At 44.8% G+C, this 120167-nt stretch overlaps 5 protein-coding genes and 1 pseudogene across 22 annotated transcripts; 3 read left to right on the forward strand and 3 right to left on the reverse strand.

Annotated features, from left to right (window-relative positions):
- Nucleotides 1-473: 473 nt before the first annotated feature.
- Nucleotides 474-15901, forward strand: EPHA1 (EPH receptor A1). 3 transcript variants are annotated; one of them, XM_037835949.1, is made up of 19 exons: nucleotides 474-621; nucleotides 1711-1778; nucleotides 5850-6131; nucleotides 7078-7129; nucleotides 7373-7474; nucleotides 7726-7881; nucleotides 8197-8541; nucleotides 8694-8821; nucleotides 9050-9200; nucleotides 9673-9769; nucleotides 10035-10093; nucleotides 10914-11039; nucleotides 11917-12102; nucleotides 12279-12340; nucleotides 12463-12669; nucleotides 12859-13008; nucleotides 13316-13509; nucleotides 15273-15428; nucleotides 15519-15901. In XM_037835949.1, exons 1-19 carry the CDS (start codon nucleotides 540-542, stop codon nucleotides 15595-15597), a joined length of 2682 nt encoding a protein of 893 aa, XP_037691877.1. In that variant the 5' UTR covers nucleotides 474-539; the 3' UTR covers nucleotides 15598-15901. The 3 variants fall into 3 exon arrangements, with proteins under 3 accessions (XP_037691877.1, XP_037691875.1, XP_037691876.1); XM_037835947.1 differs by having other exon boundaries at nucleotides 7078-7474; XM_037835948.1 differs by lacking the exon at nucleotides 474-621 and adding an exon at nucleotides 683-810 and having other exon boundaries at nucleotides 7078-7474.
- Nucleotides 15902-15998: 97 nt separating this feature from the next.
- ZYX (zyxin) lies at nucleotides 15999-25434 on the reverse strand. Of its 4 annotated transcripts, none has more exons than XM_037835952.1 (10): nucleotides 25345-25434; nucleotides 24981-25200; nucleotides 24316-24521; nucleotides 24101-24193; nucleotides 23462-23980; nucleotides 18947-19067; nucleotides 18627-18796; nucleotides 18321-18499; nucleotides 17248-17368; nucleotides 15999-16581 (listed from the first exon to the last, which is right to left on the reverse strand). In XM_037835952.1, the coding sequence occupies exons 2-10, from the start codon at nucleotides 25186-25188 to the stop codon at nucleotides 16477-16479; spliced, it is 1722 nt and encodes a 573-aa protein (XP_037691880.1). In that variant the 5' UTR covers nucleotides 25189-25200; nucleotides 25345-25434; the 3' UTR covers nucleotides 15999-16476. The 4 variants fall into 4 exon arrangements, with proteins under 4 accessions (XP_037691880.1, XP_037691878.1, XP_037691881.1 ...); XM_037835950.1 differs by having other exon boundaries at nucleotides 24981-25203; nucleotides 25345-25433; XM_037835953.1 differs by having other exon boundaries at nucleotides 25282-25427.
- Nucleotides 24579-67579, forward strand: FAM131B (family with sequence similarity 131 member B). 8 transcript variants are annotated; one of them, XR_005216937.1, is made up of 9 exons: nucleotides 45510-45728; nucleotides 48327-48436; nucleotides 48771-48806; nucleotides 49117-49210; nucleotides 49504-49701; nucleotides 51028-51171; nucleotides 51390-51818; nucleotides 52303-52784; nucleotides 67320-67579. XR_005216937.1 is itself a non-coding variant. In XM_037835958.1 (8 exons), exons 2-8 carry the CDS (start codon nucleotides 48383-48385, stop codon nucleotides 52431-52433), a joined length of 1086 nt encoding a protein of 361 aa, XP_037691886.1. In that variant the 5' UTR covers nucleotides 24579-24840; nucleotides 48327-48382; the 3' UTR covers nucleotides 52434-55107. The 8 variants fall into 8 exon arrangements, 6 of the variants coding, with proteins under 6 accessions (XP_037691886.1, XP_037691885.1, XP_037691883.1 ...); XR_005216936.1 differs by lacking the exon at nucleotides 67320-67579 and adding an exon at nucleotides 63563-67301; XM_037835958.1 differs by lacking the exons at nucleotides 45510-45728; nucleotides 67320-67579 and adding an exon at nucleotides 24579-24840 and having other exon boundaries at nucleotides 52303-55107.
- CLCN1 (chloride voltage-gated channel 1) lies at nucleotides 55703-93734 on the reverse strand. The gene is made up of 23 exons (XM_037835962.1): nucleotides 93555-93734; nucleotides 90667-90787; nucleotides 90115-90246; nucleotides 89347-89475; nucleotides 88967-89100; nucleotides 87691-87768; nucleotides 86501-86579; nucleotides 80425-80550; nucleotides 79962-80046; nucleotides 79625-79726; nucleotides 79214-79298; nucleotides 78816-78965; nucleotides 66178-66247; nucleotides 65872-65982; nucleotides 63990-64203; nucleotides 63602-63735; nucleotides 62005-62249; nucleotides 61498-61609; nucleotides 61079-61161; nucleotides 60793-60831; nucleotides 57638-57742; nucleotides 57458-57544; nucleotides 55703-56851 (listed from the first exon to the last, which is right to left on the reverse strand). Exons 1-23 carry the CDS (start codon nucleotides 93732-93734, stop codon nucleotides 56480-56482), a joined length of 2973 nt encoding a protein of 990 aa, XP_037691890.1. The 3' UTR covers nucleotides 55703-56479.
- Nucleotides 93735-95720: 1986 nt separating this feature from the next.
- LOC119535271 lies at nucleotides 95721-96437 on the forward strand (annotated as a pseudogene).
- Nucleotides 96438-97525: 1088 nt separating this feature from the next.
- Nucleotides 97526-119456, reverse strand: CASP2 (caspase 2). 6 transcript variants are annotated; one of them, XR_005216938.1, is made up of 13 exons: nucleotides 119325-119455; nucleotides 116511-116661; nucleotides 115614-115781; nucleotides 115385-115466; nucleotides 114700-114794; nucleotides 114253-114429; nucleotides 110514-110642; nucleotides 110271-110361; nucleotides 106750-106899; nucleotides 106434-106543; nucleotides 106090-106268; nucleotides 105377-105420; nucleotides 103432-103834 (listed from the first exon to the last, which is right to left on the reverse strand). XR_005216938.1 is itself a non-coding variant. In XM_037835965.1 (12 exons), exons 1-11 carry the CDS (start codon nucleotides 119396-119398, stop codon nucleotides 106137-106139), a joined length of 1359 nt encoding a protein of 452 aa, XP_037691893.1. In that variant the 5' UTR covers nucleotides 119399-119455; the 3' UTR covers nucleotides 97526-97801; nucleotides 106090-106136. The 6 variants fall into 6 exon arrangements, 5 of the variants coding, with proteins under 5 accessions (XP_037691893.1, XP_037691894.1, XP_037691892.1 ...); XM_037835965.1 differs by lacking the exons at nucleotides 103432-103834; nucleotides 105377-105420 and adding an exon at nucleotides 97526-97801; XM_037835966.1 differs by lacking the exon at nucleotides 105377-105420.
- Nucleotides 119457-120167: the final 711 nt, after the last annotated feature.

The raw sequence follows: 120167 nt of genomic DNA on the forward strand, positions 1-120167 counted from the left end.
GACGACTCACCTAATGTGCCCCGCTGGCTGGGCTTGCTTCCTCTTCTAACTTTCCCAGAGTGTTTTTCTAAGGGTTGCGCACCACCTTGTATCACGGTTATCTAAACCTCCTCTTCTGGAGGATCAGGACGTGTCTGCTTTCGGCAGTGTTTATTACAGTGCTAGGCCGCGTTGAGAGGGAAAGGGAAGAATACAAGGGTGTGGTTCAAATCAGAAGTAGAATTGGGTTAAAGGCTTGATCAAGATTGAGTTGGGGGTAGCATTAGTATTAGGACTGTTTAGTCAATTCCTAGTTCCACCCACTAGGGGGCGCCCACAGCCTCATTCCGGTCAAGATGCCTCCGGTTTTTGAAGTTGATTACCTGTCTAACAAGTTTCCTTCCGGCCCTACTATCCCTTTAAGAAGGTGAAGCAGGTGAGGCCGGGCTCCGCCCCCGGCGCTGGCCCCGCCCCCCGCCTCCGCGCGGCCAGCCCAGCTCGCCCAGTCCCTGGCGACCTGGCCCAGTCCGGGCCGCGGTCCCAGGTCCCGGCCCGGCGCCATGGAACGGCGCTGGCCCCTGGGGCTCGGGCTGCTGCTGCTGCTCTACGCCCCGCTGCTCCCGGGGGCGCGCGCCAAGGAAGGTACCGACCACCCACCCCCTCCCAGCCCTCCCCCGCGGCCCGGCAGCCACCTTGCTCCACGAGCGGGCATTCCTGAGGAGGTCCTCCCCCTCGCGCCCCTCTCCAGCTCTCCGGCTTTGCCCCGGCCGCCAGGCCATCGACTGGCCAGGCCAATCTTTGGTCTTTAACCCCAACCGGCTGCTTTCCCGGGTGAGTCACCCCGGCCGCTGCTGACCAGCAGTTTGTGCCTGGGTGGGAGTGGGGAGTGAGCCTCTGAGCCCTGAGAGGAAGCAGCGTCGGGACTACCCTATCCCAGCAATCGCTGGGACCCTTCATTCCTGGGCAGTGCCGGGCCCAGGTGCCCAACCCAGAGATCTGAACCCTCTGAGCACGGAGATGAGAAGTTACCTTATGCCAGCCTTGGCCGGGTGGCACAGGAACCCACTCCCTGGGGAAGGTTAGGAGTTGGTGTCCAGGGGTTCCCTGGATGCAGAGGTGAAACCTTACAAGTGAAGGCTTGCACACCCCCACTGGCTCTACTAGTCCCACTTCCCAGAGTCTGAGCTGTGCCTGGTACCCCACTCCGCATCCCCACTCCCAGGCCAAAGCAGGCCCTCTGAAGAGTGGAAGTGAGCCTGCCCACTCAGAAACAGCTTTCAGAGGTCCTCTCTCCAACTGCTCCTCCACTCACGACTCCCAAAGTTTGCGCTTCTCTCCCACCTCTCAACCCATTCCAGTTCTGCAGCCGATGGGTTCCCCTGGGCCTCACCACCCCCAGGTGAATGAGGGGCATGCATCTTTGGGTGCTCTTCCTAATGGTTCCTGCATTGACTTTCAAAGGCTGAGCTCTCCAATCCTCGCCCCACTCTGCCTTCCTCCCCTTCACACACTCTGAAGGAAGACAGAAAACAATTCCTGGAGCTCTTCTCTCCTCATTACTGGGCCATTTTCCTCCCCTAAGCCTCAGGAAGTCACAGTTGTTAGGAACAGGATGCTGCAGACTGGAAGTGGGGACCCAGAATGAAGAAACGGGGTGGCACAAGGGGCTCCTACCCCAGAGGTCCTTCCCCCTCCCCAGAGGTGACAGGCCCCTTTTCTCCCCACCTCCAGTCATCCTGATGGACACAAGCACAGCACAGGAAGAGCTGGGCTGGCTGTTGGATCCCCCAGAGGAAGGGGTAAGTGTCAGGGGACAGAAGGACCTAGGAAGGCTCACTGCTTAAGGCCAATGGGAAATGGGGTGGAGAGGTGGGTGGAGGAACAGAGAAAAGAGCAGGAAAAACTGGAAGTGTCTCCTCCGGGAGGCAGCATTGGGGGGGTGGTGCACAGAGGCTGAGTCAGAACCTCCTGAATGAGACATGGGGGAGGGGGGCATTCTAGACTTCACCCCATGGGGAAGGCTTCAGTGGCCTGGCTCCACTCCCTCCCTACCTCAGAGAGGGCAGGGTGAATACTTGTGAGAACTGGAGGCCCTGAGCCCACACTGCCCAGGGAGGAAATGAGCCTTGCCCGTGGTGGTTTAGGGCTGACCAATGCCTTGCTTGGGGATGGACAGAAGCACCAGAAAAATGTGCTCAATCTGAGGTTCATCCATCCCTAAAGGAACTGCATGGATGAGTTTCAGAGGATCAGGGGACCCTGTAAAATTATATTCTAAATTGTGAACATTTTAGAATCTGAGTATTTTTTTCTGAGGAGATGAGCCAAAGCTTTCATCAAAGTTTTCAAAGGGTTTTTGACTCCTTCCAAGGTTAAAAGCTGTGACTATATGGACCCTAGCTTTGGTGCATACTCCATTCCTCCACACTAGGCTCCATGCACACCTTGCATTTCCAGCTGTTAGAGCCTATCTGAGGATGCAGCAGCCTGCTCCAAGCCCCTTCCTTCCTTTAATATTTCTAAGGCCCAGTGAGCATAGGTAGGAGGTGGGGTGGGTCCCAGAGAGCATTCACGGGTCCCAGTGCAGAGAGCACATCTCTGTAGTCAGCACTGCTAGCCACGGAACCACTGAAGGCTGCCCCAGTTGCCTAAGCCTCTAGGATTCTGGCCTCAGGCCTCTCACCCCTCTGGTCCTGGGCCCCATTCTCTTGGAATTCCAGTAATTGAGACCTCAATTCAGCCTCTATATCTGGAGTTGGGGTAACATGCTTTCTTTCCCTCTGAGTCCTCGATTCCAGGCTCCAGTCTCTGCTCTCCCACGGAGTGGCCTGTAATTAGAGTTAATAGACTAAACCATAATGTATCCTACAGGAGGAGCTGCTTGGAAAATCCGGGATTAGACCAGCCCTAATAGGCGCCTCATCCCATAAACCAGCTAATCACCCCACAGCGATGGCTGCAGGTCCATCTGCTGGCTCCCATGGGTTCTTATGGTACCCCTGCCACCTGCACCCAAATAACTCTTACATAATTGGGCTGGAGTGGAAGCAAGGTCCCTCTCTCAGCTCAACTTTAAACATCCTTGTTCTAGGAGGGCCAGAAAACAGCCAGCAGTCACACACGCACACTATCTACCCTCCCCCTTTCCTTCTTTCCATCTTTTCTACATATACACAGCCACACATTCAGGTCCAGGCTCCCCACAATGTATCTATGTAGCAGCCAGCAGCACCCGAGTGATAAGTGAAAAGGTCCTTATTGCCGATCTTGGGTAACTGGTTCTCCCCAGTCTGTCACTGTTGGAACTAGAAGAGGCGAATTACAGCTGGGAACATCTGCTTTTCCTGGCTCCAGCTGCGGCTGTGGCAATCTGGCTAATGAACTGCACATTAACCAACCAACCACCACTCTACCCACCTGACCGCCCCATCCCATGTCTGCACTTGGGCTTCCTCATTACAGCTTCCTCTTAGCAACAGGCCCAGGTGCCTTTTGTCATTCCAGCCTCATTGCCTTTCAGACACCCCTTGCCTGAGCCTGATCTTTGAATTCTCGAACTTAATGCAGAAAATGTGCCTTTCAGTAGCTTATATTTCTGCCCCTGCCCCACCCCACCCCAAATTCTTAGTAGTGCCTTTTCCTGCCTTTTCCCAGAGCTGACAGGTTGTAATGATGAAAGCCCCTGAATTATAGTGATGTAAAAGTCAGGAGACTTGCTTCTTGGGCAAGTGAACTTTCCGAGGACCCCAGTCTCCTCTCTAAAAATTAAGAGAGTAACAACCAAAATATCAACGGGATATTTTATAGAATTTTGAAAGCCTCTTTCTTCAGTTCATCTGGAAGAATAATGAAATGGGAGAGCCCTCCTATCAGATATCAGAACATGCTATCCATCAACTATAATTAAAATGTGTGGCCCTGCACAAGAATACTCAGGTCAATAGAACAAACCAGACCCACATACATGAGATTTTAGTGAGTGATAAAATTGGAATTGTAAATCAATGTGGAAAATATGGACAAGTCAATAAATTGACACTTGGATGTCCATAATTAAAAAGGAAAAGTAAAATTACATCTCCACACTATACACAAAAATAAATTCTAAGGAAATTGAAAGTCTAAACCTAAAACCAAACCTACAAAAATACTAAGAGAAAATATATGAGAAGTTCTTAATAATCTTGGGATGGGTGAGCTTTCCAAGCAAAACACCAAACCCAGGAATCATAAAGGAAAAGGCTATAGATGTCATGTAAAAATTTAAAATGTATGTCAACATGAAAGATACCATTAACAAAAATAAGTGGCCTGTGACAGACTGAGAGAAAATATTTGAAACATACCTTTCTAAACAAAATTTCTATAACATGTAATTTCTATAACATGAAAAAAAAATCATCCAAAGGAATAATCAAAAGATAGAATATTGGGCAAAAGTTATGAACAGATAATTGCATAAAAATACGAATGACCAATGAACAACAGAAAACCAGGTGCAGCCTCCTACTCAAAGAAATGTAAATTAAAAAGGTAAGAAGCTTTGTTTTGTAAAAATAAAAAGATCTTTAATATCCAGTGTTGGTGAGGTTTTGAGAAAATGTGCACTCTTCTCATGCGTTGTTGATGGAAGTGTAAAGTAATAAAAGCCTTTTTGGGGGACCATTTGCCAATATCTTATAAAATTTATATGTCTGCCTTTGATAAAGTAGTTCTACAGAAATCTGTACAGTTTACCTTTAAAAAAAAATTAGAAACTACCTAAGTGTCCAACAATAGGTGAATGGTTAAATGAATTATGGTACATCCATACAGTGAAATACTGTTTTAAGAATTATTAAAAATAATAATATAGATCTACATATACTCATGTGAACATCCTTCAAAGGCTTATTTGTTGAAAAAAAAGTAGATTACTTTTTTTATATGTGCTCATTTATATTAAAAACAACACAGAAACATTAAAATCTGGAAGCATTGAGAATGATCTGGAAAGTTTTACTCCAAATTATTCACAGTGACTTTCTCTGGAACGGGAGTGAAAGGAAGCGGTGGCTTTCACTTTTTATTATATAGAGAGTCTTTATTCCCCAATGCTTTATAATAAACACTAAGAGGCATAATGATTAAGGGCATAAATTCAAGCTAGAGTGCCTTAGTCCCTTAACAGCTGAGTGCCATGGGCAAGTCACTTAACCTCTCTGTGCCTTCATGGAAACTGCTTGGAACAGTGACTGGCCCATGGTGAGCACTGTGTTAATGTTAGCCCTTGTTTTCACTAAGTTTAAAAAACATATATTTTAATGTAATAGAAATTAAGAGGGATGGAATGGATGATGTCTAGGAGTCCAGCCAACTTCAGCAATTGTTGATTTTGATAAAGTTCATACTGTAAGGAATGTTAGAGTGGGTTCCCTTCAACAGAAGAGTTCTGTGACTTTTCTTGCCTTCCAAAAGCTTGGAGGCTTTTGTATTGGACATAAGTCTCCTCTTCTCTGAACAAATAGGCAGAAGGGTTTTGTGAATGGGCTTTTGCTACAGAAGTCTGACCTTGGGGTACCAAACAGCCCTGCCAATGAGATAGTTAAAAATTGGTGCTCGTGCTTTCTCAGTTGGAGTGAGTTAATTTAGGGGGACTTGGGCTGACTGGGGATATAAGGAGGTGTTGTCTTGGCCATTTTATTTCCAAATAAATCCCGGGACCCTAAATGCTTAACCTCTTGTCCTGGGGCCAAGGGGAGAGGAGAGGGCAGGACAAATAGCATGAACCTGGGGGGCTCTGTCACTGCTTCCTCTACTTCAGCTCTAAAAAATGACGGTTTGGGGAACAGTTGATGACCCTGTCCCTGACTCTGACTCTCCTCTCCCAGTGGAGTGAGGTGCAGCAGCTAATGAACGGGACACCTCTATACATGTACCAGGACTGCCCCCTGCAAGAAGGTGGAGACAGTGACCACTGGCTTCGCTCCAATTGGATCTACCGGGGGGAGGAGGCATCCCGTGTCCACGTGGAGCTGCAGTTCACTGTACGCGACTGCAAGAGTTTCCCTGGGGGCACAGGGCGTCCGGGCTGCAAGGAGACCTTCAACCTTCTGTACATGGAGAGTGACCAGGATGTGGGCATCCAGCTCCGCAGGTCCTTGTTCCAAAAGGTGCTGCTTCCCCTCAATGCCATTCCGGTCCTGATTCTGATCCAAGCCTGACTCCTTACCCAGGAGCCTGCTCAGCTAAGAAAAAAGAGTGTGGCAGAAATAGGAAGAGAGTCTAGGCATAGAATGTGGGACTAGAAATCAGAAGGGTTGGATTTGAATATAATTTCTGCTGTGTCCCAACTTTGGATGCATCAGTTAACCTTTCTGAGCTTTGGTTCCTTGTCATTAAATGGAGATAATGATAGTGCCTGCCATATCTATTTTAGAGGTTTGTACAAGGATCCATTGTGGTAATAGCATGCCATGGTGGAAGCAGGGAAGTGTAGTCCAGAGTGATTCAGACTTTTTCTGTCGGTACTCTTGAAGTTCATGTGCTACACACTCCCATGAGTGTGTCTAGTTTTGTAGTAAGTGATGCAACTCCCTGCAGGCTATCTCTAACACCATCTCTGTCTTTTCTATTCAAGAATGCCTACTGGAATGCAAAAAGAGGGAGACAGTATTATTATATGTGTGTTTTCATCTTTTTCCAAAGAGAAAATTTTGCAATGTTTATTAGTAATAAATCAGTTATGACACACTTTATAGCTAATCACCCTCTTTGGCACTGAAGTTGGAAAACCTCAGAATAGCGGAAATAATATGGACTGGATTGTCCCGCTGCCTGGGTTCCCATGCCAGCCTCATCACTTAGTAGCTGCAAGGTTTTTAACTTCTCTTAGTCTTAGTTTGCTCATCTGATAAATGGAGATGATAATCCATCCTACTTGTAGGATTAGTACAAGGATTGAATAACATAATGCACAAAAAATGCTTGGCCCAATACCTCACACATAGCAAGCCGTCGGTTCATAGTTTTGGGAATTGCAAAGTAGTAAGCAAACAATTGTTTTTGGTACATGAGCATGAAGCACGACTTTGCCCTTGCTCCCCATCTTCTTCCCAGGTGACTACAGTGGCCGCAGACCAGAGCTTCACCATTCGAGACCTTGCATCAGGTGCAGTTAAACTGAATGTGGAGCGCTGCTCGTTGGGCCGCCTGACCCGCCGCGGCCTCTACCTCGCTTTCCACAACCCTGGTGCCTGTGTGGCCCTGGTGTCCGTGCGTGTTTTCTACCAGCGCTGCCCTGAGACTGTACATGGATTGGCCCAATTCCCTGACACTCTCCCAGGACCCGGTGGGTTGGTGGAAGTGGCAGGGACCTGCGTGCCCTATGCCCATGCCAGCCCTGGCCCCGCAGGAGAGCCCCGCATGCACTGCAGCCCCAATGGTGAATGGTTGGTGCCCGTGGGGCGATGCCACTGCCAGCCTGGCTACGAGGAGGGCAGCGAGGGATGCCTGGGTAAGGAAAGGGATTTGGAGGAGGTGTGTGATAGCCTATAGGGGATCCACCGACGGAAAGGTTCTGTGGGGCACCAAAGGTAGGGAAGGAGCCCAGTGCTCCATGTCAGTGGTTTTCAAAAATTGGGTGCCCAGGAGACCTCGGGCTACATATGTGGGGATGTTTCAGATACATGGGATTGGGGCGGGGGTTGAGGTCATTCTGCCTGTAGAAAATTGAAAACCCATCGCTTTGCTGCATTTTCTCTTCAGCCTGCCCTAGCGGCTCCTACCGGGCTGACACGGACCCACCCCATTGTCACAAGTGTCCCCAACACAGCACAGCCGAGTCTGAGGGGTCCACCGTCTGTACCTGTGAGAACAGCTACTACAGAGCCCCTGGGGAGGGCCCCCAGGTGGCATGCACACGTGAGTCCAATGGGTTGGGGCCTGGCTGTCTGCGAGGAGGTGTCAGACCTTTCTTGAGCCCTTGTCAGGGTCAGAATTTTCTGGAGTTTTTCAGATATTAGGAACTGTTTGAGGTGTCAGAAACAGCTCCTCCCCTGTTCCCCAGCCCTCCCTAGAAGAATGCAGAGCTGTGGTTAAGCCTCAATGGGAATACAGTATCCCACAAGGCCTTCAGAGGACTTCAGACATTCAGGAATTGGGATGGTGGGAGGCAGTGGTCAGCAGCTTGGGTGAAAATGAAGTTGGCTCTTACTGATGGCTCCTATTTGCCCACAGGTTCTCCCTCAGCCCCCCGAAACCTGAGCTTCTCCATTTCGGGAACTCAGCTGTCCCTGCGTTGGGAACCCCCAGCAGATATGGGAGGACGCCAGGATGTCAGATACAGTGTGGGGTGTTCCCAGTGTCGGGGAGCAGCCCTGGACGGGGGCCCTTGCCAGCCCTGTGGGGGAAGTGTGTACTTCTCTCCAGGGGACAGTGGGCTCACTGTGCTTTCTGTGTGTGTCAACGGCCTTGAACCTTATGCCAACTATACCTTTAACATCGAAGCCCGAAATGGAGTGTCAGGGCTGGGCACCTCCAGCCATGCCAGTGCCTCACTCAGCATCAGCATGGGGCATGCAGGTGAGGGGATCTGGGGAGGGCTGGGACAGGGACCTGGAAGAAACGAAAAGGGCTTAAGGTCCATGCGGACAAATTGATGGGCAGAAGGCTATTGAAAAGCTACTTATTTCCTCTTTCCTTCCAAATCCAACTTTTACCCTCCCAACTCCCAGAGTTGTTATCAGGCCTATCTCTGAGACTGGTGAAAAAAGAACCACGGCAGCTGGAGCTGACCTGGGCAGGGTCTCGGCTTCGCATTCCCGAGGGCAACCTGAGCTACGAGCTCCATGTGCTGAACCAGGTCAGGAGGCTACTAAGAAACAGTCTCTGGTATCCAAGCCTGGACACACCCTAACAGTCCTAGCCTGGGGTGTGGGATGTGGAAAAGACTATTATTAAAGGAAACTGCATGGCTTTCTCAGAACAAGAACAAAGAGCTGTCTTGACCATTCTCTGTTCCCAAGACTGCCTGTCATATCCACGCAAGTGGGGCTTGACATGACCCAGTTAACACAAGTCCCATCTACAGGATGAAGAAAGGCACCAGAAGGTTCTAGAACCCAGGGTCTTGCTGACCGAACTGCAGCCAGACACCACGTACATCGTCAGAGTGCGAATGTTGACCCCACTGGGCCCCGGACCTTTCTCCCCTGACCATGAGTTTCGAACCAGCCCACCAGGTGAGCCACCCTGCATCCTGCCCCAATCACACACATTTCTGCCATCCCACTGAGGCATCTCAGCCCCTCTTCTGGACAGTGACACAAAGGCACATGTGTGCGCGCACACACACACACACACACACAGAAGCTGCTTCAGGAGTAGAGCCCATGCAGACTCACACCAAGCCCCCTCCTGGGAGTGAGCTCAGACACACATCCTCATCTGCCAGCCTGTGTCCTGTCAAATCTTACCCCTCAGTTTAGCGCTCGTCCACAGGCAGTCCCAGGCTGAGTGGTCGCTGTGCAAGGGCCCTTCCCACATGCTCTCTCCCTCACTCGCATACACTTGCACACCCCTCACCCACACGAGCGACGCATACATAACAGACCCACTGAGCCAACTCACCTTGGGTATATACCCAATGGCCTGCCATTTTATGCCCATGGACTTTCAACTCCCCTGGACTTAGCTCAGCCCATGTGCCTCCAGTTTCCAGGGGCCTGACTGGAGGAGAGATTGTAGCCATCGTCTTTGGAGTGCTGCTTGGTGTAGCTCTGCTGCTCGGGATTTTTGTCTTCCGTTCAAGGTGCCAGCTGTCAGGCCTCCTGCCCCCTTCCCATCCCCATTCCAGGTCCCTTTGCCCAGTCATAAGCTCCTACATAAAGCCCCAATGACCCTCACCTCCCCTTTGGTAAAAGCTCATGTCCCATACCCATCCTACACTCCCGCACCCTGTTGTCTCTGGAGAAAATTCAGCCAGAGCTCGGGGTCTCCAGGATGCAGGATCATCGCAAAGGGCCTCTCAGGTGGGCCTGGGACCCTGAAGGAGCTGGTCCCCCGACCCCCTACAGGCGATCTCAGCGGCAACGGCAGCAGAGGCAGCGTGATTGCGCCACCCATGTGGACCGAGGTGAGTCAGGAGCACCTGTGCTGGTGTGGGGGCAGTGGAGAAGGGACCAAGGGACCCACACTGGCAAGGCCAATTCTGGAGGTGTGTACGGGGTTCATTGTCCCTAAGGCTCTTATGGTTTGCTACCTAATTAACTTGGTTTAATTAACTTTGTACTGATAGCCCCTTGTGGCTCTGATGTAATTATCTGTTACCTGTTGGTGCTACTGTACCGTCATTGGGCTCTGGACAGCTTTCCCCATCCTAGCTGGCCTACTCTGGGGACTGGAGCTGGGCAGGAGGGGGATTGTCCTGTGGGCTCCTTTAGACATGTGGGCTTCGTGCTTGTCACTTCATTAGGTGCCCCGCAAGAGGAGGGGTCAGAGGTCCATCCAAGCAGTGAGGGTGGGAATGCTTTGTCCGAGTATGTGAATGAGGTGTGAATGATTGGAGGAGCATGGGGATCAGGGGTGAGGAGGAAGGACAAGGAATTTAAAGTGGGTCAGTGAGCAATGGGAAGACCAGGTAACTCACTCCAGGTTCCAGGCAGCGACAGGGGAAAGTGGGGGAGAGCACTTTTCCAGTCTGTGTTCTGCCCCACTACTCTAGACATTAGGAAGTGAGGACACAGGAACTTTGAGCCTAGACCGGAGGGACAAAGGCTAGGAAGTGGAGGCTTGAGGGTAGAGACCTTTCCCCAACAGCCAAAATTGGAGTCACCTCACGGAGAGAGTAGTATGGAACCTGGAGCTAGGTGTCTACTACTGGCCCTTGTTCCTTCCCTCCCAATACTCCTGAGCTCCGGAGTTCTGTGGCTAAGCCCTGCCTGCTCTCCCCACAGAGGATAAGCTCTGGCTGAAGCCTTATGTGGACCTCCAGGCCTACGAGGACCCTGCCCAGGGGGCCCTGGACTTCACCCAGGAGCTAGATCCAGCCTGGCTGATGGTGGGCACTGTCATTGGGGAAGGTGAGTCCTGATTTGCACCCTTGACCAGTCCCCTCTGTGTGGCAACACACAGCTACCAGCAGGCCCCTTCCTTCTAGCCTGCCATCCCTTCCCTGTGGAGCCCAGCTGGCTGCCTTCTCCAACCCAAGAGTTCCCAGATGAGTTCATTCCCTGGTCTCCTCTGTATACTCTCTTAACTGTTGTGTTCATGTTATAACCCCCTTATCTGGGATCCTGGAGCAACCCCTGCCTCCTACATGGTTTGCTTCTGTGGTTATTAAGTTTCTTTGTTAATAAAGGTGTTGATGTGCCAAGGCTCAGGCTGTTCTCAGGTGTTTCCCAAATGTGGGGAAATTCAGAGTCCTTTGCCCTACCTTCCACCCCACCAGGGGCCCAGTGTCCTTGGACTGCCCTGGTCCCTTGGGTCACCATAGGAAATGGAGCTGAGCAGAGAACAAAGGTTGGCAGTGTCCTTGCCAGTTGTACAGCCAAGCCGGCCGAGCTGTGACTGGAGGAGCTCGTGGAAGAGAGGCGGCAGTGATCAGTCTGCCCAGTCACTTCTGCCCTGGCCCTGGACCGCCCTGCCCTTCGTGCACATGCCCTGGCACCCCTGCACAATGACTACGCACCAAATGTTTACTGCGCACCTACTGCAAGTTCAGTAAGAACTGTGTCAACACTGGGACAGAGCGGTGTGCGAGTTACAGAGCGTCACTCCTATTCCAGATTCCTGCCTCTTCTCCCCAGGAAGGACAGCCCAAGACCTGTCCCAGGAAGGGTTTCTCTGATCCTCCACAGAGAACAAGAGGGAACTGGAGGACCGGAAGGTATCACTGGCTGTCCTCTTGGAGGAGCTTGAAAGTGCACTGGGGCATGACCCTGTTTCCCTTCCACCCAGGAGAGTTTGGGGAAGTCTATCGAGGGACGTTAAGGCTCCCCAGCCAGGACTGCAAGACTGTGGCCATTAAGACCTTGAAAGACACATCTCCAGATGGTCAGTGGTGGAACTTCCTTCGAGAGGCAACGATCATGGGCCAGTTCAACCACCCACACATTCTGCATCTGGAAGGCGTTGTCACAAAGAGTATGAGCAGTGGTCTCTGAGAGCTTGTGCGGTGGGGGTGGGGGTGGGGGTGCTGCAGAAAGGAGGGGGCAAGATCACCAGAAGCAGAGGGAGGGTGTGCTGCCAAGGGCAGGAAGTCTGGTTTTGGGGACAGATGGGGTGGAGGCTGCCATGAGGATGTATGCTCTGTGTCTCAGGAAAGCCCATCATGATCATCACAGAGTTTATGGACAACGGAGCCCTGGATGCCTTCCTGAGGGTGAGGAGGGCAGGAGGACTGGCTGGGAAGGGGGTGTGCTACAGAGCCTTGGTCATTGGCTCCTGGTCTGGGAAGAAGAGGCACTTCCCATCACCTAAGCCACCGCGCTCATCCTGCTGCAGGAGCAGGAGGACCAGCTGGTGGCTGGGCAGCTGGTGGCCATGCTGCAGGGCATAGCATCTGGCATGAGCTACCTCAGTGACCAAAGTTATGTCCACCGGGACCTGGCCGCCAGGAACATCTTGGTGAGTCAGAACCTGTGCTGCAAGGTTTCTGACTTTGGCCTGACCCGCCTCCTGGACAATTTTGATGGCACCTACGAAACTCAGGTTAGATCCCTGCATCTACACACTGTGTACACACACACACACACGCACAATTACATGCCATGCATGCAGTCACATATGCACAACTACAAGAACTCATGCTCATGAGGACACATTAACTTGCTAACCCCTTCCCGTGTGTTTATCTTTTTACCCACCTCCATGCCCTTTCTGTTCCACATGCCCTTTTAGGGAGGAAAGATCCCCATCCGTTGGACAGCCCCTGAAGCCATTGCCCACCGGATCTTTACCACTGCCAGTGATGTTTGGAGCTTTGGGATTGTGATGTGGGAGGTGCTGAGCTTTGGTGACAAGCCCTATGGGGAAATGAGCAATCAGGAGGTAAACCCAGGATATTGCTCCCCATGTCATCCCTTACTTGCACTGCTACTTTCCCTCATCTCCTCCCAAAGTCCTCCTAGGGCCCTTTCCTGCAAATATCCTTATTTCTTCATCCTAACGTGGCATGTTTCTTCACTCCTATATTCTCTGATCCCCTTCATTTCTCACCCTGTTCTCTTTACTACCCACACCTGCTCAGGACTGACTAAACGCTCAATTGCAATGATCTTGTGTGAACATAGGTTTTCACCGGCAGCCAGGTTAGCTTCCTATCCTGAGGCATCCCTTCCCTGTTCCCTGCCTGCAGGTAATGAAGAGCATTGAGGATGGGTACCGGCTGCCCCCTCCCGTGGACTGCCCTGCCCCTCTATACGAACTCATGAAGAACTGCTGGGCCTATGACCGTGCCCATCGGCCCCACTTCCACCAGCTGCAGGCACAGTTGGAGCAATTGCTTACCAACCCCCACTCCCTCCGGACCATTGCCAACTTCGATCCCAGGTAACCATGCTGGGGGAGGGCAAGAGAATTCACAGATCAGATTTGGGAGAATGGAAATGGGCATTCAACCACATCCTCTGAGCACAGGGCTTCCAGAGTCCTGGACAGAGTCCAGTGTATGTGGCAGAACCATGGTCCTTGCCCTCGGGGAGAGTCCACCCTGTTGGAGATGTGGTCCCACCCTTGTTAGCTCCTAGTCTGATAGAAGATTAGGAAGCAAACACACTGAGACACATGAAGCACAGAAAGCACAAGGAGGATTTTTAAAGATACTACTTGAAGAGGTCAGCTTTCAGTTACCCGCGTTTGCAGAAAACCTGGCCAGGCCCAAAATCTCCAACTTCTCCTGGGCTGGATCTCTATCCTTTCCCTCTCAGGCTGCCTTACCAGGGGCCCTCCCTGGAGCTAACCTTGCTTGTCCCACTGTGTTATACTTCTGCCAGAGCCACGTCTCTAGGGAGACTTTCTGTGGCCTGGACTGGGGACTCTTCCCTGCAGAAATATGCCTGCATATGGAAGAAAGTCTCATTTATTCAAACAAACTGGAGAACCTACTGTGGGCCAAGCCCTGTCCTGGACAGATTCAGAAATGCTTAAGACCTGACATCTGCTCTAAGGAGCTTGGCTGATTGAATTGGGGTGGGGAATACAGGTAAACAGGCAAATGCTGGACAGTGGGGTATGTGTTATAAAAAGGGAAAGTGCAGCCTTGACGGATCTGGGAAGGTTCCCAGATCAAGTAGCAATTGTGGTTTGGGAGCTGAGGGCCAGCAGATTGTAAATAGTGCAGGATGACAGCAGCATCCAGTTCGGGGGCAGCGGCTGGAGACAAAGCTGGAGAGACAGCAGGGATCAGGGTAAAGAGGACCAGCACCGCTGAGAAGTTAGGATTTTATCCTGAGTAGAGAGAGGACCAGTTTTAAAAACCATCCATGGGAGTGAGTGACATGGTCAGAATTGCATTTTACCAAAATCACTGCCAGAATGTGGAGAATGAACTGGCAGAGGAGGGAAGGTGGGAGAGAAGGCCAAGGCTGAACTTGGAGTCCTTTATCGGGTAAACCAGCCCTGGTGTGCTGACCTCTGTAACAAACCACCATATATAACCTTGTTTCTATGAGAAAATGTGGTCCAAGTTCCAACTTTCGAAACTATCTTTTGGAACATAACTCCCTTGTACACTGGAGACTGCATGTGCTAATCTTTCTGGAATGTTGGATATTTTTCCCCCGGCAGATTTACTTTGCTAATGGGTTTTGGCTCTGGCTAGTTTGAGTACAGGAACACTCATTGTATTGTGGGTGTCAGAGTGCAAGAATAACAGCCGAGGTTGAAGGTGGCAAGCAAGGGCTGCTCCCAGAACTCAAATGGCCACCCTGAAAGAAGGGCAGGACCGTCCAAAGCTGCCAGGGCCTCTGTTCTCTCTGCCTTCAGCTTCCTCTGAGCTGGGTTAGTTGATACTTTAAGGTCTTCACCAGTCCCCCATGGTCGCCTAGAGCTGGCCCCTCCCAGTGGGTGATGGGCTGGTGATACTAATCTGTTGGGACTTCCTGGGCTGCCACTTTCCCTAGGTCCTACCAATTAGCAGGATTGTCAGCCTGTGAGCTAGCATACCAGGAAACAGGCCAGGAAATGGGTTCACAGACAATGGCCAGGCTAATCCACAAAGTCCTAGATAATCTCCATGCTCAGAGACCCAACTTGAATGCCGACTGCTCAGAGGGCTGAGCACGTCCCGTGTGACACAGCCCCATATCCCACAGGGTGACCCTCCGCCTGCCCAGCCTGAGTGGCTCAGATGGGATCCCCTATCGCAGTGTCTCTGAGTGGCTTGAGTCCATACGAATGAAACGCTATATTCTACACTTCCGCTCAGCCGGGCTGGACACCATGGAGTGTGTGCTGGAGCTGACTGCCGAGTAAGCACCTGGCTCCCCCAGGGGCGGGATGGGAAAGAGAGGGCTTCTGGGCTTTGACCCCACAGACTCACACCCTTTCCTTGCCCCCAGAGACCTGACGCAGATGGGGATTACGCTGCCAGGACACCAGAAGCGCATTCTTTGCAGTATTCAGGGATTCAAGGACTGAGTGGCTACCTGCAGGGAATGACACCACCTGAGCCCTGCCCTCACCCCACTCTCTCCTCAGGGAGCACAGATGGGGCCTGGTCACACATCATGCCCCTTCCCTTAACCTACCAGTCATAGGCCGTCGGTGCTGCTCCTGCCCATCCTTCTGGGAGGAACTTGCCTCTGGATCTTGGGATCCTTTTGGTATTAAGTAGGGAGGTAGGGGGAGAAGTCAAAGGGTAATTATGGGGAGGGAGTGGGGAGGAGGGTTTAATATATAAATATATATAAATATACATATATATTTTTGTAAATAAACAAGAACTGAGTTTTTACCCTTTCCCCTGATTTTTTTTATCCCTCTATCCCTTCCATCCCACCCGGGGCAGCTGTAAGGCACTACAAATAGTCTACTGAGAATTCTGGAAAAAAAACAACTTTATTTGTAGCTACAGCCACAACCTGGCAGCATGGGAGAGGGTGGGACTGTCCAGGCCAGCAGCCCAGCCCAGCCTCCCAGAGGACTAGGGCATCTCCTCGCCCTCAGCAAGCAGAGTACAGAGGCTGCTCGGGGGGCATCAGGGCAGCAGTGAAAGCAGCAGTGCTAGACCTGGTGCTCCTTCAGGTGGGGTCCTTGGAGGATTGTGGGTGATTCCTGCAGGAGTGGGGAGGAGGACTGGATCCAGGGCTTGGACTCTGCCTCCCTAGGATATGCTGGGGCCCTGGATCAGGGCACTTGGGGTGTGAGGTGGGGCCTGAAATGGAGGGAGGGACTAGGCCTCAAAAAAATAACTGAGGTGAGGTGAGGCAGGGCAGGTGGAGGGGGAAGACTGGTCTCAGTGCGGGTGGTCCAATGATGGGGAAAGGAGTTGCAGTCTAGGAGGAGGCCAGACCTTACTCAGGTCTGGGCTCTAGCAGTGTGGCACTTCCGACAAAGCACGTGTCCATCCAAGGGGAAGCAGCCATTGTCATCAGCCTCGATCGACAGGGGCTTCCCACAGTCCTGGGAAGAAGGAACAATAAGGCAAGCACTGGATTGGAGACTTTTGTTCCACTCCCACTCCGCACCATCACGTGGTTCCTAGATCTAACTTAGGAAGGTCGAATTCTGCATTGGCTCAAGTTGGTCTCCTCATCGGTGACTTTCCCTGACCTCACCCAGCTCTCCCACTCATTCTCATTTCCTCCAAGTTCCCATTTTCACTTCTTTCCCCTTGGCCTCTCCTGCAAGAGGATGAGTGGCAAGTGGGTCTGCTTCTAAGGTGCCCAGCCCACTCCCCCTACCCTCGGCCACCCTAATAAAGGATGTGGGGCCTCCCCCATCCTGTCTTCAGCTCCATTCTGACCTCTTTGTTCTTTAACCTCACAGACTTCTGTACCTCTGGCCCAAATAAAACACAAGATCCTTCTCTACCTTATCCATGGTCGGTCCCCTATCTTAGTTTATCCACAACTGAAAGTGACCTCAGAGAAACCCGACATCCTCCCCTTCCTGCAGGAACAGGAAGCATTTGGGCAGGGTGGGGCTGGGTGACACCGCTGGCTGCCCTGAAAATGAAAGGGCTGATTTCCTCTAGGCGGGAGCTTTCCACCACCTTGCTGGTAAAGCCATGGCTCCCCACCACCTCCGTGGCCAAGGCCAACCCCGAGGAAACGGGGACCACCTGACCTCGCACTTGTAACACTTCATGTGGAAGTTCTTGTCCAGAGCCACCACTCGCACGGTCTCATCGCGGCCAGGCTCGGGCATGATGGGCTCTGCACAGACTGAGCACCTTGGGGCATACTGCCTGTGAGAAGCAGAAAGCAAGGGGCAGTGTGGTCGCCAACACAGGGGGTGGCCAGGGGGCACCCAGGACTTTCAGCCACTCTTGGGAGAGGGCAGGGTAAATAGATGGAGGTTATATGGCAAAAGGACAAGATTTGTCCGTGTTTATTTACCCTACATCTTTAGGTGGAGGAAGCTCATGAGAAAGGCCAAAGACCGGGCCTCCATAACTGGCCCTTATTGAGGGGAATTTCCTGCCTCTCTGATCCCCAAAGCCCCATCCCGCCACCTCTGCCACGACTACTCACTGCTCTCCCACTAGATTTCCGTAGACGCCACCAACATCCACACCATACACTCAGGCCCCTCTCTCACTCCCATCCCCGGATCCCTGGCCCCTTCCCCCGGTGCAGTGAGGACAGGGGTATGTGTGGGTGCCTCTGCCCTGACTGCTAGAGAGTGCAGAGGGTGTGCACTCCCAGCCACTCAAGGTAGCATCCTCAGACACACAGAGGTGGGAGTTAGGTTGCTCAGTTTCACTGTACCACCCTTTAGCTACACTATGGGATTTTGCCTGCTGCCCTGAGAAAGCAGCCAACTTTACAGTAACTACTGTTTCTAGGGAGAAACCCGTGTCCCAACCAGCTGATTTCCAAAGGAACTTTTAGAACCCCACCTGCGTGTGAAATGAAGTCACTCATGCACTCCTCACTGAATGCAAGATACACACCCAAAAGGAGCCTCAGCAAGGCAACGGCTAAGACGGGACTAGACAGCAGCAAGACTTTCTATCCAGGCCGAAGGCCATTGGCTAAATCCAGATGAAAGGGCCCCTGCTGGTCTACAGATGGGATGCGAGGCCAGAAAGGAAGGCCAGGAGTTTGGAGCTGTCATTGGGACTAGGGTGGCAGGCTGGCTTCTCGAATGAGTCAGAGCTGGAACCCAGAAAAAGAGCCCGGAAAGGGGGTTCTCACTTGTGGTAGTCAGGGACGCAGTGGGGCCGGTTGGCCTGGTCCACAATGAAGGAGGTGCCCTCCAGGGGGCAAGCACAGACCACACAGGTGAAGCACTGTGGGTGGTAGGCTTTGCCCGTGGCCCTCAGCATCCGTTCGGTGATGGGCTGCCCACAGGTGTTGCACTTCTCCAGGGTGTCCTGAGGTAATAGCAGGAGGAATTGGCAGGGGCCTGGCACCCAACAGTCAGCTTCCAGGGCCCCTATGCCCCATCCCCCACCCCCAGGCTGACCCCTGGGGTGCCCCTCAGCCCCAACCCTGACTCACAGTATAGCAGCCCTCACAATACGGGGCCCCCTCCAGGCTGTAGAACTGCTGTCCTTGAAGCTGCTGCTCACACTGGTGGCAGGTAAAGCATGTGATGTGGAACAGCTGCCCCAGAGCGCGGACTGCAGGCTGGGCACGTGCCAGGGGCTGGCGGCACCGGCCACAGGACTCTGAAAAGGGCAGAGAAGATGGAAATAAATAGGAGGAAGGACATGGGCTCACAAGAGATCAGCTGGTTCAGATGGGGTGTGGAGCCACCGACACCAAGCAGCCCAGTAAGGTCGGGGAAGGCATCCCAGTGGGGTGGGAAGTGGGCTCACCGTTGACGGCCACGTTCTGCCTCTGAGGATGCTCCATGTCCTGCATGAGCTGCTGGGTCAGCTGCTCCAGCTCCTCCACCTCCTTCAGAGTCAGAGGTCCTGGGGCCCCAGGGGAGCGCACCTAAAACCCCGACAGTTTCTTCAGACCCTCTTTCAAGAGCCACTCTCTCCAAGACTCCTCTCCAGTCGGCTTACCCACCTTCTTCCAATGAAGTCTTAGCTCCCTCCCACTTCCCAAATGTTCCTTAAAGCTCCTCATTCTCCCTTCCTGTCTCCCTCCCCGACCAGCACCATGAAAATAGAGGGGAAGGGGATTCCCCTTAGCCTGGCTCTCGTACAGCCAGGGACATCTCCACCCCCTTTGCCCACTGGGCAGTCACAGACAGGCCAGAACAACTGAGCAGACGGAGGCCACACACACACACACACACACACAGCAGCTCAGGTCACTGAAGCACCGAACACGCCAGGACCACGCATAAACCCCATGGAGCATGCTTGTACATTGCCCCCCACGGAACAGGTTGGCACACGGTTGCGTGCGTGCGCACACGCACTCACACCTACCCGTCCCGCCTGCTGCTGAGCAGCCCCTGTCAGCGTGAGGATATAACACAGGCAGGAATCACATGTTAAACCCTAAGAGCTCTCTGCAGGAGTCAAGCCCCCCCAGCTCCCAGCTCCTCAGGCAGAGATCCCAGGAACCCCTCCCAAGCGTGGCAGAGTGGGGGTTTCCAAACTTCCTGACTCCACTACCTTCCCAGTAGGCCTCAGAGAAGTCCTAAAAGGCAGCCCACCCTCTCTGTTTAGGGGATCCTGGAGCTGAAGGGTGGAGATGGCACTGTCAGTAACCCTGAGAACTCCTGGGAGGAGGCACTGCAGGGGCTGTCTAACCTGCACCACCATTTCTACAAGTAATTCTGCATTACTAGATTAAGTAGATCCAGGATTGTGGTTCCCACCTCTGAGTGTTCTGTAACAATGAAGGAATTCCTTCATTCCTGTAATTCCTGTAATCGCCAAAGCCCTTCTGCTACCTCCTCGCATAACCACTTCCCCCAGCAGCCCTGGGCCCCACATGCCCTTGCACCCCTGCCTACATCTGGAGCTGCATCCACTCTGCCCAAGGAAACCCAGTTCCCTAGAAGTCAAACTCCCCCAAGTCTCAGACATTTTCCCTTTAGACACCTGCTATCTCCTACCCTTAACTGACACGTGTTCCCCCCTCCACAATGTCAGCTTCACCTTCTTCCTCTACCAAGCTTCCCTTCCTGGCAGGATGGGGGCAGAGGAAAGGGACACAGCCAGCTTCCAAATGTCTGTTCCATTTCTTTGGAAGTGTGGAACACCCATACATATCACCTGCCCAAGGGTACCCACAGTCCTTCAGGACCCACTCTAGCCAGCCACGATTCTTCTCCACCTGCCAGCATCCACGTCACAGGCAGAGGGCCACATTTAGCTCCTCAACCTTGATGGCTCTAAACTTCAGTCTAGCTCAGCCCCCTTGCATTATGAGTCACCCTGAAGCTAAGATTTACCAATTTCTTTATCTCTGGAGGGAATAACCATCACCTTCCTCTCCCTTCCACCATTCATACCTACTAAATGAACCTACTCCCAACCCTTCCCATCTGCCTTGTCCATCAAGTCCTTCAGGCTTGCCCCCCCCCCCCCGCCCTGCTCCCAACCTGGCCCCTTGACCATCTATTTCTACAATGCTCACAGCCACTCTTGCCAACCTCAGCCTCCATCGTATTGCTTATCTGGCCCAATCTCCAACCCTGGGCCACGCCACCACCCGCTTCCTGTTTCTGCCTCCAAGCTGCAGAAAGCAGGAGGAGAGATCACTAAACACTGCAGAGTGAGTTCACAAAACACTGCAGCGCCCTCTGTGCCCTCCACGCCCTCCAGCCTCAGCTAGCCTGTCTGGTATTTGGCTCCGGTGGATTCCCAGTTGCCTTCCCCACAGCAGCTGTTCCCAACCTCTTCCATCTCCTCAAGCCCCCAACTGCTTCGCCCCCTCACTCTCAGCAATGACCTCACCTCCCACATTACTGAGACGATGGAAGCCAGCCAGCTTAAGCTCCCTCATCTCTCTTCCTCTCCACAGAAAATACCATAGCAACACTGTCCTTGCTGCCTGGAAATGCCTCTGGGGGGCCTTCACCAGTATCTCCTCCAGGACTTTGTCCCAACCACAGTCCCTTTCCTCCTGCATCAGCGACCCATCCCCCACTGGCTTCTTCCTCCTGGCTTACAAGCAGACCTAAGTCATTCTCCCCTAACTTGAAAAAAACCACACCCCCTCCTCTCCTACCGTTCCCCCATGCAGAGTCCTTCTCTTAGTCCCTCATTTCATGGCCAACCTTAGAGAAGGCTATACTAGCAACTCCATTATTCCCTCCCCAACTCCTTACAATCTGTCCCTACCACAGGACACAAACTGCCTTCTCACGGCCATCTAAGATTTCCTAATGATGTCACAGGCAGAGGTCCACATTTAGTTCCTCAACCTTGATGGCTCTAAACTTCAGTCTAGCTCAGCCCCCTTACACTATAGGTCACCTTGGAGCTAAGATTTACCAATTTCTTTATCTCTAAAGTTTCCCTCTCCTAACTCTACACTGAACTTGTGACTCCTCCTACTCCTTAAGCCTTTCTCCCACCCTCTTTGCTCACTCTAATTCCTCCTCCACCTGATAAACACGAGCATTACCCAAGGTCCCTCCCAGGTACCCAGTATTCTCTGTAAACTCCATGGAAAGTCATGTCAGCTTCTACTGCTTCAAATGTCACTGCATATCCTATGTACATGTACATGTCCTATGTACATGTCTAGTCTGCGGCCTCCTCCTGAACCTGGTCCCAGGTTTCTAACCAAATGACAGTTCCAGCTGAAAGAAAGTCCTGCTGGAACCTCTTGCTCAACAAATTGACAGCTGGACTCCTCCTCTTCCCTTCCAAACCATTTCCCCTTCTGGACTTCTCTATTTTGTCAGCATTACTGTCATTCCCCAACACACCCAAGCTCTGAACCACTGTGGTATTTTTTTTTTCACTCCTCCCCCTCCTCTTCCAACTGCTTATCAGTTACCATGTCCTGCAGGTCCTTCCTTTGTAACAACTTTCCTATGTGAGCCTTATTTTTCATTCCAACTAATGTGACTGTAGCCCAGGAATGAACCCACACATATCACTGACCTCCCTACCACTGGTACACACCTCTGCTGGGAGAACTTTCCAAAAAGCTTCCAAAAGCACTGCCTTCATCAGCCCTCTCAACCCAGCCATGCACCTACTCAAAAATCTTAACTTTTCAGTACTCGCAAGATCCCTAGGTGTGCTATTCAACTACTTCTTCCCTTTAGCCCCCACGTACCTCTCTAAGTATAGCTCTATAAATTCCCAAAGGAACCTTCTACTTTCTATTCGCCAAGCACTCCTTGTGTATATTTATGCCCTTGAATTTTTCTATTCCCAGCCAAATGTCCTTCCTTCTCCTCTCTGGATTTCAAAGTCATAGCCATCCTTGAAATCACACCATCTCCACAGAGCCTTTCCTAGCTCGCAGCTTTGCATGTTGACTACATGCCACATGCTCCCTGTAACAGGATTCTGGAAAACTCACTGGCACCCAGCATTTCTTCCTTATGTGAGTATACACAGACATTCACACCATCAGTTAACTCTATGGATGGTTAGACTAGATAACCATCAACTCTGCAGCTCTGATCTTCTGAACCAGATCATAAGATCTGATAAGGCAGGAGCCATCTTATAATTGTAACTTTCATATTTTGAGCATGCATGTGTTAGGCACAGAACCTAGCACTTTCCATGTATAAGCTCACTTAATCTTCACAACTACAGTATGAGGTTGATAACATTGTTTTAAAAGTAGGGAAACTGACATTCAAAATTCAGCTAACTTGCCTCGAGTCTCACAGCTTACAGGCTGCCAGGCTAGAATTCTGTCCCAGATCCATCCTGCTCCCACACTCTTAACCTCTTTGCAAGATCTCTTCCTGTGTCCTATACTCCTGAGCAGAGCACAGTGCCTGGCACCCAACAAATGCTGGCTCAGCCTGTGTTTAATGATGCTGCTACTCTTATCATCAGACGGGCCCTCGGGTGGTGAGAGTCCTCAGAGGAGTGGAGAGATTAACTCAAGATGGGGAAAGAACTAAGGTTTGCTTGGTGATCTCATCCCTCCCCTCTAACATTCTGCGGCAGAGGCCCAAGGGAAGGTCCACCAAATGCTCTTACTAAATTCCGAGCCTGCACTGCTTTCTCTGTGCCCAGTCAGGCCCCACCCAAACCAGACCTGCTAGGCCGTTCCTCCTGAAGTGCTTTCTTTTAGGATAGTCCTGCTCATCTAACCCAGAGGATAGAAACTGCTAGCTACCCACGGCTACCTCCCACCGACTCTCTCGGGTCACGTTCCCTCTCTGGCTCTAGACTTTCCCCTGACCCCAACCCCGGACTCAGTCTAGTCCTGCAGTCCTTCCTCACCTGGTTTTGAGCTGGCGGGGGCACCGGCTGCTGCTTCTCCTGTACTTGTGGCTTCTCTCTCTGCTGAGCATATGTGAAACTGGGGGTTTGAGGAGAGCCTGTGGCAGTGGAAGTGGTTGCTTCAGGAGACCCCAGCTTCTGATTGGGCTGTGACCCAGGTCCACCTGGGGCTCCAGGGCTGAACTTGGAGGCCACAGGAGTAAACTTGGGAGTCACGGGAGAAAACTTAGGGGCTGGGGCTGGAGCTGAAGATGATGCTGGAGCACCTCGGAGCTGGGTATTAGCCAAAGACACAGGCTGGGGCTGGGGCTGAACATGGAACTGGACCTGAGGCTTGGCCTGAGGCTGGACATGGAACTGTGTCTGGCTCTGAGGCGGAGCCTGAGTCTGGGGTTGGGATTGGGAGCTAGAGGGGACCTTCCAAGGAGGCAAGGGTGCTGTGCCCCCAGTTGCAGGCTTAGTACTGGGCTTGGAAATGAATGAGGTGGCAACGGGTGGGGGTACATATCCAGATGACACCTGCAAGGGGTGGCAGAGGGGAGAGAAGTACAGTTAGAGAAGGATGACACCTTCAGTCCTATCCCCATGCCTCTCCTCTAGCCACCGCACCCCACCCCACCCTCTCTTCTTGTCCCTTACCCGGGCTTTGAAGGGATCATTCCTGGTCATGTCGTCCAGCAGTGAGGACAGAGAGTCAATCTCCAAGTCAATACTGCTCACCTTCTCCCTGGGCTAGAGGGTTAGAGGTCAGAGAGCCCATCCCGGTCCTCCGTTCCCACCCCACCCCCAACAGAACAGAGGTGATAAGGAGAAAGGACACTCTTTCCCACGGAGTGTCCCAGGCTTCTCCATACCTGTGGTGGGAGGGGTAAGGGGGCCTCAGTTCCTCCCTCCTCCTCCAATGGAGGCGGCGGCGGCGGCGAAGGGAAAATCTCCTCCTCCAGAGGTGCAGGGGGAAAGGGCTCCTCGATCGGGGGAGGGGGAGGTGGGAAGGAGCCTCCCAGAGCACCCTCCGTGTCGTCACCCTCCCCAAGGGGGGGAGGAGGAGGTAAAGGAAAGTCTGGGGTAGGAGAGAAAGACAGGGATATCAGTTCTTCTCCCTTTCTCCCAAGTTCCCTTCCCTTTACAGCTCCAATCTCCAACCCGAGAACTCTTTCGGGGGTCCCCGGGGTCAAGAGAGAGGGGCCCAGGGAGCTCTGGGAGCACCGGGTAAGGAAAGGCAGGGGGCATTGGGGAGGAGTGGAGCAGCTGCCGTTACACCTCGGAAAACGGACCCAGAAGGGAAGATTCATGCCCCACATTCCCGCTTCCCACCCCCGGGCAGGGGACTTGGAACGGTCCCAGGAGCCTTGGCTCCCAGCCACGAGCTCCAGGATGAGGTAAGAACATCTGCTCGGGACAGGGTAGCTGCGCCCAGCCCCCTCTGCAGCAACCTTTCCAGACATCCCCGAACTCCCAAAACCACCGCCCCCACCCAATGCCCGCCGCCGGGGGCCAGCCCCCACGCCCATCGGTTTACCTTCCGGGGGCGACAGGGGGATCTCGCCCACCCGGCCTATTTGTGCGCGCTGGGCCCCGGCTGCCAAGGCGGGCTCGCTGTCCCCGGGCCGGAAAGGATTCACTTTGGGCTTTGGGGCCACCACCGGGCCGAACTTCTTCTGAGGGGCGTAAAATGCTGGAGCCGAGACCGAGACAGAGATCGCGGGAGGCGGGCGGGGGGCCGCCATGGCAAGGCCGGGCTGCTGGGGGGTGGGTCGCCAGGTTAGGCAGCGCCGAGCTGGGCTGAGGGATCCGAGCTCCCCTCCGCGGTCCCCACCCACCTAACCCGGCGCCCAGCGCCCTCCTCCCAGTCGGCAGCCGCGGGGCGGCTCCCCGCGTCTCACCGCCGGCAGGAGCGTGCGCGCGGGTCTCGAGCGGCCGCCTCCGCGCTGGGTCCGGGGTGTCTGCGTCCCGGTCCTGAGCAGCCTCCAGCCGAGCGGGGAGGGACGCGGGGAAGAGGGAGGGAGGGAGGGGGCGGGAAGAGAGCGGCGCCGAGACCATACAAGGAGCGGCCCGGAGAGGGGGCGGGGAGAGCGGGGAGGGCGGACCAGGCAGGAAACTCCCCCAGGAAGGGGCCCTGATCCTGCCCCGGGCCGAAGGCCCCGCGAAAGTCTTCCCGCCCCCCGCCGCCCCGGCCCGGCACAGGCCACCCCTCCCCAAGCACAGGCCTCTGATGTCATTTCCTGACCTGCCCCCACCCCCAGCCCGACCCGCGGGCGCCGGAGATCTGACTCACGGTCCCCACTGCGGGCTAAGCCGGCGGAGTCCGGGCGGGTGCCCCAGAGGTACCAAAACAGCCCCAATTGTGCCTCTGCCCCGGCCTGCAGTTACCTGTCCCCGCCACTCCAGCTGCTCCAGCACCTCCCCACCGAGCCTCCGGCCCGGAGCCCCAAATCCCCTCAGGGTCAGCCGGTATTGCGATGGAATTCGCCTGGAGTGAACGCGGATGGTGAGTGGGAATCTCTCCCTCCCTACGCCCACCTAGGCCCTTCTGTGACCTGGGTGTGTGTGAGCACGAACCTCAAGGGGTTCTTGGAAGATACGGACTTCAAACCCTGGGCAGCCTCGTAAGGCTTCTAGGAATTCGTATCACCCGCGCCCCCGCCTGCGGCTCAGTTAAACAGAGGGAGAGTTAGGGCCTGGCCGACCGACGAATGGAAACGGAAGGGCGGGGCGGGGGCGAGGGCAGTGAGGACCCACGTGGACGCGGGAGACGCGTCTTCTACAGTTTTTCAGGGCCCACCGCGACCCACCCCCGCAAGATGCGGATCCGCGAACTTGGGGCCTGCAGGTATTCCGAGATCGCGCTCCGTGGAGCCTCCCACTGGTCCGACCCGGTTTCGCAGTTTTCGACTGCTCCAAGCCACCCGAAAAAGACAAGACCTGGATTTTTTTGTTTGTTTGTTTAATTGAATATGGAAACTTCCTGATTCTTGCACACTCACTACCTGCGAACTGTGGAGTCATGTGGTCTTTCACTCATTCCAGTATACCATCCCAAGGCGCTTCCTTTTGTCTCATCCTAACCTGTCAGCCCTCACTGCCATCTAAGGCAAACAGTCTCATTCACACCCTACTCAGTGTGTCCAGAACCTGGGCCTCCAAATCGGCTGCTGTCAACGAGCATCTGAACTATGCTTTAGAGATAATCCAGACTCACCCCTTAAAATTTTGGATGAGAAACATGAGGCTGAGAGTTTAAGAGATGGCCCAGGGTCACACCCAGTTAGCAACATGGTCTAGACTAGCACTAACGTCTTGACACCCCTGCTGTCAGAGCTCATTCCCCTAGGCCCTGTTGTCTTCCACTTTTCATGATCACTCTCCATGGTTGTTGCCAGTAAGCTATGATGGATACAAGGGAGCAGCAGGAGGTTAGTTTGAGGGCCCAAACTAAGTCAGTTTCTTAATGCTCTCCGCTTCTTTTTCTCTATATGTAAAAGGTTGATGATATTGAATCCACCTACATTATTGCATTATATGAAGGAGTAAATGAAATACGTATCTGAAAGTGCTGTAAAATACTCAGTTTTATCATTCAAGTCCCAGTTATGCCCAGAATGGAAATTCTGACTCAGTTCCCCAAATGTACCCTTCTCCATCCCCAAGCAAATCTCTCATGGGCCCTGGTATATGAGATGCCCTCTCCTTCAACTTTATCCTTAATTATACCTAAGCCTCCATCTTCATTGCTTTCATTGATCTTACTTTTTCTCTGCTGTCTTACTGTACTTGTTACCAGTATTTCTCACAGTCACAAGCATGTGTGGCCATGTATAACATAAAAGTACACAGTGCGCACCTCTTTGACATGTACAAGCTAGTCCTGGGCCTGTCCCTAAGAAAATCTGCTAGAAATTTGATACTGGAGTCCCTGTGCAAGTTGGAAATTGTACCTTGGGCTTCACGGAGGAAAAAACTCATCTCCAATTCTTCAGACTATCCCCACTTGAAAAAAACAAGTTAGGACGATGGTTTCCAGAATGGTTTGTAAGAGTAAAAGCCATCTGCCCTCTAAATGTGTCCTTAAGAAATGTGCATGTGCAAAATATAGCATGTTTAATTGTTAGGCAGCTGAACCTATTTATAAATCAAGAATAAAAGAGTGCCTGGGCAGATTTAGTTTTCTGACAACAAAGAACACTCAAGATGCAGAATATTAAAGCTTGAGAGTTTTAAGCCAGCCATTCTAAATACAAGTAGAAACATACAGGGTGTCCCAGAAGAACAGAATCACTGCCCCAGTAGCCTGGAATGGCTCAAGTTGAGCTGCAGAGTCCATGCTATTTAAAATGCAGACAATGTACAAGAGTAGCTCTAACTATCCTTAGGTATTTTTCTCAAGTAAGTGATTAAAATTGATTTGGGCACGTAGTAGGTGAAAAATGATGCAGTAAGTGGATGACTCTGCCTAAAGCATGCCCAACAGTTTAGGAACAGGCAAGGGAGAGGAAGTAAGAAAATGAGCACTGACTTTTTTTTTAAAGTGTATAACTTCTAAGCTAATATGGGAGTAAATGGAATGATAAAGAATTCAGTACAAAGGAAGGCAAAAATGAAGAGAAAAAGGAGTGTAAAGTGGGTGGAACAGAAAAGAAATAGTTAAGATTTTAGATTTAAACTAAAAAATATCAGTAATCACATAAAAGATAAATAGACTAAAGCAGTTACAAGACAAGTTTACCATGCTCAGTTAAAAAATAAGGTCCAACTATATGCTGACACAGGGAAAACATTAAGTCATAAGGATACAGAAAGATTGACAGAAAAAGACATAAAATGTGATTAAAAATAGGGGTCGGAAAGTCCCTATTTTCCATGCCATGGAAAAAATGGCATTTGAGCAGAGACTTGAAGGGGATAAGGCAGTTAGCCATGTGGCTATTGGAGGTAAAAACCATTGCAAATATCCTAAAATGGAAGAGTGCCTGGATTATCTGGCAAAGTAAGGAAGCAACTGGGGCTGGAACAGCACCAGTAACAGGAACCAATAGTAGAAAATGTGGTCAGAGACATAACGGAGGGGAATGGGAGCCAAATCATGTAGTACCTTGGAGACCACTCTGAATTTTTGTGTATTTTTTAACCTGTGAGAGCACTGACTTTTTTTTAATTCAGTTTTATTGAGATATATTCACATAACCTACAATCATCCACAATGTATAATCAGTTGTTTACAGTACCATCATATATTTGTGCATTCATCACCAAAATCAATTTTTGAAGATTTTCATTACTCAAAAAAAATAATAATAAAAGTCAATTAAAAAAATAAAAACAAGAATAAAAATACAAGTAAAGAAGAGTACCCAAAACATCCCATCCCCTATCCCCCCTATAATTCATTTACTTTTTGTTCCCATTTTTCTACTCATCTGTCCATATGCTGGTTAAAGGGAGTTTGGGCCACAAGGTTTTCACTATTTCACAGTCATAAGATATAAGCTACATAGTTATACAATCGTCTTCAAAAATCAAGCCTACTGGGTTCAACTGTTTCAGGTATTTCCTTCTAGCTATTCCAATACACTAAAAACTAAAAAGGGATATCTGTATAATGCATATGAATGACCTCCAGAATTACCTCTCAACTTCATTTGAAATCTCTCAGCCACTAAAACTTTATTTTGTTTCATTCCCCAGAAGAGAAGTCTTTCTCAATCCCACGATGCTGGGTCCAGAGTCATCCCCGAGAGTCATGTCCCACATTGCCAGGGAGATGTACACCCCTGGGAGTCATGTCCCTCATGGGGGGAGGGCAGTGAGTTTACCTGCCAAGTTGGCTTAGAGAGAGAGGCCACATCAGAGCAACAAAAAAGGTTTTCTGTGGGTGACTCTTAGGCACAATTATAAGCAGACTTAGCCTGTCTTTTGCAGTAACAAGCTTCCTAAGGCAAGCCCCAAGATTGAGGGCTCGGCCTTCTAAATTGGTAGTCTAGTCCCCAGTGCTTGTGAGAATATCAACAATCCCCCAGTTGGGGAAGTTTAATATTTCCACATTTTCCACCAGTCCCTCAAAGGGGCTTTACAAATACATTTTTATTCTCTGCCCAAATTACTTTGGGATGCATGGGAGTTCCACACTAACCTGTACAAATCAACTATATCTCATTCCCTATTCAAAGTTCCATGTATTTACAGTGTTTGAGTAAACTGACCATACAAGTTAAATTATCTGGTGTGCTACAGAAAATACAAATTTCACACCAAATAAACATATCTTCCTTTGGTCTCACACAAAATTTGAATTTTTAAAACAGAGTCAATATCATCCTTTACCCTTTGATCTGACTTGCCTTAGTCCTAACCAGATCCGTTTTGTTCATATCTCTAATTGAATTCTGAACTCTTTCAACTTTTTTAACAGCTGCTGCATGGGATACTACTGACATTCATAGCTGCCATACTCTAGCTCTGAGTCTCACATGTTACATAGCTACTCAAAGTTCTAGGGACAGACCAGGTTATATACAAACAGAGAGCACTGACTTTTGCTGCTTAAAACATCCCTACAAACCTCCAAGGATTTTATCCACTAGGTACCAGAAAGTTTTTTTCAAGGGCACACAACATAAAGTAAGAAATTAGAAGCAGTCAAGGAAGAAACAAAGGTGGTAACAAAAAATGAATTCATAAATGAAAAGAAAGATGCTTTTCTGGGATTATTTCCATATGCTTTCCCCCATTTAATCCTTACAATATAACTATGAGGAATGTATATTACCATTCCATTTTTCAGTTAAGGAAACTGAGGCCAACTAGATGTCATTTTTCTCCTAAACTGCAATTTTTTTTTTTTTTTTGCAACACTAATATTTTATTATTTTAAGATGCCTCTGTTCCCCATCTCCCATCCTTATATTCCATCATCTTTTTCCTTCATGTACCCCAGCCTGGTCCATCAACAGCCTTTTCAGGTCTGCCTTGCCCCACTGCTTTAAACCCTTGAACCACCATTTTTCTCTTTATACCATGTGACACCATCAAATTCTCTCTACCTGTGTATCTATATATGTATGTATCTATGTGCATATGTATAAACATACACACATGTGTTCATATATGAGATATATATATATATATATATATATATATATATATATAATAGGACATATTCAGAAGGCTTCTCAAAGAATGTTAACAGTGGTTAGTGTTGAAGAGTAGTGTTGGAAGATGGAAGAAGGCTTTTATTTCTTACTCTTTTATGACAAAGTATTTTCCCTCCCTGAAATGTGTTACTTATATAATTAAAAAAAGAGAAAAAAAAAAAAAGATAAGTGAAAAAGTAAGCATCTCTTTTTATTTATATAAGAATACTTTCCTTATACTTAGTAGTAAGCACATGTGTTCTGCAGTTTTCCTACTTCCTCCCAACTACTGGTTTCCTAGTCCCCCTAACATGTGCTTATCAGCACAAAAGATTATCTGATGGGACTGCAGGCATAATGGAGCAGTTGAGTGGGAGTGGCGTTCAGGTGAGGGTGAAGTGGAGTAGTGAATGGATCTCTGACTCATCAAGAGCCAGGGATCTTCGTGACCCAGGCCAACAGTGCAGCTCCCCCAATGGAGGGGAGGCACTGGCAGCCACAGATGCCCCTTTTCCCTCCCTTCTTTTAGGGTCAGTCCTGTAGGCTGACACTGGAGTTCATCCTCTTTGCACTTCTCTCTTCCATTCTCCAACCTTAGTTTGATTACTATTTACCAAATAACTTCTATACTTTAGGCATTCTGGATATAAAGATAAACACAGTTCTTACCCTCAAGGAACTTTCAGCCTAGAGGGAAAACAAAAACACTTAAGTAGATATTTTTAGTATTATAAGGTAAGAGTTAAGATTTGAAAAATTTTTTCACCCACCCAATAGTGCTTGCTCAGTGTGGCTACACTAATTAGAATAGCTAGTGGCCTTCTCACCATTTAAACCTTATTATCATCCCACATGGTCAGAAAAAGCAGTGGGGACCCCGGGAACAGGGGAGTAGAACCTACGTAGGGCATCAATGAAGCAGAGGCCATAGGAGCAGTAGAAGGCAGGAGTCCATACATCCCAAGATCTAGGTCATGTGGGCATCCAAAGGCACTGCAAGCGTCAACAAGCCACAAATGTGTGGTGGTGGTTGTGGGTGCCAAGCAAGCAGATGGTCGGATGGCAAAGAGTCAGCAACTGAGGGAGCCATGAAGGGCAGACAGGAAAAGAGGCCCGGGACACCAACAGCAGCACAGGCAGGTTGCTGGCACTGAGGCAGCCTCTAGCGGAGCATCTGCTGCCTTCCTTGTCCCTGAACCCAGAGGAAGCCAAAATCCAAGAGCCTGGCCTAGAAGCAGGAGTGTTTATCACTGAAAATAGTCAACTGAGAACTATAGGGGATAAACATTTCAGGGAGTGGGGGATTAATACAGATAGATAACCTATCTTGCCTGAGATGAGAAGGCTCTTCAGAGCCCCCACCACCTCTTTTCTCTTTAAGAAGGTGGGCTTAATATTAAGATACTCATTAGGCTGATCTCATACTGGAAGTGGGCACCCCTCAGCAAACCCACAAAGCTTGTTCAGGCTTCCTCAGGCCACCCTTCCTGCCACCCAGTTTGTTGTTGTTTACCTCACCACCTAGAGATGTGAGGATTGTGGCAAATTGGACACTCCATCCCAGAAAGAGATAAGGCGTCTATCAAGAATATCAGTTATCTCCGTACTTATACTTCTCAATATGCTTGAGCAAACTGGGAGACAGGCCTTTCTACACACACGTGAGAGGCTACCAGAGGACATTTATACCACACAACTGCTTACCCGGTATTCGTTTGCTAATGCTGCCTTTTCGCAAAACACCAGAGATGGATTGGCTTTTATAAAGGGGGTTTATTTGTTCTCTCTTAGCTTCTCCGGAGTAAGAGTCTGCTTTCAACGGCCATCTTCAAACTGTCTTTCATCTGCAGCTTCTCTCTCAGCTCCTGTGCATTCTTCAAAGTGTCCCTCTTGGCTGTAGCAAGCTTGCTCCTTCTGTCTGATCTTATATAGTGCTCCAGTGAACTAATCAAGGCCCATGCTGAATGGGTGGGGCCACACCTCCATGGAAATTATCTAATCAGAGTTATTACTCACAGTTGGGCAGGTCACATCTCCATAGAAACACTCAAAGAATTACAATCTAATCAACACCAATACATCTGCCCACACGAGATTGCATCAAAGATAATGGCATTTTGGGGGACATAATACATTCAAACTGGCACACCCAGTAAACTTGCCCAGCAAAGATATTATAGAATGGTTATGAGTAACATAGTTTAGAAGACTTAGCACAGTGCCTGGCACAAGGCTGGTGCTTTACACATATATACTGACTGAAATTGAGTTGCAGAACCACTGAGATCTCATACTAGACCAAGGTAGTTGGTAAAGCTTAAGGGCTTTTGTAACACCTTGAATCATTCATTTGTTTATTCAAGAAATATTTATTGAGGACCTCCTATGTGTGGGATGTTTCATTAGGTGCTAGAGATATAATATTGAGCAAAAATACACATGATCCTGGCCCTCATATAAAGTCCACACTCTTAGGATTTCTACTAGGGGAGGTAAATATCAATCAAATAATACAAGCAAATGTAAAAAACTACAACTGTTACAAGGACCTCAATGGAAAGATATATGGTGCATATGATAAAAGGTGTAATGGGAGACTTGACCTGATTGGGAACTCAAGGAAGGGATGTGCAAGCTGAGATCTGAAAGATAAGTAGGAGTTAACTAGGCAGAGTGGGAGGTGAAAAGCATTCCACTCAGTGGGAGCAGCATGGCAAAGCCCTTAGCAGCAGTGAGCAGGACCCACAGAAATAACCAAGGGAAGGCAGGCCCTGCTGTGCTGCCTGCAAGGGAGGTGAAGTGTAGAGTGAGCTAAGGTGGAGAGGTGGGTACGTACAGCTTGCAGGGCATTTTAAAGAATTTTTACTTTACCCCGAGAGCAATGGGGAACCACTCTGGAGTATTAGGTAGGAAAAAGAAAAAAAAAAAAGAAAAAAAAAAAAGGGCATGAAAAGACTCAGGAATTTTGAAAATTGTCTGGGACCAGCATAATGTATGTAGAACATTTAAGAGGCTATTGTAGCATTGCAGAGTCAATGTTTAATGGGTGCAGAATTTTTGTTTGGAGTGATGGAAAAGTTTTAGTAATGGATGATAGTGAATGCCACTGAATGGCATGCTTGAAAGTAGTTAAAATGGGAAATTTTATATTATATATGTGTTACCCCATAGGAGAAAAACATTTTTAAAAAGAGGCTATTTTAGAGCTCTAGGGGACAAGGATGAAGTTGTGGAAATGGACAAAAGTAGACAGATTGGAGAGCATTTTAGGGCACAAAATTGACAGAACCTAGTGATGGATTAAACAAGGGGAAAGAGGGACCGAGCCAAGCCTCCAGCTGGCATAACTACATAAAATGCAGGGTTCTCTCCTGAGAGGTGCAGATCTGGGAATACGATTGATTGTGTGTTTCCATTCTGGACTAAAGAGGGGGATGTAAAGTAGGCAGTGGGATATCTTTGAAGAGAGAACTGTACTGAAGAACCACATTTAGGAGTCTCTTATCCATTCACTCTCACGCTATCGTAGAAGACTTCTAGACTTGCCCCTCTCTCCTTAAATCTCCAACCTCTCCTTCCCCATCCTCACAGGCAGCAGATGACCTTGCTTCCTATTGCACTGACAAAAGTTTAAGCAAATTGAAGAGCTCTTGATCAAGCTTCTTCCCATATGACCCTCCCACTCGGTCTATATTCCTTCCACCCACCTCCGCTTTGCCTCTTACTCTAATGAACTACCCACAGTCCTACTTAAAGTCATCTCCACCATTCCTCACTAGATTCTGTTCCCTCTCACCTGCTCAAGGATGTTGCTCCAGCAATTAATACCTGTCTCTTAAATTATCAATTTTTCCCTCTCTACTAGATCATACCTATCAGCACATAGATATGCTAGTTCTAACTTCAAAAAAAGTTTTAACTCCCATTTCCCCCTACAGATCCACTGTATTTTTCTCTGCTCATTTTTGCAGCAAAACTCCTTGAAAGAGTTTTCTATACTTGCATCTCCAATTTCTCTTCTCTTAACTTGCTCAAATCATCCTTTACACCCTCCCCATCCCCATCCACTGCACTGAAACTGTCTTGTCAAGGTCAGCAATTACCTCCATATTGCTAAATTCAAAGGACAATTTTCAGCCCCCACTTTCCTTGACACATCAGCTACATTTGATTCAGTTGTTTATCCCTTCTTTGTGAAACTTTTTCTCCAAGGAAAATTTCCTTTCCTCTAAGCTCACTGTCCATGCTTCTCAGTCTCCTTGTTTGGCTCCGGTTTATCTCCTCAGCCTCTAAAAGTTGGGTGCCCCAGGATTTAGTCCTTGATCTTCTTCTCCTCTATCTACTTTTTCTCCCTTGATGATTACATCTAATCTCAAGGTTTTAAGTGCCATCTATATATATGCTAATAATTCCCAAATTTATATCTCCATCTTGGAGATTTCCTATGACCCTACCAATACATATATCCAACCACCAACTCAAAATCCCCATTTGACTATCCAATAAGCATTTCAAATTAAATATGTCCAAACTTAATTCCCACCCTTCTCCCCAAAACTGGTTCTACACAGTCTTCCTTGTGTCAGCTAATAGAAACTCCATTCTTTGACTCAGGTTGAAAATTTGGGAGTCATCCCTGACACCCCTCTTTCTTTGGCACTCCATATCCATTGGGAAGTCTTCAAAATATTTCCTGCGTCTGATTACCTCTCATCTCTCCCTTGGTTTATTGCAATATCTTACCTACAATTTACACTCCATATAGGACCTAGCATGGTCCTTTAATCTTATATCAGATCGTGTTACACCTCTGATCAAAACTCTCCTTCCTCATTTCATTCAGAATAAAGCCAAGCTCTTACAGCTGACTACATGGTCCTACCCAAACCCCTCCCTCATATTCCCTAGCCTTATCAGCCACTGCTCATTCTGCTCCAGCCACACTGGCCACCTTACTGTTCCCCAAAGTGCAAGGCACATTCCCACCTCAGCACCTTGCATTGGCTGTCTAGAATGCTCTTCCCCAGACATCTGCACGATCATTCCCTCATCTACTTCATATTTTTGCTCAAATGCCACCTTCTCAGTGAGACCCTCCCTAACCACCACAAATACCAAATTCCTTTATTTATTATCTTTCACCCTGCTTTATTTTTCTTCATATCATTTATTATCTTTAAACATATTGCATTACTTATTTAATTTCTTTATTGCTCTCTCCTCCCCGCCAGTCCCCACTAGACTGTTGGCCTCATGATGACATGAATTTTGACCCCGAGCAACTAGAATAGTGCCGACATATAGTGGGTGCTCAATAAATACTTGTAATACAGAATGAATGAATGAATAAGATGAACTAGCAAAGAAGACAGAGAACAAGCAGCCAGAAAGGCAGGAGGAAAACCAGGAAAGAGTGTTCAAGAACAAGGGAGTGGTCAACAATGTAGAATGCTACATTCTGTGATTTTTATTGTAACACTGTACACAACTAAAATATGTCAATGAAAGCTGTGGAGCTTTGGCTATACAGGGGCATTACATGCAGATTATTGATCACCTTAGAAATCAAGGCAGTTGCTATACTTTTGCAGACAAGGAAAATCTGTCTCCTCCCTGCCAGTCCCCACTAGACTGTTGGCCTCATGATGATATGAATTTTGACCCCGAGCAACTAGAATAGTGCTGACATATAGTGGGTGCTCAATAAATACTTGTGAGAGAAAATGAATATTCTCTGATAAATCTATGACATGGAGGATACGGGAGTCCTCAGCATGAGCTGTTTCACTCGATCCAGATTGGAGTGGGTAGGGAGTGAGTGAAGGTGAAGAAATGGAGCAGATGCGTGTTAGCAGCTCTTTCAAGAACTTTGGCTGTGAAAGAAAGGAGAGAAATACATGGAAGAAAGGTCAAGTGGCAAATTCCAGCTCCTACCTTGGAATGCAGAAATTGTTGCCACCCCTTCCTCCAACACAGTCTTCACCTTCAATAATTAGGTTCAACCTCTACTACCACTAGTAGTATAAAGTGTGTGTGTGTGTGTGTGTGTGTGTGTGTGTGTATACATGTGTCCCTATGTAATATGTGTATTGAAAAGCACTGAGAGGAAATCTTGATGTTAATAGTGTAAGAAATAGGATGATGACTTTGGTTTTCTTCTTTTTGCTTATCTGTATTTTTAAAGTTTTCTGAAACGAGTATATATTAGTTCCGGAGGTTTTTTTGCTTTGTTTTAAAGCTAAAGAGAGAAACACACACACACACTGCTCAGAATTCAAAGCTTCCTGTCTATATTGGACTTTGTCGTCTGGGTGGGTCCATGGCTCATTGGCAGGATAATCGTGAATGACACAGTCAGTGAACAGCCTTCAAGTAGACTCCACCCTCACTATCACCTTGTCCCCTATCAGCTTCTGACTGTGAAAAAACCTTAACCAAACAATGACCTGAACATACAGGCAAGGATCACACACCCATTCTTAAACACAAAGAACAACAGCTAGGTCTGAAACCCCTAAGTTAAAAGGACTCATTTAATCAGCGAGGATCTGTTCAATCTACATAAGCAAAAAGAGTCTGAGGACTGACATATTTTAGTTGTGTACAGTGTTACAATAAAAATCACAGAAAAATAATTTCATGCAGATTGAGGGAGGCATCATAGCACAGGGAAAAGAATACTAGGTTTGGAATTAGCGGACCCACATTTTGAACTCAGTTTAGCCACTTACTAGCTGTGTGACTGTTAAAAGCTGAGAGACAGATTTTCCTTGTCTGCAGAAGTATAGCAACTGCCTTGATTTCTAAGGCAATCAATAATCTGCATGTAATGCCCCTGTATAGCCACAGCTCCACAGCTTTCATTGTCAAGAAAATGCCTCCACTGTCCTGTCTCTGGACTTGGTCTGGCTGCTTTAAGGAGATGGCAGACAGGGAACGGTGGCAACCTGGAGCTACACCTACCTTTGTATAAGAAACACATCATTTACAGATTCTGCTGCAAGAACTGAGTAAATTTTCCAGAAAATTAGATTTTGCAGCAAAAAGAGATCATAGTCCAAGCAAGCATTGCAAGAGGAACCCAGTAAGGTTGCAGGACAACCCCAAGGCTGAAAAAGGCACAAGTTTGGGAAACGGAGGAGAGGGTTATATTCAGGAACCTAAGAGGTGGGCTGTCAGTTGTCACCTGGTAGTAGTCAGATTGGTAGTAACAGAGCTCCAGCAACCATTCTTTTGTTCAGAGGCAGGACTTTAGTACCTGAGGAAGATACTTTCTATGTCTAAGGCAGGATCTCTCTTAGAGAGGCTGGGCATAAGGGTGGGGATTAAGAGGTCCAAGCAATGGAGGCAAGAAGGCTCCAGAGGCATAAAATGACATCTGCTATTCCTCCTCTCTGAGCTCATAAATGCCAGCCAGGCAGTTCTTGGTGATGGTGGCAAGCTTTCAAATCCAGGTTCTCACTGGTTTTCTCTGAAGGAAGAAGTATAAAATTGGCAGGTAGGTTCTCTGAGGCTGGGGCACACACAGCTGCCGGTTCTCTGTCAGTAGCTCTGGGCTTTGTGAGTGCTGAGTATTTGCTTGACCACTGATGATCCCTTCTGGTTCAGTACTCTGGGATTTATGAACTCTGGTTTTTATTGCTTACCTGGCCTCTGGCTCATTGTTGCCCAGACCCAGGGCCCTGATTCCTTGGTTCTGGCATCCTGCCTGGTCTGCTGCTGTCTTTGACCTGAATGTGATGATGGTAGTCTGAGACTCAGGGTGTACTTTGTGACTTGACTAGGAAGCAGCAAGGAGCATGACATTCTTCCAGGCCCTCTGAGCCAAGCTCATCCCATCTCTGACAGAGATGTAGGAGCCCATTAGCCCAGAATGCCTGGCATGGCCTTTCTAATCAGAATGTTTGGATGAGACCCCCAAATCTGAAGTGGTTCTTTTCCAGGCTTTCCCACAGACTTGCTCCTGGGAGAAAAGTCAGGGCAAACCCATTCCCTTGATAATTTACAAAATAGACTCTATTCGATACCCTACAGAAACATTTGACTGGGCTCTTTTCTGAGCTGAACTGGGGCTAAGGGATCCTGTGAAATGTGGATTCAGTGATGCTGACCTACCCATGAAGTTTGGCTGGAGGCTTTGGTTTATGCATGGAGGTGTCTCTCTGGGGATTGTACCAAGGAGAGAGTTCATCACCATTATACATGCTGCCAAGTTTCCTTATCTAACCTATACATTGGTGTGAGTTCCCCTTCAATTCCTGATATTTTGAAAAGGTTTCAAACTTCATCTACAAGCTAAACTCTCACAAGCAATGATCTTGCTAGTCTAAAGGGTTTATCTTCCTCAGTGTACAACAGATCAGGCATTGGTCAGTTGAGGCCATTTTGTCCTCACCAGTCCACACTGGAACCAGAGAGCTTCTGCTATGGAATTGGGGATGTGATGTTACTAGCTGCCTGGAGATGTCGTTCCTTCCTCAGCAATCCAGCTCTGTCCAGGGAACCACCTTTCCCCAGAACAATGGCCAGGAACCTCTTTTATTGATTACTCTGGGATGGAAGTAGGGGTGTAGTGGAGAAGAGAACCACGCAGTCCACTAGGACAGATACTGTGGCCATTTCCTTCTCCATGGAAACAAACCTTACTGTTTGTTATCTTGTCCCCTGTGTACTGAAGAAATTAATCCCATTTAAAAGAATACAGACCTCCATCCATCCTCAGCCTCAGAGCCTTCTGATTTGCCACCCAGACACCATTCCATGCCAGGTTCCCCATAGCCAATTTACCACATCTTTTTACCAAGGTTCTTCAGCATCAGCCCTCCTGCTCCGATACTTAAGTAAATAGGGCCTCCTGTGAACTACTAAGGGTTGTCCCAAAGTTGAGTGAACTAGGAGAAGCCTGAACAACTGCTTAGGGAGCCCCAAGATACAGAGAATCTGATAAGATACATAGATACTGATAAGTAGGATCTGAAACACTCTCACATCAGTACAACATTACTATAGCATCAAAGACCTACAGCAGGGGCTGCAAGTCACTCTGAGAAAAGATAATTGCTTTTCCATTTCAAAAATTTAGAAAGGTAGAAAGCCTTGTCCCTTTATTTACCTTATGATCCCCTTTTAATAAAAGAAAGATGAGAATGAAAAAAAAAAATGTGTATCAATTAAATTTTCCTGAACCTAGTAACTATTCAAAAACAAACAAATAAAGCTGTTTCCTACAGCATCTAAAATGGATTTTCCAGCTGGAAAATCTAACTCCTTCTCTTACCAGCTGGGTAACCTTGGGGAAAAGAGAGTTAATTGACCTCTAAACCCTAGATTTCCCAACTGTGATGCAAAGATAATGTCTTTGTTATAAGAATAGACTGAAAACGCTTTGTTAAGTGTAAAATAATATTTGCACATTATTTATTGTTATTTTATTCTCTATCTCCCCCGTTCACTGCTTCTCAGCAGATGATTTTACCTCCTACTTCTCAGAGAAAATAGAAACCATCAGACGGGATCTCCCTCATCTTCCCTACATGAAACATGCAACCTACCGACATCTGCCCCATTTTTCCTTCTGCGAGAGTAGTAGACCTACCTCTGTCAGCCTAATCCCTCTCCCTGAGCTTTGCTCCCCATCCTCGATGGCGGCCTTAGGAACTTACACTCAGAATTGATTAATCTTCTCTTTTGTACTTTCCACCTCCTCCTTCAATAGGATCCTTTCATGAGCCTTTAAATGTGATCTAGTGTCTCCCATTAAAACAAAGAAATACTTTATTAGCTATTGTTTTTGGGGGATGAGGATGAAGCTTTGGTGTGCTCTGTCAGATCTGCAGATAAAAAGCAGATACATACCTACCACAGTTCTTGGGGAAGCCTGCTTCAAAATGGGATGTTAGGTAACTTGCTTGGCCATATAAATTGGAACTATTAACAGGATCAAACCCCTGCAGAATTAGAGAACCCCTCCACCCCACCCCACCCCTGCTCCATATGCATTTAGAGTCTAGGGGTTCTTAAACTTTTTTGGATCCCAACCTCTGGCTTTCTGGAAAGCCCATGGTGTCTCTCTAGAATAATGTTAAATGAGTGAAATAAAATACATAGGATTACAAAGGAAACACATTATGTAAAAAGACAGTTATTATTTAAAAAAAAGAAAAAAAAGCTAGAGTTCTAACACTTCCTGATTTCAAAACTTACTACAAAGTTTACCTAATCAAAATAGTGTACTACTGGTATAAGGATAAATAGACCAATGGAAGAAAATTGAGTTTCAGAAATAAACCCACATATCTATGGCAAATTGATTTTTGACAAGAGTGCAAAGTCCACCCAATGGGGCAAGAATAGTCTCTTCAACAAATGATGCTGAAAAACTGGATATCCACATGCAAAAGAATGAAATTGGACCCCTACCTAACACCACACATAAAAATTAACTCAAAATGGATCAACCTCAAAATAAGAGCTAAACCCATAAAACACAGGAAAAAAAAAAACAGGAAAAACTTCACAGCCTTGGATTAGGCAATGAATTCTTGATCATGACACCAAAAGCACAAGCAACATAAAGAAAAACAGATAAATCAGACTTCTTCAAAATTAAAAAACTTTTGTACATCAAAGGACATTATCAAGAAAGTGAAATGACAACCTACAGAATAAGAAAATATTTGGAAATCATATATATGATAAAGATTTAATATCCAGAATATATAAAGAATTCCTATAACTAAAGAAGAAAAAGACAATCCAATTTAAAAATTTGCATTTTTCCAGAGAAGGTACACAAATGGTCAATAAACACGTAAAAAGATGCTAACATCATTAGCCATTAGGGAATGCAAATCAATACCACAGAGAGAAACCATTCCACAGCCACAAGGGTGGCTATTATTTTTTTTTTAAATGGGAAGTAGCAACTGTTGGGGAGGATGTGGAGAAATTGGAATCCTGGTCCATTGCTGGTAGGAATGTAAAATGGTGTGGTCACTGTAGAAAACAGTTTGGTGATTTCTCAAAAAGTTAAACAGAAAATAACCATATGGCTCTGCAATTCCACCCCTTGATATATACTCCAAAGAACTTAAAGCTGGGACTCAAAAAAAGACACTTCTATACTAACGTTCATTTCTGCCTTATTCACAATAACCCAAAGGTGGAAACAACCCAAGTGTCTGTCAATGGATGAATGGATAAAACAATATGTAATATATACATACAATGGAATATTATGCAACCTTAAAAAGGAATGGAGTTCTGATACATGCTACAATATGGATGAACCTTGAAGACATCATGTTGAGTAAAATAAGCCAGACACAAAAGGACACATATCATATGATTACACTCACAAAAACACCTAGAATAAGGAAATTCATAGAGACAGAAAGTAGAATATAGGTTACCAGGGGCTGGGGTGGAGGAGGGAGAATGGAAAGGTACTGCTTATTGGGTATGCAGTTTCTTTTTGGAGTGATAAAAAAGTTTTGGTAATGGTTCATGGTGATGGTAGCACAAAGCTGCAAACGTAATTTATATCAATGAATTGTACAGATGAAAGTAGTTAAATGGGAAATTTTGTGTTGTGCATATGTTACCAAAATAAAAGGAAAAAAGAAAAGAAAAGCAGAAGCCAGTCTGCAGACTGGCCTAGACAATGCTAATCCTAGACAATGTTTTCACATATCAGTAGTATTTTTTCATAAAGCTTAATTTATTCAAATAAAAAATACGGTTATCAAATTGTGATATAGCGATATATCTGCTTCTTTATAAATGCATTAAATAAAATCTAGAGTAGGTTCAATATTACCATAATTTCAAAGTAGTAATGAACATAAAGGATGTTGTGAAAAGTATACAACATTGCTTTGTAATATAAACATCTGTGATTTTTATTAGTGATAAAGACCCAGTGCTTCTAATGTTACTGTGGTTTGCTGCCTACATCCCTAAGAGAAGAAAATGCCGGATTTCAGTTACCAGTTAATGAATATAAAGATACAATTTTTCCTATCCAAGGTCCTAGACTCTCAATTCTATCCATGGACACTGGGATAAGAACCTGTGTTTTAGGCAGAACTGTCTCTGAACTTGTTTTGTTCCTCTGTCCAAGAGTTATCCACAGGAGACTATGAGCAGCAACCAGCCAACAACAGAGAGGATGGGAGTCATAATTTCACCTTGAGAATGTGTCCCAAAAGGAACCAGTTAGGAAGTACCAGTGCCACACCGGGGCATTCTGCCAAAGTCCTATATTCTTAGACTTTGGAAATGGATTGGTTAATATTGTGATTTCCTTGAAGGTTAAACTGTAACCTCTGAGTAGGGCTGGAGATTTGTAGAATATATGCTTTATGGAAAACTTGATAAAAGGCAGGAAAAGAATGTGTGTGTGTGTGTGTGTAATTTTTAAATAAAACAGGTATATTATATTTCTTAAATTATAGCCTTTTTAAATAACTTCACAATATAGCATGAATAATTTATTATCAACATATGCTATTATAAAATATTATTAATGGCTGCTTAGTATTCTAGTAGAGACATGTACCATATTTATTTAATTAGTCCCCAGTTTTGAATACCTAGGTTGTGTATAATCTTTATGTAAATAGTGCTCTGACTAGTGCTGCAGATGAAATCTTTGTCCACATTCTCACGTATATCCTTAGAATATTTCTATAAATGGAATAGCTGTGTCCCAATTTAGCAATAGCAACAACAATGACAATAATGCACATTTTAAAGATATTTTGATCAGCACTGTCAAAATGTCCTCCAGAAAGGTTGTTCCAGTTCATACTAGAACTGGAATCCTTGGCTTTGGCTCAGAAGATGGCAAAGAGACTGGGAGAATGCCCCTAAACAGTGAGAAATAAGAGGATCCCTGTGCAAGAAGCCCTGCTCCCTACAGGGAGCAGGAAGGAAACTGGCCAGGCTGTGGCTATGATTTTCTACTCTTCTTTGGTGCTGGGAATACCTTCAAGAGTAAATGTGGGATGAGACTGAGTCTGCATGACCAGGAGACCTAGAATCCCTTGTGTTGATTTAAATTAAATCACTTGGATAAATCCAGCCTGATTCAATGGTGTTAAGGGGAATAAGGGAAGGGGTTTGTATCCATGGTTGGGGCAGAATAAGGGATGGTGGGAATCAGAGACCACCCCAAGGGGAAAGCAGTTTCAGCTGGAAAGGCATAAGGAGAACCGGCTACTTGGTTAAATACCTCCCTGCCTCAGTGCTTTCTCTTCTCAAACAATAGGGACTAGAGGGCATTGCTGGACCTATGGAGGCTGGTTTTGGTTTTGTTGCACAAGCTCTATTTTCTTTCCTTTGCAGCCAGACAATACATCCCATGAGGGCAGAGACCATTTGATACTTCTTTGGGATAACCAATAATAGTATAGATGCTAAAAGCACTTTGTATTTGTCCCCACTGTTGAAATGAGGTATCAATCAGATCCCACGGTAAATTATACCAGATTATTAAAATCTAAGCAGATCTATAATTGATTATTCTCTCTTCTCCCCCATGGTTTTACAGATGAAGATTTGGTTTATTTTTGGTCATGCACATATACCAAAGATGGGTTTTCTCTTCATAATCTCATCTTCCAGATCTGCAATTAGATTATTAGTGTCTTCTGCACTCACATCTCTCAATCTGGTATTCCATAGAATGTAGTGGTTATCACACTAAGGCTTAGTGCCCCATTCATAAAAGTTAAAAAGTTTTCACCCAGAGGACTTGGTCTCCTGTCTGTTACAAACTCACACCAGGGAGCCTTGGCCCACTGCCCAGCCCCAGCCAGGGTCATAAAAGCAGCTGCAGAGCAAACAGCCTCTGGATTAGCATTTGCTTGTTCAGAGTGGCAACCTGTCCTGCTCTCTTCCTTCGGTGGTTTTGAGTGCTATTCAGACAAAAGGGTCTTCTTGCCGTTTCCCATGTGACTTTTCTAGACTCCACTTCTTGCCTGCTCTAACTATGGTGCTCATTTGACCCTTGCAACTTAGATTTCTGTCTCTCTCAATCTTTTGCCCAAAGGGAAGGTGAGGGTCCCTATTAGTCAGAGGGCAATTTTCTCCTCTCTCTACCGCCTTGTGACATCCATGCTTTACTTTGTTAGAGGAGTAGATCAGAGCTCAGAAAAGTTAAATTGAATTTAAAACTATGTCTTCTAGCAGAGGTCCTGGATTTTTAATTTCACCATAGCTGAAATTGTTGTCCTCACTATATGCGTGACACCCCCCCCCCCCCCCGCCTCCAGCGGGCCTGGAGTAGATTATTTGCACCATCCCACCCCCATTCTAGAATCTCCAGCGATTTACAGAGCACGGAGAAGTATAAAGCATGATCCATCCACTTGCAAAGACTTCACAATTTGTTTTCGTGGACAAAATAGCGCACATGAAACGCAGAGCTGCAAAAGCTGTATCCAATCACACTCTTGTTTGTATCCCTGATGCAACCTCCAGGAAGTAAACAAGTGTTTGCAGAATGTGGTGGCCAGGCCCCTCATCTAGGCTTTATGCTCATCCCCACCCCACTTTCTCTCAGGGTATCCCCAACCCCGACCCTCAGAATCGATTAACCAGAGCATAAGAATGGGCCCTGGGTTTTTTACCCGGCTCCTATGACCCCAGTCAGGCAGTCTCCACCAGCAGCAGCCCCGGGGAGAGCCAAGCAGGGAATCCGTGAGAAGCCCTGGGCGTGGGGCTGGGGAAGAGCAGACGGAGGGAAGCAGCGGCAGAGGCCGCTGCAGACGGCCCGGCACCCGGGAGAGAGCGCCACAAGGTGCTAGGGGAGCGCCGCGGCAGGGATCCTGGGGGCAGGGGCGGGGAGGTGCCGGGCTCAGCCAATCCCCGGGCCGCCCCCTCCCCGCGCCGCCGAGAGCTGAGCTGGGGCGGAGGAGCCAGGCGGCGGCGGCGGCGCCGGCGACTGATGCTGCCGCGGGGAGGGATGGAGAAGGGAGGGGGGAGTGGATCCGAGCGGAGACAGCCGCGGCGCTGCAGAGCGGCTGGGGCGGCGGCGTGGCTCCCGGTGCTCCCCCCGGCGCCCGCCCCGAGTCTGTGAGGGCCCCGGCCCCGGAGGCCGCCCGGAGTCATGGGCTGCATCGGCTCCCGGACTGTGGGTGGGTACCGCGGCGGGGTGGAGACCGGGAGGAGGCAGGGCTCGCTCCCCCGGGTCCAGTCCTCCGGCCCCCCTCCCCCATCCCCCTCCTCACCCCTCTGGGTACCGCTCCTCCACCCGCCTGGTCCAGCCGCACGCCTTCACTTTCCCTCCATCCCCTCGCGTTCGCTCCGTTCCTCTCTCCTCCCCGCTTTCCTCTCGTGCCTCCGAGACTTCCGTCCCTCTCGGCTCTTTTCGTTCTCTCCGTCTCCCTCCTGCTTGTATCCGTCGCCCTCCCCCAGGCGCGGTCCCTCTCCAGCATCTCTCCATCAGCCTCCTCTCTCCTCCGTCGCTCTCCGGTACTCACCCATCCTCTTAGCCCTCCACCGCCAGGCCATCCGCCTTTACTATGCCTTCCCTTGCGCCTTCTTACCCCCTTCTCTGTTTCTGGGGAAGACCCCTTCTAAGACCCCCAGCTTCCGTTTCAGCCCGAGACCCTTTCTCACCTTCCATCCTCCCCCTTTCCTCCATCTGGCTCCGGTGTTTTGCCCCCATCTCTTTCCCTCTCCTTTGCCTTTTTCAGTCGCTCTGCCTCCCCCGATTTGCTTTGTTCACGTGCATTTTCCCTTTGGGGTGGGGGCGGGATGAGTCTGGTTCCTCAAGGAGAGGAATGGGGTCCACGTCCGGAGGGAAAGGGGCTGGGGTGGGGTGAGGTGGAGGGGGAGCCGGTGGACTGGGGGCGAGGCGGTGTGTGTGGGGAGGTGGTGCAGAGGTTTGGTGGGGTCAGGAGCCCGAGAGGGTGGGGCCCTGCTCTGGGAAGAACCCGGGACTAGACTGCACCTGTCAGCGGGGGCTGGCAGGGTGGGACCGACTCTTTATTTACCTTTGACTGGGGGAGGGAAGAAAGGCGCCTCCTTATTTGTCTTCTCTTCTCCTCTCCATCTTCTCCTCCCCTCAGCCTTTGCCTCACTACCCTCTCCTTAACCCCCACCGCGTGCACCCACCCTACTCTCACAGCTCAACAAATTAGTCCAACTCTGTCTCAACCTCCCAATTTTTCTCCTTACAGCTCCCAATTTCTCCCGCCTACACACCCCAGTGACCTCAGGCTGAGAGAATAATTCGTATTATTATTACAAACAAACTCACCCTCCGGAAGCCTGATTTCTCTGAGACCTGATTTATTTCCATGGATACCCCCCTCCTCCTCTGCTTTCACCTCTTCTCCCTGCCCCCGAAGGCTCTGACTCAGCTCTCCCTCCTCTACAAAGGCCACCTCCCTTCCTTCCCCTCTCCCACTCTTCCTTCCCCCATCTCCCTTCTCAGGGTTTGTTCTCTGCCCCACTCCTGCTCCCTGTGCCCAGATGTCCGTCTTTACTCTTCTCCCCCAGCTGCAGTCTCTGGTTTGACCTATGGGCCCACTTCACTTTAGCCGCAAGGGACAGTGGGCCCACTTTGAAGAGATCCTACCTCTCACAGTCCCCTTCCTTTTATACTAGCTATGTCATGAAAGTGCCTCCACATTCTCAAGACCCCACTCAATACACCCCTTCTCAAGAATGAACCAGTAATCCAAAGCTCAGAATCGTAAACTTTCATGTATAAAAAGGATCTATAAGGTCAGATGGTTTGGACAGCCATCTGATGCTCAAATCCCTCTACAACTTAAGTGGTTCTTCCCCAACACTTCCAGCAGCCACCACCCTGCCCTCACACCAGGGAGTTCTCTTCAGAAAGAGCTTTAGCTTCAGCTTAACAGTTCCCAGTCTCCTTGACCCTCTGGTTTCCCTGCTGGCACGCGACACCTTCAACCCCCTCCCGTTGTCTTCTGCCTTCTTTTTGGTTGGAATCCCTATTCTTTTATTTCTTATTTTAAAAAGTCCCCTTTTGTCCTCTTCTCTGTATCCCCACCTCTTTGATCAAGCACTTGTCTCCCAGCAATCAGGTGAAATGTCCCATCTTATTCTGTGAGTCTTGCTTACTTTTCTGTGCACTCACCGCTTCTGAGTGGCTGAGCACTCTTTGCTACTTGACTCCTGCCTCTGTCCCCACCAAATTTCCTTCCTGTCAGACAAATTCATCAACTCTTACAGACGGTCCACTAGGGAAGATATATTCCTCCTACCCCCAAAATAGTAAAGCCCACACGCTAGAAAAACTTATCTCTAGAGAAAGTCTGCCCTTATTTGTCAAAATACAATAGATGAAAATCACAACTCCCATATAGATACTCTTAAAGATTCCTCAGGACAGACTGGAGAATTGTTTTCCTGTTAAAACCCAATCACTGACCCCTCCCCTTAAACAATAACAAAAAGGCCATATAATACTTTCTCTGAGTGTGCTATGCTTAAACTAAAACTGAGTATTTGGGCTTAGCATTGTTATTTCCCTACCAAAAATTTGGGGACAGTAGGGATGGAGAGGGAAATCTGTAATCAGAAGAAGGAATAGCAGCTGGAGGGAAGGGGTGGGGTATGGAGAGGCTGGGAAAGAAGTATTAGAGATAGGGGCTAGTTCCAGTATTGTAACCTCAGCATTCTGTATAAAAAGACCAAGTAGGGGCCTGCTGGGTGAAGGGAGGTGAAGTTGGAGCAACTAATCTTCTGGCCACCATCAGGGAATGAGGTGATTGCAGTGGACTGGAAGGGCCTGAAGGATGTTGACCAAATCAACATGGACAGCACCAGCTCACTGCACGGAAGCAGCCTCCATCGGCCATCCACTGAGGTGAGGCCCTTGCTGCAGCTACCCCCTCTCCAAACTACCTTGATGGAGACAAGATGATCAAAGCCTCCCAGTCCCTAGATGCCTGATCCTTGGATTACCTTTCTAAATTCCAAAACAACATCCAAACACTTCTTCAGACAGATCTTCATAGACTATTTCTCCCCACTTCACTCAGAATACATGCCAAATGTTCCACACTGAGATCCTAATTGTCTATGTTAATCTCAGGAAAGCCCTACTTTATATACTTTGGAAGTCCCTCTAAGGTAGGTAGGGTTAATTGGATTTCTGGAAGTGCCTAGGATACTCATTCCCTTGTCTTCTCTCCTCACAGCAAACTCGAACAGATTTCTCCTGGGATGGCATCAATGTGAGTGCAGTTTCCCCCTGACCTCCCCAGTCCATCCTGACTCCTCTTCCTTGTATTCTCCCTTAGACCTTCCATAGAATGCAGTGCTCCCCCTCCAACAGGCATGTGATCTCTCAGATTCTCTACCTATCCCCAGTTTTCAGTGGTTGTTGGGGTATATATCACCGTTGGACTGTTGGGTATAATAGCTTGCCTTATCACCTGCCCTAGCTCATATCCCAACTCCTGGAAAACATGAACTTTCCTCCGTATATAAAGCACCCCATACCCTCTTATTCCTCTGCCCCTCCCCCCACATTCCCTACCCCAGCTCTCCATGGAGGACACCACTTCCATTCTTCCGAAGCTTAAGCGAAACTCTAACGCCTATGGCATTGGAGCCCTGGCCAAGTCATCATTCTCAGGTGAGACTCCCAACTTGGGGATGCACCTAGACAGGAGAATACTGAAAGGCTCTTGATCTCCCTGCTCCTTCAGGCCTGAAGAAGACCCTCATCCCTATACCTCTAACCTGTTTGCCCTTCCCTTCACACCTTCTCCCAGCCCCAGGCTGCCCTTCATATATGGAGCCCTAGGGAATACCTGCCCCTGATGGAGGGATGGAGTCCCATGAGGCTTGGGTGGGGATCATGGGGAGGAATTGGTATGGGTATTGTGTGATATTCTGGAGGATATGGGGGAACATCTGACCCCTTAGGGATCTCACGAAGCATGAAGGACCATGTGACAAAGCCCACAGCCATGGGACAAGGACGTGTGGCCCACATGATTGAGTGGCAGGGCTGGGGGAAGGCACCAGCCATTCAGCCACAACACAGCCATGAGGCCGTGCGCAGGGATACAGATGCTTACTCCGACCTCAGCGATGGTGAGAAGGAGGCACGTTTCCTAGCAGGTACTTCTACCCTGAACCCTCAGTTGTTAATTCTGATAAGTGTCCACGAACTTATTCTTAGTATCATCTCAGAAAATGAGAGGAATCACATGGGATTTGTGGGTCCACCTGTCCTAGATGCCTTCCCTTCTACATTGTGGGGCCATCCAATTCCTGGTCTCCCTTAGTACAGGAAAAAAAGAACAGTGCCCTTGGGATTCAAAAGACCCTTCTACTCATGTTTCTTGAGGAAAAAGAAAGGAAGACCTTGGGAATCTCTACAAGCCTTTGCCCATTAGCACACTGTTGTCATGGATTCACTTAGTGGACACATTACTTGTGACAACCACCAGAAGATCCAGGATACTGGGTGATGACAGGATGATATAGAAAAGAGGTTTATTTCTAGGATATTAGTATAGATATAGTGACAGCTATGTGGTGTACCTATAAGGGCACAAGCCCTAGTGGCAGGTCTTAATAAGGTACTTAGGAAGGGTGATAGGTCTAAGAAGAGAAGGGAAGTATCTTCGTGTGGGTAGTGTGGGTGGTGGGAGAAATATCAGTGGGGGGGAGCAGATTGGGTGGGGCAGCTAGCAGTGTAAGCTTCAACTTACTCGTAGCTTTGACTAGAATAGGGGCCCCCAAGTCTACCCATCCTCACTATTCTATCCTCCTCTCTCCTTGCAATTCTTTGAACTTTCAACTTTACATCACTGTGGACCCACAACCCCATGGAGCTCCCCTTGTGATTCTCTGCTGATCTTAAAACTCCTATGTAGATTACACTGTCCTTTACATCTAATACTAGCTACTAATCCTAAAAACTTCCAAAGACAAACTTCTGGACAGCCGTTATTTCAACCCCTTAGGATATCTCACCAGAAGACCCCAACTCTGTCCCCTTGACAGAATTTCTGAATTTCTGGGAAGTGCCCCATGATTTTGCATTATTTGGGGGACATATACAAAGGCTGTGCTGTCCAATACATGTGGCCACTGAGAACTTCAAATGTGGCTAGTCCAAATGGAGATGTGCTGTAAGTGGAAAATATTTGAGCAGCTGTCAAAGACTTAGTATGAATAAAAGAATGTAAAATATATCATTAATAATTTTTATATTACACATCAAAATTATCTTAATATATATTGGATTAAATATATTAAAATTATTTTCACCTGTTTATTTTAAATTTTCTTTAATATAGTTACTAGAAAATTTTAAATTATATAAGTGGCTTGCATTATATTTCCACTGAATAGCCCTGCCCTAAGATGTCCCCCAGTTCACTTATGTGTCTAAGGGCTCACCGAGGTATCTTGTGATAACTACATTTCTTATCTCAGGTGTTATGGAACAGTTTGCTATCTCTGAGGCCACACTCATGGCATGGTCTTCCATGGACGGTGAGGACATGAGTGTCAACTCCACTCAGGAGCCACTGGGCTGCAGCTACAGTGACAACTACCAGGAATTGATGGAGAGTCAAGGTGAGTGATAGTTCCAGAATCTAACCCCTGAGGCCTAAGAGCTCACTCCAACTATCTAGGCCACCTCCTCACATCTCTTTTCTCCTAAGACTTTCCTGTTCACCTTGGCTTTCCTACTCTCCTTCCTACTCTATTTCCCTCTGTGTCTTACCCTTAATTCTCTGTGCTGTTGTGATTGCCTTTGATGACTCCACTGACCTCCATCATTCTCTTTACAGATGCCCTAGCTCAAGCCCCCATGGATGGATGGCCTCACTCCTATGTGTCCCAGGGCATGTACTGTCTGGGGTCATCGGATGCCTGGGAAGCAAGTGACCAGTCCCTCATTGCCTCTCCAGCCACTGGATCCTATCTTGGCCCTGCATTTGATGACTCACAGCCCAGCTTGCATGAAACAGGGCCTTCCCAGCCTGCTTCTGGATTCTCTGCTCAGGAGCCTCCACCTTTGCTGGGAGGAGATACTGACTGGGCTCCAGGGGTGGGCGGGATGGATCTGGCAGGGGGTCCCGCCGAGGATGAGAAGAGGCCATTGGCCCCTGAGGAGGAAGAGGATGCTGGATGCCGGGACCTGGAATCACTTTCCCCACGAGAAGACCCAGAGATGTCCACTGCTCTCAGTCGGAAGGTATCTGACGTCACATCCTCAGGTGTGCAGTCCTTTGATGAGGAGGAGGGTGAGGCCAACAACTAGCTTCCTCTCACCCCATGCCCTGCTTCCACACCCACCTGAGGGGCATGGCTGCAACCAATACCCTCCCTTCCCCCAGCAGTACAGCTGAAACCGGGGCAGAAGACAGCAAGGAAACCAGGAGCTTCCAGGCCAGGCCAGGAAAATGGAGTACCATGATGGGATTTTATCCAGGCTTATACTCTAGAAACCACAGGTCTGGGAACTGAGGTCCAGACAACTAGATGTCTGTGGACTTTGCGTGGCTGGGGGAGAAGGGCCTGTGGCTGTGAGCTGGGTTTGTGAAGGTGGAGCCTCCAGTGTATCTAGCCTGAGGATAGGAGTGCAGGGCGGCCTGCGGCTGTAGACTGGATCTCAGTTCTTCACTCCCTGATTTAGTCTTCCAGGAGCCTTGATTGTGGCTGTCTGAATGCCTTTTATCCATGTCACTCTTGCTTTTCCAGACTCTGTGTATGGCCCCAATTCATGCCTACCACGAGGAACAGACCTCAGGGACTACTGGACATGGCTCGAAGGACACAGGGGAAACCACCTAAAGGGCGAGTCTCCAAAGAAGGGGAAGAATTGGCCCTAAGCTGACAATTTGGCTTCTGAGATCAGGAGCCAAGGACGAGGTGGACATGGCAGTTGGGATTTACAGAGGGCAATAACATGATTCTTCATATTAAGACTGGACAAAGACAAGAAAGCCACTGAGGAAATCAAGAACAAATATGGGTACTTGTTCTGGGATCTTGAATATCCCTTGACTGCAAAGAGGATCCTAAGGATCTGGGGAAGGACCTCGCCAGGGCTGGCTGCTCCAACTCTTGCTTCCCTTTACTGCCTTCTTCCAAGCATGCTCTGGGAGCCCCTGCCCGGAGAGGATAAGGGGACATCAGTCTCAGATATTCTGACACAGAATGCGGGTGTCCTGGCCATGGGGGTAAGCATGAGGGCTGTGTCTTCCCCCACCCACCCCCCTAATTCTTTGGAGCTGTTTACACTTTTCTCTTTGCCTTTTCTACATTTTTATAACTTCTTGGGGACTCAGGGTTGAGTGGGGTGGAGGGAGGAGTCTGGTGCTGTCGCGGCCCCAGGCCGGGATGGGTTGTTGGCTACGGAGCAGTGTAGGCACTCGGCTCCTTTTGTCCCTTCGTCAGCTCCTCCCAGGACTCCCCAGGTGGACTCACAGGTATCCTCCTTCCCAGCCCAGGCCCCTTGCCAGAGGGAGAGAGGAGAATCCAAGTATTCTTCATTCCGGAATTAGTTTACAGGGAGGCATAAGCCCCTGAAACAGTTTGCCCCCTCAGACCCAGTTTCCATAATTCTAGTGGGGACTTCTGAGCAGCACATAAGCCCGAGTACTTCTGTAAGACATCATGGTGACAGGGGACAGGGGTAGAGTGAAGTAGAAGCATCTGTGAAGCTAGAGAGCATATCACCCCTCTGTACTGCAGTGGTACCCCATTCCCCAGCCCCTGACTTAAGGGAGAATTTGGGGAGGAGAGAGAAGCCTAACAAGGTTAATTGTCATCTCCTCCCTCGTTCCTTATACCTATCTAAGGCTTCAGTTCCAAATCCTTTTGGTCCTCTCCCACCCAAACTCTGCCAGGTGTTTTACTACTTTTATCTTCTGCTGGGACCAGAATTTTGTTGTCCTTTCCCAGACTCTGGGCATAAACTTCCCCCTTAGGCCCCAGACTTTTCTTTCTTGGAATGAGAAGGTTGACAGGAGTTGGGGTGTTTCTATGCATTCTATGAGCCCACCTCCACCCTACTAAGGATATACATTCATACACACAGGCTTGTGAACTGCAACCAAGGCAGGGTCCTGTGTCTTTCAAGGGAGAGGGAGAATGGTTATCCTGAGGTTGGTTATTTGAGGAAATATAGGAGTTAAGCATGGTGAACAAACATTGGTTACTGGTCACTTACCTAATCTAAAGCTGCCTCAACAGAAAACATCTGCTGTTTTGGATAATGTGGTCTGACTCAGCTAGACACCAGGACCTCATTTCTAGAAGGTCTGGGAAGCGGCAGAGCACACCCACTGTAGGAACATCATCCTCCTCCCCACCACAGGCCCCTGGAGTTTTGCAAAATCATGTAACCCTCCTCCCATGGGGTTCATGTTTCCTCTCCTTGTCCAACCTGCTTTACAGATTTATCCTCTTTTCCTTTTAGTGCCCTTTCCCCTTTATAGCCCATATACTGCCCGAGTCCCATCTGGACATCCAGTACAGGGAGTAGGTTCTTTCATTACAGTTCATTTTTGCTCAGGGCCCTGGGGAGTGAAGGAAGGGTAGGCTAAAACAGCTTCCTTTCCTCCCTTCTCCAAAGAAGCCAAACAATCCCTGCAGAAAAAATGACTAAAAAATTGAAGGACTCTAATGGGGTTCATGTATGAGCAAGAGCTCGGCATCCCCAGGTGCTGGCACATCACTGCAGATCAAAGGTCAGGTGGAGGTCTGCGTTTTGACAAGGAGCTTCCACCCACTCTGAAGAGGGCCAAGACATAGGAGCTGGACTGGGACCATTTTAGGACTCTTCTGGAGGGAGGAACTGCCTTTCTGGTGCTGGGGTGGGGTGCATGGGGGTTTGCTTCTAGCCTTTTCTGGGGGAGGGAAGGAGCATGTGCAGGAAGAGGCTATTGGGGGTGGGGGAGGGTTGCTTTTCCTTTGGGGTTAAAGGCTGTGCCGCACGTTTTACAGCAGTCCTGGAACAGGGCTGTTTTTATATTATTGTGAATGAAACTGCTCTTGCTAAATGATTTTCTTTGGGGGGGGGGCATTGCACTTTTAATCAATTCACTTTATTAAAGGAAAATCCAAATCTTCCATTCTTCCCCTTCCACTCCCCCCTCCCCTCTTCCCATATACCTTCCTTCTTGTCCTTGCTTTAAGGAAGGGATATTGGGGATAAGTTGATCACCTTTTCCTTGTCCCCACCTGGACATCGCATACTCTGTTTTCCAGGTCTGGGGAATATCCATTTTTATGGCCAGTCTTAGCATGTTTTCTCAGTGTGACATTCCCACCCCAGGCCCAAGAGAGATTCTATGGCATATATTACAGAGAGAATTATATATAAATAAATATATATAAATATTATAGATTATATACACACAGGCAAGGGCTTGAATGCCCATTGCCAGGCCCCCTACCCAGGCTTCAGCCTCTCTCTCTTGGCCTGGGGAAGTGAAAGGGACGTACTATTGGAGAGCGCTAGAGGCTGTGTTCAATGGCACTAAACAGAATGTGGTGGCATCCTCTGACTATGAGTGTCTTATTTGGGGGATGGAGGAGGCCGGGCATGGGAGGGGAAGGAAGAGAATGTTGGAAACAGCACAGCTGCAGAATGAAATGAGGCACACCAGGAGGGAGGGAGAAAGGCCTTGGGTATGGAAGCAAGGATGCTAAGCGAACCTGGCATCACTTGATAGAAGAGGCAGTTTAATGGCACTGCATAACAATCACCTGGCTCCCTGTTGCTGGCTTGGGGAGGATAAGGATCTGACTTCTTAAAGTTTGGGAAGCATCAAAGAGATCTGCCATCTTGACACTGGACTCCCAACCCTCCATTCCTAGAAAAGGAACACAAATTAGTCTCTTATGGAGGAGTTGGTGTCTGAGTGACCCAGTGACCTCACTGCTCTGAGCCTTGGTTCTTGGCAGAAGCCCCAGCTAGAGCAGCTCTAGGGCAGAGCTCACCCTTGGGCAGGACAAGTCAATGACAATATTGGGGAAGGGGAGAATGTATTTTCTAGGAAGTAACCTTGAAAGTGGAAGGCAAGGAAGCTGTGATATGAAATATAAAGGATTTCTGCCAGATGGTGTTAAATAATATCACTGAGGTAGCATGACTGCTTGGCAGCAAGGCACCTGCCCCCTTCCACATAGAGCTTTTTGGTGACCTGTTTTCTTTTAGGCACCTCCCTTGATAGTTGTTTTATCCACACTTCATTGCTTTAAAAGGGACAAAGGAGGGGGAAATGTGGCCTTTTACTGCCTTAGTAATGGCCCTGACTTGGGGACAAATTGTGGGAGACAGGAAGGAGTCTGTAGGAGAACTGTGGGGAGTGGATGTGGGGCAAGTGGGAGGTCGGGGAGACTTTGGGAGAGGCTGCTTGCGGATGGTTTGCAGGCTTCTTCTGGGGCTATCAGAAGAGGCCATGAGGCAGTCCCATTTCCTCCTATATGGCACTTGCAGACCACAGTCATTCTGGGTCTCTCTTCACACAACCTTTATGGTAACTGTAGGACAGATAGGCAAAGCCTGGAAGCCATTGGGACAAGTGGGGAATTAGGGGAGAGAGGATGTTGCAGGGAGGCAGAGATAGGGTGTTTCTCACTCCACCACAGAACAGGAAAAGTCAGGAAGCCCCATGGAATATCAGGGGCCCTTCGCTGGCATCAGAACCACATGTCTGGGAGAAAGGGGGCTAAATAATTGAACAAAGCTACTCCCTGCCCAAATTCTGACTCCTGCTCTAAGGCGATCAGTATCACGTTTTAAAATACCCAGGAAGAGCCAAGATATTCAAGTGATCTCTCCAACTTCAGGATTCTTTCCCACAAAAATTCACCCTCAGACATAAGGCCTCTAGACAGTCTTTAAGAGGAGGTTCAGGGGAGATGGTCAAAGGATCAGTTCATCCTCATCCTCCTCATCAGTGGATCGCAGACTGGGGCCCTGCAAGATGTCAGCCAGCTCCTCTTCTGGCCCTGGACTCTCCACCAGCTCCAGCTCTTCCAGCTCCCCCTCGCCCCTGGCTGAAGCCAGGGATAGAGGGGGCTCTGGAGAGGGGGAAGGCACTGGGGTCTCTGGGGAGGCTGGAACCACATTCCCTGCTCCAGTGGCCCCAGTTCCATTCTCAGGCAGGTTCCAATCCTCCGCAGGAAGGGGGGGTCCCCCAAGACTCTTTTGAGTTGAAGTGGTGTTCCGGAAGCTGGCAAGGGGAGGGCGGAGCTGCACCCCAGACTTTGTGTGCCCCTCTATGGCCTTCTGTAGCTGGAGTGTAGTGGGAATGGAAAAGAGGGAACAAAAATGGAAAGAGAAGATGGGGGCAGTGTGAATGAAATAGACACGAGAGAAGAACAAATACATTAAGAGGAAAAAGGAACGAGAAAGATACAGAGCAGCAAGAAAGAGTAAAACAGAAAGATAGACAACATAGAATAATCAAAGGAAGAAGACAAATTTATGAAGGGCGATACGACAAAAAATCTGTCTGTGTTGCAGTGAATTTCCAGATGCTCTGACTCAGAGCCTCCCTTTGAGCCCTTCCTAGGGCTCATTCAACCATATCCCATTTCTTCCTTCTTTCTACTGCCCCCCCATCAGAACTCCTATGAAACTGTAAACCCATGTCCTGAACCCCCATCCCAAACACATCCCATCCATGGAAAGTCATGTAGGGTCACATCTGGGGTGGAGAACTATATCCCCTTCAGGACTGTGGCCTCCCGCTCGCTTCCCAGGCCCCCTCCCATCTCTGCATGAGAAATAGTGAGAAATTTGGGGGCCTCTGAAATGTTAACACCATCCCTTCCTCTCCACCCCCACCCCTACCCCCTCACCCCCTTCTGCTGCTCCAATGGGACAAATCACTATTACCTCTTCTAACGCCAAGACACCCCTGAGCTTCCCCATACTGGTCACGTAAGCAAGATGGAGGCCGAGGAGTGAGAACAGCGTGTGAGTCTGCATGAAAGAGCAGCAGGTCAGCCCATGTTCCCTGCCCCAAACTTCCTCTCCCCTCCCTGCAGCCTGGGGTAGTCAGCAAGGAAGACTTGCCTTGTGCAGGGTTGTCTGCTCCACCAGCTGGAAGGGAGACTGGTCAATACAGCAGCAATCAAAGCAGACAGGCTGGCTCAGCTGTTCCTGCTCCCAGGCCTCAATCTGTTGGGCAGAGGAGGGCAATTGTCCACCACTGTGGAGCCCCCTTCAACCTCAGGTACCTGGTTCTGACTGCAAATAGCCTGCGAGCCCCAGTCCAGAATTCTCAACTATCTAGATCCTCCAGATCACTAGATGCTCCTCGATTCTTCCCAAGGGACCATGCCCACACTCTCCCTTCTTCTCTCTCATCAGGCCCCAAATTGACCCTTCACCCTCAGATACCCAAATATCCCTCTCTCTCTTCTAGTCCCCAATGTCTGTTATTCTCTGCTGCCCCAAACCTTCATTACTTCCAACCTATCCTTCCAGCCTCATTTTCCACTACTCTCCTATTATACCCACTACTCCTGTCAAACCAGGCTGCTTTCTGCTCCTCAAACTCACCTCCATGCTTCTGCTCTTCTCACCATCTGGATTCCCTTTACCTGCCCCCACCCTACCCTCATACTGTGTTTCCTTACTTGCTCAGCAGATGTGCTCTTTTTCCTTTTTAATTACTATAATACTTAAATGGCCTCTTTTTCACGCTACCATTCACACTCGGTCTTGTATTGGCATTTTTCTTACCCCTGGCTGGTAGGTGTAAAGTCCTTTAGAATAAATGTTATTAGGCATTGATTACTGTATATTTGGAAAAAACTCAAAATGTGCCTAATACACAGTAAGGTCACGGCAAGTATCTGTTGAATTTAAAGAGCCGTACTGGATCATGTGGAACTTGGTTTGACTTGGAAAGAGTAGGGTTTTCTGACTATGACAGAGGCGTTAAGGCACAAAGGACGACTATCTTCCTTGACTTCAGGTATGCTCAACTAAATGCAAATCAAGATTCCAAATAATCCGTTAGAGATCAGGCTTTCATAAATTAATCTAAAATTTTCTAAAATCTTTTTTCAATCATTGCCCTCCAAATAATGTAACATTTTATTTATTCTTCTAAAGGTCCAAATCTACAACTCTCAAACTTCAAAGATATCATTGAAGGCCATCACCTATTTCTAGTACCTAGTATTTAGCCCAAAAGTGATGCTTGCTCCATCTGTACTTTCCTAATTTTGGGGGACTACAATCATAAGCCCTTTAAACTTTCATCTTTCTGACTAAAGATTCACACAGGATTTAGCCTGCTCTCATAGCATAGGAGGGACGACCACTCAGCAGGTATGTTCTAGAAAGGATTTGTAAATAAGACAGGGGTAGACCCTTGCCAACCCTGGTTTGGTTGATCCTGTCCTCCTGGTCCTTTCTAGATCATTTCTGGCCTTCCCTAGTTCCATTTAGCTTGCCTTTAAGAACTAACAATAGTAGCAATAATTTCAGCAAACTCCCTGTGTGCTGAGTATTATTCTAACTGCTTTATATGTCATAACTTGTTTAATCTTCACAAAAACCCTATCATTATCTCCATTTTACAGATGAGGAAATGGAGGCACAGAGTGGTTAAGTGATTTGCTCAAGATTATACAAGTAAGAGGAGGACCTGGACTTCTAACTTTCACTGCTGACAGTGTTCCAGGTATACCTCCAACTTCTGTACAAGGAGAGGAGGATGCTTGTTGTTGGGCATGATGCTTTCCACTACTTGAAAAAGCTCAGCACAGGTTACAAACCACAGTTCTGCAGAATTAAGTCATAGCAGGGGCTTCTGGCCACTTATAATTGAGTTCCTTCAGTATTCCCATAGGTGTCATCTTAATACTGTCAAAGGTGTCATCTTGATCTAATCCGAAAACCATGTTCAAAATATTCTGAATTTTGACTCCTGTTGAAACTTATCCTTGCACAGTATCTCAGTGAGTCACAGGGGAGTTGGTAGCTCCCTAAAGTCTTCCTTAGGAAAGACATAAGCTAAAAATATAGGGTCTATCTTTCTTTTATCCCTGGCTGCACTTTATTTTCAGTGATCATTAAACAGTCTCACCAATCATCTTACTGGCTTTCTCCCTTTGGTATATTTTGAAAAATTATTATTGGTTTTAGCAACCTAGCAGGGTACCCCTTAATTGCAGGTATGGCCCATCTGATTCCTGTTTGTGAACAGAAAGAGTAGATTTTCTTCTTTCCTTTATACTTGACTTTTCTGAAAGTCATTTATCAGAAGTGTGTGTGCTTTGAAGGTGGGAGGCATTGGGAGAAAGGGAAGGTTTCCCTTCTCTCTTGTCACCAGTGACCCCTCTCCTCTAACCATAGAGTATTTTTAATCTTTGGCACATTCTTATCTGGATGTCTAAGATGTTTATTTTAAAATCATATCCACGATGCATTTTTGTCAGCTACATACATTAAAAACTCTACCTTTTCAGCCTTTGCAGGGAGCCTGCATTCTCTTTTTTTAAATGACATGGTTGCTAATGGATTTCTTGTTATTGTTCCCCCACAACCCCTAGGGTATGTTCTAATCAGTACTGTTTAGCCGCCTGCTCATAAGGACTGCTCCATATTCTCTTCACTCCTGGCGAGCAAGCCCATTCAGTATGTTTGAGTTTTCTCTCTCATAGACTTGATAAATGACTCTTATGGAAAACAGGTATTTGCCCTGAGGAGGTACCACTGTCATAATTTGGTTAGTTTGCCTTTCTTCCCAGTCTCATTTCCTGACATTTTCCAGTTGCCCATTGCATCAGAGCCTTGATCAATCCAGTACAGTAATCTTCACCAGATGCTGATTTCCTCATCTTAGTTTCAGTGCTGTTCTCCCACATTGTTATGTTCATCCTTCCTGAATAGCCTCTCTTTGATCCAGAATATCCCTCATCTGTAAAAGAGCTAAGGCTCTTCTTATCTTAGCACCATGGTCTCATTTGTGCAGGGAGGCTTAAAATGTTTCTCTTCTGAAATTAATATAGTCCTTCTGCGTACACCACCATACACTCTCCATAATCATACCAACCTCATAAAATACTTTCCCATCTAGACTCACATTTTATTATCTAATCTAATCTAATATAATATAATATAATACAATATAATGTAAAAAAGAAGGTAGAAAAAATAGCAATAGCTTCATTTGACCAGACAATCCACCCCACGTGGCTGTTTCCCTTACTCACCTCTTCAGGCGACATGTTATCCACTAGATCTGTTGGGTCCTAGAGAAGAAAGACATAGGCCCAAGTTCTTTTTCTTTTTTCCCATGGTACCTAATGATACAAAAGCCACTTCTCCCCCACCCAGGTGTAGATGCCTCCTTTCCAAACCATCATCTCTTCCCATGAATAAATCTCTCCTCTGGGGTGGACTCTCTCTCCTCATGATATAAGAACCATGGGTTTCTCACTCCTCAGAGACAGACTCCCTTTTCTATAACCTCTCCCTCGCCACCAAGAAATCTTTCACCTGAATTGTCTTCTTCTTTGTGGGGTGATCTCTGCCCAGCAAGCAGCGCATCAGGGACCAGAAGCGCAGAGAGAATCTTTCACCTGAGGGGAGGAGTGGTAAGTGATGGAAACAGAAAAAAAGCAATCCCTATCCTGGGAGGAAGTGGCCAGGGGGCACCTGAGTGGTCCCTGATACTTTGCCATCACAAGGACGACCCTTCCCAGGTACTTCACCCCTACAGACACCCTCTCTTTAGCCTCCTAAATACCACTTCTGCCAAATTTTTGATACAGTAAGATGGAGAATCAATGAATAAGAACCCCTTCCCCACCACCCTGTAGCCTCATGCCTCCACACAGTAGTAGCCCTTAGGTTGAAGTGAGCTCAGAGATAACCCACAAGGCATGAGTTGGGGTGCATGGTGGGAGAATCTTCACCTTGAGGCTCTGGTGCATCTGGCTGCTGCCTGTGGCTGGGCAGGGGCCCATTGGGCTCCTCGGGGGACAGTGGAGCAGCAGGAAAGGGGTAAGAAGGAGAAAGAGGAGGCAGCTGTAAAGGAATAGTACAACTTTTCAGTCCCAGAGAAGAAGCTGCCTAGTGCTTCACTGCCTTTACCAGTTGGCATCCCAGGTAATTTATCTAATGCTATTCTCCTCTCCAATTCAGAATTTGTATATCCCTTTGAATTCTCATCAATACTATCATCCTCAACCTTATTTCCTTCAGTCCCTGGACCTAGGGGCACTGGTCTGTTAGGCTCCAGATCAAGAATTTCTAGCTTTGTCCATATTGGCTTTTCCCCTCCCTCCTTCTACTTTCCTTGGACCTTCCCAGACCAGACCAGCAATCAGAAAAAGGCTGAGAAGATGTCACTGGTGATCCTGCTGATTGCTTTTGCTTTGCACTGATCTATCCTGTCACCAAGCCCTTCCCAACCCAGTCACCTCGATCTTCCCAGAGAGATCTTCATCTTCATCCTCATCCACGAAGGTGAAGGACTCTGGTCGGCCCTGGGGGTGGATGCCGTGGAGCCTCTTCCCAGTCTGCCGCACTTTCCCATCATAAGGCAACTCTGATAACTTCCTTGCCATGTCCTGGGCTGCCCGCAACCTCCGCTCAGGACTCAGGTGGCGCTGCAGGAGGGACTGTAGTTCTGCCCGTTCCACAGAGCCCAATAAGATCATGGAATCTGGGGAAATCCAAAACCAACCTGAGAGCCTGCTCAATTCCCTCCAGCTCCACCCTGCTCAGCAGGATCAGGTCAGGAAAAACAGAAGCCCACTGGTCCCTTTTGTTTTTTAAGCCTTTACCCTTTCTTTCTGAAAACTCATTTCACAAGTCTTCCAGGATTGACCTTACTCAGTCCCTTTTATTTCAACCATTGAGCACTTAGAGATCCATCTGGTAGTACATTAATTGGTACTAATTTGTACTTATCTGGATATAGGCCTTATAGAGCCTGTTTCCAAATAGATGAACCCAGTATTAAAATAGGATCAATAGGAAAAGAAACATTAAAAACCATTCAAATAAGCTGCAATGTGAGCACACTCTGAGAGAAATCTACTAGCAATGTAAGCATTCTATTCTATCCTGGAATAAGCTAAACTACCCAGATCCTTTCAGAATATAAACAAAATGCTTACTTTTCCTGGAAAGATCTTTGATATGTTTACAGAAATTCAGTTACTATATTTAACATTTTCATTACATTTTAAGGCCATAAATTGCAGTGTTGTTGAGAGAAATTTTACTGTTAAGTCTTAATCATTATTATGAAAAGCCTTCCCCTTATTGGCTGAACTCTGCTCCAATGAAGATCCATTGCTTTAAAAGGTATTTAGAAGGTACTTTGGCTTTAGAAAGACAATAGAACTAATCTAAGGAGCAATTTGGACACCCTCATTATCTGAAATCGTAACTAACAATGTTAATGTCTCCAAATGGCCATGGACCTACATGATGCTTCTCTATTGTACTAATTCACTAATTCAAACATTAGGCAAGAATTAATATCTAGTAAATACATGTAGAAAGGCATTTTGGGGAGATAGAAATTAAAGTCTATCCGCAAGGAATACCCAATCTAATGACAGAGTCAAGACATAGATACATAAACCATTTAAGAAATAATACAATGCAGGGTAAAGTACCAAAGGTAGGCGAAAAGGATGGTAAAGGAAGGGAAGTGTCACTGTTTGCTAAAACAATTCATCTCCTCCGTAAGAGACAGTTTCATCTCCTCTTTAAGTTTGGCATTAAAGAACAGGTATGGTTTAGCTAAGTGTCAAAGGGAACCACGTAAGAGACCATAAGATTTATTTCTTTAACTGGAATTTTAATTGTCTTCTTGGCATGTGTTATGGCTCTATTTATTTCTTCCGTGAAGATGAATGTGTTTTCTAAGGAGCACACACTGGGACTCCTCTAGTGGATCGGATGGCCCCTAAAGACAAGCCTGTGCCACAGTGACTTCTCTAACTTTATGTCAACCTTGTTCAGGTCACTAGCTCAGAAGTCATCTCTTTCCTTCCCACTGACCTTTTGAATCAACCAGTGGTAAAGTCTTGACTGTGATGGTCTGGAGCAGGGTTTGCAATTCCGCGTATGTGCAAGACGCTGAAACAAACTTCACATCACGAACCATGATGTCCTCAACAAAGATTGTAAATTTGCTACAAAGGGAGAAAACATGGTGAGTTAGCCCCACCATATGCCTATCCCTCCATTACTCCCATGAGGTTTGTCATGTATTGATATATTGATCACTCATAATATTTATCAAGTACAAGAAAGTACAAAAACAACTTAAACAATAACAACAACAACAAAACCTGCTTCCAAACATTGACCCTAACCCCAATCTCAACCTCAGAGCCTTCTAACCCCACCCCATCAAATCTGAAGTAATCCAGCTAATGGCCCTGACCTGAGCTGGTTCCAACCAAGGTCAGGCAAGTAGGGTAGCTTCTTGACCTGGATGATGCTGTCATAGAGGGAGGGCTGCAGGCTCTGAGCCACCATGTTGGCCAAGATAACAGCCACCATCATGGGTAGGATGTGAGCAATCTGACCCGTTAATTCGAAGCAAATCACAGCTGTGGAGACTGTGTGGGACACTGCACCAGTCAGTGCTGCTGCTCCTAGAATGAGACACAGCAATACACCAGGTGGATTAGCTGCCACTGTTGGCATGGAAGGCACACACGGAGATGTGACAGGAATAACATAAGAGTGGGGATGTATAACCTTGGTTGGTGCCAACACATCTGAGGTAACGATTTGTCAAGAGTAGGGTCTAGAATGCTGAACTCTTCAGAAAAAATAGTTTTGATCTCATTCTGTGACCTCTGAATGTGTGTCCCAAAATCCTCACTTATAAAATGAAGATAGTGATGTCCCAACCACTCCTCATTTTTGAAAGTTTGGATCATTCTTAACTGAGCATTTTAAAACCCAGTTTGGCATTTTACCTTGAGCCTCAAATTTTAATGTTAACAATTAATTACTGAATATTGTGAGGAGCCAAGAATCATTGCTGTGGATCTGGAGTAATGAAACCTGTATTAAATCCTGATTCTACTGTTTTTCAACTGTATGACTAGAGCTAAATTCCTCTGGAATCCTATGCTCCACCTATAAGATGAAAGGGATCAATTAAATGATTTCTAAGGCACTGTAGGTCTAAAATTTTATGATTCTATAAACTCTTTGATCATATAATCTCACTTATATTTGCTTACGCTTTCTCATCAACCAATGTCCTTTGTGCATTAACTACATTTAAATATGAGGGAGTTATCATATGGGAAAAAAAGCTGGGGAAGGCATGCATGAAGATGGAACAAGAAAAAATCATGAAAGGGAACTTTTGGGAAGAGTGACACTCCTGGATGCTGCATAAAATACAATATACTTTGGGACAAAAACTATCATAGGAGACATACATATTGGGAAACGTACACCAGGGAGGATGGGGAGGGAACCTGAGAGGCATGAAGATGAGGAATAAGAGTAGATGACATGAGAGAGGCTTTTAGCAAGGCACCTTGATGAGGGAGTAGGGTCACCCCATGAGCTGTAAAGCTGGCTAGTGCTTTTATATCTAGAGGAGACATGGCTTCAGATGCTGTGGGACATTGGTGAAGAGTAGAGGAAGGGAGGTAGCATAATAATTCTGGGGATTATATTGGTCACTGTGCTAGACATGGTTCTTAGTTTGATGGGACAACAGATGAGATAAAAAAGGATAATTATACACCCAGAGTGTCAGAACTATAAGATGTCTCAGAAGTCATTTTAGAAAAAAGAAACTAAGGCCCATAAAGGCAACTAACTTGCTCCATGGTCATGCCAAGTGACAAGTGGCAGGGCTATGTCTAAAGTTCGTGTTTCTTAGCTCTTAATCTGTGCTCTTAAATTCCTATCAGTACGAGCACATCTGCTGGTTGGAAGCATCTAAGCCTGTCACTGTCAATGTTGCTTCTGTAAATCTTAGGGAAGAAAGAAAAAAAAAAAACCTTACCAAATGTCTGGACATAATCCTAGGTGTTCTTATCCTTATTATCTCATCTAATCCCCATAATTCCTTGTTATGGGGATTAAATGAGGAAACTAAGCCTCAAAGAAGTTCAATAAAAGCTAATGAGAGTCAGAGCATAGGTTTGATTATTTGAATAAAAGTTGAATTAAACAGCATTAAATTAAAGTCATAGTTACATAGCCTGGAATGAAGATGTCATGGGAGAGTCTGAGTGTAGAGAGTTAGGGTCCTCAATGTTTGGTTATATTAGGGTTGGAATGTGTCTCACCGATTACTGCATAGCCCCCAGGTAGGATCTTGTAGATGATGCCATCAAACAAGATGCCATCAGGGAACAGCATGGCCATGATTTCTCCTACCAGCCTTCCAAATGCAGCTCCTAGAGGAAAGTTAAAAAGAGGGAAGGTGTTGAGAGAACCAAGTTCCTTATCCTCTAGATTTTCAGATCTAAGCCAACCCCTTCTTGAGCACTAAGACCAAATACAAACCCCCAGTATCCCCAGCTTTTCCTTATTCTCCTGGTACCCTAGATTTCAGCTATCTGTAAGATCCAAGGCTTCCCATCAGAACTTACCTAGCACAAACACAGGCATGAAGCCTCCGCAGGGTATGGGCATAGTGGTAGCTACGATGGACATCCAAAACTAGGGCAAAAAGAGGCATCAGAATACCCTCTCACCTTCCCCCAACACACACACATTCAACTTCCTTCCCACTATCACCACCCCCCCAACCCCACTTCATGAGTCACAGAAATCCTGGAATAGCTAATCCTTCTTAAAGCCTTTTTGTCTGTCACCCTTCCTCCAGAAAAAAAAACCATGAAATTCTCTAAGAGTGCATCAAAGAAAACACTATCAAAAAGTTTTTTCATATAGCTAACCCAAATCCCTCCTATATCAAGTGGCTATATTTGCCTTTGGGTAGTCTAGAATAAGAAGTGAAGCCCCAGAGGACACCTGTTTCACTGCCCAGAAAGACTCCTGCCCATTGTACCCACCTGGCCCAGAATGAAAAAAGGAATAATGGTTGAACTTTTGAAAGATTTGTAAAAAGAAAAAAATTATGAGATTTATGTATATAAATTAAGCAGGAGTTTTATATATCATTGTCAAAATAAGGAAGCATATCTTAGAAAAGAGTCTCAAACTAATTAGGTGCAAAATGGTAGCAGCTAAAAATCAGGAAAAAATGGTAGGTTCAAAGTATTTACAATTTAAAAACTGCAGCAATTGCATTGTAAACTAATGAGAAATAAATTTCTTAATTTTCTGAAACTTGGAATTCCTCTGAGCCACGACTGACCTCAAGAGCCAGCTACTAAGATCCTGAGAAGGCTTCATCCTAGAAGCCCTGAAATCAGACAAAACATATATGTCTTTGTATCTGAATACGACAATTTAAAGCAGGCTCAGAACTACAAGGTTAAGTGTATGAAATGAAAAGACTATAGACTAAGAATTCCCTGAGGACAGAGAGCACATCTTGGTATCTCTATGTTTTCTCTGCACCAGCATAGTGCTCAATAAATGTGGGTAGGAAGTGGGTAGGTAGGTAGATGTGGTCGGTTGAATTATGTACCCCAACAAACATGTCCCTAATCTTAATCCTCATCTCTGTGGGTGTGAATCCACAATAAATGAGACCTTTAGAAAATGTTGTTTTTAGTTAAGTTGTGACCCACTGAATCAGAGTGGGTCTTAATCCCTATTACAGGAGGCCTTATAAAGAGAATCCAGAAATCACAGAAGCCAGAATGGAAAAGACATTGCCATGTGATGAGTGGCAGAAATACCTAGTCAAGGAACCCCAAGGATTGCCAGCAATCAGCACCAGTACACTACAGATGCCGGGAGAAAGCAAGCCTTGCTGATATCTGGATCTGGGACTTCTTCTAGCCTCAAAAACTTAAGCTAATAAATGCTTGTTATTTAAGCCAAAATCAGTTTGTTGTATTTGTGATAGCAGCACTGGCAAATTTAGATAGTAGGTAAATAGGGAGGGAGGGAGGTAAATAGGTAGGTAGATAGGCAGGTAAGTAAGTAGTAGGATGAAAAAGGAAGGAAAGAAAGAAGGAAGGAAAGAAAGAAGGTACAATGGTCAAATACTGTTCATGCAAAGCAGAAAAAGCTTCTCAAAGCTAATATTTGCTAAAACACGTAATGGTAATACTCATCCTAAGAGGTTGCTTAAAATGAAGGTGAATGATCAGAGTGGAGGCTACTAAATCTGACTATCTGGAGATGGAGTTCTTGACACTTGAAGTTTAACAAGCTTCTTAAGTGATTCTGACATTTAACAATTTGAGACCCCTTGAACTGTTCTGTGCTATGTCTTTGGAATAAGTACATGAAAGCCATAAGGGGTTTTGCAGACTCAAGTTAATCTGAAAGTTAGAGCAATAGAGATAATAGGTGAGTCATGGGTCTGATTTCAGACGATGAAGTTGAGATTATCCTCCAAGATTTGTGTGAAAACAGTATCAAGATCAGAAGGCATGGAAGTTATTGCTACAGGAGATTAGCAAACTTTATAGCTATTGGCACATCAAAGAAAAGATCCAAAAGCAGTGTAAGTGATGTGGAACACACATACTTTCCAAGGTTTTGAACACCTAACACTAGCAAACCCAGGGAAATAGACGCCCATTATCAAGGTTTCATTATATTTAGACGCTTCACAAGAAGGAGCACCTGTGCAACAAAGATGAGGCAAAAAAATTTCTGCAGAACCTCCAGCTAGGCTGAGAACTTAATAATACTAGGTAATAATGTTAGTCTTGTTAAAAAGGAAAGTAAGAGTGATTTAAGATCAAGAGGTGGAGTGAGAAGCTTCAGGGCTCTTTTCCCCCACAGAAGCTTTGGATAACCAGCAGGAATAGGCAGAAACACCCTTCTCAAAGCTCCACAAAATGGTTAAAGGATTGCAGTAATAGAACAAAAGCCAAATCATGAAAAAGGCTACTTAAAAGTAGTAGGATCGACAGAGAGGGAAGATGGCAGCCTACAGAGGAGTAGAAGCTAAGTAGTCCCCCTGGAACAACTAAAAAAAACCAGAAACAACTAGTAAATAATCCAGAATAACTGCGGGGGGACAAATGAGACCATCCACTCATCACACACCAACCTGAATTGGGAGGAATGCCCAAGATCACAGCATAAAATCTGTAAGTAAAACCTGCGGATCCAAGTCGTGAGACCCCCTCCCCCATAGCCCGAGCTGCAAAGCCTCATGGTGCCAGAGAGAAGCTCTCTCCCAGAGAGCAAATATAGCTCAGTTGAGCTCCAGCTGGGGTTTTAAGTAGTGAGTGTGAACTGCTCACTACAGGTACGAATCCCCAAAAAACAGACAGAGGCTTTGGATGACGACTGACCTTGGAGACCTCGAGGGTTGCCTTGGACTAGGTCTGAAGGGGACTATCTGTTTCTTTTTCAGCTCAGTGGAGAAAGCCCCTGCCATTTTCAGTTCCCAGGGCTGTGACTCAGAGAAGGGTGGAGATAGCACAAGCAGAGAGAGAGACCATTGAAATGCTAAAGACCTCCCCCTAGGGGGTCTGTCTTCTCCAAGAGGAAAGGGGTGGGGCCCTTTCCATTCAGAACCAGACCCCAGAGCCTGGGGGAACATGGCCGGCCATACCTCCTCACACCAGTCAAGAATTATAGGCTAACAGGCACCATCTGCTGGGCAGAAAAGCACAGTGACCTGAGGCATCACAGGGTGGAGCAATTTTCTAAGACACACCCTCAGGGAAACCAGATAGCAAATATTTCTTCCCTCTGGGACCTGAGCCTGTTCTGGTCTGGGAAAACCTGATTTGGATAACCAAGGAAATCATGCCTAGACAACAGAAAATTACAACCTACACTAAGAAAAACAAAGTTATGGCCCAGTCAAAGGAACAAACGTACACTTCAACTGAGATACAGGAATTTAAACAACTAATGCTAAATCAATTCAAAAAATTTAGAGAAGATATTGCAAAAGAGATAGAGGCTGTAAAGAAAACACTGGGCATACATAAGGCAGAAATCAAAAGTTTAAAAAAACAACTAGTAGAATCTATGGAAATGAAAGGCATAACACAAGAGATGAAAGACACAATGGAAACATACAACAGCAGATCTCAAGAGGCAGAACAAAACACTCAGGAACTGGAGAACAAAACACCTGAAAGCCTACACGCAAAGGAGCAGATGGAGAAAAGAATGAAAAAATATGAGCAATGTCTCTGGGAACTTAAGGATGAAACAAAGTATAATAATGTACATATCATTGGTGTACCAGAGGGAGAAGAGAAGGGAAAAGGGGCAGACGCAATAATAGAGGAAATAATTAATGAAAATTTCCCATCTCTTATGAAAGACATAAAATTACAGATCCAAGAAGCGCAGAGTACTCCAAACAGAATAGATCTGAATAGGCCTATGCCAAGACACTTAATAATCAGATTATCAAATGTCAAAGACAAAGAGAGAATCCTGAAAGCAGCAAGAGAAAAGCAATCCATCACATACAAAGGAAGCTTAATAAGACTATGTGTGGATCTCTCAGCAGAAACCATGGAAGCAAGAAGGAAGTGGTGTGATATATTTAAGATACTGAAAAAGAAAAACCGCCAACCAAGAATCCTATATCCAGAAAAGCTGTCCTTCAATTATAAGGGAGAGCTCAAAATATTTTCCGACAAACAGACAATGAGAGACTTTATGAACAAGACACCCGCCCTACAGGAAATACTAAAGAGAGCACTACAGAGTGATAGAAGACAGGAGTGCATGGTTTGGAACACAATTTTGGGAGATGGTAGCATAACAATGTAAGTACACTGAACAAAGATAACTATGAATACAGTTGATAGAGGAAGGTTGGGAGCATGTGAGACACCAGAAGAAAGGAGGAAAGATAAAGACTGGGACTGTAAAACTTGGTGAAATCTAGAGTGTTCAACAATTGTGATAAAATGTACAAATATGTTCTTTTACAAGGGAGAACTAGCAAATGTCAACCTTGCAAGGTGTTAAAAATAGGGAGGCATTGGGGGAGGGATGCAATCAACATAAACTAGAGACTGTAACTAAAAAAAAAAAAAAAAAAAGTAGGATCTCCTGGTGTCCTGGATGGTCCCTTTCCCATCACTCACCAGTTCAGTGTGGAGTTGGCCCTTGCTCCCACTGCAGATACCCAGTCCCAGTTCCAGAGGGAGTGGAGTAACCCTCGTTCATATACTGGAAGCATGAATGGCCCAATCTGTGGTGACCTGAGGGACTTGTCCCAGAACTCACTCTGCATGTAGGAGGCAGCTCACCGAGCTCTTGACAGAACTCTGTGGAAGAGCATTCAAGTGGATGCCTGCAACAAGGGATTGCTGGCTGTAGGACATAAAATGCAGTGCCTGGGAAACTGTTTCCTAGGGAAGAGGGACATTCAGAAGTGAGGAAATTTGAAGGGCCAAATGTGCATGCCCAAGAGAAGATGCATGGGCAGCAAGGACAGTGAGTCCCCTACTCCTTGGCCTCAAGCTGTTCTTTAAATCCAGAATGAACAAACTCTGAAGGAGAGCATTCACACAGTCTATCCACAAAGACTGGGAAAGGTGATTTATTTTTATTTTCTTTTTGTTAGCTCTGAGCATTCAAGGAAAGCTCTGTCCTAATAATAGCTAGATAAAGCTTAAGGAATATACATCCCAGAGTCTAAATTTCAGTGATAACATATTAAAATATCAAAATATCACAGTTTCAACAAAAGACAAAACATACAAAGCAGTAGTGATGGCCCCAGAGTAGACTGAGACATCAGAAACCATTAATGAAGAGGATCAGATCTTGGATTCCAGACAAAGACTTAAAAAAATGGTCCTAAATATGCTTAAAGAGCTAAAGGAAAATATTTACAAAGAGCTAAAGGGAATCAGGAAAATAATATATGAACACAGACAGAATATCAATAGCGAGATGGAAATTATGAAAAAGAACCAAACAGAGCTGAAGCTACAGTAAAAGAACTTAAAAATTCACTAGAACTAGGGTTCAATAGCAGATTGGAGCTGGCAGAAGAAAGAATCAGTGAACTTGAAGATAAGACAATTGAAATCATCCAGTCTGAGGAGCAGAAAGCAGAATGAAGTAAAGTGAACAGAGCCTGAGGGACCCGTGGAACACCATCACGTGTACCAATATAGGCGCTGTGGGAGAAAAAAGGGGAAGAGAGGACATCAAAGAAATAATGGCTGAAAACTTCTGAAATTTAATGAAAGACATGGACATACACATCCAAGATGATCAACAAACTCCGAACAGGGTAAACCCAAATAGACCCACACCATGCCATGTTATAATCAAACTGTCAAATGTCAAAGAGAATTTTGAAAGCTGCAAGAAAGATGCAACATGTCACATATAAGGGCACCTCAATAAGCTTAAATGCCAACTTCTCATCAGAAATCATAGAGGCAAGAAGGCTGTAGGAAGCCATATTTAAAGTGATGAAAGCAAAAAATTTGCCAACCAAGAATTTTATATCTGGAAAACTGTCTTTCAAAAATGAGGGTGTGATTATCACATTCCCAGATAAACTAACATCGAGGGACTTCTTCACTACAAGACTGACCCGAAAAGACATGTTAAGGGGGAGATCTATAGGTTTAAAGGAAAAGACACAAGACAATTGACTGAAACCACCTGAATAAACAAAGATCTCTGGTAAAAATAATGACATGGATAAATACAAACAGATACAACTAGAGATAGAGATATACTGATCAATAACAGAATTATATGGAAAAGATGAAAAAATGTTGAAATCGGTGGATCTGGGTATCTGGCTGCAGGGAGTGGGGTGGAGTGATGGTGGTTGTGTGGGTATACCAGCGTTCTCTGTAAGAGGTTTGTATTATTTTTGCAATTGTCCTGTAAGTTTGAAATTATTTCAAAATAGGAAATTAAAAAAAGGGAAGTTTAAGTAGTCAGAATTATAGTCAAACTTATTGTAAAAGTTCTTGTTTTATAACATGAGGATGATTTTCATGTCTAGAGATTGAGTAAGACAAATGTTCCCTTCGTCAATATTGTAAAAGAGCTGAACCGAGAATTGTTTTGCCTGTACTAATACTGCCAGAAGACCACACAGCCTAAATTTCAAATCAGACTGTAGAAAAAATATTTCTAGCCACCTTTATATTTTAATTTGTCTATATATCTTATAGCTCACACTTTGGAAAAAATAAGAGCATGGTTATAAGTTCAATGATAGGACAGTGAAAATGTTGGGAAGCAGTGATAACTGTGTATAATGAGGGATTTGTAGGAATGAATGGTTTTGTGTTTATAAATATTATAGAATATTATAGGCCTGATGCAAACTGTTGGGCTTGGAAATATAGCCTAGGAAGTATTTAAGTTTCTTTTCTTAATACACTTATGATTTAAACATGATCAGGGATATAACTCAGTGAGAAATTAATAATAGTGACATACAACTGAATCCTTCAATAGTACCCAAGTAGGTGTCCCAGAATAAACTTGAATCCATGGAGTAGAATCCAGATATACATTTGGGAATCTTAGGAGTGTGATGAGTCATGGAGGAAATGTTCTCTAAACCTTTTCAAAAGCTTTACATTTTAAAAGTATATGTGATCCCCACTGTGTGACCATGTGACTGTGAAAACTGTGGTCACACTCTCTTTTTCCAGTGTATGGACAGATAAGTAGAAAAACAGGGACAAAAAGCAAACGAATAATAGAGAGGGATGAGGGGTTGGGATGTTTTGGATGTTCTTTTTTTTTTTTTTTTTTTTTTTTTTTTTTTAATCATCATTTTATTGAGATATATTCACATACCACGCAGTCATACAAAACAAATTGTACTTTCGATTGTTTACAGTACCATTACATAGTTGTACATTCATCACCTAAATCAATCCCTGACACCTTCATTAGCACACACACAAAAATAACAAGAATAATAATTAGAGTGAAAAAGAGCAATTGAAGTAAAAAAGAACACTGGGTACCTTTGTCTGTTTGTTTCCTTCCCCTACTTTTCTACACATCCATCCATAAACTAGACAAAGTGGAGTTTGGTCCTTATGGCATTTGGATGTTCTTTTTTAATTTAATTTTTATTCTTATTTTTCTTTAAGTAATGAAAATGTTCAAAAATTAATTGTGGTGATGAATGCACAACTATATAATGGTACTGTGAACAACTGATTGTACACTTTGGATGATTGTATGGTATATGAATATATCTCAATAAAATTGAATTTAAAAAAGTTAGTATGATCCCAAAGTTACTATTAGTTCAGTCCAGAGGAATATCGGAAAAACAGTTATCATCATTGGACAAGAATTCTGAGATGCTCTCAAAATTTTGATTTGGTTATTACAAATGTGTTTCTATAGTCAACAATTAATTACGGGAGGTTGGGATTTATAAATTAGAGATGATGGATTCTATAATGAAAGTCCCTGAGAATCCTTTAATATAAATAAAAAAATCAGATTTTTGAAGGGAGAAATAACAGGATCAAATCAATAAAGTGGGCCCTGTGCAAAATATGGAAGCTGTAGAACTAATTAATCCTTTCAGAGTGGACTGAGGAAGAACATACACAAATACCACTTCCAGGAATCCATCACAAATCCTGAGGGTATAAGTTAGAGTTGAAATTTGGTGTTTCAAGCGCCTAGTATCTCAAATCATAAGATCATTGACAAGTAATTAAATTAGCAGCAAAAAACTAGAAAGGAAATTTTAAAATAACTTTTTTCAACCATAAGTATAAATTTAGCTAAAGATCGACTATCAAGCATTAGTACTTGATACATAGTAGGAGCTTAATAACCTTTGTTGAACTAATGTATAAATGAACCCACTACAGGTATTGCAATATAAATATAAACTAATGACTCACATACTGGAAAAATGTAGGTGCATAAAAAGCAAGTTAGGGAGGATCTAAGATGGTGGCATAGAGAGGAGTAGAAGCTAGTTAGTCCCCCTGGAACAACTAATAAACAACCAGCAACAACTAGTAAATAATCCAGAATAACTGCAGGGGGACAAATGTGACTGTCCACTCATCATACACCAACCTTGAATTGGAAAGAATGCCCAAGATCGCAGCATAAAATCTGTAAGTAAAAACTGCGGATCCAAGCCGGGAGCCCCCTCCCTCCATGGCCCAAGCTGCAGAGCCTCATGGTGCTAGAGAGCAGCTCTCTCTGAGCAAGTGAATACAGCTCAGATGAGCTCCAACTGGGGTTTTAATTAACATACGTGGACTGCTCAATACAAGCTATGAATTCCCAAAAAGCAGACAGAGGCTTTGGGTGATGACTGACTTTGGAGAGCCAGAGGGTGGCCACGGACTGGCCCGGAAGGGGGCTTTCTGTCCCTGTTTCAGCTCAGTGGAGAAGGCCTCAGCCATTTTCAGTTCCAGTACTCTGAACCAGACAAGGGTGGAGATAGCACAGGCAGAGTCTATTCAAATGATAATGACCTTTCCCTAGGGGGAGTTATCTTCCTTAAGAGGAAAGAGGTGGGGCCCAGCTCTACTACTGGCGTTCCATTCAGAACCAGATCCCAGAGCCTTGGGGAAAACAGCCACAGGCCACACCTCCTTACATCAGTCTGGGGCTACAGGCTGACAGGCACCACCTGCTGGGCAGTAAAGCACAGTGACCTGAGGCCTCTCAGGGTATACCAGTTTTCTAAGACACACCTTCAGGTAACCCGGATACTGAATAGTTCTCCCTTCTGGGACTGGAGCCCGTTTTGGTCTGGGAAAACCTGACTGGGGTAACCAAGGAAACCAGATGCCTAGACAACAGAAAACTACAACCTACACTAAGAAAAATGAAGTTATGGCCCAGTCAAAGGAACAAACTTACACTTCAACTGAGATACAGGAATTTAAACAATTAATACTAAGTTAATTCAAAAAGTTTAGGGAAGATATGGCAAAAGAGATGAATCATATAATGAAAACACAATAAGGTAGAAATTGAAAGTTCAAAAAACCAACCAGTAGAATCTATGGAAATGAAAGGCACAACATAAGAGATGAAAGACACAATGGAAACATACAACAGGAGCTCCCAAGAGGCAGAAGAAAACACTCAGGAACTGGAGAACAAGGCACCTGGAAGCCTATACACAAAAGAACAGATAGAGAAAAGAATGGAAAAATATGAGCAACATCTCTGGGAACTTAAGGGTGAAATGAAATATAAGAATGTACGTATCATTGGTGTCCCAGAAGGAGAAGAGAAGGGAAAAGGGGCAGAAGCAATAATAGAGGAAATAATCAATGAAAATTTCCCATCTCTTATGAAAGACATAAAATTACAGATCCAAGAAGCGCAGCGTACTCCAAACAGAATAGATCTGAATAGGCCTACGTCAAGACACTTAATAATCAGATTATCAAACATCAAAGATAAAGAGAGAATCCTGAAAGCAGCAAGAGAAAAGAGATCCATCACATACAAAGGAAGCTTGATAAGACTATGTGCGGATTTCTCAATAGAAACCATGGAGGCAAGAAGGAAGTGGTGTGATATATTTAAGATAGTGAAAGACAAAAACCACCAACCAAGAATCGTATATCCGGCAAAACTACCTTTCAAATATGAGGAAGAGCTTAAAATATTCTCTGACAAACAGACAATGACAGAGTTTGTGAACAAGATACCTGCTCTACAGGAAACACTAAAGGAAGCACCGCAGACAGAAAGGAAAATACAAGAGTGAGAGGTTTGGAAAACAATTTTGGGTGGTGGTAGCACAGCAATGTAAGTACCCTGAACAAAGATGACTGTGAGTGTGGTTGAAAGAGGAAGGTTGGGACCATGTGGGACACCAGAACAAAAAACAAAGAATAAAGACTGGGACCGTGTAAGTCAGAGAAACCTAGGGTGCTCAATGATTGTAATAAAAGGTACAAATATGTTTTTACATAAGGTAGAACAAATGAATGTCAACATTGCAAGGTGTTAAAAATAGGGTGGGATTGCGGGAAATACAATCAATGCAAACTAGAGACTACAATTAACGGAAACACTGTATTATGCTTCCTTTATATAACAAAGGCAATATAACAAAGCTAAATGCATGGGAGGGGGGAACATAAGGGAAGGGTATGGGACTCCTGGCATTGGTGATGCTGTCTGACTCTTTATTCTACTTTAGTTTAATGTTATCTTTCCTTTTGTTGCTTTCTAGCTGTCATGTTTTTTTTTTCTTCTCTTTTTTTTTCTTTTGTCTCTCTGCTTTCTTTGACTCTTCCTCCTTCTTTGTGGAAGAAATGGAGATGTCCTTATTTAGATAGTGACAATGGTGCTGAAAACATAAATATGTGACTATACAGGGAACCATCAATTGTTTACTTAGGACAGAATGTATGGTGTGTGAACAAAACCATCTTAAAAGAAAAGGGTTGATGAAGACACTTTGAGGGCAGTATATTGAGTGAAATAAGACAGATACATAAAGGCAAATATTTCAGGGTCTCACTGATATGAACTAATTACAATATGTAAACTCATAGACATGAAATATGAGTTACCAGGATATAGAATGAGGCTAAAGAATGTTCAACTAGGGTGAACTTAAATGTTTGGAAATGGACAGGAGTGATGGCAGCATGTTGTGAGAACAACTAACAGTGCTGAAAGGTGTCTGAAGGTGGTGGAAAGGGTAAATTCAGAGTCATGTATGTCACCAGAAGGAAAGTTGGAAGTTAAAAGATGGGAATGTATAAAACAGTGAATCTTGTAATGGCCAATGTCCATGATTAACTATACAAATATTAGAAATTTCTCTCATGAACTAGAACAAATGTATGACACTGTAACTAGAAGTTAATAATAGAGAGGCATATAGAAAAAAATATATACCTATTGTAAACTATATACTACAGTTAATAGTATTTTAACATTCTTTCATCAACAGTAACAAATGTACTATACCAAAACTATGAATCAATAATGGAGGGGGTGTGGTTAGGGGTATGGGATGATTTGAGTTTCCTTTTTTTGTCTCTATTTCTTTTCTGGAGTAATGAAAATGTTCTAAAAATGAAAAAAAATTAATTGTGATGGATGCACAGCTGTATGATGATACCATGGGCAACTGATTGTACACTTTGGATCTTTGGATAGTTGTATGGTATGGGAACAAACGCAATAAAAAAAATATATATATATATATGTATGTGTGTGTGTGTGTGTGTGTGTGTGTGTGTGTGTGTATATATATATATATATATATATATATATATTAAGACACCAAAAAAAAAAAGGGCAAGTAAATAGCAAGGTATTCAACAGTATGAAAGTTCAGTATGAATAGACTTTTAAATGACAATCATTATATACAAAGGAAAATGTTGGATTATTTAGGCAAGATATACTATTAGTAAAAAGTTAATCAGCAAAAAAAAGAAAAAAAAAAGGCAGCCAGCAATTGTAATAGATGTCACAACCATGGGTGGAAATGAAAATATCTTTGTATAAGGTAGTCATTGAGAAGTCTAAAATACATGATCCTTGTTGGATATGAAAAAGAGCTTATGTAAAAAAGATGAGCTTTTGTTTCCTAATTGAAGCTAGGAAAAAATGGTTTGAAAACGGCAAAATCCTCATAGCCTCACTAAATAGAGAGTAACATTTGTAAAGCTTATTTATAGTCCTAATAAAGTTGATTTAAATATTTTATCTCTTTTGTAATTCTGGAAGAGAGATTACTTACAAGACTGGGAAAAAAATAGATGTGTAGGTGTGCAAGTTACCTAAAAATGGATAATTGGATACAAGAAGAATAAAGTACCTAATTACCTAACACCTGTGGGGGGTTGTTAATTTATCTGAGGTTTTTATACAGTTATCTATATGCTAAACTCTATCATGTCATTGTTTACTTGGCTGCTGTAATGCATTAATAATTTAACAAGTGGAACCATTAGAAGGGTTATAATAATTACACCAGACATCATTAAGTTGACATGAATGGAGCAATTAACCCAGATACTGTTTCACTTCAATAGAGGAGCAACTTAATTATGCTATGATTTCTAAACTATCTCTTTTTAGGTGGGATGAAGACCAGATGAAGTTATACATACCCCTTCTTTCCCTCTGAAAACCCAGGGTTCCTAGGTTGGAGACAGGGAGGGGTATAGGGTGTCAGCAGTGCAGGTAGCAATACCTTCATGATAAAGAAGAGGAAGATGATGACGATAACGTTGACTTGTGGGTGGATCCACACAGCTGACTGGCCCAGGCTTTCAGGGTCACCCACATGTTTTACCCATGTATGATTGTCAAACAGGGTACTGATGGCTTCACGAGGCATCAGCTGTGAGAGGAAGAGGCAAGAGGGGAAGGTTCACCACAGATATACCTTACCTCTTTTCTTCAAAGAACCACTCCCCAGTCTCTTATTCAAGAGTCTCTTTGCCCTTAGCTCAAGGAGAGATTCTACTCTTGGGCAAAACCACTCAGAAACGCTGTTTCCTCTTTTCCACGTGGCAGGAGTCCTGGCTTAGTAACCGAGTCATGTGCTCACTGATCTTACCCCCACTCCCAGACTCCCTCAGAACTGACCTCTCCAGCCATGAATTGGCCCATTCCTGGTGGAAAGGTAAATGAGGCGATGACAAAGGTAACAATTCCAGGATACAGCAGGCGGCTGAGAAAGAAACAGAGTGAATTAATTTAGCAAACCTATACCGAACATCACACTGAACCTCCTCCCGTTTGCTACAAGGGATGGCAGACTGAAGTTTTCTGTAATCCACTGCAGTCTCAGGTCTTTAAACAAAGAGCATTCTCATCACCAAAAATAAATAAATTTTAAAGGAGAGGACACACCACTTCCCACACACACAGCATCAGGCCTCCTGATATTTTAATGTAAGCCACCTAAAGTCATTAATGTCTTCCACAAAGAAAAAGGGAGGGACTCTGGAAGAATGCAGGCTAAATGGGCAGGGCAAGGAAAGGGCAGTGACTCACTGCTTAGCAAGGAACTGGCTGAGAACCTTGTGCTTTCGGACACCAAGCATGACCTGGCGATGCAGATACACAAATACAGCTCCCAGGAATCCACAACAAATCCTAAGGGTGTAAGTTAAGAGTTGAAACCTGGTTACAAAAATGAAAAGTTGATCCATGTGACTTAGCCATTGTGGGGTAACAGATACCAGGCATCCACCTTTGCTTCCTACCCACCTCCCCCCAGCAATGTTTACTTTATCTATGCCAACCCCACCTTCCCAGTTTGAATCCCTTTCATTCCAAAGCCTCTCCCTTCTCCCTGCTCTCCACTCCCAGGGGAGGGGCCCCTACTGACCCAATGACAGCAAAGGCTGGGAGTTCCTGCAGGTCAAAGGGGAAATCCATGCGGAAATTTGTTCTGAACAGAGCAGTGATGGTGACTATATGCCAAGGATTGTGGTCGGAGCATCACAGAAACCAAAAAACAGGGAGACACAGAGGTAATCAGTTTTAAGGATTAATTCCTTACTTCCTGCTTCCTTCAATCCCAATTTCTCCTCTGTCATTCAATTTCTTTTTTTCTATGGATAAACACTACTCACCTACTCCATTACCAATCTTTGTTTTATGTACAAGCCCTCTCCCCCCATTTCTTGGGCCTTGAGTCCACATTTCCCAAATAATGCCCATCTATTCCTTTTCTGAACTGCCCCTGCAGAGCTTCCCTCCATGCCACACCTCATTACCAACATCCTTATATCACAACATCCACCCCAGGCCTTCCCCCTCCCCTGACACCCCTCACCCCACTATGTTACCAGCATCCTTGTTCCACACTGCTAGCACACGGAAAACAAAGGCGCTGAACGTGGCTGCAAAGAATCCCCGCCAGTAGTTCCGAACGGCAAAATAGGTAGAAGTGACCTCGATGCTAAATAGCACTCCTACAGGGCATGGAAGTACAGTTAAGTGCCAAGGATAGTGAAAGGCTCTCTCTCTCATACTCTCCACTCATGGAGCTGAGGAGCATTTGTTGGAACATGAATCTTGGAGGAAGCAGTAGTGGAAAGTAATGATCTCTTGGAATCCCATGCTGTAAACCATCTACTTGGTCATGCTAGCATTTTTCTGCAGGCTAGGGAACAGGTTCAACAAGGTACAGAGAGGATGGGACTTGGGTGGGCCCTCAACCCCCAAACTTGAGGATCAGTTGGCCATGCTCTGTCCATCCCTTCGAAAGTAGGGGTGTGGGTAGGATTCACAACTATCGTATATCTGTGGGGATTTAAGGTAGTTGAAAAGGTTCTGCAGAAAAGTTAAAAGAGAAAGCTTTCAGAGCAGTTTCTCAGGAGATTTGCCAAGTAGAGCTCAGGAGTTAGCAGGGGTCTCCTTAACATCCTCTTCTAATCTATCCTACCTCTTCTCATATATCAAATACCCTGGGGCAATTTCATTGCTAAGACATAAGAAATGAATAGGAGGCGGCTTTGTAGGAGCTGATGAAACTCAGTTATACAAGAAAAGAAAGCAGAAGATTCATAAAAGAAAAAAAGAAAGAAAGAAAAGTAATAGCAAAAACCTACTGTAAAAGACCAAAGCAGAGTGATGTGGGGAGGGAGGGGTGGGGGGGATTCAACCTACAAGTTAAACACAGTCATGCTTAAGAAAGATGGATGAGGTAAAAGGAAAGCCAATTAGTAGTCCTAAACTGTACTGTTCCTGAAAGTAGATGCTGGAGCAGAAAATGAGGAGGTAGATGTAGAGAAAAATAGCACGAGTTGATAGGGACAAAGTAAGGAAAGCTAATGAGGGTGTAAAAAGCAATGTTCAAGAGATGTAAAGAAAAAAAATTCTTTAAATATGTTAAGAACAAATGGTTCTTCCTACGGCGCCAGTTTTGCTTACCAAAAGTGGCCCACTAGGCACAGTTTTTAGTGTAAGGTCAGACATCCTATTCCCCAGTGAGATTGAATGCAGATTTGTTAAAAAGACTGGGGGCTGCCCCTCCATGGGACATAACTCCCAGGAGTATAAATCTCCCTGGCAATGTGTTACACGCACTCACGGGGATGAGCTTGGACCTGGCATCAGGGGATTGAGAAAGTCTTCTTGACCAAAACGGGGAGGAGATATGAAACAAAATAAAGTTTCAGTGGCTGAGAGAGTTCAAATGGCGTTGAGAGGTCATTCTAGAGGTTATTCTTATGCATTATACAGATACCCCTTTCTAGTTTTTAGTGTATTGGAATAGCTAGAAGAAAATACCTGAAACTGTTGAACTGCAAACCAGTTTAATTTTGATTCTCGAAGATGACTGTGTAACTATGTAGCTTACACAGTGTGACTGTGTAATTGTGAAAACGTTGTGGCTCACACTCTCTCTATCCAGTGTATGGACAGATAAGGAGAAAAATGGGAACAAAAATTAAATGAATAATAGGGGGGAAGAGGAGGGTAAGTTGTTTTGGATGTTCTTCTTTACTTGAATTTTTATTCTTTATTTATTTTTGGAATAATGAAAATTTTTAAAAATTGATTTTAGTGATGAATGCACAACTATATGATGGTACTGTGAACAACTGATTGTACAGTATGTGAATATATCTCAATAAAACTGAATTAAAAAAAAAAGAACAAACGGTATGTACTTTGATTAGGTCTAAATACAAATTGGTGACAAAATCACCCAAAACTTGACTCTGCCTCATCTTTATCAAGAACAAGGAGAGGGACCAAAGAAATGCACCACATAACCAGAGGAATAGAAAAGAGGCCTGCTCCCAAGAAAAATCATGAAATAGGCAAGGGTTGTCTCCAGAATCTTCCCTTCTCCTCACAGTGAACAGCTGTTGGGGCCTGCTCAAGACCCCCACCTGTCTCCCTCCTCAGGGAGGCCTCCCAACCCCAGTTATCTTCTTCCCTCTGCTCTAAATTAAAAAATCACATCACTTGAGTCCCTTAGACTTCTGCCATCTCTTCTATAGGGATAGTACTACTTCCTTATGCTACCACAGCTTAAAGTTAGTCATTCGTGCCAAGGGGGTGGTGGTCCAGTGGCTACTCTCTCACGGAGTAACTGCTGCCCGCTGGCAGAGGGCTCCTAGTGGTAACTCAAATGCCACCTTCTTTGAGAAGCCATTCCTGTTCCTTCTCAGGTGCGCCCTCCACAGTCCCTCCCTCATCTATGCTCGCTCAGAATTTTGGACTATTAGAGCACTTATCACTCTCAGGTCTAATTACTCGTTTATATTTCGGAATTCTCCATAGGATTCAAAATTTCTTGTAAGCCAACACCTAGCATAGTGCCTGGCATAGAATCAGGGCTCAATGCCTGTTCTTTAAATGGATAAGATAGGATAGAAAAGGATAGGATAAGTAAAAAAGATAACAGAAGGGACTAGAATGGGGGGAATTTCCGAAAATGGAGCAAGTGAGTGGGTAATCTGGGGCAGACGGACTTTTGCCAAACACCCCTTCTGCCCCTGCTCCTCAAATCACATCAGGTCAGGCGGCTGCCTCCTTGGCCTCAAAGAAGGATTGGACACAGTGGGGAATCAGCGGGAGCGAGTCTCTCCCCTTTTCTTTACCAGAAACAAAACCAAAGTCAGCTTTGATTTTTCTGGGTGTAAGCTATCCAACTTGTGGACATTTTACAACAATGTTTTAAATCCTAGGCTAGGCTTTCTTTCCCACGATGTGGTTCTGGGACATTTTCCCTACCAGTCTGTCACTGTATACCCGGGAATGAGAACTGATTTTAATATTACCCTGAGCCAACAGAAAATGTGCTACTAAAAGGAAATACGGCACTAAAAACACAAACAGCTTCTGGAGACTCTTTAGTCGCTTAGGTTCTGTAACATTGCTCTCTCCTTTCCCTCTGGATGTTCCTTCTCTGTCTTCTCTCCTGGCTCCTTTGCCTCTGCCCAATCCAGGGTTTTGTCCTTGGCCACCTCCTCTTACTACTCATACACACAATTTCTCTGTCCATTTCATTTCTGCCCATGACTTCAACCACCACTGATAGGCTGCTGATTAGCTAAGTTATGTTTCCATCCCAGGTCTGTTTCCATCTACTTGACACTACCTGGATATGCCACAGGATCTTCAAACTCAATGTATTCAAAGTGAAATGTATCAACTCCCCCCAAAACTATTTCACTTCTATATTATCTATTGTGGTTACTAATACTACTATCCACCCAACTGTCTATGTTAGAAAGCTGAAAGTTAGCCTAGATTCCTCCTTTTCTCTTATTCCTCATATCCTCACATAAAAATCAATCAACAGATCCCATTAATTTTGCTTTCTGTCACTCATATTTATCATCCTCTTCTCTATCTCCTCTGTTTCCGCCCCAGTTCAGGCTCTTGTCATCCAGCATTAGGACTATGGAAATAGTTTTCTTGTTAATCTTGTTCACTCCAGCTCCCACAGGTCAATTCACAGCTGCAGAAGGGACCGGGCAAACATGCAAAGCTGCTCATGTCACGTCCTCGTTCAAAATTCTTTCATGATTCCCCTTTGCTGTGGCAGCAGTTCCCAAAGTCAGGTCCATGAGATACTATGAGTCCTATGAGAAGGTTCTTGAAAAAGGGATTCTGTGGGAAATCCTAGGATATCTAGAATATACTTGGATATTCACAATGCATGTTAGCATATTACATATTCTGATAACTTTCCCAGTTTTAAAAAGAACATCTGTTTAACTCAGAATTGTCCAACTCATTTGATCTTGATATGTTATATGTATTTTTGGTTGTTGTTCTTTTTATTTTCTACATGTTAAGTCTATTAACACCATGAGGAACTGTGTTCTGTCAAACGCAGTTTGGCAAATTCTGGCCTAGAAAATAAAATTTACATTCTTTTGCCTAGTCTACAAGGCTCTTCATGATTTGGCCCCTATTTGATGTCCAGACTCTTCCATTTCCTATTACTCTTTCTCCTGCATCATCTAGTAATACCCATCTACTGTCCTTATAGTTCCCCCAAATTTGACTTGGAAATGCTCTTTCCTCTGTCCATAAAACTCTGTCTTCACCATTTTCCTTGCAAACACCTACTTATCATTTAAGTCTCAAATCAAACACTACCTCTTGTGCACAGCTTCACTGGCTACCCCCAACAGCTCAGGAGAAGGCTCCCTCTCACAGCACTTTGCACAGGCTGCCACTGAAACTCTTATTCGAACAGGCTGTGATCTGTTTGCTGTCTACCCTTTCAACCATGAGTACCTTTGAGATCACAGGATCCATCAGTGTCTAGCACATAATAGAAGTAAAAAGATGTTTGTTGTTTTTGCAGAATGTTGAATTAGCTTCCTTTCATTGTTGTAAAAAAAAGGTAACAGTTGACTATAAAGTGGATAAAATACCTTAATATTAATTTTTCTTCAGAATGTTTCTACATTCATAGAAAAAAAACAAGCAAGTAATGCCACCTGCAAGTACTTTATGGTTTGTCATGGTACAAACAGACTGAACATGGCACCTCAACAATTTTTCAAGGCTGAACAAGTTCTTGTGCCAAGGGTAAAGTTTTGTCTGTAACTTTCCTATGGTCTTTGTCTTTCCCATACTCTACACAGGGCCATAAAGAATCTTCCTCATTCATCCCAGAAATTCCAGTCTCATTCAGAAAATCCAGATTCTCTTTACCTTAAAAGAATCTGGCTGATTAAAAATGAAAAAAAAAAAAATATTCCAGTCTAAAAATATTCGTAGACCTTCTGGATTTGTAAGGTTAAGGAGTAAATAAAGGCAAAAATGGGTATAAATGTAAGTGTGAATGTTCAACATGTGTAGAAATTCAAACACACCATGCTTACCTGATAGGGACTAATGACTTTAATGACTAGAGCTGGCAATAGAAGTGCTAACAGGATGCTAACTAATGCATTTGCTAACTTAATTTGCTTATGCTGTATGCCGTGGCATGGTGTTAGTATAAGTTAGTATGATGTATTTTCATTAACTTTATACTCGTATCCATTTATCGTTCCTGAGCTGAGTCACATTAGCTATCTTGAAGACTCCTCTATGAAAGGACTGATCACATTTTCATAATTGAAAAGATACTATAATGGCTAGTGCTTTTTAAGAAGCATATGCCTTTCCCGCAATTTTGTTTCTTCATTGTCAACTTGGTGTTCTTTCTATCAGCAATGAATCCAATGAATGATCCAAATAATCTCTGCTCTGTTAATCTGGCTAAAACTAATTTCGATTGGTAAATAAACAAACACTATCGCTTTCTCTGACCATGTCCATTTATTCATTATCCATGATAAGGAAAATAATCTGAAACATCAGTTTGCCTTATTCACATAGGAAGAAATTCCATTTTAAACTGCTATCAAGGAACATTTATCCTTTAATTCCCATCTGTAGTCCTCATTTAAAGCTTACCAATAATCTAAATAAGGTCCACCAAACTCTTAAGTCTTTACTAAAACACAACAAAATGTAAGTTTCTCCTTGGAGAAGAAAGTTCATAGAATTCCCTGTTAGAGGATTTAATAAGTGCAGGGCAAAAAATATTCAATGCTAAAAATAAATGTTAATATATGTAGGGGATGCACAGAAACTGCCTCAGTTTATATCCGTATCTCTACAATTTACTAACCGAATGACCTTGCTCAAGTCACTTACCACTCTGTAATTTAGTTCTCTCCTCTCTCTCATCTATAATACTTGTCTCATTCAGCTTTTAGAAGGATTAAATATAAAGGGTTTAGGACATGACCTGGCATATAGTAAATGCTCACTAAAAGTCAGAACTTCTTATTTTAATAATTGGTAATGCAAGCATTTGGGAAGGCTGACAAAAACTTTTGGTGGCAAGGTCAGGCACAAGGTCAGGACTGATTTTAGAAGGGGTAAATCACTTGCCTCCAAGTGGCGTCCCAAAACAACAGCCGACTCCTACAGCACAGCCCACTGTCAGGATATCAGTGTAATAATATGGCTGCTACTAGAGGAGAGACATAAAAAGACAGATGGGAGGGGTAGGGAAAGGATGGGAGATAGAGGAAAGGAGAACAAGCAGGGGTGGGGAATAAGGCAGAATGAGAGGCCTAAGTCACAGAGAACCATAGAGATCCTATCTCCCCTTGTGACTCCAGAGGCCATCTAGCCCCTAGGCCAAGAGTAACTCAGTGAATTTGGCAAACAGGAAGTGACCTCATAGGGCAAGGCGAAAAATAGAAAATGAAATAAAAGTTAGGCAAATATATGGCTGGCAGGTAAGCCAGTAAGTGATAACCAGAGAGGGGCTGGAGATGGGGGCAGTCAGGGCAAGAGTGGCACTAGGAAGAGAGACAGAAAATGACTTCAGACAGTAAGTACCAATAAAGCTTGCATGGAATAAAAACCAGTCTCAGGAGAACATCCCCCTTTGTCAGGAGGATCTGGGTGTAATCCTTGGTCACTCCCTGGATGCCCAGCCACCAGCCCTCAGTGAGCCCTCCTCCAAAGCGTATGGCAGCCACCCAAACCCCCATTCCAAATCTTGCTCAGGCAACCGAGGTAGGGAGGAAGTGAAACTTGCCTCCAATAGGGGCTGCAAAGCAGCATCCCACGCCCACTGCACAGGCTGACACCAGGAGATCAAGCTGCCCAGGCACGGTCTGCAACAGAGAAGCACGCAGGACAAGGAAGGCGGAGGGGTGGGGCAGGTGGACCATAGGTAAGAGGCAGGGAAGGAGGATCAAGAACTACAAAGCGACAGGGATGTACAAAAGGGAAACATGAAGGGTAAGTGGAATTGACATGGGGGGCAGTGTGGGCTTGCAGGGGTAGCATGATATAGGCCACAATGTAGGGGCACAAAATAAAAAAGAGATGGGCATAGGGGGGCAGACATAGGCTAAACAGAGGTGTTGTGTGGCTAGGGTAGGTTGGGGCGGGGGCAGAGGGGGGCGGGCAGGTGGATGGAAAATAAGGAGCCTGGATTAGTGCAATGCCCATTTCAGCATCATAGCCAGCCCAGAGCAAAGGCAGCCTTCGTCCCCACACCTTGTACACACAGCTGGCCCTCTTCCAACAACGGCCCCTCCCTCGTCTTTCTCTCTCAATCTTACCTCATATACCCCACAGAACACGGACATAAACTTGCTGAGGACAGCAGCACAGATGCTGGCAATGTGTACAAATGGGCCCTGGAAGAAGGGAGAGCAAGGTGAGAAGTAAGAGGTCCAGATAGTTGACTTTGTGGCAATCATTTAACTAATATTTATTGTGCCAGGCATTTGTACTGGACATCGGAAATACAGCGGTGAGACTGAATTTCTGGCCTTACGGAACTTCACACCAGAGATGACGGGAGATTATGAACCAGTATATTATGATTTCAGATAATGCTGTGGGGTATGAATAAAATAAAGGAGAGTACAGGGGAATAGAAAGAGATACGACAGGTCAGGTGGGCAGAGGAGAGGGCCTCCCTGAGCAAGTTATAATTGAGTGGTGCCTTTGACAAAGTGAACAGTGAGCCCTGTGAATGTCAGAAGGAAGAGTGGTCACGGCTGAGGGAGAAGCAAGTGCAGAGGGCCTGAGGGGGGAACAACCTTGGAGTGGCTGCAGGACAGAAAGAAAGCCTCGTGGACTGAACACAGAGAAAGTGGGGCAGGCTGCCAGGACAGAAGACTGGATGGATAGAGAGAAGCCAAATCACAGTCCCCACAGGCCACAGTAAGAAATCTGGATTTTATTTTAAGTAGAATGGGATGCCATTAGAAGTTTTTGATCAGTGGTCAGACGTAAACTATTTCCATTTTTAAGAGATTACTCTGGCTGCTGTGTGGAGCTTTTACTGTAGGTGGGCAAGAATGGGCATGAGTATAGAACTAAAGAAAATCTAAGCATGTAACCTTGAAGAAAACCCAGCATCTTTTTGGGTCTCAGTTGTCTTCAGATTCAAACAAGGGATTGTTCTGGATTATCTCTAAGGCAGTGGCTCTCAACTGGGATTGATTTTGCCCCCAGGGGACATCTGGCGATGTCTGGAAACATTCTGGTTGTCACAACTGGGGGTTGCTACTGACACCTAGGGGGTTGAGGCCAAGGATGCTGCTGAATATTCTACAATGCACAGGACAGCCCCCCACAACAAAGAATTATCCAGCCCAAAATGTTAATAATGTCCAGGCTGAGAGACTCTGCTCTCAAGCCCTCCCAAGTCTGACACTTTGTTATTCCACTCCAGGACTTCTCTTCAGTGTAGCTCCCCTCCCTAACAGTGCTTGTCCATGACTTCAGTCTCTGTCTTCCATGGTCTACTTCTCTGAGAGCTGCCCCTAGGTTCTGTGCTACCCAAGTGCCTCTTCTAGCTCATACCTCAGTAACTGCTGGACCTACCTCTTTGCCCACAGGGATGCCACTGCCCAGCCCAGCAGTCAGCGCAACAACCTTGGCCACAAACGCTTTGAGGGTGAGATACTCCTTCAGGACAACCCCACGAAGTATTGTCTTCATTTCAGGGATTCCAGAGCCTAAAACGATTTAAAACTAGATCACATGTAGGTTAAAGCTGGAGGTTAGAAGGGAGATGAACAATCCAGAAAGTGGAAATGGGGATTGGGGAGGGCTGAAGAGGGTCATGGTGAGGAAGACAATGGCACGCAGGTAAAAGGGCTGTGAATAGGGTTGGATGAAGGGAGGAAGCCAGAGTGGAATGGTCTACAGGTCAATGAGATTATGTTGATGACATGGGTAGGAGTCCTGTGGGAAGTTCTCACCAACGGCCTGTGGAGAGATGAGGTGGCAAAAGAGGGCACTGAAGAGGATGAGGATAAGTGGGAAGGTGACCCAGGCCAGGAACTGCAGAGGAAGGCTTGGCTGCATCTGATAGTAGGTCCACTTGTAGGCTAGAGAGACACATGCCTGGGGTTAGTCAGAGTTGACAAAGAGGCACAGAGTGAGGATGAGTGGCTGATGGCCATGGTAATATCACCAACACTCACATGCCCACAGCACATCACAGTTTACAAGGTGCATTCTCATGCCTTGGTTATTGCCCTCAACCTTCATGAGATGGTACTATCCTCATTTTAGACATGGGAAACCTGAGTTGTGGGAGGTGAAGTGACTTGTTCAAGTTCCCACCACTTGTAAGTGGTAGTGCTGCAAATCACACTCAAGTCCTATGACTGCAAACACAACACTAGAGACCACAGGGTGACCAACCACCCTTATTTGGCCAGGACTGAGAGGGCCCCTGGGACTCTGGATGTTAGTGCTAAAACCTGGAATGTTCTGGGAAAACTGGGACGAGTTGGTCACCCTATCTGAGGGGCACCCATGGGTTGAGTAGTTGCAGTTGAAAGGAACATGAGAAATGGATGTGGATCTGGGTCTGGTCTTGCCCAGGGCCAGAGTCTCACTTGAAGCCTTCTCTGTGTAAAATACCCTCTCCCCAAAGACGTCCAGCTTACCCTAGGGTAGAAGCTCTAGAAATGGCCTCAGTGTGGGGAGAGGCTGAGGGTAAAAGGCCAGGTTAAACCTACCCTGAAGGCTTTTGGCACTGACATAATCCATGCTCCAGCTAACCAGAGCCATAAGTAGTCCCAGAAGCACCAGAAAGATCCAGTCTTCCCCTAGTTTTCTTCTTACAATGTTTCCCAGGTGGTGGAGACAATCTAGGAAGAGAAAGGGGTAAAAAAGAGAAAAGCAGCTAACCAGTTACTACATTTGGGGTGGGACTGGGGAGTGGAAGTATGGTATTGGGCCTTTAGGGGCTTGTCTGTAAGTCTTATTCACTCTTCACCTCTCTGCTGTTATCCTTGCTCCTTCAGAGAGCACCAAAGTCCAATTTCCCAATGACACTCGAATTCCTTTCTAAAACTCTTGCTTCTTAAGGGTGAGGGGAGAGGTGGTAAGGGAACAAGGCTAAGTGAGAAGCTGGTGGGGAGGGATGCCTTTTCCTTAATAATTGGAGGAGGGCTTTTATGGGTGGGGGGGCTGCGGTGGGGGAGTTATATGCAATGGACATCCAAGTTATTCTCCTAATCCCTGTACCTCCTCTATTCCAGATTCCTTTATTTCTCAGTCCTCATCACCTTGACATTTGGAATATTGATCCTCATCCTTGCTGTCCATGGTTTCACTTGAGCCCATCTGCTTGGGCATCCTCATGTCCTGCTCCTTGTCTGAGAATTGTTCTTTGTGATGCCCATAGATCTGGACAGGGGAAGAATGGTAAATGTCTCTATCTTCTTGAAGAGGAAAAAATAGAGGGAAGCACATAGACTTACAGGAAAAACAACTTTTAAAAATCCTTGGTGTTGGTGGCTATGTATAGGATTATTTTGTGGTTGTCCCTGCCCTCAGCTATCCATTCCACATTGGTCCATTTGCTACTTCCTCCCCTTGTCCATCCATCCTCACCCTCTCCATCCATTCCTCAATCTGCACTCATACTGGTCTATAGTAGCCTTCATCACAGAGGTTAATTTCTACTGAGCAGACATATAGGATGGTGCTGAGACTGGGCATCCATTAGCTGTTTCATGTGTCACTATGCTTTCTGTCACTCAGTCTCTCTCTATATAATTTCCCCCAGATTCCATAACTGACTGCCCTCCTTGGGATACTATTATGGACAGGGTGAGGACATTCTGGCCTGACTGGAGAAATGCCTCTTGGTTGTACTTTGCCCTGGTTATGTAGCCTTACTTGGGGAAACTGTGATCCTTTTTTCCAGCTTGGATAAAGCCTCTCAGCTTCACCGATCAGTGTTTGTATGCGCAAACAGGAACTAGTCCTGATAAGGCAAGTCAATCCATGTCTTGCCAGAGCAATAAACAGACACCTACCAAAATGTGCAGTGGGTGGAGCAGCATCCCTCTGATCTGGTAGCCCACCCCCCTCATCCCGAAGTAGAACGCTGGAGTTCTCTATACTTTTAGCCTTCACCACCATCCCCACTACAGTAACCCCATTCTCTGGGGCCAGGGTCGGGACAGGCCATGTGGCTGATTCTGGGACAGCCTGGGTAGAAGAGATCTGATTTCACAATAAAAGCAGCAGAGTTTATGCCTCAGTCCTGGACAGGCACACACTAATTTCCCTGCTCGTGGCTGTTTGGTCTTCTGGGATGAGGTTAGTGATTGTTTCTCTCATTAGCCTAGCTGAGACCTAGAGAGGACACCACCAATGGAGCACAGCACACATTCTTCCACAGGCTGGCTCATCTCCTTAGGGCCCAGACTGGTGGAGATTAGGGAGGGAGGTGCTTCATATCAAAACCTGGGCTGGGAAAGATTAGAAGAGCCAAATCTGTTGTGACTGGTTCAGAGTAGGGTTAGGGAAGGGAATGGAGAAATCAAAACTAAAATGTAAAAGTGATACAATGTTTATGATCTGTTAAAAAACAAACAAACAAACAAAACCTCCAGTGTGTATATGTATAGGGGTGTGGTGGGAATGGGAAAATTGGCAGAAAGACCACTGACAAAGTATTGATAACTGTGGAAGCTGGGTAAAGGGTACTCTGGGATTCATTATGCCATTCTCTCGACTTGTTTGTAAATTTGACATTTTCCATAATAAAAATTAAGCTAAGAAAAATTGAAATGCAAACTCCTCTTGTTTTTTGGACCGTGTGGAAACCAGTCTGACTCCTTCCCAAAGTGAGTTACCATTCTCTCCAGCATGAAACTTTTTGCTGGTTTGTTCAGTTCCCTCACTGTCCCCAGAAAATGCCCTAACTTCACTTTTACTCAATTTGTTGTCCCATACAGATATGACCATCTACACAGGTGAGAATGAGTACAGGGCCATGAGGATGGGTCTTTTTATTCAATTCTACAGTGTTCAAAGACTTGGTTCATACCCAACTTACCCAGGAAGGCTTCTCTAACTCACTATTTGAACTGACACTAATTTTGATGTCCACACTCCCCAAATGATTCCATAGTCCTGTCCTTAGGAGCTACCCTAAGGGACCACTCTGTGACCAAGACTGCATCTTCTTGACCCACAATGCTGAAATCACCTGCACAGCCCACTCCTCCACAATTTCCCAGCCCTTTCCTACATCCTGCTAATCTGAAAGGAAACTTAGGCTCCCCATTAGCTAAAACATGTATATACTCAGATTTCTTGTTCTTCCAGACACATTCTATCCTTCTGTCACACTCTGCATTCTTTGGAGTGAGAGGTACATTTACTTACTAACCATAACCTGTATATTTTTTTCACAACAATTTCCCAACCTTTCCTTTAGTTGTGCCCATCCCCAGATGTCCGGAACCCATGAATTTGAAAACCCTGGATAGTACTTGTTCCTGGCAACCTCTAATTAGTTTGCAAACTCCTCACTAGGATCATATCTTTGTGCCCTTCCAGGTACCTAACACTTAATAGGTTTTTACTTGATCAATCTCTCCACAAGAGTTTGATTAAATTTCTTCTGCTCTTTTTGACATGGACACTTATACCTCTGGTCACTGATCTTCAGTTCAGTTTTTCTCCACTTAACCTAACTCCTTTCTTCCGTCTTCTGCAGATGTGTTTATTTACGTGTGTACTGCTGGGGGTTGGGGTGGGAGAAATCTGGTGGTATATGTGTGGGTGAAGGTGTACACCATGCAGCACACAGAGGTGTGAGCTCCTATGCAAATCACTTAATGCAGATTACATAAGCACAAGCTAGGAATGCATGTGTGGTTGCAGCATAGGTTGGACAAGAGGGGAATAGCCATATGATTCGGCTATTCTATTAGTAAAGGCATATAAAAGTACAAGTGGTTGTATGAGCCCAGACCTTTATAGGATTTTCATATTTTGAACACATTACCATATACTTTTTAAGTCATAAACACACACACACACACACACACAGATAAACACTGCTCCAGCTTTTCACCTAATAACTAATTCTCACCAATCCATCCCACTACTGTTTTTCTAGTCTACCCTTCCTCACACCCCCTAGGGACTTTACCTGCGTGGGGTGGGCGTTGGGTCGGGAGCTTGCATCCTTTCGGAGCCTGTGCTGAAGGCTCCCATTCTCAGAGGGCAGTCCATAGCTGGTGCAGTGTTCAAAGGGCATATAATGGTACTGGGGGGCACTGCCCCACCAGCTTTGTTCGCCCCCAAGTCGCTGTGACTCAGAACGTTCCATGTTCCCTACCCCCCAGGCCAAGCCTTGGCCTGTTTGCCCGTCCTCCCCCAACAGAGCTCCTTAAGCTTCTCCTCTTGCTTGTCCCCAAGGCGTCTGGGGCAGCATGCCCACCCCCAGTTATTTATAGCCACTTCACCATCACATGACCCCCCACTGCCACATTTGATCTGCTTAGGGTCGAAGCAGGTGTGAGAGCAGTGCAGGGGTGGGGGTTGGGAAGAGAACCTGTGAGACAGCCCCACAGGGAATTCCCTTTGCAGAGCCAGCAGTGTTGTCCCTCTTCTTAATCACTTAGTAGGCTTCCAGCCGAAGTTGGTCCTTTTATAAATAGCGCACGGACCAGGATGAAACCTGCTTAGTATACTCTCAAACCTATCTGCTCCTAGAGATATCCTACCTGCACTTCAATCTTCTAATGTTTCCACCTCTTTTCTTCAGTATGTAGAAAGGTGAGGGGCAGGGTGCCAGATGGAATGATTCTAAGATTTTTAAATACTCTGGAGAGTAACTTACCTGGGATAGCAGCTGGTGCCTCTCTGCCATCTCTTCCTGCTTTGTTCCGAGCTCTGAAGCTTCCTGTTTAGTCTTCGTCTATATCATAATCTGTCTGACCAGCCTACCCAACCCATACAATTTTCAATTTTCTTGTCTAGCTAGCTGTGTTTATTCAGTTTGTCTGCCAGAGGCAGCTAATAATGCTTTGGGGCCTCCTCTTTGCCCCATCCTTACCACCCACTAGGTGTGGGAAGCTTGTGGGAAGCAGGGAGATATAGCCTTGGGTTCTGAGATTCCTGCCACTTCCCAGACTGATATATGTCTGCCATATGACCAGCCCAGATTTATGAGGTGGGGGTAAGGAGAACTGAGCTTCCATTTAGGCTGTGGAGTACCCACTTACATTATCATCAGCGTAGGTCGGACAAGAGGGGAATAGGGGAAGTAGGCCAGAGGCCTATGGAAGGTGGAAGTGGGATGGGAGTGACGGCTTCTCCTGATGGGCCTGACAGACATAAAAGATGACAGGGAAGTACACTCTGCTCATCTTCCCGTTTTGGGTCAATAAATAATTTTTGGCCAACGTCACACTACTTTATCATGCTTTTCTCATCAACTTTCCTAGAACATTCTTTCCCCTATGAACTCCTCCTTCTCCCTTTAGATGAGCAGGGGATCAGTAGAAAAAGAAAAGGCATAAATTTGAGCCAAAGTGTAGTTTAGGATATATCACCAAACAGGCTGTCCCACGACAGTCCAAGTTGGGACTGTAGGGTAAGGGTCAAAAATCTGGTCTACAATTTAGTTTTGATCTAGGTTAAATGAAACCATCCAAAGCAAGTGGGAAGATGGATACCATTAACAGTACCTTTCCAACTTAAACACTCTAAGCCTCAAGGCCTATGAACAACCCACAAAGACTACAGAAGTGTGATGATGTGAGGGATTGAAGGTTCTGTGATAATATCTATATTCTTTGCAGGCAGAAAGTAAGTAAAGAGATCTAGGGACTGGTGTGAGATGACAGGAAGAATTTCTTTAAAAAGAAAATAGTGTGCCGTAAGTAAAGTTACGTTCTTTGAAGGACTTCAGAAACAGAGAAGCCATAATTCATCCATTCGTGGAGTATAACTCTGCTGAAGGTAAACAGTTTCTGCAGAACTTGATAACTCCAAGAAACAAATATCTAACACAATTACTACTTCCTCACTATTTCTGAGAAAGTCAGGTCCCTAAACACAGCAGCCTAGTCACGGATTTTGAGATTTAAATGCGGAAATCAGAGACTAGAAAAGCCCTCACACAGTCTAGAAAGGAAACATCAACTGCAATTCTAAAAACCAGATTTTGGAATTAGAGGAGGGTCAAGGAAATGTACAGGCTGCTCATGCTGGATGGCAAGGTTTTAAGAGTATCTTGTTTTTAAGGTTAGGAATATTAAAACAAAGTCTCATGGGTTGGAGGTTGTGGTTTCTGGGGTGTGATGGTAATATGTTGACTCCAGAAACATACCAGATAGCCACTGGGTCTTCCTCCATACCAATGCACAAAGAGATGGGAGTCATTAACAGTTCCTTCCCTATACCTCCAGTGCCTATGACTGGGTTGATCATGGGGCTGCTGACAGGTCCTGATGGGAAAGGCATGACCTCCTGTGTACTAGACCCAGTTCCTGCTCCCAATGCCAATGCTATTGCCGTGCAGACCCTGTTTGTCCAGTCTCCTTTGACTACCTGGTCCAGATGTGCTGTCCCTTCCTCCAACAGCGCCCTCACCTGGCTGTCCTGTGGGAGTCTGGGCCTGCTGGAGTGTTGTGGGCTGCTGCTGCTTCTCCTTTGGTGGGGACACCCTGCAGGATGTGGACTGCTACTGTCCAAACTGCAAAGCTCTCCTGGGCACTTTTAAGAGTTTGTAGAACTCAGCCAGACATGGAGGGAGCAGCATGGTGCACGAAGCCCTTTCCAACTCTTACCCAGCCCCACCCCTCTTGGAGGTTCTGCGTTGGTGGTCTCATTTCTCCAGGGTTCCATTATCATCTTTTTATGGGGAAAAAAATCTCACAAAAGTAACAATTCTTCAAACCCCAAAAACTGCTTAGAGACATGCACAGGACATGCAAAGACATTCACTTCTAGTGTTGGTTCAGAGGTTTCCTGTCCATCATCCATGACCCCAACTCTTACCTGTGATTGCTGCCCCATCTTGTAATTTGCTACTGGTTGGCTTCTTTTCCTGCTGCAGGGGGCCATTCTGGTGGTGGTCTCAAACTGAGAAGCCACAGGTTGCCTTATTTTTGAGACTGTTCTCGACTGAATTAAGCTGGACCGGCCTTCAATCCTACCATCTTATTTATCTCGCCCCACCCTACGACAAAAATCTTGCCTTATACACTTCAGGGGTTTGGCTCTCAGATTCTGTCAATCGCAAACTTTCCATCAGCACACACAAATTGACCTTAATTTTTTAATTCTTCTTCAAATACAGGAGGGACTATTAATACCCACTAGACACACATCCATGAGGTCTTGACTGTGTTAGAAAATGAGGGATGGTCTGCTTTTCCTTGGTTCTACATATCAGAGACTCAGTGTCACTGTACATGAAGAGCATTTTTCTTGTACAGGAATTGTGTTAAGTTTTTATGACTTCCTATGGTCTTAAACACCTTTGAACATAATTTTGAAAGGAAAGTTTTACAGAATCATTTTTATAACCATGTGACTAGGTACCAGTTTCACCTTTGCAAATGCATTCTCACTTAAGAAATACTTTAATCTACTGACTTTAATTGGATTGAATGTAGGTCTTAAGAACCTCTATAATGGAACTCCCAAAGCAGGGCCTTTTGGGTTCCTGGAGGTATGTTTGGAAAGACAAGGGAAAGCATGTTTTAACCTGGGTACCATGATGCTGGAAAGCCTTATTTTATTTTTCAGAAATGCAATTTATTGTACGACATCAGAAGACATGATTTCTAGGACTTAAGCAGTAAGCTAGGGTTCAGGGTTAGCTGCTGTTGTCATCTTTGAAATCAAGACACCACTGGGCTTGACTTCCAAGAGTTCCCGTTTTGAAGTACATTGGTACAGCGAATGCATATGAATAACATGTAGAAACCAAGTCAAGACCTTGAATGAAATATATATATTGATTAAAAATTGTAGTTGTTATCATTGATTCAGCTTATTCGTCTGATGTTTTGAAAATTCTAGTAATTATTTTTGCAATGAATATGGATACCAAATAGTATGGTGGTTTCATCTGTTTTAAAAAACATAAAAGTTTACTTCCTGGGCTGCTCAAGCAAATATCATGCAATGGGTTGGCTTAAACAATGGGAATTTATTAGCTTGTGGTTTTGAGGCTAAAAGAAAGACCAAAGAAAGATGTCATCATGGCAATGCTCTCTCCCCGAAGACTGGCATTCTGGAGCTGGCTGCTAGTAATCCTTAGTCCTTGGATCCTGTCACAAGGCAATGCACATGGTGGCCTCCCCTGGCTTCTCAGTTCTCCTGGATTCTGTTGAATTTCAGCTTCTTGCTTTCTGTAGCTTTCTCCATCTGAATTTCATTCTGCTTATAAAGGACCCCAGTAATAGGATTAAGACCCAGCCTGGGCCACACCTTAACTGAAGTAACCACACCGAAAGGTCCTACTTACAATGGGTCCACACCCACAGGAATAGATTAAGTTTAAGAACCTATTCTTTTTGGGTACATACAGCTCCAAACCACTATACTTGGTGAACAACTTAATATTTAAAAAACAACTCATGGGTTACTATCCTGTAAGACAAGAAAATAAAATGCAAACTATGCTCTGCCCCACAACATTCTGCCTGGCCTAGTGCTTAGGTTTACTTGGAGGTTTCTGGAAGTCCTGTGAAGCTCCTAAATTTGAAAGCAAATTCATAAGCATGCACCTATGATATGTATTCTGGCATTTTAAAAAGATTCTCATGTGGTCCATGATACTAAAAAGTTAAGACATATGGAATTGCTATTTGAAGTAAGGTTGAGGAAATTAACAGTATAGGATACAAAGTGGAGGAAAAAGCTTTGTGTTGGGGAAACAGGTGGTTGTATAGGTGACAGCTCTCTGGCATCCTCAAATGAACTTAAGCATGAATTTTCTTTCTGGACTACACCCTTGTTTTCAGACTCCCATCTCTTCTCAAGTCCTGTCTCCCCAATCTACTGAGCAATACTACCATTAGGAATCCTCTCTTTAAGGGTGTTTTTCACTTATCAGTTCTTTTTGCACATCCGGCTAAGTACAGAATATGTGCCTACCTACTTTCTGAAATTTTACCTAGACAGCTGCAACTTCCTCTGAGGACATTTTCTCTTTTTAATGTACTTAACTGCTAATCATTTCTCCTTTACTCTTTATTTGACCATGCCTTCCCCACCTTTTAAAACACTTTGTTCCTTTTCAATGTTCTGTATTTTAGGCCTTCCCTGTAACACTTGACAGATGTTTTTCCCTCTTGTTTTTTCAAAGATAATAAACTTCTGCCCAAAAGCTCTACCTAAGTTAAGATGGAATGAAGTCCTTGGGTCACAGTTCATTCTCCCAGTTCAATGGGAAAAACTTATAGCCCAGAAAGTGAGGAGGAAAAAAAAATAGCATGCTAGGGAAAAGGAAATAAGCAACACTGCTAGTAATGAGCATACACTCAAGTTGACAGATCTTGATTCACATACTGGCCTCAGTTGCCTCTTTAGTAGGAAAGCAGTAACTTACAGGGTTAAGAAAATAAAATAATGCAGGCAGAAAACTTACTATGTCTGACCCACAATAAGCACTGAATGTTAACTTTTATTATGGAATTAAGTCCATTGTGCTAAATAGTTAACATGTATCGAGCATTTATAATCTGTTTGCACTGTGTGATTTACATGTATCAATCATCTTCACAGGAACATTTTAAGGTCCTCATTTTTACACAGGTGAAACTAAGGTCCAATGAGGTACACTGGCCAAAGTCTCTGACATGTAAAAGGCTGAGCCCAGCATTCAAAACTAGATCTACTTGATTCTAGAGTCCACACACTTATAGCTACATAGCTTCATCTAAAAGTCTCTGAGCCTCATTTTCCTCTTCAGAAAATACGGGAAAATGACTACCTTGTAGGACTGTGGTGAGACGAAAGCTCCAAGTACAGTGCCTGTGTAACATACTAAGTATGCAATAAATTCTAGCTATTATTACTATCTTCTTCCTTAGCAGATTCCTCCCTTTCTCTTAAAAACCATAGCTTTCGTCCAGTTATCTCCATTTGTTTCATTTCTTCTTGTTTTATTCTTCCCCATTTCAGGAAAACAGGATGGGAAAGGACAGTCAAGAAAGGCAACCTTCAGTTCAGGGAAGGAGATAATTTTAGAAGAGAATCCCCTGGCAGAAAGTAAGCAGGGGGGAAGAGAACAGAGCTGTGAAATTCAACCTCTGATACCGTTGTTCAAGGGCGGGGGTGGCAAGGATGGAATCTCAGGCTCTGAGACAGATGTTATTCTATAATCTCCAACATATAATACCTCCAAAAAGCTTTCCTGTCCTGGAAAGCAGGTACTTTCTTTACTCCCACTATTCCATAATTTCTTAATCTTAAGACTTTATGATACCACCTTCCCTTGGGGCTATTCCACCGTTGTTTTTTTCATGTAGTACAACCAATCTGTTTCAGTTTCATGTTTTTACCCTTTTGCCCCAATGGTTCTTCTTCAGCCAATTCCCCTCCCTCCATCTGGTGACTTGCGTTGCCTCACTTTAATCCCTCTTTGATCTTTCCTCAACAAACTACCCTCTTCTCCTAGGTCCCACAACTGTCCGTTATCCTGTCAAAATACTCTATAGAATCTCCAATCTTCTGCTAAAACTTAATAGCCATCTACACTAGCACACTTGCCTTTCCAGGCATATATACTTTATTATTATTTTTTTAATAATTCAATTTTATTGAGATATATTCGCAAACCATACAGTCATACAAAGCATGCAAGTTGTTCACAGTACCACCATATAGTTGTGTGTCCACCACCAAAATTAATTTTTGAACGGTTTCATTACCACACACCCAAAAATAATAAGAATAAAAATTAAAGTGAAAAAGAACAATTACAGTAAAAAAAGATTACTGGGTGCTTTTTTTGCCCCGTTTTTCTACTCATCCATCCATACACTGGACAAAGGGGAGTGTGATCCACATGGCTTTCCCAATCACACTGTCACCCCTCATAAACTACATTGTTATACAATAGTCTTCAAAATTCAAGGGTTCTGGCTTGTAGTTTGATAGTTTCAGGTATTTACTGCTAGCTATTCCAATTCATTAGAACCTAAAAAGGGTTATCTATATTATGTATAAGAGTGCCCACCAGAGTGATCTCTCAGCTCCTTTTGGAATCTCTCAGCCACTGAAACTTATTTCATTTCAATTCACATCCCCCTTTTGGTCAAGATGTTCTCCATCCCACGATGCTGGGTCCAGATTCCTCCCCAGGAGTCATATTCCACATTGCCAGGGGTATTTACGCCCCTGGGTGTCAGATCCCATGTGGGGGGAGGGCAGTGATTTCATCTGCCAAGTTGGCTTAGCTAAAGAGAGAGGGCCACATCTGAGCAACAAAGAGGAATTCAGGAGGAGACATTTAGGCACAATTATAAGCAGGCCTAGCCTCCCTTTGCAGCAACAGTCTTCCCAAGGGCATGTCCCGTGACTGAGGGCTCAGCCCATCAAACCACCAGTCCCCAGTGTCTGTGAGCACATCAGCAACCACTGAGCTGCGGAAGCCCAACACCCCACGTATTCTCCCCCAGCAATGTTCACATTAGTGGTAGCATATATTTCTCTTTTTGTGTCTGGCTTATTTCGCTTAGCAGTATGTCTTCAAGGTTCACCCAAGTTGTCATGTTTCTCGACATCGTTCCTTCTTACTGCTGCATAGTATTCCATTCTGTGTATATACCACATTTTACGTATCCACTCATCTGTTGAAGGACATTTGGGTTGTTTCCATCTCTTGGCAATTGTGAATAATGCTGCTACGAACACCGTCGTGCAGATATCTGTTTGCATCACTACTTTCAGCTCTTCCGGGTATATAGCGAGAACTGCAATTGCTGGATCGAAGGGCAACTCTGTATCTAGTTTTCTAAGGAACTGCCAGACAGTCTTCCAGAGTGGCTGAACCATTATACAGTCCTACCAACAATGAATAAGTTCCTATTTCTCCACAACCTCTCCAGCATTTGTAGTTTCCGTTTGTTCAATGGCAGCCATTCTAATTGGTGTGAGATGGTATCTCGTTGTGGTCTTAATTTGCATCTCTCTAATAGCTAGTGAAGCTGAACATTTTTTCATGTGTTTCTTGGCCATCTGTATTTCCCCTTCAGAGAACTGTCTCTTCATATCTTTTGCCCATTTTATAATTGGGTTGTCTGTATTACTGTCACTGAGTTGTAGGATTTCTTTAAAAATGCAAGATATCAGTCTTGTCAGATACACAGTTTCCAAAAATGTTTGCCGTTCCGTTCACTGCCTCTTCACCTTTTTGACAAATTCGTTTGAGATACAGAAACTTCTAAGCCTAAGGAGTTCCCATTTATCTTATTCTTTTTTCTTTTTTTTTTATCTTTTTTTTCCTTTGTTGCTTGTGCTTTGGGTGTAAGAGCTAGGAAGTGACCTCCTAAAACAAGGTCTTGAAGATGTCTCCCTATATTATCTTCTAGGAGTTTTATGGTACTGTCTTTTATACTGAGGGTTCTGATCCACTTTAAGTTAATTTTTGTTTAGGGTGTGAGGTAGGGGTCCTCTTTCATTCTTTTGGATATGGTATCCAACTCTCCCAGCCCCATTTGTTGAAGACTGTTATGTCCCAGTTCAGTGGCTTTGGGGGCCTTACCAAAGATCAGTCGGCTGTAGATCTGGAAGTCTATCTCTGAATTCTCGATTCAATTCTGTTGTGACATCTCTATCCTTGTGCCAGTACCATGCCGTTCTGACTACTGTGGCTTTATAATAAGCTTCAAAGTCAGGGAGTGTAAGTTCTCCCACTTCGTTTTTCTTTTTTAGAGTGTTTTTAGCAATTAGAGGAATCTTCCCGTTCCACACAAATCTGATAACTAGCTTTTCCAAGTCTGCAAAGTAGGTTGCTGGAATTTTGATTGGGATTGCATTGAATCTGTAGATGAGTTTGGGTAGAATTGACATCTTAATGACATTCAGCCTATCCATGAACATGGAATATTTTTCCATCTTTTAAGGTCCCCCTCTATTTCTTTTAGTAGAGCTATGTAGTTTTCTTTGTATAGCTCTTTTACATCTTTGGTTAAGTTTATTCCTAGGTACTTGATTTTTTTAGTTGCTACTGAAAACGGTATCTTTTTCTTGAGTGTCTCTTCACTTCTTTCATTTCTCAAGTATAGAAACATTACTGACTTATGAGCATTAATCTTGTATCCCGCTACTTTGCTAAATTTATTAGCTCCAGTAGCTGTATTGTCAATTTCTCAGGGTTTTCCAGGTATAAGATCATATCATTTGCAAATAATGACAGTTTTACTTCTTCCTTTCCAATTTGGATGCCTTTTATTTCTTTGTCTTGCCAGACTGCCAAGGCTAGCACTTCTAGCACAACACTGAATAACAGTGGTGACAGTGGGCATCCTTGTCTTGTTCCTGATCTTAGAGGGAAGGCTTTCAGTCTCTCACCATTGAGTATTATGCTGGCTGTGGGTTTTTCACATATGCTCTTTATCATACTGAGGAAGTTTCCTTCAATTCCTACCTTTTGAAGTGTTTTTATCAAAAAGCAATGTTGGATTTTCTCAAATGCTTTCTTGGCATCTATTGAGATGATCATTTGATTTTTCTCTGATTTGTTAATGTGTTGTAGTACATTGATTGATTTTCTTATGTCGAACCATCCTTGCATGCCTGGAATGAACCCTACTTGGTCATGGTGTATGATTTTCTTAATGTGTCTTTGGATTCAATTTGCAAGTATTTTGTTGAGAATTTTTGCATTTATATTCATTAGGGAGATTGACCTGTAGTTTTCCTTTTTTGTGGCATCTTTGCCTGATTTTGGTATTAGATTGATGTTAGCTTCATAAAATGAGTTAGGTAGTGTTCCATTTTCTTCAATGTTTTTGAAGAGTTTGATTTTTTTTTTTTTTTTTTTTTTTTTTGGAACGATTGGTAGAATTCCTCTGTAAAGTCACCTGGCCCTGGGCATTTATTTGAGGGAAGTTTTTTGATGACTAGTTACTCTGTACACCAAGAATATCTCAACTTCTACATAGTTCACTGATTAGATCTCTGCCATGGTTCCCTATAATTTTCTTACAATCTTTGCCGACCCTAGAAAATGTTAAATCCAACTTGGACCTTGTGAAGAATGGAATTCTATCATCCCTCTCATTTTTCTATTCTTGTCCAATCGGTTTCTCCAGTCTCCATCCCATAATCTAAACAACCCACCCAGAGCGAATACTGCTTACTAATGACTCTTCTATCTTCTTATCTGACCAGGAGAAATCCCAGAGCTTGGCGTATTTTGGGTAGTTGCCTGTGGCTATGCACACTGAGATGGGGTCACACCTGTATATACAAAAACAATCATGGACGCAAAATCAGAAGGAGTTTCCAGCTTTGGGATGCCTTCTGAGGTGGTGAGGAATGTTGAAAGGGGCTAAGTAAATGAAAATATCTGGGCTTCAGACAAGGGATTATTTACAGTAACAGAGATATCAGGCACATATTTGTAATAAATACGAGCATTTATTTGGCACCTGATGGCAATACAAAAATCCTGGCAGTGGAAAATGGGAAGGTTATATCACCCAAGTACTTTCATCCTATTTTGACCCAGGAGAAAGACTGGGGCAACAAGTCTCCAAACCATCTTTCTCAAAGTACAAATACTCATTAAGCACCTTAACTACAACAGACCTAGCACTGTGTTAGGCACTGTGGGAGATAGGAAAATGTTTCACACAGGACAATTGTCTTCAAGGAACTAATAATACCATTGGACAAAACACACGGAAAAACAAAGTACAAATTCTAAACTCTGTATACTGATTATTAAGTACAAAGGGAAATTCGACCAAATAAGTAGGATTCCAGTGAGGGCTGGCTTGCTTGTTTACTTCCTTCATTACAAACATTTATTGAGGGCCTACTAAGTGCCAAGCACTGAGAACTTATTGGTGAATTAAAAAAGACAAGGTTTATGCCCTTAAGGAGCTTACAACCTAGTATTGGAGGCAGAAATAAACAGGATATAATAATAAAGAAACACAGGTGAAGATTGCTTAGAGATAGACAGGCCTGGGAAGGCTTCCACAAGAAGGTGGTATTTAAGCCAAGAATGGAAGAATAAAGATGTCAACCAAGTCAAGAGTGCTGAGGGAATGGAGAGCTTCAAAGACCCAGGAATAGTGCTTATAATGGTTCTAGGGCTGGAAAGAGCTCAGGATGTTTGAAAACCTGAGAGGAGACCACTGAGGTTCAAGGGAAAGGCAGGGGCCAGATCTCACAAGCCCTTATAAAACAAGTTAAGAAGCTTGGATTTTATTTGAGGGGTAATAAGAAGCCAAAGGATTCCAAGCAAGGGAGGGATATGATTTGATTTATACTGAAAAACAAAAACAAAAACAAAAACAAAAAACAGAAAAACAAAAACTACTCTGATACCTGAAGAAAAGACTGGAGGGGGTAAGAATGAACAGAAAAGGAAGGCTTTAACAGGTTAGTTTTATTTAAGCCGAGATAAGGAAGGACTCTAAGTTGAAGGAATAATATGTATGGAAAAACCCACATTTTGAAATGGAGAGAAATAATGAGAATACTTTAAGAAGAAGGAACAAGGTACTATTACATCCTTGAAAAACCAAATGATCCAACGAAACAGATTTGGTGGCAGCAGTAAAAAGGAAGAAATAAATGTAAAGGAGGGAGAAATGAACAGGAAGCAGGGAGATAACAACTAGGAAGCTTTATAGAAATCCAGGTAAGAGGCACGATTCAACTGAATACAAGTGAGAATTGTAAGGGAGAGAAAAGGGACATTCCATAGGAAGAAAAAAGAAGATATGGTGATAGACTACAGAATATGAGGAAGCTACCACGCTTACCCACCTTTTGCTGACTCTCTCTGCAAGGATCATTTCAATAATAAGGTCCTAGAAAGAACAACCAAGTAAAAGATCTTTGGAACGTCCATGGGCAAAGATTAATGAGTTAAAGGTGCAAGGCATCCATATCCTAACCTCTGCTGAAAGGCTAGATTCCAAAAGTGGAGTTGAGAACGCCCTTCCAACTGGGTGACCTTGCAGTACTGAAGGGAATGCACAGGTCATTTCAGCACACACAGCAACAGAGTGTGTCTCAAGTCAGTCATGCTTGGTGAAATAAAAATGCCTACGTTAAATTAAGATACCTTCCAAACTCTCACTTTGGGAAAAACTGATCTAGGATAAGAAAAGACAGGAGATGATCTCTGAGACATCTTAAGGAAACTAATAAATGCAATTACCCAAGTGTCATTTACAAAAGCCCTAGGGGCAGGAACTGAGCACATATATCAAAGAAACCCACACACCCTCTTCCCATTAAGATACTGTGTTCATCACATCACTTGCCAGCCTCTTCTACTGTAGCCAAACACTCCTGACAACAAGTACAACCAGAGACAGCTCTATAGGGAAAGAGCTTCACACAATAGAAGGGGCTGGCCTATAGTCCCATACTTCAAAGCAGAGACAATGGGCATATGAAATTAGCCTGGGAGATTCCCATATCCCTGAGGGGGAAGAACAGAAATCGTCCATCCTGAAAAGGTTCTATCACACCTGTGGTCCAGTGGCCTCCATTTAGCATGACTGATGGGAAGGTGGGATCACGTGGGAGGGAATCCTGGGAACAGATAGAGATGACGGCACAGAGTGCTACAGTACTCAGACATTTCCTTGCATCGGTGGAACTCTGTGCCAGGGGCATAGCCTTCTCGCTCCTTGATAAGGGCATTCACCTGGAGAGACAGAAATCAATAGCCTAAAGTCTGAGAATCTGGAGCTCTCATGATACCAGCACAACAAAAGGATAAGAAGACTATGAAAAAATAGTGCAAGAGAGGAGGAAGGTACAGCACTGTGGAGACGCAAAAAGTTCATGGAGCCAGCCTGAAAGGACTTACCTTAACAAGCATGTCTGCCACATGCATGTCACAAGCCCTCTCAGAGAACACTTGAGTGAGGGCCTCAATGTACCAGGAACCCCGTTTGGTGTTACGCATGGCAGCAGTCCCTGCAACCAGGACAGTGTTAACCACAGTGTGAAGATCATGGGATACACTCCCACAACTAGACTTCCCAAACTAGACTTCCATAGGCCCTTGCAATCTCCCCAGTCACAGAGCCCCACCACCTGCCAATAAAAAGTTCAAGTCTAAGAGAGCGTGTGAATGTACTCTCTAAAATTCTACCAAATCATTCTTCTGGAACTTAAAATACCTTTGAGACAGGCATAGCCACATATCATGTCAGAGCGAGTGGGAAGTCTCATCTTTAGCAACTCTTCTTTACCAGCATCACTCTCCTCACACCCAGGGGATCTTGCATGGTTCTTTCCATCTTGCTGGTCAACCCCACGATCTGTCTCATCTACAGAAGGGCAGACAGAATGGACAAAAGTGTTACTTTCTCCATCTCTCTCAGGCCTGTCAAAGGCAAGCCCAAGTTTCTTACAACCTTGAGTGGGAAAAGCCATTTCCGTTGTTGCCGCTGAACTATGGCTGATGAATAAAAACAGTAATAAATAAATCATTACTCCCATTCCTCTGCCACCAAGCATCCACTATTCAGGGAGTGCCTACTACAGGCCAGGCCCCATGCTCAAGCACATGAGCAGAGAGACATGATCTGAGCATTTTCCATTACTGTGCAAGACAGGAAAAGCATGGAATTAAATACTCCTTGTAAAAGGACCTAAAAATAATTTAAGTCTGTGAATTCACTTGTTCAATTAGTAATATACCTATAAGTCACAATGCTTTTTATTACAGTACACAATGAAATACTGATAGTTTTATCATATAAACAAGAAAAACAAGTTATTGAACCAAAAATATGACTGCTACATGTATGCAATATAAAAATGACAACCTCAAATCTATGCATTAATAAAAAAATTATAAAATCTAAGCATAATCAGCTGTTTCCAGGGTGTTTTTGACACTATTTTTCAATCACTTACTATATGTGTATTCATTTCATAAGACAAATTGTAGCAGGCACCCAAGATTAAGGAGAAATTTAAAAGAGGGAAAAAACTTAAAGTTGGAATAAGTTTACTATTATTTCCCAAAAACTGAAAAAGAATAACTTTATCCTATTTTACAGTAGTTTCTCAAACTCTTGACCTAAGCATCCTCTATCCCAAGACATACTCCTATTTTTGTTGTTGTTTTATTTTGTGTGGGTAGGGGTTCTGTCAGTAGGACAGACAGAGAGGACGCACAGCATACCCACAGAGTATGCTCCTTTACAATGTTCCTATTCCATGCAGCATTCAAGAGCGCTTAAAAAGGAAGAAAGTGAAGCTTGAAGAATTGTGGGGAAAAGGACCAAGACATGCTGATTTAATAAAACTTATTGAGCAGCTGCCATTTTCCAAGCAATGTTTTTGTTTCAAACCTGGTGATACAGTGAAGAAAAAGATCCAGCCCACATAGAGCCTACACTTCTTTTAGGGGGATAGGCAATTGAGGATTTTTTTGTTTGTTTGTTTGTTTTTTGTTTTATAGACAATAACTCTAGTCACTACAGTAGGGAAGACAGGTGAGCTCACATTTTCAAAGGAGTAAGCAGCTACTAATCATTCCTTGAAAGATTTAATTTTAGGGAGAAGTGGGTGGCAGAGCAAGATTCAGATTACCCCAGAAAAGAGCAATTTCTCCCTATCCAGACCCAATACTGTACAAATCTTTGAAATGTCTTAATTTATTTTGCTGGTTATGCCCCCTAAAGAAAATAAGACAAGCTGAATGTGTCCCTCAAAAGAAAAAAAAGAAAGAAAGGAAACTCCTCTCTTGCCTTTACGTCTCAGAGCTATTAATAAATTCTGATGGTTCTTTTTTCACATCAGCCTCAAATCAGTTTCCACCTTTACTATTACTACAATTTTTAGGCAGATTAATTTTCATCCATTCAATATTTATTCAATGCTACTGTGTTTCAGGCAGGGTTCTGGGCCTGGGCATACAGCAGTGAGCACAAAATAAGTTCTTGCCTTTATATTCTTTCCTTAGTGAAGCTCCTGCCAAGGTAATCTTTCTGGAAACAATTTATCACACTATTTCTTAAGTTTCCAAAAACACTGTATTATTACTCCAAAATCTCAGCTGTGATTAAATGCCTATAATCAGCTGGTTCCACCTTATGTGACCAGCCACATCTCACTACATATTTACGCAGATTCCCAGCTTTAATTAGAGCTGGGCATACCTCTGGCTCAGTACACCATTTTTTTTAAGGGGAGAAGGGCATGTCCTTCTAATCTTGGCATGTCTGTCATGTTGTAATCTCTTCTACTCGTGCAAGAGTCTTTCTGCTACTCTACACCTATGTAAATCATATCATTCTGGGTCCAAATTAAGAATCACCCTATCTATGAAATCACGTCAGACTAATCTTACTTAAAATGATCTAGTCCTTACTGTGTACTTCTTCATGTATACAGTTTGTATCTCACTGAAGTTTCCCTTGCTTATATGGGGACTTCAAACTATTCTCAAGCTATTTCATGTACTTTTACTTTACTTTCCTGAGTAATCTGGTAAGTTCCTTAAAGACTGAGGGCAAACTTTCTTTCAGTTTTGTATTCCTGATATTACCTAGTATAGGCCTCATCATGTTGAAGGACCTTAAATTACATCCTAGAATGATGTTACGAAGAAAATAACAATGATACTATTTTCAGTTTTTGAACACACAACAGATAAAAATAATCATTTGAATACTTGGACAAGGTGACCTTTAAACCAAGCTATATGCCCCTTAAGAGCAATGACCATTTTGTAAGTTATACTTGGCATTTATTGTGAATTTATTATATGCCAGGAACTGTGCTAAATAAACCTTAATATACATTACTTCATTTAATCCTCACAACAAACTTATGAGGTAGGTACAACAACTATCTGTATTTTATATTTAGGAAACTGAGGTTGAGGGAGTCAATAACTTCTCTAATTTCACAGAACTAGTATATGTTGGAACCAAAATTTGACTCCACAGTTAAAACTTTTTAACTACAACAGTTTTCTTCCAGAATGAGAAGCATGCCTGTGTGTCTTATGAGCCTTTTATTGGGGTTTTAGCTCTGAAAGGTGTAAAAACAGACTGCATGCAAGAAAGAAGAGGGACAGAAGCAGCTCATAAAAGAGCAAAAGTCAAAGGCTGACACAGGGATTATGTACTGCTATCTTGCATGGTACACGAATGATAACGAGAAGAAAGGAGGCAAGAATGTAAGTGCCAAAAAGGGAAGTAAAAGAAAAGAAGGGAAAGGGGAAGAAATGAAGAAGAGAGAAAAAACAAAGTGGGAAGGGAGAAGAGAAGGAAAGAGAAAAAAGGAAGGAGATAAAGTGAGAGGGGATAAAGAAAAAAGAAAAAAGTAAGGCAATAAAGGAAGAGAGAAAATCCTTAACCTGAATGAATAACAAAAAAACGTATCAGGGTTAATAAGCATAGAAAAAAGTAAGAGTTCTCAAAAAAGAGGGCAAAGACACCTGAGAACAGGATATGGTGGTGCATAGAGAGCTGACCAACCTGAGAGCCATGGGCTGCCCAAGTCCCAGCACACCCCATGCATTGGGAGACACTTACAGAGCAAGAGAGGCGGTGGCAGCAGTGAACAGAAGGAGGTGCCCAAGGGATCCAATAGCACCTGAGAGGAGCAAATAGGAAAATGAGAGGTGGTGGGAGGCTGCCCAGGAGCCACCACCCAGGTGCTGGTCTGCCAGGGCACTCACCTCCACGGCAGGCCTGGATGAAGAACATTTTTGGCTTATTCTGTAGACTTGGGCAGTTGGCATTGTCAAAGAGCCGGAAAACCTCTTGCAGCTGCCAGGAGCAAGAAAAAAAGAGGGCAGGTTAAATAGCAGGATCTCCTAAAGTGCCCTAATATCTAACAGGAGCTGTTACTGGCAAGATGGGCAGACAGCAGAGGTGAAGCAATTTAGTTCAACAGCCAGCCTCCACAAGTTGATACACACCTGAAGCAGTCTGCCATCCACACCATAGATGCCACCCTCCACACCATGTGACAGGAGTGCCACTATGCAGGAGTCAGTGCCACGGTGTGCAGGTAACTGTGCAAAATTCTGAAGTTTCTCTTGCATTTCCTAGAAGACAGACACTTTTTAGTGTTGTTCACTGCAGTCAGCACCAATATAAGTTTTTCTTTGGTATCTGCTTAAAACCTTAAGCTATTAGAAGATAAACTGTTTTTTGTATATGCCTATGATCAATGGTATGAGACATCACAGACCCTGTAAGAGACTAAAGGAAGCTACAAATTTAACAGAAAAAATACACATAACTTCAGACACAAAGTTCTGAATATAATTTCATGGACTTCACCTCACAGAGATATATTAAGAACTCCTGGATTAAAGCAAGTCAGTAATGAAGCTAATCACCAGCTAGTTAACCTTGATGCCATTCTCTGATTATTAACCAGATTCTTCCTTAGAGCAATATCCTTGTATTTAAGTGTACAAGAGGGACCACCAGGTGGGTGTGTGAATGAATAAGTAACACACATTATTCAGTTACAAGAAAATAAATTGCTCTGTGGAGAAGGGTTACTAGCATCATGATAATAGAGAATAGCAATTGTTTTCTGTCTGACGATGTAAGTTTCCAGAGATAGTGATGATGTCTATACAGAACACTTTCTTTAGTGAAGAGCACACTGATGGAAGGATTCTGTACAGGGTAGTAATTAAAATACATGGGCTATGGGATCAGATTTATCTAGGTTTGAATTTTAGTTTCATAAATCAGAACAAGTTATTCTAGCCCCCTCAAGTCTCCAATTTCCACTTTATAAGACTTATCACTGGGTCTGGCACACATTGTAAATATTTGCCATTGTCACAACATGCATATCTATTAAAGAGAAATAATGTTATCATTTCTGACTGGTCAACCTTGTGGTCCGTCCTAAGTATCTCATTTATGTTGTACTAAGATGCCATACATGAATACCATTTTACCTCAAGCATTTGGTCCATTCAAAGGAAGGTTATACTATATCTAATAGTATAATCATTTGACAAAAATTTTTAAACTTATGGGTCCCTCTATAACTCAACAGTCTGGGTCATCTCTCCTATCTGACATATGCAGAGAAAAAAACAAGTTCATTTTATTATCAATTTGAATGAAATGTAACAGATGATGAATATCCTAAAAAAAAAAAAAAAACAGTTATAGCACACATACATCTAACATTTACCATACATACTCCCCAATAAAAAACACCTAGGAATTTGTAATACATGCAGTCTTGCTCTGCACCCTAGAACTACTGAATCAGATAACCTGGAATTGGGGCCCAGCAATCTGTGTTTTAATAAGCCCTCCAGGTGATTCTGATATACCCTAAAGTTGAGAACTACTGTTCTATTTGTTTGGAAAGACTTAATTATATAAGACTTGGAAGTCTACAACTTAACTGGAAATGGAGAAATTGGCTTTGTTGAACAAGCATGTACTTTTATTTTAGGCAAACAGAAGCCAACCATAAAAATGAAAATCTTAAGGTAATAAAAGATATTCAAAATTCCTTTGTCTGAAGAATTTCTGGAAAATGCATAAATGTGAATGCTCTTCTAGAGCTGACCATAATAGAATTTAACATATAATTAAAGCAGTTAATTTTGTTGAAGAAGGAAATAAAAATCTGTATGCTTGGGCACCTACTCAATAAGCATTATCAACTTAGTGAGACTGTTAGGTCAGTAAATAGAAGACCACAAAGCCCAAAGTGAGAACATACACACTGTAACTGAATTTAATAAGACTAAACCAAATCAATAAATGGGGATAAGTCATTAGGGGGAATTTTTCCAAAAGGTGCAGAGCCTAAAATAGGATCTGCACATTTATTTCTGATAAAATTATCTACTTCTATAAATAGCAGGGTACTTAACTTGGGGGTGTTTCTCATTGGGAATTGGCAAACACAGGAGAAGAGAACAATCTGAACCCTCTGAAATTGTATGCACAACTTTACAGGTAGCTGCATTTTCCAGGGAATGACCCACAGCCTGTCCCTAAATTCTCAAAGCAGTTTGTGAACTCACGGTCTAAACATTTAAAAAATCTCAGGTAGCTAACAGAGTCCCCCAATTTAAGGTGCTCAAAACTGAACTCTACTGTAACTCCAGCTATAGAATAATACAACTAGAGAATCAGAATTTAATAGATCCTTGAATCTGCATCAGGTTTCACTAAATGAAACTATAATGCAACAGTCTGGGTCATCTCTCCTACCTGAGATATGCAGAGAAAAAACAAGTTCATTTCATTATCAATTTGAATGAAATGTAACAGATGATGAATATGCTAAGCAAAACAGTTATAGCACACATACATCTAACATTTACCAATTTATTTGTCAAGCTGGCCCATGAGTCCATCACATCTACTGAAAGTCTCTGAAAAAGCAGTTTATAGTTGACTTGATGACTATATGTTGTTATTTTTAAATATCAGACACAAAAGATCCCTTATCAGCTGCAAACAAATTTGAAACCATGACATAATAAATTCCTTAAAAAAGGAGTAGCTAGACCAAAACCTCTAAGAAAACATACATAGCATACATTTTGTTAAGTGATCTAATAGGAATTTTTTTGTAGGAATTATGGATGATGTTCTACACTTAGTCCTTTCATGGCACAGACTTCTCAGGAAAGTGTTTAACCTACTTGATTATTTGATGACTAAAGAAGCTGTTCCAGCCATGGCTTTGAAACAAGGGTGGGTTTGCTATTTTACATGGGCTATCATTGAGCAGCTGGCAAAAACAGCATGTGAAGGGCAACACTCAGGGACCTAATGATGAAACTGGCCTTACCAGAAGTATAGCAATTACATAATTATTCTCACATAAGCAGGGCAGTTGAGAAACTGCTGAACACAAAACAAAGACCCCCACCTCAACAGATCAAAGTGAATCTTCTAGAAATTTTAATTTTACTACTGACAACTCCAAAGGCAAGTTTAGTAAAGCACAATTATTTTGAAATCAAAATAACGAGATACACTATCCTGTATAAATTTACCAGTAGGCTATTACTGATTTTAAAATAGTAATACCTTATGGCAGCAAAATCAGTAGTAAGGAGCCCCACTGAGGTTAAAAAGGAATAACCCCTTATGAAAATGCTTATGATCTGCAGGAATCTATTCCAGAAACAGTCTACCCTAAGATATAACTTGTACCACAACTGATAAGATAAAGGCATTTCCCTATATGCTAATTCATTAGACTGCCACAGAATATTTATTAATCCTAGCAAACATTTGCTAGAATTATATCTGCCAAAGTAATCTGATGAAAAATCTGACTCCTAAGTAGCAATATCGACCAAGTGGTAAATGCCCTGAATAATCCTGGCTTATAAATATTTTCCTAAGTTGGTTAGGGTGAATCTCAGTGTCTCAGTACCTCCTGAGTGATTAGGAAACAAGCTTCTTGAACATATAAAACAGAAAACCTAACTGCGGACACAGCTACCCTGAGAAGTCAACATGAAATAGCTGGCTGCCTTCTTTTTATGAGTCATAAGGTGAGAAGCAGAACAGAGTAAAAAAAAAAAAAAAAAAAAAAATAACTCTTACAAGACATATCCCAGCAAGCACAAAAGCTACAGATGTTTATGGTCCCAAAGTGCTTCCCAGCCCTCTAATTTACGTATTAGTTTTTCTTGCCTCAGGTACCTGTGCAGTCTGGTCATGTAGAAAATGGACGTTGTAACCCAAGAGCTTGAAGAGGGTGACTAGAGTGCTGTGGTCCACGTCCCCTCCAGAGCGAAATTCCAGGTCTTTCTCTCCAGTGAAGTGCACATTGCTCAGCACCAGTGCCAGGCCACGAGGCCGAGACTGCAACCTATAGGCCTGGGGAGAGAAGGCCAGTTAAGACTAGGAGCTTCTTAAGGACAGAAACTATGCTTTCCCTACTAGATTAGGAATTTCAAGAAAACAAAAACAATGTATTCTTCTCAACACCATTAGGCCAAAATGGAGAGATATACACAGAAGACATTTAGTCAGCAATGACTTCCTGACTAATAAAGCAGAAAGGAAATGTATATACAAACAAGGTTCAGACGCCCAAGAAAGGTATCTGATTTCCCAACTCTGTTCTTGTCATTCTGCAAGACTCACCAGCTGGTAATGTCTTTGATAAAACTCAGGAGTGCAAGGTTTCACCTGAAGGCAGGGAGGACCATCTCCATTGTCTAAGGAGTGTTCCACAGTATCTATGGCAGACAGAGAGCCAAAAAAACTCGTGTAAAATCTAAGCATCAATCCCAAAACTTCATTATAACTTCAGATACCCTTCTGAACCGGGATTTTGATAAACACCGGTCTCCCTTAGTCCCCTATACTCTCTAAGCTTTATGTGGGCAGAGAACCTGCCTGCTTTTGGATTCTTTGCACTTAGCCAACATATAGTAGCTCAATTCATTGAAGGACAGAATGGGATAGCTGATAAAAGCTCTGGTCGAATCACTAGACTACTCAACCAGCAGGCCAATGGCCTAAAGTGTAGTCATTTCTCATTCTAAAGTAACTTCACCTTAAAGAGAAGACAGGTCAATCATGTGTAAAAATTTCCTACTCACACAAGTTGCTCAAAGGGCCAATCACCATAAGGAATATCATCTGTGATGGAAGGGAAATAGGTCCACCTAATACCTGAGCTAGTGTCCAGCTAGACTGTGACAAATGCAGAGGGAACTGTTCCAAATATTAATGAAAACAGACACTGTGCTAGGGCAAAGCCAGATACCCAGTTAACAAAAGAGAAGTCAATTTGTGGGATACCTTTTATCCCATGAATCCTCACCTGTAGACAGGCGGAGCTGCTTGTAAGGGGGACAGGACTCACACACCGGGAAAGGGAGACTCAAGTCGTAGTCACAGCTCAACTGTAAAAAATCAGCACCCACCACGACAAGCCTTAGAGACATAGTCCAGTTTAAATAAAACAAAAATCCATTCTTCCCCACCATGCCTCAAAAATTCCTTTACCACCAAACCGACCATTCTCAACACACATTTCTAGGGTTCCATACCGGTGGGTGTACATGCTGAAGACCAGAGAGGGTCATGAGCAACAGCTCTTCCAGGTGACCCTGCTTTGTCTCCCTCAAGGCTGTACAGAACGCATCAAAAGCTTGGGGACCCCTCTTGGGTAACAAGTTGAGGAGTTCCACATTCTGGCTGAAATTGCCCACTTTGGCCTAAGATGCAAAAATAAAAAAACATGAAGCCACATTTACTTATCGAGCTGTAAGTGAATCTCTCCAGATGAGCCTCCCAGTAGTATCAACATTCATATAAAGAATTCCTTTTATAGGAAAGTATGCATGGGTAAAGTCCTTCCCATTATTCTTGAACTATGCCTCTTTTCCTTTAAATGTTCTAAGGTGAAAGGGTGTGGTGGCTTAGTGTGCAAAGAAAAGCATGTTCTTGATCTTAATCCATTCCTGTGGGTGTGAAACTATGGTAAATAGGTCCTTTTGATGAGGTTACTTCACTTAAGGTATTGCCAAACTGAATCAGTATGGGTCTTAATCCTAATACTAGAGGCTTTATAGAGAAGGTCACAGATAGAGAAGCCACAGGAGAAGAAAGTGGAAGTCAACAGAACCCAGCAGAGATATGAGAAGATACCACCATGTGCATTGCCATGTGATGGAAAAGCCAAGGAACCCAAAAGAATGCTGACCAGGCAGCAGATACCAACCCTGGGAGGAAGCCTTCTAGCCTCTGAAACCATGAGCCAATAAATACTAGTTGTTAAGTGAATCCATCGTATGGTATTTGTTTTAGAAACAAGGAAACTAAAATAAAGGACATTTCCATTTCCTCTCGGTAAGGCATTTTATCATTTCCACACTTTATCATGCTCTGTTTCTATTCTTACAACCAATTTATCTTTTTGGCTTTTCTCTTTTGCTTCCAGATACCTGGATGAGCTCCCTCATTTCCAAGGTGATGATGTCCTTCTCCAGGAGGTGCTCTAACAGTTCACTCAGCAACAACTGTTTGGCCAGCACCACTCGATTCTTTTTTAGAGCTTCCTGATGGTCAGGATGCATGCCACACACACCCAACATCCTACCGATAAAAGGGAGAAGGAAAAGCTGTCAAGTACAAGACTTGGCACACAAAGAGTGGGGTGGAAGAGATGTGGGTAGGTGAACAAAAAGAACAGGACTTATAGTAACCAAGATTCAGCATATTTTATTGCATGTGGTTAAAACAAAAGATGTACTAAATAGTAATTGATTATAAGGAAATGATGCATATTTCTTTGTGGAATATGTTCAACTGAGACATCTTTTGGGATTAGTGGTCTGTCTAGGGAAGGGAAATATCCTTCCTGATAAAAATAAAACACATACTCAAACACTTATATTCGTGAGAAGAAATAGTCTTCTGTCTGGCAGACTAATTTTAATCAAGGAATTATTCCAGAAAATATTTTACATTATTTACCTAGGCTGCTGAAAGTGATGTAAGTTTAAAATGATCCTGGGTAAGGAATAAGATGATTTAATACAGTGGTTAAAACTCAAGTCAATGGCTGGCTTTAGTAGAAAATAAAATAAGACAAACATAGGTAAACATAAACACATGCACACACTTTTTCTCTCTTTACCCGACTTATCCAAATTATATATATACATATTTAAATTTAAGTGCTTGTATAAAATGACACTGCAGAAATTATCAGACTCTATATGAACTGGATAAGCAGAAAGTATGACAGAAAATACAGTAGATAAATACCAATAATGAGCACGATCAACACTACTTGAAATTAAGAGAAGTTAAGAGTTAAAGCAGGTAAAGGCTGAATTATTTGATAATTTGGTTTACTAGGAAGGTCTTAATTTCGAGGATTATTTAGTTTTGCTATTGGTTTGGAAAGAGATCAGCTTGTTTATGAATGGAAAGAATCCCATTCCCAACATGTATCATCTTTATGCATAGTTTATATAAATCTGGAGCTCACCAGCCTGCTTAGTCAGTTTCCAAATACATGACAATAGTAAGGGCCTAATGGCAGTGAGAAAGGGATATAGTAATCGCTTCAGTTTATAACTTAAAAACTTGTTTAAAATGCATCCTGATTTCAAAGATGTTCAAACGTGGGGGGAAAAGTGCATCTAAAATCAATGAAATTCCATGCATCTCTTGGATGCTCTTGGCCTATATGTGGGCCAACGATTCAGTTAGAGGAGGGAAAAGCAGGGTGTTGGAGGCGACGAACTCAAGAAGCCGCAAACTGTATCCTTAGGCAGGGGAAGTGGTCAGAAAAATATTCCCAGGGTTGAAAGTGGCCAATGAATTTTGGGCTTGGGACAATGATGTTTGAAACTCCCTTTTAACCTATTCTATTAATTTTTGTTCTATTGTAATACCCATTACCTCAAACTTTTAGTAAATACCTGCTACAACAAAAGCTACACAAAATAAAAACCCTGTTTAAGAATCACCTTAGAACACACCAAAGCAGTAACAGTGATGACATGTATGAACTCTGATAATAGGCCAAAACCAAGATATCATCACAGTTAGGTGCTGAGTATTTCCTTAGGATGCATAAGCAATAATGAGTACGGTTACTCAGGTTTCTTCCCTTAGTTTACCAGTAGGTATTCTCTCCTTTAAACTTTCTCCTTCCTTGGTTTCCAGGACACCATTGCCTCCAGGACCTCTCTCTGCCTACTATGTTCTGGTTTCCTTCACAGGACTTTCGGCCTGCCTTTAAATCATGATTTTCCACTGGACTTCATTTTAGCTCTTCTCTTTCCCACAAAGACATTCTCCCTAGGCGATCTAATCCAAGCTCTCAATTCACTGACTCCCAGCTCAGAACTCTCTCAAACTCCCTACTTGTGTGACTTTTCAATCAATAACTAATTAATCTGAAGCATCACTTCAAATTAAACTCTCTACAAACCTGCTCCTTCCTGGATTCCAAATTACAGAGAGTCTTAAATGTGAACTTTTCACAAGTAATCATAATCACCAGAATATTAGGACACATTTGGAAAAGGTGGAGAATGGGACACAAAGTTCTCAAGTCTCGAGTCTGTGTATTTTTGCAAGGTTCCTGTTCTGAATTCCTAAATTAATCTTCTGGGTTTGGACCAGGGGACATTAAAATGTTATCCTGGGTGATATCTACCAAGAAATGGGATGACTGGGGCAAGAAACACAGACACACTTGAAGCCACAGGAACTTTCTTATCTTCTCACAGTACCCAAAGCCTGCGCTGACTTCTTCAAAAACTCTGGTTCTTTTGCCCAGAGCAGTAAGGGTCAAGAAATAGTCAATTCAAATCAAATGCTCATTAGGCAGAACGCCAAGGTCTACAGTCTCGACAGTTTTTAAGAGGACGGAGTACAATTCCTCATAGGAGAACCAGAGAAAAGGATGGAGAACCTTTAATACACGCCGAAATGTGGTAGGACTGGAAAGAACTACCCTTATCCACTGCCCTCCCTGGGTTGAACGAAGGGAGGCAGAAGCAGCCTTGGCTCACGAGGGACAAGCCCAAAAGGCCCTTCCGAACGCTGCATTAGGCTCAGCGCGCCTCGGGGGGCTCAGCCCGGCCTCCCACCTTTGGCAGGAAGGGCTGACATGGTTGCTTCCTAAGAGTTCTAAACGTTGAGTTCTAGGGGGAGGGGGCGCCAGGGCCATACACCTAGGCCCCGCGTTCCCCTTTCCTGGACCCCAGTGAGGGCCCCCGGGACCCTTTTCCACTCACCTGCGCCCCCTGTCAGCGACCATTAACCCCTTCTGCGGGATGGCGCGCCTGGTGCCCGCGCTCCGGGCCGCCATTTCTCGCTTTTCCCGGGCTGTGCGCGCACCGCCCACAACCCAAACAAACTGAAAGCAGTCGGTTCCTCCACATCCCTCCCCCAACCTCCGAAGCTCACTGCGCTTGCGCCCTACCTCTCCCCAGCTCCTTTCTTGCGCGAGGCAAGCTCTGCCCCCACCGTCGCTGGTGCGTGCGCAGGCGCAGAGCTCTCGCGGTGGGCGCGCGGTCCAATGGGGAGCGAGAAAACGCTTGGGAGACGAGAAGGGGCGGGGGAAGAGCGAGGAGACGGTAATATCCTATGTAGGAATCCGATTGGTCGTTGATTCCCGCGAAAATCACGGTTCCTACCTCCTGGGCGCCTCCTCTCTCTCAAACCCCGCACCCCACCCCCGCTTATTTCAGTAACTTTATGAAAAAAGACTAGACCAGATTTTTCACTTTATTGAAATTGAGCCATTGGAGCCGGGGTTAGGAGTACATGCAAACCACTAGAAGGTGCTAGACAAATACAAGCCGAATGAATGAAGGCTTGAGTGGGGAATGCACCCCCTGAGAAAAGGTGGGGTTACCTGTGGTTTAGTTGCTCCCAGTGGCTAAAATCTATATCACTGCCGCAGCACATAATTCCAGAGAATCTGATGTTCCGTGTTGGGATCTGAAGAAGCAGGGCCGGGAGGCTAGAGTAAACCCCCTAGCGGTTAGAGAGCAGGGATGAAGCTGAAGCAATTAAAGACACTGTTGCAAGTGGCCCCCGTGCTTCGTAATAGACGATTTGAAAGGAAGTCTCCT

The sequence above is a fragment of the Choloepus didactylus genome, chromosome 5, assembly GCF_015220235.1.
Source record: "Choloepus didactylus isolate mChoDid1 chromosome 5, mChoDid1.pri, whole genome shotgun sequence".
NCBI lineage: Eukaryota > Metazoa > Chordata > Mammalia > Pilosa > Megalonychidae > Choloepus > Choloepus didactylus.

Bases quoted from the DNA above. Each gene is read 5' to 3' on its own strand.
- EPHA1 (XM_037835947.1), top strand. From the start codon at position 540: ATGGAACGGCGCTGGCCCCTGGGGCTCGGGCTGCTGCTGCTGCTCTAC. The intron at 6,132-7,077 runs GTGCTGCTTCCC...TCTTCTTCCCAG, and splicing joins GCAGGTCCTTGTTCCAAAAG to GTGACTACAGTGGCCGCAGA. The intron at 9,770-10,034 runs GTGCCAGCTGTC...GACCCCCTACAG, and splicing joins ATTTTTGTCTTCCGTTCAAG to GCGATCTCAGCGGCAACGGC.
- ZYX (XM_037835952.1), bottom strand. From the start codon at position 25,188: ATGGCGGCCCCCCGCCCGCCTCCCGCGATCTCTGTCTCGGTCTCGGCT. The intron at 23,981-24,100 runs GTAAGGGACAAG...CACCCCTTGCAG, and splicing joins ATGATCCCTTCAAAGCCCGG to GTGTCATCTGGATATGTACC. The intron at 16,582-17,247 runs GTCAGGTGGTCC...CCTTCTTCCCAG, and splicing joins TGAAGTGTTACAAGTGCGAG to GACTGTGGGAAGCCCCTGTC.
- FAM131B (XM_037835955.1), top strand. From the start codon at position 45,701: ATGGGCTGCATCGGCTCCCGGACTGTGG. The intron at 45,729-48,326 runs GTGGGTACCGCG...GGCCACCATCAG, and splicing joins CATCGGCTCCCGGACTGTGG to GGAATGAGGTGATTGCAGTG. The intron at 49,702-51,027 runs GTACTTCTACCC...TTCTTATCTCAG, and splicing joins GGAGGCACGTTTCCTAGCAG to GTGTTATGGAACAGTTTGCT.
- CLCN1 (XM_037835962.1), bottom strand. From the start codon at position 93,734: ATGGAACGTTCTGAGTCACAGCGACTTGGGGGCGAACAAAGCTGGTGG. The intron at 80,551-86,500 runs GCAAGTGATTTA...CATGCCCTGTAG, and splicing joins TTTTGGGACGCCACTTGGAG to GAGTGCTATTTAGCATCGAG. The intron at 80,047-80,424 runs GTAACATAGTGG...CTTGGCATATAG, and splicing joins AGTGTGGAACAAGGATGCTG to TCACCATCACTGCTCTGTTC.
- CASP2 (XM_037835965.1), bottom strand. From the start codon at position 119,398: ATGGCGGCCCGGAGCGCGGGCACCAGGCGCGCCATCCCGCAGAAGGGG. The intron at 106,544-106,749 runs GTATTTTAAGTT...TCCTGGTTGCAG, and splicing joins TGGCTATGCCTGTCTCAAAG to GGACTGCTGCCATGCGTAAC. The intron at 106,269-106,433 runs GTAAGTCCTTTC...CTGTCTCTCCAG, and splicing joins TGGCAGACATGCTTGTTAAG to GTGAATGCCCTTATCAAGGA.